General features: G+C 40.7%; 4 protein-coding genes across 4 annotated transcripts; 3 read left to right on the top strand and 1 right to left on the bottom strand.

The window, feature by feature from the left end:
• Positions 1-67,679: 67,679 nt before the first annotated feature.
• On the top strand, positions 67,680-76,627 carry GDF10 (growth differentiation factor 10; the record flags this gene model as incomplete). The annotated part of the gene is made up of 3 exons (XM_084290185.1): positions 67,680-67,947; positions 71,953-72,860; positions 76,436-76,627. 3 exons carry the CDS (start codon positions 67,680-67,682, stop codon positions 76,625-76,627), a joined length of 1,368 nt encoding a protein of 455 aa, XP_084146311.1.
• Positions 76,628-82,449: 5,822 nt separating this feature from the next.
• On the top strand, positions 82,450-85,471 carry GDF2 (growth differentiation factor 2; the record flags this gene model as incomplete). Its single annotated transcript, XM_084289758.1, has 2 exons — positions 82,450-82,795; positions 84,531-85,471. The coding sequence occupies 2 exons, from the start codon at positions 82,450-82,452 to the stop codon at positions 85,469-85,471; spliced, it is 1,287 nt and encodes a 428-aa protein (XP_084145884.1).
• An 11,233-nt stretch (positions 85,472-96,704) lies between these two features.
• RBP3 (retinol binding protein 3) lies at positions 96,705-112,743 on the top strand (the record flags this gene model as incomplete). Its single annotated transcript, XM_084290378.1, has 4 exons — positions 96,705-99,752; positions 107,311-107,501; positions 110,455-110,597; positions 112,415-112,743. The coding sequence occupies 4 exons, from the start codon at positions 96,705-96,707 to the stop codon at positions 112,741-112,743; spliced, it is 3,711 nt and encodes a 1,236-aa protein (XP_084146504.1).
• A 6,681-nt stretch (positions 112,744-119,424) lies between these two features.
• Positions 119,425-127,178, bottom strand: ZNF488 (zinc finger protein 488; the record flags this gene model as incomplete). Its single annotated transcript, XM_084290183.1, has 4 exons — positions 119,425-120,593; positions 121,249-121,477; positions 123,993-124,215; positions 127,054-127,178. 4 exons carry the CDS (start codon positions 127,176-127,178, stop codon positions 119,425-119,427), a joined length of 1,746 nt encoding a protein of 581 aa, XP_084146309.1.
• Positions 127,179-135,202: the final 8,024 nt, after the last annotated feature.

Genomic DNA, 135,202 nt, shown 5'->3' with positions numbered 1-135,202 from the left:
GGTAACAGGAAGGAGGACAAAAAGTCCATTTTAATTTCCTCTTAGAGGGATGAGGACTGACACTTCCATTGGGGGCTTATTGCTCAGGGAACAGTGTTGCTCCAGGGAGCATCTGGAGTGAACTGAACAACGCCTGGAAAATACTTGCACAGTTCAGGTGCTGCGTGTGAACTGGGCAGTTCTAGGGGTGTACAATTTAAGATTTGTTATTTTAAAGGGGGCCTAAGAAGTTTGAACAGCCAGTTATTATTTAAATTAACAGGAACAGTGTGTCTAAATCTTCCAGGTGACTTTAGAAATTTCAGCTTAAGATCTGTTCTTTAGCTCAGTAGATTCTCCTGAAATAGAGAGACTGCACCTTGAAGCCATCACTACTTGAGCTAAGGATGAGGGGGACCTAGAAAAGCACAGCTAGCAAGAAAATGTGACAGCTTCTGTAAAGTTCTAGTAGGAAGACCTGACTACCTGATTCCTTCTCCCACTGTTCCAGTACCCTGAAAGGAGCACTTTCAAGCCACGTGAGGCTGCATGGTTTTGCTCCACAGCTCCACAGGGCTATCTAGCTTTAGTGACTCCACCAGTTTCTTATACCAGCCATTTCTTCACCCCTTCTAGGCAAGACAGGCAAGCACAGCAGCTTTGTCAGATCTCAGAAAAGACAAGCGAGGTTCTAAAGCTTGTTTGTTCAAAAAAAAAAAAAAAAAGAGTAAATTATCAGAGTTAATACTTCAGTTTCCTCAAGACTGCAGACAGTAAACCTGGCGTATGACTGGCTCTCATCATCACCATGAATGGTTCAGATTAGACAGTGAACTACAGATTCACAAACTGAAGGAACTGAGATATGTTTATGCAATGTTCTGTCATCCTTCATGTTTATTTTTTAAATGTTCAAAGATGTTCATGACATAACTCTGTGTCTGGTGTGTTAGTTGTGTATATTCAGGTATTTCATTCACTTGCTTAATAACCTGTAAAGCCCAGTTTTGAAAAAGTATTCTGACATCCCAGTAGTAGCTAGATACCTGATATCTTTAAACATGTAAGTCCACATTTTTGTTTTATCAGTCTGCCTTGTAGGCAAGCCTCTCTTCCCCAGTGCCTGGACTACTATTGTGGGTTGCTAGTCAACATGGACCTCACTAAAGCAGTCAAGGTCAACAGTACCATCTAGAAACAGATCAGAACTTCTTGACTACACTGAAGAGATTGGAGCTCCCCTTCCTCATAATTCCTTACAATTTGGAACTCTCTGAGCAGTCATGAGAATCTCCTGGCACTCTAATCCCATGACCATGGAATTTTTATTTTTATCTGATGCAGACAACAGACACTTTTCTTTCACAGATGCATCATGACAAAAATTAAAAAGTTACTTCAGGCTGGCTCAGAGATCAAGGGAAAACCTCTCATATTGCTACTGTTGGATTCTGTAAAGGCTTCAAAACAGCCAGTGCCTCCAGCACTTTGTCACAGTTCCTCAGGTCCCTTCTCAGCTCTGATGATGCCTGGTTCTAGGCTTGCAAAGTAGTTTAAGGGAACTCAAATCTGTCTTTTTGTAAGATACATCTACTAATATTTACTTACATCACAGATAAGCATGGCATATGGAATAAAGCTTAACTTACTAATATTTGGAGAATTATTTGAGGTCCTTGATTTCTATGTAGATCTGTTTATTCATACACTACACGGAGTACAGACTTGATCTAATGCTCACTCAAGTTAGTTACTGTGACCGACATCAGATGGGTAGATGAAAATGGCTCAGGCCAGGAATGCCATGCACTATTGGTTTCCCATAGGATCTACGCTAAATTATGTTTAATCTTTGTAGTGTTGTTCTGCAAATGGTTGAATTTCACTCTGAATCTTGCTTTAGAATTAATAATGTCACTTATCTCTTGCAAGTGCAATATGAGGAAAGAACTGGGGAAGTGAGGATGAGGTCCCTGATAGTGACTGACACAGACAAAAAAAAAAACAACAAAACAAACAAGCACAGTACCCTTGCCCAGCCAGAAACATCATTTTGCTTACCATACACACCCACAGAGCTGAAAAACAATCTGAGTCTCCACAGTACATTCCAGCTTTGCTGCTTTTGCAGTAGGAGCTTTCTTTTTCCACTCCAGTTTCTGCTTCCCTATATAACATAGGCATTGTGCCCTGCAAACAGAGAACAAAACAAACTTTGAGGTTCCTTTAAACTAACACAACCATTTCATCCCTCTAGCACATGCCTGTGCATAGATTCCCATTCTGCAACTGATATTTATTGATCTAGATTCATATGATCCAAGAAAAGCTTGACTGCATTGCCTTGTGGTAAAATTATAAGGGGAAAAATTGGAATGTGAGGGAGAAGGGAGGAGGAAAGCCAAGCTTTTATAACTCTTTGTAAACCTGGTTTATGTGAGCTTGGCCAACCCAGGGTCTAAATGATCTGTTACGCTTAAGAAGTGGATGTGAAAGGCAGCACTGTTGCTGAGCTGCTGGTGCCCCACAGAATCAAAACATTTCTGCTGAGCTACAATTTAAACAGTCATACTCCAACTAATTATGGGAAGCAGCCCCTGTGAGGAAGTATGCTTTCCTTCTCAAAGCACTTTACCTTCAGCAAGTAAACAGTCCTAAGTGTAATATTAAAAGCACTAAAGTTTATATGCGTTTTTTATTTTGTGCTAATAGAGCAATTAAAAATGCACACCATCTCAAATTTGCATTTTCATTCTACAGAGGTTTCAATGCCTTCCTGCAGATTCAGGGCCGATCTGCAAATCACTACCTGTCAGGAGAATACAGACTTCTCCTGCCCCTTTGTGCTTCCATTAACATAAAAAAAATCAACTATTATGGGTTCTCTGTTGTGCCCAGTTTCTGCTTAAATTACCAGGTTGCACATTCCCTGATGATGTGCCTTGCTCTGCCACAGGACTCCAAGGCACCACCTGCCAGCTGCATGCATCCAGGTCTCCTCCTCCCTGTCACCTGTTCCTCTGCTGGCCATTAACAAATCTGCTGTATTTTACTCATCCTTACAGACTACAGAAACAACCTACGTAAAATGAGATTCCCTAAAAACATGAAACCATATCTAGATTCAGATCTGCTTTTAAAATCTCCATCTCCTTCCTCCTCCATTCCCACAGAATGCACATCCCTGTACACCTGGCAGATAAAACCATGTTGTTAGAAATGTGTAGACTTTCTGACAGTGCTGAAGTGACTGTGGGAGATTAAAGGGACTTGTGCTGGCAATCAGGTAAAGAGTCCAAAGAAATGTTGGTGATCGTAAGAAACCTGTATGGTGGTGGACAGAACGGGGGAACACTTATTCCTTTCTAGTGAGTCCATACAAAGAATTGCCAAGCTAATTCATGTGTCTATTAGCCCCATTTTCCAAAAGATACATCCACATAAAGCAAGAAGATTTAGCAAGAAGATTTTTCAAGGTGTTCAGCTCCTATTCAGCATCCTTTACATTTATTCATATTCTTGGTAAAACTCAACAGGGTCTTTTATCTTACGCATATACCTACAAAGGTGCCTGACCCCTGAAAATGTGCAATCATTTCTGGATGTATAAGCTCTAATGATCTGAGATGAATTCTTTCAATAATGTGCTCAAAAGCTGAAAACAAATTTTAAATTACACAGGGCTTTCACACAGCTTTTCTGCAGTGAATTTATCCATCATAGAAAATAACATCTAAAGGTCTGCTGAAAAAAAAAAAAAAAAAAGTTAACAGGAATTAATTCATGATTTTTATTTTTTCTCTAAACTTTATGTAGGTTAGAATCTGAAAAGAAATGGTCTGAGGCTCAAAACTAAGGTGATGCTCTCCTCACAGGACCATCTCCTGTGTCCAAAGAAGTAATACAGGATACCGTAGAAGATGACATGCTGTGAGGATGGTTAACAACTAGAGCAAACTTCTGAGGCCACAAGTGTATTTTTCATGTCTCAAGGTCTTCACCTGAGCACTTGCAAATATGCAGACTGGAAGACAGGCTTTAGTAAAGCAAAAAGGTTCTTGGGATTAATGCTTAAATAACCAGATGAGATTCTCTAGCCTGCTGCACCGACAGTCAGGCTTGATCTAAGGGTCCCTCCTGGCCTTAAAATCTGTAGATCTAGAATTACACACCACTATAAAACTTATGTAAGGGAGGAGAGAATAGAGGCCAAAGAATTACAAAGAGTATTTATAAGCCTGCTACAGTCATCACTAATGTACATATAATTGGCAAAGTATTTACATCAGAGGCCAGTTGTAACACATACGTTTATTGAAGGCTTGCACGTTTCATTATAAGTGAATTACTGAACATATCTAAGCCATTTATAGTGAACTGTGGCAAACCCTAAAATAAAGTAAACACATGTGCACAAGTTATTGATGTGGTATGGCTGTTCTGATATTTAAAGGCATTATAAATGATTTGCAAGGCATTTAATAAAAATGACCTACATGTATATAACACCTTTTATCCTGAGGTATCTCAAAAATTCTGTGCAAACCATACAGCCTGTCACTGCACTCCTCCAGCCTGACACCAGCATGACTCTTGCGAAGCCAGCCGGGTTACAGCGCCTTCCTGCTCCGGTGAAGTGGGACCCGTCCTGTCCTGCACAAGGAGATGGCGAGCTGAAGGGCAAGCAGCAGCTGTTCCCTAAGGCTCACAGGATCTCAGTACTTAAGCAGCCATTGGATCATCTGACCTTTTGTATTACTCAGGACATCAAATTTCACCTGCATATGTCTGAAATGAACTGAAATGGCTTTATTTACTTTGACTAAAAGTATCCTTGTTGAGCAGTGTTGCAGTGGTCAGTAAGCCTGCATCAATTCAACTATATCAATTCAACCACGTTCTGTTGTATACTTCACCAGGTATCACTCAACTTTTACCTAGTTTTGCTGGGTGTAATACCAAGGCACTGTGCTTATAGAAACAAGACTCCTGAAGAGTCAAACACTGTTCATAATTCCATTAGTGTCACTCATTTGCCCAGCTTTTGTGAGCGGGTCCTTTGGCACCAAGTAAAGGGAAAACGGTGCATGTAGGAAGTGATCCCATGCATGCCACTCACACGTCTGCAGCTACAGCTTCCTGACAAAAGCTGGTTTGCAGCTAAACAGCCTGTAAAAGAGGCAGAGAATCTGGCATCTTTCTTTACTTGTCTAAGCATAAATACCCTCAGCTACAACTCTCAAAACTCGCTTCATAAGCTTCCCATTGGTAATCCCTCTCATGCATTTTTCCTGGTAATAGGAATATCCAAACAAATTTCATCAATTCCATGTACATATGCAAGATGAATTCTCTATGACTGGTTGATATTTCCATTTTGGTCCCTTTTTACCTTCTAAAAAGATCGCATTGGCCCTCTTTCTTTCAGCATTGCACTGACAGCTCTTGCTGGGTTATGGTTGTTTAGAACAACATCTAACTCCTCTGAATTTCCACAACAGTGTCTCATGGCATACAGAAATACCTGACCTTCATAGCTTGCAGTCTTAAAACTCAGTTTGCTGGAAGAGCACTTGCCTAGATGATTTTATCTCTTTGTGACAGAAACTTGCCTTCTTCTTCATTTACCATTACATTATTCTTTATTAAAAAAAACACCTGTTATTTGAGAGTATTTTATTAAGAAGTTTGTTGAAGGAAATATGAAATGTTATTGGATCAAAAAATAGTCTGTGGGGACCCCTCCTAGTACGTCTTTAAAAAATAGATGAGATTTGGTTTTGATGCACCTTTTAATTCACTAACAACCAGTGCAATAGGACCCTTCAGCCCTGGTCTCCAGCTGCGGCTTGCAAAAGACAGGCAAGCAGGGAGGGAACTCCCACAGCTCCATTAGGTGCTCCCATTTGCTGCTTGGAGGACTAGGGCTGGATGGGGGCAGGTGGAGGGACACTGTAACAAAACCTACCCCAGAATGCAGGCAAAGCTATTAGTAGTAAATCGAAAACTTTGGAGGAAGCCAAGTATGCTGTCTTAGAACACTCCTCATATCAAACATCAACAACCTTATTAGCTAGGGATAATGGGTTGACTTAACAAGGCATGCTTTCCAGGAAGCCATACTACTGGCAAGGATTCCATTTCTCAGTTCTTTGCTGGTGCAGTTCCAAATTAACCATGCCATTATGTTAAGTACAACTGACATTAGGCTACACGCTTTTGTAATTTTCTAGCTTTCCTCTTAATCACTTTTAAACAGTGGAACTACACTGGCAATCCTCCAGTCCTGTGGAATTCCTCAGTTTTCCAAGATTTATTAAATACCCGTCCAACACCACTGTATAGCCTGGATACATTCTTATTCAGCACCAGCAAAGATACAGCACTTTCAGAGAGGCAAAAAAAGGAATAATTCTTTTGCACAAAGCTACGACATCTTAAGTCACGGTGGAACTGAACCAAAAAAAAAAATGCTCTAACACTCCTGAGAAGGGCATCATGGCGTCTTCAATTGACACTAAAAGGAGGTAGTTTTCAAGCTTTTCTGAAAACATTACCTGGAGCAGCCCAAAGCCCATGAAGCTCTGGCCTCTGAAACATCAATATTTTTTTCCTAGCATGAGAGAGACTTTTCTAATAAGACTTCCAACCAAGTACTAGCACTCCTTTGAGAGACTGTCTTGTGATAACAAAACATGACCGCTGGTGTACAGAGATCTCAAAATGAAAACAGAAAACCAAACCTCTCCATGTTTTTCAGCTCTCTTATGCTACTCCCATCTCATTCACATCAAAGCAAATCCTAGCAGAGCCAACATACCTGGAGTGATAGGAGGTGCTGTTACCGAATTTTAAGGGGAACAGATTAGAGATGTCTGTGTCGTGCGTTTTTCAAACACAAAATGCAGGTCATTTCTTAGAGCTTTTTGGATCACAGCTACATAAACAACTTTGCTGCTATGCCCAGAAGGGCTCAGATGTCTAGCAGGTAGTAAGAACAAGCAGCTGACAGATGCAGGCAGGCTTAGAAGGGACAGGAACAGGAACTCCTTATGCTCAGCTGTGAAAGGAATTGCAAAACGGAACTGCAACCTCAGAAACCTGCTAAATGCTAACAGCAAATCATTGAGGGACTCAGAATGTTCCCAGATAAACATTTTCTCCAGTGCCAATGACGACTTAAGAAGTTCTTGCCCTTCTCTGCCCCCAGCTCTTCTCAATTGGATCACTGAAATGGATTGAAAGGTTTTATTTTAATACAACACTACTTTGATTCTGATTTATAGAGTAGCTCAGCAAACCACTGTGATGTAACTGAAGGTTTGGAGCATGACAGCAGGCGAAGAGAAAGATGGGCTAGAATGAAGGTGGGGTACCAAACCTATATAATTACACCCATGGCACATATGCATCTCCTGAGCTTTGGCACACTGCTTAATACCATATTTCAGTGGTGTCTTCTGGACCTACGTTTGATGGACACTCATAGGAGAACTCCCCCTGCATTCAGTGGCCTTTAAGTCAAGCCCCAGCAGCAGGTATTGCATGACAAAAATTGTACACCTTTCTCACTAAATTATGTTTTTTATAGAAACAAAACACCATTTGGAAAACAAACATTTAAACTCTCTAGAATGTAGATCTGCCTAATCATTGCTATTGTCGCATATTGTGACATTTCTACCTTTACATTTCAATTTTTACCTTTATCTCTCGATTTTACACTATCCATAGATATATTATGCAGCTTCATATGGTTTTACAGCTGCATCACACAGACTATGAAATCTCAAACACTTGTTTAGACTACGAGCTTGTTTATTCTGGACTATGATGACCGAACACACTCTCTGAAGCTAATGTGATTAGCTTGGCCAAGCAGATTAGGAAAGAAGAATGTCAAGAATTCCTCTTCCAGATGTAGCCTGCACCGCTCACAACTTTCTCCAGCGGGAGCACGGTTCCCAAGCTCCACCTAACTTCATGTAGGTGGAGAAACTTCCAAGATATAAAATCAAGAAAGCAGAAGGAGAGGTGGGAGAAGGCACAGATTGCCGTAGACTTGTTCACACTTAACAGAATTAATGTTTACTGATACAATGGATCCTAAAGAGGCAGCCACATCGTTTAATGTGTTAGACTTGCAGACCTTTGACTCTTTTATGGTTAATTAGCCTTTAGCTTAAGAAAGCCCCCAGGTCATAGAACTTCCATCAGCTCTGAATTCAAAGCTTTGCCCTCTCTCACCCTGGCAGTTTACAATGTAATGATGATTGATAGCCAGATGAAAGCATTAGCTGGGGCCTGTCTTTTTGCATTGTGCTGGGAGAGAAGTGTAATGATCTATAGCTGCAATGGTTTCAGAAGCCATTTTGGTTGATTGTGACCTTAATTACCCACTTAAGCAGGCTTTGGCCAAATTGATTTTATACTGCTTTATACTGCAGCAGGTTAAAAATTAACCCTGCAGTCTTAGATGCATTTTACAAGGTCTCTACCCCCTTGGTACCTAAGAAGCCCCTAGTCAATATGATCTCAAGCTGACATCCACGAACATAAGTAAAAAGGAGGAATGATACCTTTCAACAGAGACAGATTTCTACTCTAAGACAACACTGAGTCAAATACTTATCAGTTATACTCAAATGACCAAAGACCTTCTTATATTTGGCTAGTGAACAGGATGTGAGCTGGACTCCCAAACAAACTTTTTTTGCTTAGTCCTAGGAATCAGAGGCATCTCTGAAGTGCCCCCAGACAAGCAGCAGTAGATACTGTTGACATGGGCAAGTGGTGGCTTTGTTGGCCAAAGTGGCATAGAGACCGACTGGCAAAGTATTTGGAGCAGGCAGCACCACAGTTCTGCTTAAGAAGTCTAGCCTTCCCCACATCATTTAAAGAACATCTTGTATGAAATCCTTCTAGAAAGAAAAAAGGAAGAAAGGATCATAAAGACACACTATCCAACCAGACAAATAGAGCCCTCCGAAACATGCCAGGGCACAGGGGTGAGAAACATGGGAATTTCTCACTCTGCACTCTTTGTTTTCAGTGTAACACTCAGAATTTGCTAAGACTGCTATAGCAGGACTGAAACTATGGTCAAGCCCATACTTGTCTTACATCCCATGTGAGGACAAACTTTTTCTGACAGAGAGAACTCTGGTCTATACTGCCTCATCATGCAACCTTCCCTTTGCATCTGGACAAGGCATGGTGACCCATTCCAGATTTGTTCTTAAAGTTCAGCCCATGGGAGCAGACAAGATTTTGTAGAACTCTCCCTACAGTGCCTTAAAACCCTCTTTCATAGGAGGAGATCAGCATCTGCACACAGTCTGTGCTCCCATGGGAATGCTGAGGAAATCCACAGAGCCACAGGCACTCACAGAAGGGTTTGGGTTGGAAGGGACCTTAAAGCCCATCCAGTTCCACCCCTCTGCCATGGGACAGGACACTTCCCACCAGGCCAGGTTGCTCAAACCCCATTCAATCTGGCCTTGAACGCTTGGGGCATCCACAGCTTTTCTAGGTAACCTATTCCATTGCCTCACCACCCTCATAAGTAAAGAATTTCTTCCTAAAATTGAATCTAAACCTACCCTCTTTTAGTTTAAAGCCATTTCTCCTTGTCCTATCGCTATATGTCCTGTATCGCTATCAGGTGTCTATTGAGCTCTGGTCCTAGTCCAGCTGACTATGATGGACTGCAGATGTAGCCTAGCTCCCAGGCAGGAGATCAATATCTTATGTACCACGTAAGTCCACAGTAGTTCCTATTCCTTAGCTTTAGCGTAATCTATTACTCCAATTTTTGCTGTAAAACACCCTAAAATGTTCTTACAATTATGACATTTTCCAACTGGGATAGCTGGCTCCCCCCAGGTTAGAGGCTAGGGACCAGACATCATGCTCACTCTCAACTGTAACCCTTCACAGAAAGTTATCTGAAGGTCTCATACTTGCCCATGTAAGGCCAAAAGGAGAAATACATCAGGCAGAAAGAATCACACAATGCTCAGCTTACTGACATACCAAAAACAGCAAGACACGTTCCCAGACAACTTACTGGCGCAACAGGGAGTACAGAAGCAAGAGAACACGTGCAGAAGGAAGGACCAGTTTTGTAGGTATGGCTTTGTGAAGTGGCTGTTGCTCACTGCTAGGGACATGATGAGGTGCTGGTCATCCAAACTCACTCCGTAGCAATGACAAACTCCAGTCAGGGCAAGTGTCTGCACATGCATTTTCACTAAGGCCTTGATCAGAGTTAATATCTGCTCCACAGAACAAAGTATGCTTTTGGCTTGCACTCAGCAAGCTCTGGATGATGCTTTTGCCACCTGTGCTTCAAGGAAAGCACTTTCTGCTCTGCTTTATTCCACCAGCTCCCTGAGACAGAACAGCCGCCCGATGTCAGGAGGAGGCCTTCCCCAGCCATTACTGCACTGCAGCTGCATGCCAGCCCCTGCAGCTGATGCTACTTCCAACTCCCACCTTAACTTTCAATCAATTCATTTTATTCCCACCATCTTCTACTGTATTTTTTTTTTTAACTTAACAAGGAATATCTCTAAAGCTAAGGACCTGAAGCAAAATTTGTGAACTTACCTTAGAACTGAAAATGATTCTAGGTCTATCATTTGAAATACTGGTGATGAGGTTTGCACAGACAGCTATGAGATTAAGAATTGTGAGTGCTCTTAGCTGTGGACTCTTGATTTTGCACGGTGCAGTGTCTTTGAAGCCTAATGTCTTTGTTCATCTAGCTTGCAATAGTTAAATTTGCTATAATTTAGCTCAGCTGTATATCTAGTTTCTTTTGGCCCTCTATAGCAACCACCTGAAGTTGATGGCACTTCCCTCTAGCTCTTAGTCAGAAATGTTTAAACCTTAGACAATCGTGTCTGTCATGGTTGCCTTGAAGTAATGAAAGATACTTGTGAAGCTGATCTAAACAATCTACCCAGACTAAGAAAGCTTTTGTTAAAATTATCGTGGGCAGAGACACAAAAGGTATTTTGATGGCGTTCTCTTGGGCTTTTTTAGGCAACTCAATACAGAACCACCTGACCTCCACTGGAAAATGACTCCACTCAATTAAAAGACAAGTCCCTTTGCATCTTGCTGCTGGAACCCCATTAATGTAATGTGCATCTCTGGCCCTCTCTAGTGATCAGGCCACATGGAACAGCTCTTGAATGCCATTTCTTCAAAACAAATTAAAGTAGTCCTCACCTAAAGGAAGAGATATATACGTAACACACATATAGGTCCTCATTTTAATTCCTTGAAATAGCCATTAGTTTCTTTTTAGATCTGCCAGAGGACACTGACATCATCTTGCTCTTCTGTTTCTAAGTTAAAAGTGATCCACTTAGCACACTTATTTCCTGGAGTCAGTACGGGACCCCGCAGCAGACACATGCAGATTAATCTGCCTTTATATTGGAAATGTTTTTATTTAAAATGCAGTTTTTAGTTAGAGTGTTCTCACATGTGCTATTGCTTCCTCCACATAAAAGAGGGCGCTTTGATATTCCCATTCTTGAAACACATCACCATGCATTTTAATAATCCCAGCACAAAACTGCTAAAGTTAAACCAGCCCCCTGGCCTCTATATTGTTTGATTATTGACACATGCAGTGATTCTGAAATCTGCTTGTGACTTTAGCTGGATGCGATGAAGAACAGATTTGCTTAAATTCTTGGTGACAGAAGTATAAGAAGGATAAAGGAGAGGTTATTTTCCATCACAACTGTTACTTGCTTAAAAGAAAATCTCCCCCAAAGCAAAGTTATAATATGATATCTTGGAAGAACACTACTCCATTCTTCATTCAAACACCCTTTAACTCCACACCAGCAAGATAGAATCATATTAGCTAGCTAAGGACTCTGAAGATACCAATCTGATCGTTTTAAGTTTCATTGAGGCTAGAGCTGGGAAAGGTTAAGATGCACTTCCCCGCAAGAGAAGTAGAACAAGTTAGCTGCCAGGGCAGCCAAAAAAGCTATCCATAGCATTGATAACGCCTTATTGATTCAAACTGCTACTTTGATGAAGCCACTTTTTTTTTTTTTTTTTTTTTTTTTCCTTCAATCCTTCTGCTGCGGGCTGGAAAGGTAATGCCAAAGGAACACATTTGGCAGTTGGAAAAATATTCCATGAACATAGGAACATTCAGCAGAGAGAGAGAAACGGCTGATTGAAACCAGATGAAGCCAGCTCATGATCACAGCTTCCACTGCTGAATAACTAAGTCCATGTAAAACTGCCAGGCATTCCCTCTGCCATGTGAGAAACCCCAGGGAAGAGCAGGCCTTTGTCTTCTTCCGACACATGCAGCAGTGAGGATATTATCAACTGACAGAAGGTCCATAATATCCATCACTCCCTTTGGCTCTGGCGAATATTAGTATGCCCTGCCACTTCCAGTCATGGGCCAATTATCAGGAAATCATTATGCTAGAAGCCAGCCCTGTTGATTGCAGATCAACACCCCCCAAGGCACCCCCCAGTGCTAATGGTGTCTACATACTGGGATCTTCTGTTCTTTGGATGCCACACAGGGGAAATACCCCTGTCAAAAGCTGTAGTGAAAATCAAATGCAGCTGGGTTTAAGTTTTTATCACTGAAGAATCTGATCCCAGTAGAATTAGCAGACAGTATGTATGTAGCTTGGTAGGTAGAGCACTAGAGAGAAGCTCAGCAGTTTGGTTACACCCCCCACCCTCGATTATGGGTCTTTAAATGATCTCGCAGATGTCACCTCCTCTCTCTATGCTTCAGCTGCTGCATGAAGAGCTATGCTGGTACCAAACTACCTAGCTTTCAGCTCAGGTACTGATGTTCACACAAATTGCAGCCACACCTTTGACTATAGGCAGGCACACTCTAAGATTTGGGAGCTGAAATCTTGTTCTGTAGAGTACTGTGTAATGGTTCATGAGGAACAGTTCTAAATGCTACTGCAGCACAAATGATAATGACAACAGCAAACACCTGCTGGCAGTTATACAGAGAAAACCAAGCAGCTAGTGCTTCCAAACACCTGTGAGGGTCAGAGTCAGGCAGTGAGACTTTGAAACTTTCTCCTACAATTAATCGGATAGCCTGGTCAAAGCTAGAAAATCAGGCATCTAGCTGATTCAGAAGATTACAGGATCATACCCTTTAAAAATCACTGTTCTAAACATCTTTCACTAACAGCATGAATATTTGGGACAGAAGAAATATGTTTCCCAAATCTGGCCCCTTAAAATGGTGTTAGCAATAACATGAAAAGGAGAGCGAGAATGTGATACTTGTCAGAGATGTCCAAGGGCCATACTCACGACATTTCCATCAGTCATACATATGACATTTCCATCAGGGAACAGCACTCCACAAAGATTTAGTACCAAACACAAAACACTTTGAAAAAGAAAATCAGTAATGGCTGGAACATTCCTCTGTGTCTTCCCCTGTAAGTGTCAGCCAAGAACATTCCCAAACCTTGTTGATGTACTTCCCACTGCAGTTTTAAAGAAGCAGAGAGGGTATCCTCACAGATGTCATACCGATAATTTGGTAAACAAAATATGAACACAGGAATTCAGAGTTTTACGTAGAACTGGCACCAACCTCTAATACAGAGATATGTTCAAGTGAAAGAGTTACATGAATTATGTCACTGCTAAGCCACATTGATTAGGAAGAACTACATAAGTTGATCCGTGGGTGACACATGGTCAAGACAGCAACTCCATGGACAGGGAAACAAGGCGGCAACCCTTTCCATTCCTGCTGTTTCTACCCAGCAAGTTCTCAGCTAAAGACAACTCCAACATTCACAACTTCACAGTAAAACTTTGCTGTTTTAGGCAGTATTGAGGTGCTTCAAAATACCAGCTAAATTATATCCAGACAAACCAAACAGCCCTGTTGAGTAAATGTAATTCATAACATAGGCCACTCGAGGGAGTGTATGAGTGGCAGATGAAAAGGTCAAGATGATAACTTATTTGTGAGCTATAAACAACAATTTCCTTATTGAAAAATAATAAAACACTAGTACAATTACCAGAGTACTATGTTCTGTGAAGGTCAGACAACATCAGGCTTCATCAAATGATCCCATAAGAGATGCCTCTAATAATTAGAAATCATTTGAAAAATGGTTACGCAGCCTGAGCCACTGGGCTGAAGCCCACCTTCCCCTTGGCCTGCAATCACATCGCCTCTGTTGGATGACTGCTGAAAAGGAGAATGTGCTGAAAAGGCTGTTTGACACTTTTGGCTTCAAAGTTTTACTGATGGAAAATGACTTTTCAATTGAATACATTTTCTCTGTGGAACTTCAGATGCAGCCAACAATTTTTATTTATTACTTTCTGCTTTTCCTTCATTTGTTTATGCATTTCCCACGTTGGAAGAAAGGAAATTAATGTAAAAAGACAAATCAATTCTGTCTAACCTGTTCTTTTTCAGATTAAAAAACAAAACAAAACAAAACAAACAAACAAACAAAAAAAACAACAAGCTATTTGGAAGTGAAACAAGCATTTTTCACACAGACTCTCACACAAAATACATGTACACTTGCCTGTTTCATCTGACTCTGCTAGAAACAGAAGTTACTGTGGGAACATGTCTTGGAAGGTAAAGAGGCTTACACTGCAGGTGCACCTGGAAACACCGGCACGTGGGAAGGGCCCAGAAGATGATGAAGGCACAAGCAAGGGGACAGCAAGAGAGGTAAGGGGATACATTAGGGACAGTCCCTAATCCTGCCTTATGAACCCCTTAACCCAGCCTTCTGGCTACAAGAGGGGAACAAGCTGTGCTATGCAAGGAAGCAATAGCTCACGTTCTTATTTGGTCAACTGCCACCACCAGTTGCATGTACAACAAGTGATCGCATGCTGTTGCAAAAGAAGGGACAACTAGCAAGACAGCAGATGAAGCAAAGGAACAAACTCAGGAGGTGTTCAAGAGAAAGCTGCTGAAAGTTACAGGGCTAAAAATGCCCAGTCTTTTGCACTCTGGTGATGTTTATTTGTCCTTACTCACCACAGTGGGGGAAGGACAGGAGTCACATGCTCAAACTCCACTACAGATCTCCTCTCCAGTCTCAGAAACATCTGGTTTGTATGTTGCAAAACTTATTTTAAAATAGACAGGATATTGAACCAGCATGAGTGGGGAAAAGAGATGCAACCAAGCACTTCAAGCTAAATCCCATGAGAGGAACATATTGAACTGTTGCAAACTGGACAAAGCCCAGTTTTTATCATTCACCTCTTCAGTTTCCAACAGGAAAGACAGGATGGTAAACCAATGGTGTGAGGCAGAAGAGAGAAAATCATACTTTGTGAACAGATGTTGCATCTTCTGTATAAACTGCAATTTACTGTCTTTTAATTAGTCTCAGGTATGTCACACAAAAAAACAGAGAAACACAAAGATGGTATCTTCTTCGTATTCCTTCCTGAAACCCAAGAACAGAGTACAGAATGGGCTCAAATAAGAGGGACATCTTCCAGCACTTTTACAGAATTTCTGGGAACAAAAAATATAAATCGAAGATGGGAAAAGTTACTGAGTTATCTAGCTCATCTCCATATTAATACAGAAATACACAGAAGTCTAATATAGTCTCCAAGGTGAACTTCCTTGATTGGGATGTGTATGGCATTTTTCTATACTTGTATTACCACTGTACAAGAATTTACTACAAAGTGAACAAAAGGGAATAAAATCCATTATCTACGTTCTTAGAGTTTATTCCATTTGGGTTAGACAGAACCCTCAATCTCCTCAGCTCCACTGAAAATAAGACACGGTTTGCATACATACCAAAAGATGTCCCAAAGACCTCTTCTGAAAGCCACCCTCTTCGTTTCTCTGAGGGAACCAGTGCAGATTGATCATTACGTTCACAAAGTTTCAGTTGTAGGGAGTATTCAATAGACAGGCTCCATTTCTGGGACACAGGGTGCTGCCACCAGGTCAGGTCACACATGGCACATACTCACACTCCTCCTGTGACAACAAATACTAGCACCTGAGGTGCAGTGATGATGGAGTCTGCTTTGTTCTATGTCATTGCTAAAACAGGAAAGAGGAAATCCCTGCCCCATTCCCTTTTTCCACTTCCCTTATTTTCCTCTCTCTGTTTGGAAAACAGTCTAACTTGCAGAAAATCTGTAAAAACTAATTTCTTCCTGCTGGTGACATACACTAGAATAATTTCTGTTAGCATAACAAATGGATAAAGCAGATAGTGAGGAGAATGCACTTACTTGTTTACAATCAGGTGCCACTGACGTTAGTAGCAACATTCCCCTCACATTTCAGTGGCAGCAACGCACATCTCAGCTGCTGAGACAAACATCTGCTTTCTGCTCTCTACAGACAGTAAGCTCCAGAGGAAGAGCAACATCGTTCAAAAGTGGGAAGGCTAATGAAAATGTATTTTTCCAAATGTGACCGATGTTTCAGAAAGACAGTGATGGATTTCAAGTCAAAAGTAGTACTACTAAGTAGACCAAACCAGAAGTACTCCAACAAAGTGGTCTTTCTCATAACTTGCTGATTTAGTCAAATTCAAATATTCTGTATAAACAGCTTTATTTCCAATCTCTGAAGGTTTCCCTGGAACAACATTTTCTGAAGACGCAATTATTTCACAGAATTAAAACGCATTTTCAAAGGCTGCTCTATGGCTGGCAAATCAAGCCTGCTAAAATCATGAGTCAGGAACTTGTAAACCTAACACTGAACTTTGAGAGTCCTAAAAATTAGATTAAATGCAAAAAATAAAAATAAAAAAATAAAAATTTTCTTTAGCTTTGAGCTACTTGGGTTCAGCGGTGTCAAACTGTTATATACTTCTCTGCTTCCAGAAAAGCAGGATATTTTAAATAGCTTGAAATGAAATTTCATATAACTGAGATTGAAAGAGACACCTTGACATACATGAAAAAGATGAGGCTATTCAATTCCACAGAAATACGATGCATCCAGAGAGCTGTGCAAGATCACTCAGTATGACCTGTATTTTATATTAATTTAACAAAAAAAACTATAAAGAACAAAAATAATGCCTCCTAGAAATAAGCTGGGCAACCTTTTCTCTTAGTAGAAAGCACTTTCATTGATTTCACCAAGTGATTAAAGAAAATATGATCCATCTGGATGCCCATCTCTTACGAATTATGGCAACTAAACATGCAGCCATATCAGCACATGGAAAGAGAATTTCATTCGTGCAAGATCTGGCCTTGTCCTGGCTCACTAATGCTTTCCTGGAAGGACCATTTCATCAAGATTATGAGGTAACATTTTGAGGTAACATTTAAAGTAAGCCTTGCTATTGATCCGTGTCATGCTTTGACACAAAATTTAATCTAGGTTACCTCAGTTAAAGTGGAGTTTCAACCAGCAGGTAAGCCAGCAAACACATATGGAGATCTGCTGGTAAAACCCAAGGCTGATTTTAGAAGACATTGGTGCTAGGCTGTGAAATGGGCGCATGGGACCTGGGCCGGCCCTGCCCCATGCTGCACCGGCAGGCCACAGGCAAGGGCACCAGGGCTTAGGCCTCAGGGCTAGGCCAGCCACAGCTCATCTGCCACAGCCCCTCCCCAAAAGGGCCAGAACTGGCATTATTTTGGAGACACAGTTATCCTGAAAAGAACAGACCGAGTCTTAGGCATTTCAGAATTTCTTCTTGAACTTATCCATCAACATCTAGTTGTTTTTTTTGTTTGTTTGTTTTAGTTTTAATTTTCAGCTGAAACCAGCTGAACCTCCTCAGCATGAGGAGGTAAGAGGGAAGGAAAAACCCTCATTACCTTGAATCTCAGCTCAAGCACAAACCACGAAAAATAATCAGCCATTGGGTTTAAAGGCAACATATCCTGATGTAAATATTGATATTTAGCAGTACAAGCAGCTACTGAGAGACGAATAGCAAAGGGAATAAATTCAGAGGCCAAGCAAGTTAGCAGATATTGAAGGAGCCCAATTTAACCCTCCCTTATATTATTACAAGCTCCCTTAATTTTGTGGGACTAATTCCTAATTCATACCAGATACAGCAGAATCAGAACAGTGTTCTGTGCCTGAACTAATACCCGAGATGTGTTCCAGGCTGTCTCTCAGCAGGTGTATGGCACTACAACCCCACCAAGGCAACGGGTAGCTACACCAGCTGGTGTAAATCAGCACAGCAGCACTGACATCACTGCTGATTTACACTGAAACGGAGGACCTGTGTGCACATATTTCAAATTCCTGATGCTTTCCTTTTGCTACAATAGAACCTGTTTGGTCGAAGGACCTTGGAAGACAGAGCTGGACGAAAGCATTTTAAGCTCTCCCTTTTGTTCTGATGCATTGCACAGAAGTGTCTTTACTCATTTCATTGGTCTCTAAGGACTTCTTTTCTTTTTCCTTTTTTTCTTTTCCTTCTCAGAACAGCAGGCAAGTGTTGGGAGAAGGGATATGTAATTAAACTAAAACATTTAAACGTCACGTAGTAATTAAAAAATAAAGAGCCGCTGTGCTGTTTGACGGTGTTTTTCCACATATGCAAGCCAGGCAATCATTGGCATATCCAAGTCCAACCTTTGGAAAAACAGAATCCCCTTCGTCTCCTGTGCTGCCTGCAGCGCTGCTAAAAAAAACTACAAAAAAATGAAAACAAAATAAAACAAAGAACATGCGACCACCTGCATATGTAAGTAGAGATATTGATCATTCTGAATGCAAAGGCATGCATCTTTTTGTTGTGACAAATTTTGAGGGAAGGAAGAAAAATATTTGATTAACTTAGTAATGAGGAGTTTCCACTGCTAAGGTAGTACATGATAATATGGCACGAACAGCAGCCCATTGTTTGGGAGCAGAACGGAGCCCTGTATGGGGTCACTGCTGGATTCTGCACACCACAGAGGGAAGGGAGGAATTACACCCCGGACTTGCCGGGGGGAAGCGAGGGCGCATTTCTTTTACGGTTTTATTGGCCTGGTGTACAGGTCAGTAAGTCACACACTCAAACACACACTAACACATGCTCACGCATATAAACGCCGCAGCGCAGAATCTGTCAGAGCTGGGAGGCACCTTGTGTAAGCTGGAAGTTTAATGAGTGCCCAACACTAAGCTAACAAGGTTTTCAAACAGTGGCTAACAAAAAACAGGGATCAGGGAGACTGTGTTTGGTGCCAAGATATTTGTTTTAATATTAACAAGGGCTGAATTCAGGCAATAAAAGACAAGGAGAAAAATAATATCTTCTAAAAGTGCTGAAAGCCAAGCAGTTCAATATTTTAAAGACATTTGTGTTTAAATGAGAGATTTTTTTGAGAATAAGACAGAAAATCTTTGGATATGAAGCAGAAGCAGGTGGTTAGTAACACAATTTCTGCAAATACGCATTAGCTAAAACCATTTTCTATCTTACATATTTTTAAAACCTGACATAAAATCACCCCACAGCTAATATTAAGTAGAACAACCCAGATCCCCCCGGGAGAGTCATGCCGCATTCCCACAAAGGTCAGAGTAAGATAGTTTAATAAAATTCCCCATTTTACTATTGCTGAGGATCTAGATGTGTGACACTAATCCACTGTCTAGTTAGGTAAGAAACATCATTAAGTACTTAACAACATATCCTAGGATGTTTGTTTGTTTGTTTGTTTGTTTGTGTTTGTTTGTTTTTTTCTTCTGAGGATTTTAAGATCCAGGTTTAGAGCTTGAAGCCAAGCCAGTGGTAGATTTCCTATGAAGGGATATAGTGTACCCTATGTATCCTATGATCCAGTACCAGAGTATCCTATGAAAGATTCAAGTACATCCCAAAACAGGTACCAACAGCCTTACAAGGATGGTGAGAGCTATTGTGCAACTTCCACTACAGAAGATAAGAGAATAAACAGACCAGGACTTTTCAGGATGGAAAAAATATGACTGAGGAGACACATGCTAGAAGTCTATAAAATCACAAATAATGTGGAGGAGGCAAACATGGAATTAGCATTGTATTTTAGAGCACAAAAAAAAAAAAAAAAAAAAAGAGAGAGCCCTTCCCCCTAAATTTTAAGTCTGTAGAGGACTAAACCAATGTCTACCAAGGACATAGGTCTATATAGTACATAATTCAGTAGTGAAACAAACTGCTGCAGGATCTGTAGAGGCCAGAAGCACTACTGAGTCTAAAAAAAAACATAATACACATTCAATACACATTCAAAATAGATCCTACCAATAGGATTTGTGAAATGACTTACATTTAAGTTCAGCTAATAAACACAATGGCCTAGGTGCAATCTGTCACTCAAAGTCATTAAAATCCTGAATTTAGGCATTTGGAATGATCTAAGATAATAATGTTTACCTCATTCTTTCTCTATGCTTTCTTGTATTCCAGAAAGCAAAGGTATTGCTCCTGCACCCATTAATGCAGGAAGAGTAGAAGCAGCTATTCTTCCCATTACACTCCCAACCCCAACACATGATTAACAGCAGAATGCGAAAAGCAACTTCATGTTTGTCATTTTGTTTTCTCATGCTGTAAGGCAAGTTCTCCTAAGCATATTTTTCACAGATGAAGCCTTCAGAAATGCACCAAATGAACTAGGATCTCTCGTTTGAAGACTTACCAAGCAAAGCACAAAGAATGGTTCTCATCTCGCCCACAAATGGTTATATATGAACTTTGAAAAGCCCCATTACCAGAACCTAGATGAAAATCCAAGAAATTTTCAGGCAGGCAAAGGCGGAAGCACACAGCCTTCTCATTCCAAGACTGCTCTGTTGCTTTTGTGCATACTGCAATACCACAAATTATGGAAACCGCAGGAAAACTTGGAAGTCACAAATTTAATGCATTATTCCATATTTTGCTTTAATTTAGCCAGATTTTTCAGCAAGCTGAAAAGCAGCTCAAACTGAAATTTGAACCAGTGTGACCTGTAGCCCTAAACTCATCTGAAGTTCAGTGTTGTACTCTGCATACACTCAAAATGTACCCATTTTACTTTGCCATCTGATCTACAATACACAGTTTCATATTCTCAAATGATTCAAATGTTCATAGTCACACAACTTATAGTAGTTAAGGATCTTCCTTCCTTTCCTGCTCCTCCTTTCAAAGATGGATAAGCAGTTAAGAAGATGGATACTTGGAAAGGCACCACCAGTCTTCTTACTGGTTTAATGCTTTGCAAAATAGTGCATCATCCCGTAAGATTTTTTTTCAGATTGCCTAGGCTTACTCATTTAAAGGCACAGCTAGTAAGTACCAGCCCCACAAAAACTATAAGAAATTGCAATTCAGCACAAGCTGTAGAACACTAACATATGTTGGCTGAAAAAGTATTCTTTCACGTAACTTACATGTTTACTCAGATATATAGAGCATGTTCAACATGAAATATTGTTTTTATTGTTTTCCTACAGTCTTCTGAGAAGTTTTCAATTTACTTCTGTGGAGTAAAAGATGAATGTATATGCTCCGGTATCTTTTGCTCTGAAGGTGTTCAAAGGTAACAACAGACCTAGCAGCAGTTACCTGCTGCTGTCATCATAATGAATGGCAGGTTTGGCATTGAAAAACATTTGCAAAAAAACTGTACCAGTGAAAAGGCAGGTATCTACGTACTGATCCTCTACTAGGACTTGCAATACTATCACAGTTTCATCTATCCAAATCTCTTGACTAGTTGATCTTTGAAGGTCCCTTCCGGCTGAACTATTCTACTCTACGTTGAAAATGAGACCACGCTTAATTTCAGAAACTACATGGGACTGCAATGCTTTATGAAAGAAAACGAGACCTCCAGGTATATCTGGGATTCAAACCATGACTCTTTCCCTTCTCATCCTACTTAGTACTATCATCCTACTGCTAGGGATGCTGCACATCAGAGGAAATGGCAAACTGTGGCCAAAAGCCACTGACCCAGTTCTTAGAACGGTCAAATTATTAATGCAGATATTCAATTTAAATATTTTCACATACCCGACATAATCAGGAAAACTAAGCTTATTCCAAATCTAGAAAATTTAATCGGCTAATGCGATTAATATATGTTTCCACACCCAACGGTGCACAAAGAAGTGATGGAGCTCATCTTCAAAACATTAGCCTGCATATCCTGCTTACAGTTGGGTCATCTGGAGATGCACGTAAGAATCTCTGTGAAAGCTAGCCCATTGGTATACCAAGCATGTTGTCTAAATTATCGACCAATATTGTCTCATTGATTCCCTATGATTCAGCACTTCAGCACAAAGCAGCCAAACCTCGTATTTTTTTTTTTGGTAATTGTCTTCAACTAAGTTCTTCAGCTTACCTAAAACCAAATAATGGCAGGAATACATGCTAGCTCTTGTGACTGTGCAGAGAATCAGAAATCTTTGGGGAATTTTGACAAACACTTTTTTTTAGAATACTTATGGAGTTTTCTGTGGGTACAGCCATTTCAAATAATTTTTAGAGACAGGCTCCCTGGGTTCTTTAGTGAAGAAAAGGGGTAACAAAGAAGAAAAAAAGAAGACTCGGTTAACATGCATTGACAGTAGCACTCAAGTCAAGAAATGCCTCTAAAAGACTAAAGTCAAAGCTGACAAGGCAGCAACTTTATCCATAGTTTAAACAAAATTTGGTAATCCCAAATCTATAATTAAATTACAAAACCATGCAATTTCTATCTTCTTATATGGATGTGACAGCTGGAAACTAGCAAAAATACTGGCAGATATCTAAATGCCTTTGAAAATAAATGCCCTAGGAAAGTACCAGGGATTAAATGGAATGAATTTAAATCAAATTCTTAGATCAGTTTGAGTTCAGCAACCTTTTATTTCTAAAGTTCTTCTGGAAAAAAAAAAAAAAAAAAAAGAAAAAGAAATATCTAGGACATGTTATAAGAGAAGCCAAAGCATTTGCAACAGCTGACATGCCATTAGGACGCTGAAAAAAAATATATATATGTAAAAGGAGATGACTGAGAATCACTCCAAACAAGTGAAGAGAAAACTCTGGGGATCCACAAACATGTGAGCAGCGACCTAGAGAAAAGAAAAATCACAGGGATTTTTTCCTGCCCTTCTGATTACACAGCAAGAATAAAATTTACATAAACTCTCAGAAAAATATATGGATTCAGAAAAAGGAATTCCCCGTGGATATTTTTCTGCAATAGCTACTGAACTTTAAATTTACAATTTATTCAGAAATGATTCCATGTAGACAAATTTTAAACAGTAATTTTTAAGAAAAAGACCCTGTCCTTTTTCATGGCCCTACTCCTCTTGGCACAAGGTAGTCCCTGTCTATGATGAAAATAAATACCGATGGAATGATTAATCATTAATTCAGTGCATTTCCTTTTTTTAATGAAAAAAAAACTTTGTTCATTTTCTGGTTTAAGCTGTTGTACAGGGTCATTTTGTTGCTGCACTCATGATGTCAGAAGTGGCTTCCAATTTTAGAAAGTTTTGAAGACTACCAGTGTAAGTTATTCCTTTTATCTGCCATGCTTAAACGGGATCTAGCAGTAAAATACAGATACAGTAAAATAAGCAGTCTAATTTTATTTTTATAGGGCCTACAAACTTCAAATGCTTGAGAACTTGGTGGCAAATGGCAACAAGGGAGTAACTTACAGCAGACAATAGACCACAGGGATAAATTCTCCTGCAGGGACTTTCCAAGAGACATCCATGAGCATGGATTTCCCTCCTTCCTTCCCATGCACAAACCTATGCAAAGCTCTAGGGGAATAATACCCACGCCAATTTTTCTGTGCTGGTTTCCAGTGTAGACAAGGCCAGCTAAGGTGTGGAAAGTTACGCTATCCAACAGGATGCTTTTCATGTTTGACGGAAAACATGGCTGCAGTGGTGTATGTGCTCTGTCCCCTCAGTGCCTATTAGACCACCCATACAAGCTGATGAAGATTCAAAAAAAAATAAAATAATAAAATAAAATAAAAAATCAAAGGCTTTCAGCTCAGCAAAGCTGAATGGAATTTTCTAGTACTAAAATTTTGACAGCAATCAGCTAGCACCAGAGTTGTAGCATTACATGCTCTCAGGCAAGGTAAAGCCATTTTGCCTGAGCTTACAGACTATGCAGTTTGGACAGTCTTGCCACAGTAACAGCCTTCTTACTCACCCCTTCTCTTTCTAGGAAGAGGTGCAGTGAACACATTAGGTAACTCATTTGTATCTCTGAAAATAGCTACTATCTCCATTCCCCTCCTGGTATTAATGAACATGTTGACTAAGTTGCAGGAGAATGTCCTTAAGATATGTTTTTACCTTTTTCCCCTCCAAATACAAGAAAGAAATACGTATTTTTTCTGTGAAATTTTCCTTCAGATTAAACCACTAAGGAAAGATACAGTCTTTCAGAATACAGCACATTACCCTCAAAACATGCCCTTTGAATAAAGTGGCAGTCCTATAAACTTAAACGTGCAACACCTAGAAAGCAGGTAGCAAAATAGGTCCATAGCTCTATGGACAGAGTTTTGTTAGAGCCAAGCAGCATCTTGCTTTATTATCAAATAATGCAGTCATGCTCCGTACCTTCAGCAACACTGAGAAGTGGCAGTTGCACTCCTCTAAACATCAGCGGTTCACATTTTGAAACCCATTTCTTCCCAGTACACTGATCGCTCCATCCTCCCTGTTGATCCCAAACATGGAAACAGTTGCTGACACTAAAGGGCAGGAAATTTTAGAAGCCAGAAATGGAAAAGTTTCTGAACAGCATGAAGCTGACCTGTTAAAACTCACCACCCCAAAAGGTCACAGAGTGAGATTAACTGTGGCTGAGTGCTAATGAAAGGCTTGGATCATTTTATGACCGTTCACATCTTTAGCCATGCTAGGCAGAGATAATGACTGCAGTAATCAGACCAAGCTTCAGGGCATAAACTGTCTGTGGGATGTATCTGCCACAGAATTACTTGCCAAAATAGGATTCTCTTTTTCCCCTCTTCAACCTCAAAGTTTTGAGTAATTAGCCCTCTACATTAAGTGTCATCCAGTTCTTTCTCCAATGGTGGGCAATCAGTGCCAGAAATGCAGAACCCCATTTCTTCAGAACGTGTGGTTCCTGCAGCTGAGGCTTCCCAGCGTGACCCCAACAAGGGCAATGCACCAGCCAGACCTGCAGAGGTTGGAGGACAACTCAGCCCAGAACACACTTGAATCCTAAACACGGCTTTGCAATGCACGAAACCTTCAAAACAAACTATACACCAGTCTTGTAAAAGGTCACGTATTTTCTAGTACAGTGGTCTCCTGAAGTTTTTGTCACCATCAACCCTAAGAATTTCTCTCAACCTCACCCTTCCCATTTAAATTTTTGCTGGAAACACAACAAAGGTGATGTAGTTTCAGAAACCAGCTACACAGCCATTTCTTATTGTCTTATGGACCACCAGTGAGTGGTCCAGAACCACATTTAGGAACTGCTGGCATAAAGCATCACAGAAAAGCTAGGAAATAGCAACTAAACTATCTGCGGATTTAAACTATGAGAGTAATAGTTTTGGCAAATGCGTCTCTTCTTTTTTGTCCATAAATTACCTACTAAATTGTTATTTAGTTTATTATTCACAATTGCTGGACAAATAGAATCCACATGTCTTTAGTCTCTGCTAGTGTAAAACATCTTGATGCCAATTTCCCTGCTAACACGAATTGGAACAGTCACGGTGTCCTTGCAAGCAGGTAAAGACTGTGTTTAAATCAGGGCTCTGTGCTGCTGGTCAGTCTGACAGTTTTACAAGAAAATCCTTGTCAGTGATTATTTTCTGTCTTTTGTTGGAGGGAAATGGGCAAAATGATTTGATGACTGCCTACTGAACTGACGAATTTGTCCACTAGATAACTTGCCTACTGGGAATCAATGTCAGACAAGAAGTTACTGTACATAAGATCTTCTTGGTTTTCAATTCCATACTTGCATGCCTAGTTACCTTGCACAGTTTCAGTACCTTGCAATTGTTTATTTTTAAAATTGAATTTATGGTCCCAGTTCCATGTTCCACAGGCAGCTAAGAAACGTCACACCAGCTCAAAAAAAGCTTTTCTGCTTAAGATAACTGCTATAATGCTGAAACGTTCTGTGATTATTTAGATGGTGCCAAACAACATGCTGTCATAATTTTGCCTGGTTTTGCTTTGATAGTCATAATACATTTCACCTAATGCCCACTGTCACTGCAGCTTCTCAGCATATTCTGGGACAGACTGAATGCTTACCTATATCTTCGTTGTAATGGAAACCTGACTGCCAGCCACTTGTGTGTTCTCATGTGCCAGACTTCTGCTATTCTGCATAGGAGCATTATGGTGAAATCACTGCCTGCCTGCACCTGTGACATAACTCAGTGCCTTCCGCAGGGCTAGCATATGTCCTTAGCAAGGAACAGGAAGCAAGGGTCAGAAAGTGGAGGAAAGATTTTGGAAAATGGAAGAACTATTTGGTAAGATAGATCCTGTTCCTGTTCTTTCTGTGTCTATGATAAGATGCTGCAGTTTGGGTTCGTATTGCTTTACATTACAATACTCCCATCCTATCCTAGTTCGGTACGAGCAAACAGCACAGCAAATGGAAAATAACAGACTCCTTAATCATAAAAGATATTCCTAACATCCCATAATATTTGACCACAAAAAATTGTTGACCATAGCAGTAAATGGTCCTGTAAATTTTCCACACATTTGCTATGGCACCAGATGAAAAACACATTTTGATATTGCTGTAGTTTTTTTTGTTTTGTTTTGTTTTGAATACAATTCTGTAGTTTCCTTTCTGGCAGAGAACTGAAATGTCAGCCCAGAAGTTTTTTGGTATTTTTTTTAAGTGACTAAATTATTGTTATAATAAACTGTGGTGATATAGGATAGCAACAATACTGTTATATTACTTGAATTTTGATTAAAGGATAAACATTTTCATGAGATCTTGGAAGTTGTTCTTGGAGCTACATCATCCCTTTTTGGTTTAAGTTTTATTCTCTAATTTTCTGGCTGAACAACTACAACAAAAAGAGTTGGGAATTGGCCTGAGAAGAGCCAATGTCAGGTTGAAATCAAAATGTATTATTCCACGGTATTGTCAAGTGATATGGAAGCCCTGTAATGCTAAGAGTTGTACGCACATAAGAATCCTCGTAACAAAGAAGTTTGTTCGAGGTCAGGAGAAGGTGAAGAGCAGAGCTGGGAATAGAAGCACTATCTCCCGACATCCGGCCCAGTGTCCTTCCGCCGGACTATCTCAAAAGATCCCTTTCTCCCACGATCACATTTCCTTCTCTGTTTTTTCCCCAAGAGCACTGGCACTGACACAGTGGAGCAGCCTGGGGTCAAACTAGTCCAGTAGGCTCTCTCCAACAGCAGTCAATGCCATCTGTTTCCAAAAGACGCTTTGATCCCAAATCTGTTCTTAAAAAAATAATCAAGTATGAGGAATGGACTGCCTTCTGCCAGGCATTCCATGTGCCTTTTTACTGCCTCTGTTGTTTTCTTCCTTCTCATTTCAGTCCCTAAGCAAGCTGCGAGAATGTGAGCCGGTCTGTGATGACTGACATGGAGAGGCACTGCAATACCAGAGGACAGCACCCTCTAAGCATTTCCTAACGTGTCTGTCTCTTTCTACCTGTACGCATGGAGTTGCTGCTGCAGACAGTGCTCGGCACAGAACCTGAACACTCCTGTTTGTGTGCCTGCTGCCATCCCCACACAAAGGGACAGTTTAGATGAAAGACTTAGGACAAACCCAAGTTTCTGCTTTCTGAGCTATTTTCCAGCTCATCTCCATACACAAGCTGTTTAGAAGAAATGAGATTTCAGCAGGATTGAAGAGCAAAAAGTTACTGTGAGATTTATGACAATCAAAAGACATTGAGATTTGTCTGGTTTGTCAAGCTGCATTGAACCCCATTTGAAAAAGAAAAGAAAAATAGACAAAGACAAACCATCTACAGATGGTATCAGCTTTCAGATAATTCTAGCTTTGGACTAGTATCAGTAACTCAGCTTAAAGACATTCACTGCAAAATGGCAAAACTAGGCTATGAGAGTTGATTTCTGCAGTCTGAGCCCTTCTGAACCAGACGGCTGCTTGGTCACACAGCTCTTATCAGCTGTGGCCACACAGCACATCGCTCCACTTCACACTTCAAAATAACCCCTACTCTGTGCATGAACTCCAGGATCAGGACATATGCATTTAAAAGAAATTCAGCATTAATTCAGCTAGAAACAACATGCAATCAAGTGCTAGGAAATGTTTCTGCAATTCCTTGCTTTGCTGCACGCAAAGACATGCACACATTTCCTTTACATGCGCTTGTTTCCCCAGTAATGAAATTGAGATAACAGTACTGTTCTGCCCTCCAGGGCTGCTGGGGATGAAAACAGTACAGTCTCAACAATACTGGTCAGAAAGCACAGCTACTAGGATCAGCTAATTCAAAAGAATTTCTTTTCGCAAAAGGGTAACTGAGGTAAAACCATACAATCCAGGATTTGGGATTGGCCGGGGATCTGAGCCTCATCCCAGTTCCAGGGTTAGGGCTGCGCCTGCAGCAGCAGCAGTTGGGCCAAGACACTGTGCTCCAAGCTCACTGCTGAGGTTGTGCCTCTTTGGTTTGGGTTTGGGTTCTTCTCTACTGGACCTGGACCAATATAAGGAAGTGATGAGAGAAACACAGATGGCCATAAAAGCAGACAGCGTGGTTGCAAGAGGAGAAGATAAAACCCGATTGCTCCAGCTCAAACCTCACAAAATCTCCTTTAGTTTATACAGCCTAAAGAGCCTGAATGTGGCAGATGGCTCATCTGTACAAGGAGTGCAGTGGAATACACCTGCAAACACCAGTTTCCTGATGTTCTCTATCAGCAAACTCCCAGTCTGGGCAGGCGTGTTTTTTTCCCTCTTATCCTGCCACTCCACTTTGAATGCTGCTGCTCTTCTCTGTCAGTACTGTGCAATCAATACACAGCTCAGGGTACAGAGCACAGACCTCTGTGTGGCCTTCTCCTCCCTCTAGGAATTGTGCAAACCCATCCCAGGCTTGTTCAGATGCAGCTAAAGCTCTCCTCAGTATAAACAACTAACAACAACAAAAAACCTGCACTCCCAGAACTTTGCCGATTCTTTATGCTGCGTTAGGGTGCGCGTGGCTCCAGCATCCTTTGAAAGCCTGATGCATGGATTAGCTACATCAGCACACAGTGCCCTTTATACACACTGAAAAAAAAAAAAAAAAAAAGGGAATGAGATTGTTATTTTGTAAAAGACCTGCACTGTCACTGTCTAGACTTAGCAGGCACCCATTCCATTTGAGTGCATCACAACAAGTTTAACTTAATGCACCTTAACAAACGAAAGCTCCCTAAACAATATACCATCACCAGGACACCAGAAGTTCAGGCACAATGCTTCTGAGAGAATTTGATGTTCCTGTTAAGCTCATATCCCTAGACATAGTGCTGTGAAGGACCGCTTGCTGCAGCCAAAACGAAGGTAGATGGACCATGGCGTTATTTTTTTTTTTATTTTTTGTTTGTTTTATGTTCAGTGCCTTCTGGGAGGTTCTGGCAGGGAAGAGAATGACATGGAGAGAAATAAAATGTGGAAGGACCCTCCCTTGAAATGTTTATTAAAACAAAACAATAACAAAACACTACAGATTTTAAATGAAGTACAAACAAACAGCAAATTCTTTCCAGTTTGGGGGAAAATATGCATAATTGTTTACAGTTAAGATTTCCCAGATGGCATTTCAAGGCTTGCTATTCTTTTAGCACTTGCTGTCACAGGGCAGGAAAAAGAAAACTGATCGTTATAGGTCCTCGAAAACTAAGTGGCATGACACAGATAACGTCCATGCACACCTGCATTTCATCACTTAATTCCCTGAAACACAGCAAAGTAAGGCCCAATCATTTCAGTAAAAGAGACTCTGAAACCAGGATTTCTATCACTTAACCAGCCTGTCACTGGCTGGAATCACTCCATAAATGTTATCAGGTGGACTAGGACCTCTTTTCCCCAGCGTAAACATATCACTGAATGCTTCAAGCAAGCTCTGAAATATTTTTCAAAAGGTAAGGTACTCATTTCTTGAGGAGCCAACTCTCAGTGCAGTTACACTTTATCATGGAAGTATACTTTTAGACACAGATCTGCTCAGAGACTTGAGAAGGTGTGACAGGAAAGACAGGGGCTGTAGCGAGAGTCAATATCCAAAGCAACATTTTGTTACTCCCTAATTCATAATACTTTGGAAATAGGGAAGAGGAAAACACAAATAAAGGACTGTTTTCTACAGCTCAGGCTCAATGATGAACTTCTACCATGCTCAAATGACGTGCTGCCTGACTAGCATTTCCCAGCAACTCAGCACAACTTCCACAGTGTAAGTTGTCCATTGCTATAAAAGTTCATGAAACCAGCTAAAAAATTTACATGTTTTTTCCAAGACTGAAATCTATAGGCTAGTGCTCCTGCTCCAGGAACCTGTAAGAAGTACTTTTTCCACTGTTGATACTAACACCCTGGTTTTGCAAGCTTTTTTGCTGGAATTTTAAGTCACCCATAATAATAAATCTACACCTAAGCTCAGAGTCAGACTTCTTCTGTTGCTTCTGAGCGCACACACTTGAAAATGAGTGGTTTTAGGGCCTTCTGATCTGGGTGTATATCCATGCTGTTAGATTTCCGAGACTCCACGTTGGCAGGATTTATCAACATTTACAAAATGGCAAAGTGGGCGAGTTTGATCTGAGGGGGGTCTTCAAAGCAAACCTGTTTACTGCTGCTGGTGCCAACTGAGTGACCTTGAGAACTCAGATAGACCTACATTTTCAGAAGTACTGATCCTTCAGTTCTGTGGAAAGGTAGCTACCACTGAAGCTTAGGAAATCAGTCCCTTAACAGACACCTCTAACCAGAACTACCCAGGAAGGCAGTTTAAATCCCAGTTACTTTCAAAAAAGTTATTCCTCTGTGTTCCTGCTTCCCAACATCTGTAAAATTAAGAAAGATCTAAATCATAGGCATCTTTAAAACCACGTAAATCAGTTACAGGCAACTGGAGTCACGTAAGTACTTGCAAAGACAATTAAGCCACAAGGACACTCAGTTCTACACCCAAGTTATGCTAAGTGGAGCAGAAATGCAAACTGTCTATCTACAGTTTGCTCGGCTTCTAATTCTGTTTTCCTTGTTGAATTATGGTCTTTCCGCCACCGTAGGGTAAAAAGAAATGTGTTCTGGCCTTTCCCTTCAGCTGTAGGGAGTGCTGAATAAAGATGACAGCGGTTCTGGCTTCACTTAATTGAATTTGGTGTTCAGCTATCTGCTCTAAAAGCACCATGGAAAAAAAAAAAAAAAAAAAAAACACACAAAAGAATATTAGCTCCTTCAAAGTCAAGTCTAACTTTTAGGAATTTACTCAAACTAGAAGCATCTTGTCTGCACTGTTTTCAACGTTGAAGATGTACTGAGATGCAAAAAGCACACTTTTTAAAAGCATTTATTGTCTCTAAAGTGTGAAACAGTGAAACCCCCTCTAGTTTGGGTTGATCTGGCAAAACATTTTCCAAAACAAATAAGGCAAATATGAAATTAATTTGTGTTTCTTTGTGTTGTGCCATTTTAATTTGGCAATTCTATTTTTATTGCTCTTCCAAGGAACAAAATAATCAGTTACAGCGTCAAGCACACTGGGGCTATTAGTACCACAATCTATAGAGTCAGCCACTCTAAAGAACCCAGTCCTGAGGCTAACGTCCAGACCAAAACCTGACCAGGGAACTCCTTGGGTTAAAAACCAAGAGTCCCTTGGCTGCAATGGGAGTTGAGGCCCCTGGAATTCAGTGGCCATTCCCCACACAGCAAGTATATTTTTTATAGTCAGGCAGTCATTTCTGTGCTTTTGTGGGAGTCACTTTGATTGGGCTGCACCAAACCAGCCTGAATTACTCTCTCCTGATAGTCCTGAGACTGGGACCTTACTAGGCACTCAAGTTGCTTATACCATTGAAGTCTGCAAGGGCAGAATACTTTAACATCACGGTCCTTCATGAATAGAGCACAGGTTCTCAGGTAGCTGTACACTTTTCTGCTATCAACTGACAAGACTAAGACCAGACTGAGGCAACACATTACACATGATAAATATTCACTTGGCGAATGATATTTCCCTTTGCTATCATTTAAAAAAGATTTTCTTTCACAGCTGCATAGCTACTCTAACAGGATTCCCTGAAAAGAGGTATCTACCTTAAATTTCACAAAAAGCTCGGAGATGTGTGAAATGTTCCCTTATTCACAGTGGAAAATTCCAGTACATTTTGCAGATGCTTTCCTGTTCAGAGTGCAGCTAAAGTCACGATGCAGTGAATTCACAGAATCTCTCCCATGGACTTTAACGGAAACAATATTGTCCTTAATGATTGGAATAGAATTGCAGATGGACATATTCTAAACCATGTAAAGTGAGAGGTCAACACTGCAGCACCTCTGTACTTACTACATTTAGGGAACTTCACAGATTTAAAGCAACAGCACTTATACCACATAAACTTAGTATTCGCATAAAAATGATACCTATAAGTGATTTTAGGACTAGAATCGAAATCACCCAAATTTGGTAAAGCAAGCCGTTAGACCTGAACATCTTACACCACAAAATAGTTGAAAAATAATAGTACTGCTATAGAACATTTGGACACTTCCTTTCGCCACTGCAGTATCTCATTTCTCTCTTTGAATACTGGCAATTCTGTCTTGTGGTTACTTTAATTTCTGCTTTGAATGCTTCCCTCCAAGCTAAACTGGCTGGCTTTTGATTTTGCTGTTTTGCTCTTGTTTAAATGGTGGGTTGGAAACCTCCAGATGTCAATATTCTAGTAAAATTTAACCTTAGAACAGCCCTTCCTAACATTCATTTCAAAACCTCACACACCCTGACCTGGTTTCTTCCAGCACCGATTACCTTGCAGCCCCCTGCCTGGGGAGATGGCCCAATCAGAAGGGCCACGTACTGGCTGATAGCCTGCTCCTTGCCATCACTGCCATGTCTTTTGTAAGCAGCAGTTAGTTGCAGTGAAAGAGGTCACTGGTCCATTGGGCACAGAATTCCACATTCAGCTGTGACCTATACCAAATGCTTCAGAGGATGGCAAAAAGTCTTGATCATAGCCACCTGTACAAGACTGTGTAAGACTGGAGATGAGGGAAGGGAAAATTGAACTCCACCTGTCTTTTAGAGGACCTGACCCCACCCCTAAGAGATGATATTCCCCAAAGCTTCAATTTAACCTAGCTAACAGAACTCAAAATGTTAATGTCCAACTGAATTGCCAATTCTATTCCCAAATCTTGCTCAGCTCTACGTTTAGATCCATAGGGTAATTAGACCATGCTGCCAAAATGCTGTTAAAGCCTAAGCTGCAGCTACGCATCCTGAGCACTGATGGTCTGAGTTTGTGCCTCAGCACAGGAATTAAATTGTCCTATTTCCAATGCCCTGCTTTCCTCAGCTTTGTGCCCCAGCACCTATGGTCTTCATAGACAAGCAATGATGAATCGCTTACGTGGATGTTAAATTTAACAAGAATAGAGGTTAAAACTGTTAACTGTGAGCTAAGTGTGTTAATGGGGAGCCAAAACAGTGATTCTGGGATTGGTAGAAGTGAAGGTGGACAGAAAAAGCAGACTACATGTGTTGAAAAAAAGCTCATCTTCTCAATGCCTGGCTGCACACAGCCCCCCTACAGTATCACATACTTTACCACCGATTCCACATTGGAAGATCTGGCTCTGTTTTTAAATGTTGTTATGTGCAAGATTAGGATCACAGGGCAGCTTTAGATTGGTAAAAAGAACATTTTTAAAATCAGATCAGCTGGTAAAAATCAATGTAATGCCATTGTCATTGAAAAAAGACAAATGTATACAAATCAAGGATATATTCCACTGACTTCATTGGAAAGATCATGAAGGTAATGAAGTCAGTGCATCCAGTTAACAATCACACCAGACTGGAATGAGACCATGCTACAAACCTCTTAGCTGGGATGAGATGCATTAGGTATTCTGGAAGAGTAGGGGGGGAAAGTTCCATAGCATAGGAGGTGCATGTCATCAAAAATGAGTTTCCAAATTTAAGAGGATGTTGAAGAGTTTGCAACAGAATTTCAATAAAACTTCAAGGTCAAAGATGATGCTAAAATGATTTTTTTTTAAGGCAATAGTTTATATTATTTGCAGCCTTCTTTTGCCTAACATAAAAATAACCAATTGAAAATTCTAAAATGGTTTAAATGAATTCTGATCAAAAGACTGAAAGAATAAAAATGGAACTGACCAGAGGGAAGTTGACTGCCAGTTAGGCTGAGCCACAACATAAATCAGTTTATAATCATATTTCTCATTATATTTCAAAATAAGTCATGCAGAAATCACAAATTTGTAAGGAGTAAATTATAGCTATGAGAAAATAATTAATGCAATGAACTCCATAAAGGCCATTTCCATGCAAAAGATGACATGTAATATTTAGGTGGTTAGCTACATAAGCAGTATGAAATTCCTTATGTACTACAAGCAATATATTTGTCCATTCTCCCAGATTTAAAAAATAAAAATAGAAAAAAAAGAAAAAAGAAAAGGAAAAAATAAGTAGGCTCTGAATTTTAAAAAATGGGGAAAAGAGACGAATGTTTCTTGGCTCATGCTAGTTTTGTAGTTGTAGCTTTGAGTCTGCTCCCAGCTTTGTCATTTTTAGGAGTCATCTTTGACTTACATGTAAGCTGTATCAACGCAGCCAGTGTAACCTGTGCCTGTTGTGACAGTGAGCCAGGCCCAGGGAAAGAATACTAATGGGGCAGCCCAAAACAGATGGTTTGTGGCAAATAAGCCATGACAACTTCTGCTCAGGAATCAGTTATTCCCAGCTCACACTTTCCTCAAGTCTGTACCCGCTAACAAGGTCACTAGGAATCAGAACCCTGTAAAAATAGTGTTTCTTGTGTGGAACGTCTTAAAGGAAAAAACAAACAGACAAACAACAACAAAAACAACACAACACAGTTCTTTGGGTGCTCCATTACCCATATGGGTTTCATAGCAGCATAACATTACCTACAGTAAAGGAATGGGGCTTCTGGTGCTTGTATGAACCCAGTACCTACACGTTCAGAGACCAGAGCTCCAGCAGTCAAAGCATGGTCCACATACTAAGCAGATCTTCTGTACCTATGGTGCTACTGTCTAACACGTGGCAGATAAGAAACTTCATCAGATAGAAATAAGCTCAAATTAAAACAGAAAGAGGTAATCTGATTACAGTCACATACAAGGCTTTACCACAAACCCAGGAATATAAACCCAGCCATCAGCCAGGCCCCACCCATCCACAGGTCAGCACTTTTAAGGGACACTGATGCTGACCTGTGGGGTTTTCTATGTAAGCTATGTAAGCTATGGCTGACCGGCAGTATCCTAATTTTAGCTGTTTAAAACCTATATTTTCAAAGAAAGCTGAAGCTTTCGATGAAGTATTACACTGTATGCACCTGCTGTATACAAGTGCAAAAGGATTAAGCAGTCAGTGGCATCAAGTTACGTGCAGTACAGCAACCAAGCCTCATTTCTGATGGATACTGGGAGTGGAGAGCACACATATAGTGGTGTGTTTCCTGGGCTTGTATTCCCTCCAAACATCTGAAATGCCAGCTATTCCAAAGGAGCTTATTCAGACAGGCTCTTCTTCCCTTGCATCAAAAACTGACTGGTTTTCATCAAAAACCAACTGGTTTTGTGCCTAAAGAATATGGATCTGAAAATATAATTAACCTCTGGTTTCTCTGCGGCCTAGCAGGTAGGGCTGATTGTGAATGTAATACTTCCTTCTCAAAAATGATGTAGCAGGAGGTTTTACGGAGTCCCAGCCTTGAGAATCAGGCTGCTAGGAAGAGATTTTTGTCTGCAAAATTAACACACATGCCTTTTTTCATTGCCTGCTTACTCAGTACGTATTATGTCCCTGGGTATATTTTTTATTGCAGTCTATTATTCAGTTTTTCTATGATTTAGAAGACTTGATGGAAGAAATAAATCATTGCCATGCAAATGTCTGAGATGAAAGCCTCATCATTGTGCTATGCTGACACAACTTAGCCTTCAAAAGTAGTCAGTTCCCATTGCAATCAAAGGGAGTTATGTGGTGAAAAGCCCACTGCAATCCATTGAAATTGTGTCCCTTAACGCTTTACAAATGCCTGCAGCCGCAAATGACTCTCAGCACAGTTCATATCTTCATCCAGCAGCCAGCTGTTTCTTTTGCAACTCCAATCAGTGATCACAGAGGCAAAGTACACCGCAGGCATTTGCAGCAGCTAACACTAGTTAGCACTTTACAAGCCTCTCAGTGGCAAAATTTAAAATGGTTTGCCAATCTCATCAGCCCTGCTTTACCAACTGAGAGGTCCACGGTTAGCTTGTGAGCTGGGTACAGAAACTCAGAATCCTGTTGGAGTGGGAGCTTACCCAGCCGTTAGAATATACTGATACCTTTGAGTTATCACATTACAAATTCAAGTTAATATCTCAATACCGGCAATGCAGCACACTTTCCTCGGGCCTTCTGCTGTGCTTCTAATACAGCTTCCAAATATTTATTCCACTGCCTTCACAATCTTACCAAAGCAATTTGTTTCTGCCTTATAGCCAGCTGAACATATAGCTTTAGAGACGAGTAAAAATGAAGAGAGTTATTTTTAAAAACCGTCACCATATTGTTAGAACACATTTACCTGGTTAACTCATGGGCATAATGAAACCACCTCTGTGCTAGCAAACCAAGCATGGCTAGGGCACAAGCTGAAGCACTGGCATACAACCATTCCTCCTATTGGAATATCAGGGTGCTCCCTGGCACGATTTTGGCTCATGCTAACTGGTCACTGTCTCCAGCAATGCCTGGGCGCGGTATGGGAATTCTACAGCCAGGGGCTGCTTCCTGCTCACACTTCAAGGCAGGATGTATGGCTGTGGGAGGAAGAGAGCAAAGGGGTGCAGGCATGAGCTGTACCATTCCTTCTGCCACAGCACCCAGAGGATGGCCCTTTGCCACTTTGCATGAAACATTCTGAAAGCTCAGTATTAGAAACAACAGGTTTTGGCAGAGGGTGATTCCAGTGCTTCCCACACCATAAATGTCAGCCTAACTACATGGTTTTCTATTGAACCTCACTCCTGCTACTAGCTGCCAACATCTTGGTGACTATGCGTGAGTGGTTTTCATTCTGGAGGCGTACAACCCAATCCTCCTTACCCACTTTATTTTCACAGGTGATGACTGTTTTGATCTTTCAATGACTGCAGTGGGACTGATGTTGTTCTATATCTGTAAAGGTCTGCTACAATACACAGTTGGCTTGATTTTTTGGTGTCTGGCTTCAAAACCCACTGTAATGCAGAGATGCTTCATATAGATTTTAAACTAGCTTGAACAGCACAGTTTACTAAATCTCCCCTGATGCTTCCTTGTACTAAGACATATAATTTGCAGTTTTTTCCTCGCTCACAGTTTGACAGGCACCATTTTAGCTAAAGCCACAAAACCATTATCACTTTACCCAAGTATGGAGTCTCAGGCTAGCAGATCACAAAAGGGCCTAACATAATACTTTCCTCACCTAGAACAACTATGCTCTTACAAAACAGTGAAAGATTATTAGTCATTTGATAACCACCTGGTGAACATAAAACAGGGGCTGATAATTATCTCAGAGCAATCAGACTGCATTATTGAGAATGAACGGAACGCACTATGGGAAGCTACCTCTTCTACAGAAGATCTATGGCCAGGTCATATTTTAATGATAATTCATTTACATGGTAATACAGATTTATCTGATTTACGTATTGGGTGATTAGAGTTTCTAGATACAGATGTGGTGCTTGTTGGCCAGATGCAGAGAAACAGCTCGTAATCTGTCCTGGGTACTCACTACATGCAGATCACTTCTCTTTTCACCATCCTCCAATGTGGCTGAGTACACAGAATCCTTGAGTAATGCAGTTTTCCATCTCACTTACTGAGGTACATGTGTTAAGCTGCATATATATCCATAAGCTACCTACCATATAACTTAGCCTAGATTTTCCATGATGGCTGGTTCCTGGTTCCCGTGGCCCCAAGTCTCTGTACCAGCTGACAGCTTACCAACTGAAACGCATGGGCTTTTAACAACTACCTCAACTGTGTATTCTGTTAAGTCTTCTGGAGGAAAACTTCTTTTTTTTTTTTTTGTATTTGTTTGACTCAGAGTGATTATTGGCATCACCTATACTCCTTTTGAAGAATCTGTTTTGTTTAAGCAGTGCCCCTGCAAGGCATTTATGATGGTTTCCATTTCCTAAGTAAAAATTTGTCCACCAAGATAAATCTGTCAACCGTTAACTGCAGGTTTGGGAGCCAACCTCATTTGTTTAAATCATGGAAAATAAATCCTCTGCTATTATCACTAGGTACCAAGTTTCACATCAAGAAAAGCACAGTTTTCTGTTTTGATCACTTAACTGTAATGGCTGAGGAAGAGGAAATTGGTGTTTTTGTCAGACAGTTCTGATTACACAATTTGGCAGCTACATACAGTACTCCTGTATTTTGTACACAAAAGTATCAATTGCTGTGCTTCTATGCTTTAACCACTTTATTTGTAATGGAAGTCTCCTAACTAAAAATGTTTTTGTTTTTCCTTTTTCTTTTTAGAAAAGCTTTTAACATAAGGTGGTACAATTCAAAAAGCTGCTGTTTTCTGTAGAAAAATACTAGCACTTTCATGGGATAAAAATAATTAGGCCAAAATGGCAGTTACTTGTTTTGGACACAGTACTGTGCAGAAATGCAGCTGCTCTAGTGCAATTGCCTCATTTTGGACAGGTCCCTGTTTCCTTCTCTGGATCAAGTCGCTAAGTGTTCCTCTTCACAATTACTTCCTCGCATCCTGAGGAATCTTCCTGTCCCACCTTGGTACACTCAGGAAGATCTGATACAACCTCTGAGAAGTGATCCATAGTGCTATGTGAGAAGGATTTGGAGTCAGAGCATTTGGTGGACTCTGGAAAAATGATGCCAGGCAGCCTGCTACTTACAAAGGTTTTGAACTAATTGTAATACTTTGTCACCCTAGCTGAATCTGTTGTGTTTGTTCTGCAATATTGTGTAACCTACACATCAAATTATATGCTGCAAGCATCCATGGAAGGATTTCTCCACATGCTTTCTTCAGAGTCAGTGAGCGTGGGTATGCTTTGAGGGGAGTTATTTGGAAGCACGTCCCATAAGAAACATCTCCATTCCCTCTATAAAGTTACTAGAGCTGCTGCTGAGATGAAACATTTCTTATGCAAATATAATTAAGTTGGAAAGTTTCTTAAGTTCCTTTCTAGCCCACAGAGTTTCAGTTTGCATCCTATAAATCAAGTTATTGTAACATCCCCAAAAAGTAGCTAGTATTTGATAATACTGTAAAATAAACATTCAAAGATTCACTCTCTACTTGTTTACTTTTGAATGTCTGGGTTAAACTACGTTTTTTGGAAGAGAGACTGTTCTGTACATCTGTAGAGCACCAATCACTACAAACAGGCGCTGGGTTCTCAGAAGCGCCAAGAACCGCATTAACTCTACTGACCCCCTGCTAACTCAACTGTCCATGCAGTTACACCACTGACTGCCACTGCTGGCCAGCATTTCAGGACAAACGAGACCGTCCCTTTCAGAACAGCATCCAGTGTTTACTCACGTTCCTTTCCCTAGAATCCCGTTTAAATATTTCCCTTCAGGAACTATTTCCACATTTAAGAAGCGTGCACCTTAGTTCTGTGTGCTCTGGTTCAGCTGTCTTTGACTGCTAACATAAGAAGCCCTTTACTAACATAAAATATCCTCTCCTGCCTACAATCCCAGCATCTAGATCTTATCCTTGCTAGCTACTTATTTTGTGTATTTTAACATCTCATAAGAAATAAAAGGCAACTATACTTCTTCCTAAAATATGGTGATAAGTAAGAAGCTCAACTACAGGCTACTTTTATCGACAAGGATACAGGAAGAGAACAACATCACAGGAATTTGTTTATTCAAAAAAGCTGAAATGAAATTTGTTGATTTCAAGTACACGACAACAAAGGCAAGATGTATGACGGATGCTCTGCAGGCAAAGTGCTGTCCAGAGAGCACAGAAAGTGACATGCCTAGTACTATAAAGTCCATGGGCAGGAGTGCCAGGAATGCACTCCTTTTTTTTCTAATATAGTAAATGTAATTTCAAAACACTTTTTGAAATGACTTTGAGGGTACAAAGCATGCAGAAAACTACTAAATGACAAGGTGAGCCACAGCATGGTTGGGAATTGTCCAAATTCTGTCACTAGCCTTAACTCTTAATTTCTCAGACCCCATCCTTAGCACTGCAGCACTTTGGTTCATGAGCTGCTCCAGCAGGTAAGATCTTTGATTGACTGCATCTAAACACACTATCGAGTAAGGGCTAAGGTTGTTTCAGACACCTTCATGTTTACACACTATTAATAATAAGCAAAAGAACTATTTTGAGACCCCACACTTCTGACCATTAGGCACAGGCAGTGAATTTTACTCAGTTTGTGTTTACACCTATTCAGCCCAGTAACCTATCCAGATAAAAGGAAAATAAAAATTTAAATAAGCAACAAAATCCATCTCAGGACAGAATCTGAATCTCAGCCTAGTAATCATTAGTTAGACTTCATTCCTTTGAGTAGTTGCAGTTGGATCCTTTGCTCACCAGTCTTTCATTATTTCCCCTCACAAGCATTCATTCCAGAGAAAGGAAGAAATAATAGCTTGAAATTGAAGTGATATTTATTTGTGACAAATACATTGTGACATTTGATCCTCCTTGTCTTTTTGATGCCACTTCTAAATAAATATTGATGGCCTGTCATTGCTTGGCTACAGCCAGGAATGCTTCCATCCAAAAATTCTGTTTTTTAAACAAAACATAATGGGCAATAGAAAGATTTTCCCCATGGCTTTTAGTTTTCCACAGATGCTTATATCTTTTGATTCTAGAATTGTTAAGGATGGGACAAACTGGAGCTAAGGACAGAAAGTGGGCATGCTTTTATTTTCTATTAAGAACATTAATAGAAATAATAATGGAAAACACAGAAGTTGACTGTTTCTTTGCACATCAGTGGAAACAAGATCAGATCTTACTGACTGAACACATGCTCAAATTTTGGGGAAGCTCCAATCCTTCGACCAAGTCTGAACTCTGTGGCTTTCTGTTAAAGCTTGGATTTTTATAGTAGCCTGAGGTTGAATCGCACTGATTCAGTCCAAAACCAACTGAAATAAATTCATTGGACTTTGTTGGAATGAAAGTCAAATTAGATGGTTCCTCCAGGCCTTGAAATGTGTCAGGCTGTAACTTTGTGGATCTTTTGAAATCTGCCTTGATTTTCTCCATACCAATTCCAGACAATGATATTTTTTAAAAAATATATATTTTAAAGAGATTTAAATTTAATCCTGCATTTTGTATCCACCTCTGCAGCCTGAAGATAACACTTATGTTCATCTTTTAAAAACATCGAATTTATACAGGAAAGAATAGTAATTATGGGAGATAACTATATATGGAGAAAAGTGAGAAACGTTCAGAAGAGGAAATATTGCTCTGCACGTGAGAATATTGTGTTGTGGAGGCTCTTGCTCCCGTGCTATATCCTCAGTGCAGAACTTACACAAGCTATCCCAGAGAAAACATGCAATGCAGAACCAATCTAATTAACCCATGTTGGAGAGAGCATCATCATTCAGACAGTCTGGGAGTATCTGCATAGCACTTTAGTAAGCCATGAAAACAGACTCTCTTGTCCAGCTCCAGCATCTAAGACAATGAGGCCTGGATTGCAACTGAAACCTATAGGACATACCACACAGACAGTAATTTGTCAAATCCTGCTTGCCAGGCAGTATCGGTACTTTTTGCCTTTTCACTGAGCATGTCTTCACCATCCTGTTTAATTGGCAAAATCTCAAACCAGAATGACCAAACGAGTACTGTTTCACAGCTCCAAGTGACACCATTTTTAGTTTGTGATATATCTGGGTGAGATCTGCCCAAGCAGTCACCCATGGCTGCAGGACGGAGGCCATGGAAGCTATCCCAGCTGAGTAGCTGTGAAGTGACAACTGCAAAGAATGGCGTACATTCATTCACAAGTGAAATTCCAGGCTTGACAGTGTGTGGTCATTGACCATTTATGTTGTAACAGACAAAAGGATATCGGGGCTGAGTTGAGTTCTACAGGATAATGGAACTCCAGCAGGGTACGAACAGATGTCAAGAGGATTCTTATTCTTTACAGCAAAGGAGAGAAAGTACTGAAATAACTATTTTTGTATTTGTGGGTTAGTGTGTTTTTTTTTGTTGTTTTGTTTTTTGTCAGTGTGGCCCTGTCTCAAACAATGGACTGGGGCCACAGTGATGTCCTCTGAGAAGCCAGCTGCCTGTACGCTGACCATAGACAATTTTTGTCAATGTTTTCTGCCTTAGCTTCCCCTTCAATAATTTAGAGATAAAATGACTCATCCCTTGAAAAACACTTCAAGAGTAATGGATACACATTTTGGTATAAAAGCTATGTGTTACATTTGTCTACTATGGTGTACAGTCAGTGTGGAAAGGATTGAGATCTGTTACTCTAAGGGAAGTCAAGTTATTTTATCTAACTTTTTTCCCCATCTTTAATTCTTTTCCTTCTTTCTCATACAGCACGAATCCTATGGGTTTGTTGGTAAAACAACCAATAGCCTGCCCAGCCTGCATTTACAAAATAGTCCTTGCCTAATCCCATGCTCCACATTTAGCTATTGAAATTTAATGGCAGCCTTCATAACTTCCCATACAATAGGTTTTAATGAACTTTTTAAAATATGCAACTTTTAAACCCATGCCAAGTAATTTCACAATGTAATCCATTTATGAGACCCCTGATAAGTGTCCAGACAATTTAGTTCTTACAGCACCAAATGTGCACATGCATTCCTGCTATCTCGAGCCTCTGTTTTCCCACATAGCTCGCAATCTGTTTTCTTCTTGCCTGAAGCCACCTCTCTACCAGCCTTTACCACAACATATTCATAAGAAAATTAGCCCAGTAGTATTAGGAAAAGTTTTCTTCTCTATAGCAATTTCAGTTGTATTTTTTCCTGTATTAATTTACACCCTGAGTGTATGTTACTGTAAGTCTAATAGAGCAAACCATTAACTCAGCCATTGTATAAAAATACATTCTTAATTCCATGTAGATGGCACGCTCCCCTTTGCCCAAATCAGAATTTTTCTTGTAACATTGAAAAACAGCACAACACTTGATATCTATGAAGCACATTGTCAAAAAAAGAACCCAACTGCACACCAGTAGGATTTTGCTGTGTGACTGCTATCTGGGAAGAAACGCTTGTAATACATGCCAACACCAAAGCAATACGTACAATGCACTCATAGCTGCTTAGCAGGCAAGTGTAACGCGGCCTAATCAAACTTTGTACTGGTAAACTGGTGTTAATGAAACAGCCTTTCTTGAAGCTAGAGTTCTTCACTAGTTTTTTTTTTTGTTGTTGTTTGTTTGTTTGTTTTTTAATATGTAAACAAAAAATATGAAGTTTATTGCACTAGTGAAGTTTTATTAAAGTTAATAGGTATCTTTTTCAGAAACATGGGCCCTTGCATTTTCTTACTGCAATGCAAACAATTCACAATTCAATCCTTATAAGTAAGAGTGGTCTCAGTGATTTTCATTTACAAGTTCAAGCACTCTTTAGTTAGGAGTAGCTTGAGTTGAAGTATTCTCTAACAGTGCTTAAGTGAAGATATACCCCTGTTCTACTCTGGAAAGAGCCTGCTGTATAGGTGTTTAAATGCACACTACAGTATCTGTATCGAGACAGTCCCATATTCTGTCTGAAACTACATCCTTGCTGGAGTTCAGTCTTCATTACTCAAACAAATTTCAAGCTAACAAAATGACGAGTCTCTGCAGAAATGTATTCAGACCACCTCTGAAAAAAAAAGCAGTTTCCTCCCTTTACATACTGGATTGGCAGTGTCACTTAAGTTCACCAGCATGAGTAACAGCCTTTAGTTGTTCATAATTTACTTATCCAAGTCCTGAATTGATCTCAATAATTTACACTTGAAAAACTATTTAAAGTATGTCATCACCTGTCCAGTACATACAATCCAAGTGCCTAGGCTTGATTTCCAGAGCAGAAGGCGGAGCAAAGACAGGGAAGTAACCACTGGCATACGGTGAGTAGATGCAAGCTTAATACAGAACAAGAAATAAGTCCTCCAGAAACACAGATCTTTGGAAAAACTATTCTGCAAAATGACTATTTCCACCATTCACCAACCACTTAAGCTGAGGTAATACAAGCAAATGAAGTTGATCTAAGTGTGGGCTGCCACTAAGAGGGATGCTTGTGTGGTTGCACGGTAATTTGGGTCAGGGAACTAATCCAGCTGGAAAACCAACCCCCTCCTTCTGCAAAAGGAAATTTTCATCCAGTTCCCTGATTCAGCTCCCTGTGCAGCCACATAAGCACAAGTGTCAGCACAAAGGCAAGTACAGCAATTCAGGTGCCAACTGCTTTATGTTTGAGAGTTCTTTCCCTCTAGTGCATTGTTCTATTACTAAACAAGCTGTTTTGCACAGGCTTGCTTTGCCCACTGATTCAGATCCTACAGGAAAGAAGGACAGGTAATGAACTACACAGATCAAACCCTAATTGGTGTTCTGGCTGATACTGAGGGCACAAGTAGCTTATGTGCAAGAAGGAAAACTACAAGTTGCATCTACAAAAGGTATGAATTTGTGAATTAATAGTTGAAAGATGCACACAGAAACATGGGAATGGAGGGAACAGGGGCAGCCAACTATGTAATTCTTAGGAGGCCTTTTAACATTAACCATACAGCATTGATGATATTAAGACCTTAGGAATTTAATGGTTCTATATACCATCAACAAGGCCACTAACCAGGCATTAAGTGGCCAGCCTAATTACTTGGAAACTGGACAGCAGGGCACAAGACTAGTGACATTTCAAAATACCATACTTTCTTTCTCAAAATATTTGCAGGTTTGTTTTTTTTTTTTTTTTTTATCAAACTGTGAAACTCTTCAAAAATTATTTCTGAAAAGCGTTTCTTTTTAGCAGACAATACCAGTTTTCTCAAGTATCTGTGATACTGAATGAGCCAGGAACAAGCTGGCTGGAAGAGCAGTCCAGCAGTGGAAGGGTTTGTGACATTAACACACTAGGTGTCCTCTCTCCTCAAAGGAAGATTTATTAATTGTCACTTATGGAAATTCACCAGTGGCAGGAATTTATCAGTAAAACATGTGACCAAGTTTGGTATTGTGCAGGGAAGCAGAGGACAGATGAATCCTACCACTTCACCATCAGATGACAAAGCTATATTGACTTCAGGGAGGTCAGCACTCTCCTTTGGATTATGACTTCTCAGTTCTGCAACTGCCTCCCTTATGACAGGGTTTTTATGCTCATCACCCTCCTAGTTTACTTGTCTAGCCTGCTTGTATTTCAGCTTGAGGGCTGAGGCTGTTTCTTGTAATGAACTGAAGTTACTGCAATATGGGGTAGTGAGTTCAGACGAGTGCTCTAAACACTTGAGCAACATAAACAGAAGTGACCATATATCACTCCTTGATAACAAGTTTTTTCTAAGCTTGAGTAGTTTCTTGTATAACTGGGCTTGCTTGCGTGCCCTTCATGCTTTCACCACACACCATGCTCCTCATAAGTTTGTCATGCTTTTTCTGGAAAAAAGTTTTATTGCTGTCATGGACACTAGGCCACTAGGTGAATGTTTGCATTGGCAGCAACGGACATCACTTCCTAAGAGGGTTTTCTTTAGAGCAAAATAGTTTTTCAAAAGCTTAATCCTTTTAGTGTGCCATCAGTTTGCTGCTGCATAGTCTCCAGTATGGCAGTAGGAAAATTTCCAGGATCTGAGCAAAAAGAAAAGTTCTCAAAAGACATAATTCAGAATCAAATTCTTAATCAGCAGCCTTGAAATCCGACATTTCTAAGCACCTTTCACATTCCATGCTACATGTTCTCTTTATGCTCCTGGAAAAGATGTTTTTTAAATTGAGGACTATTGTGAAACCTGATGAACAGCAGAGAGCTTTCCATTTGAAATACAAGAGGAAAAGCATGAGTTAAGTGTGTACAGGAGAAGACAAGAGGTCAGAACTAAGGTTGCATCAATTTTTTTGTTGATGACATTTCTAAGACATCAAGAAAAATTAGTCTCAGTCACAAGCCAACCTTTCTGGCCATTGAAAAACTGAAAGGAAGCACCACTTGCAGCCAAAGAGCATTATCTTTAACATTTTGCTTTGGATTAAATTTGAGAAATAATTGTTTTCCCCATTAAAAATAAAAATTAAGGGGCAACGCAAAGTTTAAAGAAATATATTCTGGAAAATGGAAACTTGTTTTAGGGGGAATAAAAAAACAAACGTGCTTTTTGAAAGATGGACTGCAGCTTCCCAAGTGAGTACAGAGACGAATTTAAGGCACATATTTTTCCAAATACAAATGTGCTTGATATTCAGCTGGAAAAGTTCAGAAAATTAAGAAAAACCCAAGCTTGTGTGACCAGTGAAAGAGCTGATAGTTATGTGCCCTGGTTCTATGGCCAACTTGCAGGATACCATTAGGGAGAGTCAGTCTTGAGCTTTCACTCTTTCGGGTTTCCTTCATGCATTTTGTGCCTGTAGGAACTCTCAACTGATAGATGCTCTGGTCTCTATACATTCCTTAGAATTGGTCTCAGAAAATCCGTTGGCAAAAAGCTTTCATCATGGGAATGAAATGCATACATAAAGTGGTCAGCCATAGTAATTAGAAAACACTTGATTTGGAATCATTTAAGATGGCATAACCCCCTTAGTTTGCTGACATTAACAGCCATTTGCAGCTAGCTTTGTTCTATGCATGTTCCATGTCTATAAATGATATGCTTGAAACAGGGACCTACTTGTCACTAGGTACAGAAGGACCCACCTTTGTTCAACCCTTAGTTCACCTCAGCTTGCACAAACTTCTCATGATAGGAGGATGGGTCATAGTGCTACTGCTTTGCTGTCAAGACATGTTCCTTTAACTCCTGTGTTGTCCAGCATCACAGATATCCTAAACATGTTAGGGACCCTGTCTTTATTCATGGTTTGACATGCTATCCTGTGCTAAGATTCAACATCTAGAAGATAAGTGACAGTTCTTCCACACACTAGTTGCAAAACAAAGACCAGCACCAATGCCATGCTCCCAAATCCCTGTACCAACGCACAGAGCACAGACAGCACTGCTTCCAAGCTTGTTAAGAACATAACTGTGCTGAAGGTTGAGTATGTGGAAGGGGCTTTTGGGCTTTTATTTTTATGATCTTGGAGCCAGCTACAATAGAGGGTTGGATTCACAGTGTTACAACAGCTGTAGGGTTTGCAGTCTGTTTCCAAGATAGTTATAGCATCCCACTTTTTGAGTACTGGCATGTGACAAGCAAGACAGTAAATTAAAAGACGTCATTTCTGGTGGCTTCCACTGCACTTCTTGGATTTGAGATCCATGGATCCTCCTTAAAAAAGGACATTTCTCTGCTTTGTGCCTTTTAGATGCTTCTAGGACTGAAATAAAGACACCAACACAAATCTGAGCAGCAACAGGAACCAAAACTACATGAGTTAGAGATTTTTCTTATCTGAAGCAAACTGGAGGGGTATTGTAGCCTACTACCTGGATACCTGGTATTCTTTTGCTAGAAATGTGTGGTTTTGGCAGCTGCAGAAGTTAAAAAGGCTATCATCACTAATTACCAGGTATTAAACAAGATTATGCTTGTAAAATAATGCCAGCAAAGTTTAGGGTGAAAAAATGATGTTTTGTCTGTTTGTTTTAAAGAACCCATGGTAAGTGTGTGGTGCAGTATTAGAAAGACTACAGCAAGCTTAAATTCAACCACTCACCTTGAAAATTCAAATAGAGGCAGGTGCTCATTCATCACATGAAATAAGCTTAGCACCTTCCTTATGCTCATTTTTGCAAATCTTTGCAAAACCAAGTAGAAGATTTTGTAGACCAGGCTTTTCAGAATTCAAGCTATGGGAGTTATGAACAAAGCCAAACTTCAGAGTAAGTTAGTCAACTCATTCTCCAAAGGGAGTCTAAGATCTGCTCCTTTAAGTGTGATTTATGGCAGAGCTTTATTCACAAGAAAAGTGTTTTGATGTCAAGCAGACAAACCATGATTCTAGGCTCAGTACAAAAGTGTAAAAGATCTCTTAACAGATCGTCTTACCTGGCTTTCTTGAAAAACTGATGAAGGTACTGAGAGGCTCATAACCTAAAACAGAAGCAAATCATTCATAAATCATACCAAGACCTGAACTTTAACCAGCATGCTTTCTCCCAGCCTTCTTAAAATTCATACAGAAGCTTTAGGACTTAAGTAATTTAAAACATTTAACCTCAATCCAATTTTACGAACTCTCTGCATTGGGATACCCATATCATAAACAGATTGAGACAAAAGTTGTAAATTCACAGTAAACTACAACTCATCCAAGCATTTTCTAGTAATTTAGTGACCAAGTTTTGACTAGCAATGATTTAAAGGATCTTTTCTTTAGACTATTGTCTTTACTGAAAACACAAGTAGGAAGCTTTTTGAAAAGTTATACTTCTTTTGAAATAACGGAAACTGGAGATCCAAACTTCTCTAGAAAGGCATGGCTCCTCAATTCTTTTCCAAACCAACATTATTTCATGACTATTCCCAAGTAGATGTAAAGCCAGTTTTTATTCTGAGAATGTAGTAATCTTGAGCAGCTATAGTTATTTATTTGTACAGTGCTTTAGGTATATTAATGACAGGCATAAGACGAATGCTAGAGCAATGAAGATACTATGTAAACACAGGATGTAACCTGCTAATATACAAGTCAGAAAAGAAACTAAAAATGGTGAAGCAAGTTTACTAAGCAGTGAATTACAACTTGTTACTTCAACCACATGTTGGGTATGTCCAGATGAATAGGTGTAGACAGTTGGGATTTTACTCTACCACACTTCACACAAGCCAGATGTCAGCCAGCTCTATCCAAAAGCCATGTAACCATATGAACATGGCACTGAGCCTGCGCTAATATATCTTGCTTTTCAGCACATGGCTTCTGAATTGGACTTCTCATATCTGCCAGGCTCAAAACACGGGCAAAGCAGATGCACAACTGCCTCTACTCACCCAGTAAAGCATGGGATGTACTATGGTGAAAAAAGTAAAGTAAATGAAATCTTATTTGAAGACAAAAAAAATCAAGACCAAATGCATTTTCATACAAATCTAGTTACACCAGCCATCCCCACTAAAATGCCTCGTCTTCTATTTTCTTGATGCATAAAATCAACAGCCTGCATATAGTTACAGTTTTGAATGACACTCATTGACAAGAAAACAACCCAATGAGAAATTCTAATTAGTTATATATTTAGTCCATGATGAGAATTTCAGTGGTAAGAAAGTTTAGTATATTGCTGGCCTGGAACTTTATGGAGTGCATGTTTCATTAAAAATACCTGAATATCTTGGAAAAAAATTACTGTACTTACCATTTTAACAGAAATTTATCTGCATTCTTATATCTTGGATTGAATTTCTGGCCAAAACCACACTCAGCTGGGTGGGTGTCTGGATTGATGTGATCTTATTTCAAATCCTGCCTATGCCTGATCTGAATCCCTGACAAAGCACCAAGTCTTATGACAGATGAGAAGCCAACACATGTAACCTGGCATAGCTAAAAGAATTCCCAGCACGGTGGTTGGTAACAGTTCTTTACAAACCTAAGAGTTGTGAGTGAAGGCAACACAGCATTAAATCAAGTTAATTCAAAAACTCCTACTACCTTATGTAAGAATAGATGAGCTCCTCATTTACAGGATACCTCCTATAGGGGGACACATAAGCAGTTAACTTACTGATCATTTTTCATCAGGATTCAGGCTGAAAGAAAGCTGTTCAGAAAGCAACAGGTAAGAACAATAGGGCAAAAATAGCTATTGGCCATATAGAGTGAAATATGAAAATGCTGAAATTATAGGGGTCAAGTTTGCTTTTTTTCCAATTACTTGGTTTTAGAAGTTTAGGTATGGAGATGCCATACAGTAATCGTAAGACACAAGAACAAAGTACTGTATCATACTAAAAGCTATTAACACAGGAGATACTGATGTGAAATCACCATGGAAATGAAATTTGACTGCCATGAAATGCTTTTGTCACCCAAATCTACATTATGTCACTGACTGACAGACTTCAGGAATTTCATTTACAAGTCAGCTTTCTTCTGCTTGGCATCTTTCACAAGTCTTGAGTTTTATATCCATTCTTTTGATCTTCCTGTACCTTCGAGAGGCCGAAATGCATCATTGTCCTTATTTCACACATGGCAGGCAAAGAACACAAACAAGTCACCTAAGACCACAGAGCACTTCAGAGAGCCTAGTATACCAGTGGGAAGACTGAACATCCTATTCTCAGCACTGGACTAGATTTTTTCATGTTATATGAATTGAAAGGATGGAAGCCAATTAGCCACCTGTTGCATTGTTCAGCCTTTTCAAGACCTCTGATGTGTGCTAAGTGGAGAAATGTGCTGCACACATACAGGACCTCCTGCAACTCAAGAAGGCTGAAGTTTCACACATGACCAGGATCTTTCACTGTAAAACAAACTGTACACATTCCAGACTTCTGTTTGTATTAAGCAAATGTTTTGACTAGGAGCACTGATTCCATTTCACCTCTGTTGTTTCTGATTTCCTATTGCTGTTTCCTTTCTTTCCACTCCTCTTCCAACACTGGCACCAACACACTGGCCACACACACACACAGGTCATGGTTGCTAGTAGCCAGTTGGCAGGTGGTGGATATTTTTCTTGCAGCATATGGATGTGTGGATGACTGCTCTTGCTGTGTGACTGACTGAGTTGCTGGCAGTGCTTTTGGCTGGGGTATACTCTGGCATTATTTTAGTTCCAGCCATTTGATGGGTTGACTCTCCTGTTTTGTTCTCCCAGACAGTATTTTGCAGTATTCATTGTTTTCTTCCCCAGCTTGAGATGGCCACAGCTGTGTGGGTGCCTTTTAATGATGTTTGCACAGCTCCAGGCCTTTCTGTCACCTTATATAGCCAAGAAGGAGATTGTAGTGCACAAGTACCTATGTACTCATGCAATGCTGTTTCCCAGTTATGCACCTTCCACTTGTACATGTATGTGAATTCATACCTGTATGTGCATATGTGCACACATGGTCCTATGCCCTCCTGATTCTGTGTGTATTCCTCCATTGCTGTGTCCATTTCTATAGTCTGCATATACCTGAATAAGCATCTTAGGATATACATCCTTTTGTACAAAAGTTTTTGGTATATACAGAAAAATTAATACTTTTGAACTAAAATCAAACAGCAGATATTTGAAAATACTGTAGTTCAGTTTGCATGCCCATCCTAGACTTTGACTCTGTTCATGTACATCTGAGAATCTAAAGCCACATCTGAAACACTGTTTATCTATAAATTCTTGGTTAATTCAGGGCTCTAGACAAACTTGCTCCAGGAAAGTTGCACGGCAAAGGATCTTCCTGCCTCATTTACTGCAAAAGCTGGTAGATTTGAAGAGAGTGAGGCAGATGATTACAAGAATCACCTCTGGATCCTTGATCTAGTGCATCTATTTCCTTTTACAATCTTCCCTTTGCAATCTATATATCCTGGACCCAGTCTGCTTACCTACTTTTTTTCCCAGCTAGCTGCAGACTCAGCACCAGACCTCCTAAAACAACTTTCCATCTACCCTTGGTGTTCTTCAATCACAGACTCACACCGTCTATTTCCTTCTTTTTTGCAGAATACTTAAATGTCCAATTCATGTCCTGCCTGCCTTGATTGTTAATGCTTGAAGCATGGATGCATACTTTCAACACACAGTGTGTGATAACTTTAACAATACAACATTCTCACGAACAGAAGAATGAAAGATCTGTTATTATAAGGAGTTCAAAATTCCTATAACACTCAAACCATGGACATAACTTTTGTTTTAGAAGCTCAGAATTAAAAATGACTCCATATGTGAAAAGCAATGGCCTAACTACTTAATTCAAACAGTAATGGATGTTTATGTAGTAGAATAGGACACACAACAGCAAGGAACGTTCCTGAAATAGTATTACAAATATAAGTATCGTTTTTCTTTCACTTAACTCTCAAATTATTTCTGGCAACATTTCTGGTGAATGATGGGAACTATATACACACATAGGTATGTATACACACACCCTGCTGGTAAAATACTGGTATCAGTCAGCAAGTGACATGCACGGACACCCACTGTGTACTATCTGATGAGAGGAAGATGGAAAAGTAATTCTTGCTTCTCTAACCACAGCCAGAGGGGTCAGGAAAACATCCCAGCAAGATCACCACATCTTCACCTCACACAGCAAACACACAGAAACCAGGCTAGGTAAGAGCAAAGTATCCCATGAATCTTATCTGCAGAAAGAAAATCAAATGCTCAAGTGAGATCTCCGAAATACAGTCCCACAGCACACCACAGACACACAGGGGCAATTACCTGCAAGTGCTGTCAGGGACCACAAGCACATTGTCAAGCCCACCACCTTTTAAGAAATAAATGGACAGACTCCCAGAGTCTTGATGGCATTGGATAAGCACCGTAACACTTCTTTACAGAGTATACTTCAATGCTCTAGTCTGATAGTTCAGTCCTATTTGAGTAACCAGGAATATCTCACAGGCCATGTCAGTTTAACCACGCCAGCCCCAGGCTCTCATGCTCCAAGTACCCATGTGTAGTCACCCACTACCAGCACGCCGCCTTCTCCACAAGTCTTCCACTCGGCCTCACTGAAAGAACAGGGCCGTATGCAATCCATTAGGGCTCAAAACAATTATAGCCAGCCTGGACAGTTACACTGGCAAGAGACTTTCAGTGCTAAGTATGTGGTTCAATGGAGAAAGTGTTACCAGCTATGCTGTACCACTGACATTTAAAGAAACATTCAGGCTATTCTACTAGGGGTGTTTCAAAAAGGAAATTACTTATGTTTACTCTGGAACAGTTTATAGAAATTTTTCCTGCTCACACACTACTATTAAACTGTACAAGTTTTCCTACTACTACACAGCCATTTTTCTTCATCCATGAAAGTATACTGGAAATAGAATTGTTCAGAGTGGAATAGAAATGTGTTTGCATTACTAACAATGGATTTCACTCTCTACTGAAGATGTGTTATTGCAATCCATGCTGCACTAATTGTATCCCACTTGCCTAAACATACATATTTTGGGAATCAGAAACATGACTGAACTTCCCCAACGAGAACACTGCCCATTCACAGTTAATTTCTTATTTTTTCTATCCAGATTAGACGGCTAGAGCTAGAATTTTCAGTCCACAAAATACACTCAACTACATCAGTTTCTTTAGCTCGAATTCTCCCAGCGTATCACCTGCTGTTTCCCACCCATACCCCTAATGCCAGGAGGCAAGCATTCAGCCTCCTTCAACCACTTTGTTTTTTCTAATGCCTGTGTTAATTTTTTATCATTATTTGTACTGAAATAGTACCTTAGAGGACGCCCTGTACATACAGTCCCTGCCCAAAGGGCTTTGCACTTGAATTCTGAAATAACTGCACTGTTCCATTATGGCTTTGTTTGAAATCTATCGCTCCTCGGGCATTCCAGCTTAGCTTCACTCAGCAAGGCAATACTTCTTTCAGCAGCTTACTAAAAGATATACACATCTAACCATCCCGAGCTATTTGTTCACTTACTCTGGGTTATCAATTCATCTTGAAGTCTGACACAGCCTGCTTCTAAGTAGCTACCTAGGAATGATTTCCAATGCTTCCCTTTTTCATTGGGAATTACTTTCAAAATAAAATTTAATTTATAAAACATGCACAATTTTAGAAGACCAACACAAACATGGCAATTATTTCAAGGTAATATTATAAAGCTGCTTTCATTTACAACACCTTGAAATTAAAACTCAGCTCTGCATCGCTCTTTGAGTAACTCTAAAAACTATAGGAGATTTGGTGCAAAAATTAAACACTTGATTGAGGAACCTTGTAATCTAAAGCTAGCCAAAGTCATCCATAGGCTTCATCTAAATGATACTGAAATACATCTTGCAAAGCCAAGTGCAGGCAGAGAACAGAAGGATGTATATAGTACTTACTGCAGGATATGTACAGATGCTGAAGATAGAAAATAAAAAGTGAACTATAAAGCTTATTGCACACCCTACAATATTTCATATAGAATATTTTTTAAAGAATGGTGAAAAGTCAAAATGACACGCTGGATAAAAAGATACTTTGTCCCAAGGGCAAGTACTGTAGCAATCAATTCCATCTTAAATTGCAGGAACAAAATTAACTACCTTGATGGAAAGCACCACATTGCAGTAAAAGATATCATATACAGATGAACAGGAATTGAGAATGCTATTTATTTGACACAGCAGGTATAATATACTGTACCTCTATACCTCCTGATGGAATATTTCGAAATGGGCTACCCATATTTTGCAGCATGACTGCAGTTTGATTTATGGAGCCAAAGTAAATGATATGCTTCGCCAATAAAAATTCCTTGCAAAGGCAGCTTTTTCCATTTCATTTTAAAGTGAATATGAAAAGAAACACAGACTTTTTAACAAACATTGCTACATGAAATGTATGATACAGGTACGAAAGTATGTTTGTATATGTGTACAGAGGCATTTTCTGTACTGAGACTATTTTTGATACAGGAAAGATGGCAAATCATTTTGTCTCTATCCAGACAGCACCAACAGAACTTCCTGTCTGAGGGGTGGAAACAGTCAAAGAATAATTCACTGGATTGTCTCACAAGTAAATGAAGTCTCCTTAGTAATTGTGTTATGCTTTGTGTTAGCAGAGGGCGCAGTTAGATGGAGGTACTGATGTGCTAGCTGCTTGGCAAATGATAGGAGAGCGTAGGCAGCTGATGGATGTAATACACAACAAACCACACATTACATATTATGGGAAGACTACAGTACCCAACGCATTGGTGGTACTGGCTTTGTTAGTATACAAATTTCATCATGTTTAGCCTCTGTTTCACTTTCAGTGCTGCCATTCATCTGATGAAGACAGAAGTGGAACAGTCACTAACCCATTAAGTGCAGGCAGCTAAACTCCCCCACCCCACAGGGTGATTCACAGGATCCAGTTTTATTCACCTCTCCCTGTACTGCACTTATCTTATTGCATCATTCTATTGTCTTTCAGTCCCGTAGCACTCTGTCCACTTGTTCCTACCTCTCTTATTGTTCATGGAACATACCTGCACTGACAAATCCACTTCTGGTGACACTAGAAAGGCCAAAATCACATTTTTCCTATTCACACCTCACCTACTGCCACATAAAGGCTCCCCATATAAAGAAACAGTCAAATTGGAATTACTTTCTACATTTCTTAATAAAACAGTTGATATTGACAGCAGCCAACAACACTTTCTATCTACAAAGGGGAGAAAAGACTGTACTATTCAGGTACAATGAATGAGCTAAGCGAACAGACAACATTTACATAAGATTTTCCTTTATCTTGTGTTATGTATTCAGTTTCGCCACTTGACCTACAGGCAGAATTAAGCATACCATAACTCCTACAATGGATAATAAAGTATTACAGTTGCTCTGGCGTGAGATCTCAGAATCAATCTTTAATTTGCTGTCAAAAGAATGAGCAACTTTCTACTCCTTCCCATCAAACAGGGACACCTTTCTTTAAGAAAACCATTTTCTAGCAAACTGTTTCACAATAGGTCCCTCTTCTGCTTTCCCATGCTAGAAGCTTCTTAAAATCTGTCAGCTGGGATCCCTGTCACCTGTGCTTATTTGTCTTCCCCAAGAAGTCTAGCTACCATTCCAGAACCCTAAAAAGGCATATGCCCTGCTATTAGGAGGATTTTCTTCCCTGTTCATCATTCTACTGTTGAATCACTTCACTGTAATAAAGCAGGGATTATTTTACAGTGATCTGTAATATGTTTTCAGTGACATTTGTTATAACTACCTTCTGCTATAAAAAATCCTGTAACATGTGGGTCATGATGCAGAATCCCTAAGTTTAGCAGTTCCCTTTCAAGTAGCTTGCTAGAATCCTGATTTCTTGGAAATAAGAAATCAGAAAAAAAAGACTGAGTGAAGTCTTTTTGGCAATAGCAAATAACCCCATGATGAACTTGTGTTCTGAGTCATGAGCGGGACTGGTATTAAATGCAGACTGCTAGCAGGAAGACGAATGTAGTAACAAACCATCTTTGGGGATCAAGCACTACTGACAAGCACTGGAATGCACTGTGGTAAATACATCCCTTCTGAATGCATCATCCATGGGTTTATTCCATGTCTGGATCATGTTGCCATAACTCCGCAATGGCTTTCAAGAGCTTATAAAACATATGAGCAAATTAAGTAAAGGCAGTAAATAATAATAAAATACTTTACATTTCCAAAGGACTTTGATCCCAAAGCTCACAGGGAACCCAATTATAATCATATTTAGGCATGAAACAATGTCAATTAGCACCTAGTAACATTTTCTAAAATTCCCAATATAAATACCAGCTTTCTTCTGAAAATGTCATTAGGTGCATGTACATCTGCATCTTCAGACACCTAGATAACTTCTTAAAAAAATGAATACAAGTACATAAGTGCTCCACTACATTTAAGTTGCCTTATAGGCTTCAGTTTAACAGTAACTTTAAGATTTTATTTTGCAAAGATCCTATTGTAATAGCAAACCAAAAAATCAAACAAAGCTTTAAGTACTCTGTTCATTCATTTCATGAAACTGCTGGTTGGAATTAAGACTTAAAGTTCTCCCTTGTACAAGATTTTTCAGTGAATTATCATACTTTCTACACTGCAAATGCAGAAAAAGACAAAGAAATCTAACCCCAAGGCACTTGTTACATTCACAAGCATCAGAAGGTTAATGCTCTCTCACCCACTCTAAAGAACTGCTCCTCATTCTGCATCATTCCCCATCCTTGTTTCCCTGTGGAGCTCCAGTAACGGAGTACCTGGCAGTCAGAGTACCTCAGTGCCTGCCCACGTTCTCTGCAACACTGACATCCATGGGAGCAGTGTCCAGTCTCAATTTAATAGCATTTAGCATCTACAGATCTCTCTTCTGCTAGAGTGAATTCTGAATTGCTGCTACACCGCTTGCCTTGGTTTACAACCTGGCTCTACGTCTGTGTTCCTGTAGCTGAAGATGACAGCATCATTGTTGAAAACACATCCTTCTCCGTTATGTCAAACTTCCAGGTGTTGGCAATTAGTCGTAGTTCTTTTCTTTACTTCTTTATGGAAGCTCATCACCCTATTTGTCAATTCAGGGCTCTTTAGTTTCTAAGGAAGTGTCTCTTAAAACACATTTCTAGTTATCTCCAGCTCATCTGGGGTCTTTATGCAAACTACCATTGCTTTAGAAACAAGTCAACTGATAGGTGTGAATTCCAGACCAGCCACTGTGCAGAGCACTTTGAAGCTGAGTAAAACACATCCCAAATCAAGACCATTTTTAAATAGAAAGGGACCAAAATGATTAAAGTGGGTAAGGAAGATGTGAAAAGCACTGTATTAAGCTGGCCTTTGTTATTTAGTATTTCCTAGGGACCCTCACTGCACGTAGCAAGGAGTTGCTACTGAGTGCGGAAATGAGCCATGGCAAGTTTTTAACGTGCTTTGTTATGCTTTAATAGTCAAAGCCATTAAACTATAAAAACATAACGATGCTCATAAAAACTTGACACTCCTCACTAAAGACAGGGCCATTGGAAGCTGCCTCTGCTCCAGCACAGCCCTGCTGAGCCACTTTACTAGCTGTCTGACTCCCAGCTCTGGGACTCGGCGGCACCGCGGCTGCTTTCAGCTCCTATGGAAGGAGTCTGACCCACCAAAAACAAAGTAGAGGCTTAGAGCTTTGTTTGACTACAAACTTTTACTGCCTGCTGCAGCCCTTTCCAATTTCAGAACACATTGCTTCATGACTTCACAGCTGCTTCACTGAGCAGAACCAAGGAGGTTAGACCTTGGTGGAGCCAGTAGTCTCCTAAGTGACCTTTGCTCACCTGACTTGGACCACTTCATTGGAGCACACCTACTTCTCTACCTGGGTTCTGGGAGACACTAAGATGCTGGCAACAAAGGTTAGCATGTTTGTCCTAACACATACAAGTTGTTCTACATCCGAGCATCAGAATGCCATCCAAAGATTTCTGAGTGTGGAAGTTTCTTATTTGCCTGTAGCTTATAAACAAACACAACAAGTCAATACCTGTGGTGTTTTATGAAAAAATACACTATGTCTTGGAAATGCACCTTGAACGTAGAGGAAAACCAAGTACGGGTTTCAGTAGCCCTTAGTTACTCAGAAAGGGTTTCCACTGTTTCAAAGAGAGTCTTCAAGAAGCTTCCATCTCCTGAAATCCCCAGAAGATTATGTGCTACCAAAGAACTGCAGCAGCTGAATACTTCATTAACCAGGCAAGTCAGATAACCACCTGCTGGGAAGGTATGAAGGACATATCTGTAAGACTATCACTAACAATCAGCAATTACCAATTTACTTGGGAATTCACTTAATTTACCATTACTTCTCCAATATGTGAAGCAAATTACTAATTTACCTTACAGTTTTGAGATCCCTCCTTTCCACGCAAGCCACAGCCGACTTGTTCTGCACCCCAGAACCTTTCTAAGGAAGGTCATGATGACAGATCAAGCTAGTTGAGGAACTGCAATCAGATTTAACATTTTTATTGGATTTGCACAGATGCTGAGATATTTCTTAAACTAAGATGCTGCTAACTCTTCAATTCAAAGTAGAGATCTTCCTGAAGATGTGGATTTCACAAAGAATTTAATGCAGCTCTTTAGGAGATCTGTAGGACAAAACTATATCACACATTTAGGGTCTCCACTTTCTACTGCAACCATCTTATATTAAGAAATGATGAAATAAGAATTGAGTTTGCAAATTTACAACTTTTGTGCACAGCTTTTTCAAGTTCACTACCCAGGTTGCTCTATTCCTTTATAAGTGCAGGCTGGATTAGACTCATTTTTTCCATCTGCAAAACGATGCATAGGAAATCAGGCTGGGAAGAACATCAGAAGGTCACTCATTCCATTCTCCTGTCCCATGGCAGGTTCAATTCCACCTAACCATTCATCACAGATGTTTGTCTTTCACATCTATAAAAAGCTCCAGCCTCTAAGAGTTCACATTTATTCTAGTGCTTCAGGGTCTTTCAGTAAAAAAAGTTCTGTTAGCCTTCTCAATGACAGGAAATCTAGCAAATTTAACACAGCCCTTCCTTGCTGCTTCTGCAAATGGTATATTTATGAAATCACACGTGCATTCTTTTGAACATAAGACTTTTAATATTGGACAAGAAGAAATAAAAATAATGCTGATTATTAATGCATGCAAGTAGTCTCAACCTAGCTTTCCATTCCAAGAAGCAGAGATTTAAAGTAATATCATTTGTTCCCTGCATTTCTGCTTTTCTTATGTTAGGGATGAAGAAATGTTTTCATGTCTGCATGCCATTGGAATGTAAATTTTACACCTGATGGTCAGTGTGATAATTTACTGCATTCTAATTACAAGTTGATTACCCATATTTCTGAACTTCCATGTCCTACCCATCCCCACCAGAAATGTGAAACAGCTGGGCCAAGGGAGTCAAGTTGGCTTGCAGACCCTTACCAGTGCTGTGCAAAAAGGGGAGACAGCTATTTGCAGAAATCACTAGTATATAAAAATACGAATGTACAATGCCATGATTAGTGCATAAACAGACTGCCATGACATTAGATCAATGGTCCTTTTAATACAATACCAACTAATCCATGAGTTAATGATAGATTTTTTTAGTATCTGTTCCTTTTGTCCACTGACTTATTGATAGTCTGAAAAATTACATTGGAAGAACAGACTTTCAGAATAGAACTTTAAGACGCATGCAATTCTGCCTCTAACTATTGGAAAAAACTAGCGTTAACTCCAGAATTCATAATATTTATCTACCATCTTTTTTTCATTCATTTGCTATAAAGCAATTCCAAGTAAACCTTATGGAATTTCTAGGGGGTTTTGTTGTGGAAAAAAGTTCCTCTGCAGAGAGTTTGGGAAGAAGAGCTGGAAAAGCATTGGTTATGCATCATTCCTACACATGAAAGATGTTTTTGAATTCATAGCACATCCATGAACAGGCCTTATTTTACTTAAGTGTACATCTGATTAATGGGGACAGGGCAACCTGAAATTTATAACTGAAAATATCAGAGATAAGATACCAAGACCTAGTATCATATCTCACTTGGAATCATGTTTCCCTTTCTCCGCTCACACTTCAACCCATTCCGTGCTGCAGCTGAAATACCTACATTCCAACTGGAATCCCCCTAACAGCCTCAGTTATATAACATTAATGAAAAGGTAATGCAAGATTGCAAAATAAAGCATTCTATTTCAAAGCTTAATTTTTAATATACACGGAATGAGAACTTCGGTGGTGTTTCAGCTGATGATTTCTGTGGTTGCTGTTCTGGCACAAGCCCTTTCTGAGATCATAGCAAGAATTTCATAATGACAAGACCAAATTCATCTTGGGTGCAACTCTGAAGTTGATGTAGTGACATTACATTTTGGCCTACAACTCAGTGTGACAGAAAAACAGAATATCCCCTTTTATGCTTTCTTTTACAAGAAGCAAAACACCCACATGAAGCCAAGCTACACACCAGTGATCCGTAAAGTCAGTTCATACATGTGTGAATCCTGCTTACTACCTGGAATTCTGTTTATAGAAATCAGAAACAAACTCCACTTTGATATTTCATTGCTTCTTTTTTTAAAAAAGAAATCAGTATTGAATTTGCAATAGGAATGATAACCTGAATGACTTTCAAATGGACTAGCTGAATGGTGAATGCCTCAAATTTCCTCAGAGAGGAGAGATAGGTTGGCACCTCCCTGCAGGAGTGTTGGATCTGAGAAGATGAAAAACATATGGATCGAGGAAATATGGAAAAAAGAATAGCTAGATAAATAAAGTCTGCCTAATCATTTAAATGCCTGAATAGAATTCCTCCTCTAGGGGAGGAAATGCCCTAGTATATCTGCCATACCTGGTATGGATAAGTCATAAGGCAGGCTTTAGTACATCCCTAACTGCCTGCATTCGTTTCTGCAATTCTGCCCCTGCTGGAAGGGCACAAGAACCACTCGTTCTTGCACTGACTCGATACTGCAGCTCTGAATCTCCAGAGGAAAAAACACCCAGGAAGTCTGAAATATAAACATGTAAATTTCAAACGTTAATGATAATATAATTCTTGTTGCAAGTTCTCTACCACTTGCAATAAAGATTGCATGGATCCTTAACACAGCTGTTACAGCTCAAGGGAGATCCAGGAGCACCAGGCGTACCTCACTGAGCCAGGGTCACCCAAAAGCTGAGATCAGCCAAAGCTATTACAATGGCCCTCTCTGGTCTTAGAAAGCAATGAACAGGCAGGCTGGAAACACTGAGGCTACCTGACACAGTGCTACTCACTAGAAAAATGCTACAGGATCTTAAGTCATCTTAACTGTCATCCTAAGGACACAGCCGTGTCCCATACACAGGAGAGCAATGGGTGAGCCTTGACTTAGGGGCACGCTTGCCATCTACTGGTCAGGAGCCGCTCCTCGTACTTCTAAGATACTTCCCCAGAATTTGTCTTCTACCATGTGCAGAAACCCTTCTGCACTATCAGCTCAGTACATCTCATCTGCAGCATTACCCAGACTAAGAACATCCTGCAGAGATCCCAACCCAATTTGCAAGATCTGTGCAAAAACAGCTGTGGCCACAGGTTGTTGCCAATCACTGCTGCCTCTTCCCACCCCTACCTCCCCACTCCCCCCAGCATTTCCACAGATTTCTTCAAGTTGCACTCACAAACAGGAGCCTGGAGATGCGCATTACCGCTGGCCACATGAGCACTGAAGCAGTGTGTAAGGGCACGCCGCAGCCTCACCAAGCCTACCCAGCCCATCTCCCGTTCCCCTAGCTCTGCTGGAAAGCCCTGCTGTTTACTCTGGCAGCTGCAGCCCAGCAGGTATCGATCTTGCCTGTTAAGCACACCAGGCTGAGCTCTGAACTTGGACTGAACACTGACCTCAGCGAGAGTCTTTGCTGCCTAGGAAACAATCTGAGTAAAAGGACAGGGAATTCAGAGCCCTGTAGGTTGCTGGCTGGAACATGAAGACTGCTGCCTTGGGCTGCTTGAAATATTTCCTTAAAATTGCTTTTTGAACAGGAAATTGGATTTAAGCCCCCCCCCCCCCTTCCCTCCCTAAAGCTGTATTTTTGCTACAGCCACAGTCTGAGTGTTTGGATTGCCTTGTGCTCTCCTCCTGCTTGGTCTGTGGCTTTCCGTCCCACAGAAGGAGAGGGTACATACCCCAGAAAGTACAGGAGCCAACACAGCATCTCACAATAAGATGCCTCTCAGACAATGACAGGAGCTACTGCAGTTTGCACAAGTCCCAAGGCAGCATTACCAACCTGCTCTGCAACTCATATGAGTTACCACTGGAATTTCCACTGGGAAAGTTCATTTCCCTTTCTTAATGGAAAGAAACATCTATCCTTTTTCTCCCTAAATGACTCTATGTGGCGGTGAATGGGTCACTGAAAAGTTGAAAGTGCCTGCCATAAAATAAAATAAAACATCACCTATATTTCAGGCCAGCGCCTACTAACATCACAGAATTTCTACTTTTGCTGATACCTGCTGACATCTCTGCTAGATTAAACTGCCAAGATGAAAGGATTGCATTTAGTAACCTAAAAACGGAGAAAATTCTCCAACAGAGCCTGGCAGATTGGGGATAGCAACAAAATGAGAGGTGTTTGTCTAATGATTGCCTAGGCTATCCTAATTAGGGGCACAAACAGCAAACCTCAAGGCAGAAACACAACTCTGTGACTCCAGATAGACAGCCTCATTGTAAACAAAGCAGTTTCTGAAATCCTTCAAATATGGAAAAATATATCCCAACCTCCCAGTGGGACAGCGCTGGAAAAGAGAAACCTGGGACACCTTCATTACTCATGGGGTAAGACATGAGTATGCCAATACCTGTTAAATGCAAATTACATGATGAGAAACTGCAGTTAAATCCAGTTGTACAAAATGTTAATCCTGAGGCTAAGGTGCCACTTGCTATCATACTCTAGTGAAACTAATGAAAGAGGAAGGTGCTCTCCACCTCACGCAGCCAGTCCTGTACAGTGAAATTCATGTCCCATACATCTTAGCTAGATGACTTCTTTTATAACCAAGGAGGAGCTACAGGCACTCCAAGAGAACAGACCTTATGTACATACACCTTTGGACACCTACAATAGGATGCAACAAATTACACTGAATCCATCATTGTTTCTCCCCCACTGACTACAAAGGCAGCCCAATACAAGCAGTTCAGATATGCTGCCTGGAACATAGACATTGTAATGAAAATGTATGAATGCTGCTTCTTGTGACTAAGTATAAGCTCCCTGGTATATGGACTTTTCCAGGTTTCTCTCAGTTTACAGGGTCTGCAAGTAGCACTGTTAGTGTTTTAGGACAATATAGGGATTGTTAGGAGCACAGTGGAATTGCAGAGGTACAGGTTAACTACTCAGGGACTAGAGAAAGCCCCCCTTCCCCAAGAAAAAGCAAGCCTAGAGGAGGCAGGCAGGAACCTCCCCACCAAACACAGCCCCACAGTACCTGAGCTGGGTACTGATGAGACAGTAAAAGCAGTAAGTCCACAGATTACCCAAGAAATCCAAACCCAAACAGCACCTCATGAGCAAGACTAGAAATAGACACACTCAGGAACACCTCATAAACAGGGGGTAAAGCCTTCAGTCTGGGCTTAAATAGTGCTCCAGGGCCATAAGCTCAGGTGAGGCTGCTCAGGACAGTTAGGGCTTATTGGTGCTCTCCAGGCCTGATAAAACTAACTACAGAGCTGATCATTACTGCTGTTAATGATCATTCATCTTGTTTAGTGTATGTATGAACATCTAGCATTTAGGAAAACACTCAGAAACTACACTACGATGACAATCCTGAGGTATATACCTGACTAGAGCCATCAGTGCCTCTTACATTTGCATGCGTCTGTCCTCACATCACATATCTGAGATAAAGTTTACCATTTCACAGATGTGAAGGCACAGCATATTTTCTTTCATTTCCCAAAGGGACCACTGTAAAACCTGTTCTGATGTCCTAGCAGCAATTAAAGAGTGTCAGCAAATGATGGGAACTGAGTCTATGCCTCTTGGTTCCTAGTTCCTTACTTTTTGTAGTTATACACTGTAGACAGTGTGGTAGCAGGTGAAGAGAGGCAATTCTCGTTTCTCAACAAGACAAACAAAATAAACTGTTGTCACTAAGATGAAGGATGGAAAGCCTAGCAGGGGTTGTGCTTGCAACAGTTTGGAAGATGAAAGTGTAGATCCAGAGTGGAAATCCAAGGTGGGAGCTTGTTCTTGAGCTGATGGGATGGACTGTGACAGTGAGTGCTGCTCCTTGAGAGGCAAAGCTTTCCCTGCCCACAATGGGCACTGCCTGATATGTCCAAACTTCTCCTCTCAACATTGGGAGCCTTCCAGGGCTTTGGATCAGCTCTGACCATTCCACCTGCTGGAACACCTAAACAGCACTGTGCTGCTTTGTTTCTGTTTTGGGCATGAAGAGAATTTCACTACTGTTCAGAAAAACTGAACACACGGAAGCGTTTTTTTTACTGACCATATATCATTCTTGCCACACCGTGTGATTTTGGAAGGTATGTGATGAGATTTTTAGAATTCTGCCACCAGTTTCCAGGAGAACCTGCAGCCCACTGCATTCCATCCAGTTTATTTCCAATTAACATGTAATATATTTAAGGAACGGTCCTGTACGGTCCTAGCAAATTGCACAGCATTATACGTAGCATGGTATTTTTGTGAGTGAAAACTGAATGAGACGTCCTACCATAAGTAATAACCAGAAATTTGGACTGAAGCCCAAATTCGGTAATAATTTGTTTCATCAACTTCCCTGGAGTTTTAACCATCATTATCCCTGCCACTGACTTTACTATTAAAAGGGTCAGGCAAAACTATTTTAATACAGATTTGAAAGTTTTAACATTAAAGGGAGTTAGTAAGCAATTTTACCATAGAACAAAGGGAATAGATTCTCTTCCTAGTGATGTATCTCCCCTCCTATATATTTTGTATATATTTCCTACATCTGTGTTCTACAACAAAAGAGGCACGGATCGCAACAATTCCTTTGGATAGATGTCTCTAATTCTAATGAAAGAAAATGTTATTTGGGTTGTTTTTGTTTTTGTATATAAGATGTTATTAACTGTGTGTAATGCTATTTATATCTTGATGGTTTTAGCAGGAAGCTTAGATCTGCAATTTAAAATCTTGAATGCATTGCTCTAACTACAGGGAAACTTTCTCCAAGTCCTGGCTTGCAAAGCTTTGACTTGAGCTATTTAAGAAGAAGAAAAAAAAAAAAAAAAGAAAGAAAGAAAAAAAGGAAAAAAGAAAAAGACTCTACTTGGCAAGAGCTTTAATTAGCAGAAATTTCCACGCTAGGAATATTATTCTGCATGAGCAGAAATTGCATAGCTCTTGCCTCTAGATGCCTTAGAGATGCCATTGATTGGCCATATTCAGAACAGGGGAATTATGTGACCCAGTGCTAATTTGAATTCCTTTACCAAACACATTTTTATTTCATCATCCCAGCTGCATAAAAGAGTCAAAGTACCAGAGCTTTAAAGACTTAGAATTCCTGCTGTTCTGCAATAAAATAAGGCAAGAAATATTAGCCATCCCTGGTTGATTCTTTAATTCTTTCCCAACAATGTCAAAGTATCAGTGTCCTACAGGTTTTAGTGCAGGTTAAAGACTGATACAAAGTGTATGCCTGAATAGGAGTTTGGAGTGAGTTAAGGAGAGAGAGAACGTTTTAATGGGACATTGGTCCAAAATAGCCCAGCTTGTTCCTACCTCCTGCTGCCTCTTCCTCCTTTTCACAGGACCTTGATTGTATAGAAACAGTACAGACAAAAACTACAAACAACAAAAGGTTCGCTCACACCCCCAGTGGAGGTCATGAGCATGCTACCATGGAGAAAAAAAAGAAAAAAAAAAAAAAAGGCATCAAAGGATGGTTTGGCTTATTTATAAGCAAAGAGTAATTAATGGGAAGTTTGATATTTTAGCAACGTACATTTGGACAAATTTGTATTTGCAAATTGGTCATTTCAGACGTTCAAGGGGCACAGAGAGATGTGGCCTGGTGCTAATTTTAAAAATGAATCGAACCTTTCTTTGCAATGATCCAAAAGCTACAAACTTGTGGTTCAGAGGCTTTCAATAGTATCTGCTCAGATTTGACACTCCAAGGTTAAAAAAAAATCACAAAAGAGTTGTGTTATACACAGCAACAGTAGCTTTTTCCAACAATTTTTCAATTATTGCATTGTATACTCTCCAAGAAAAGTAACTGTCTTGGCTACCGGAGGACAAGACTTAAAAAGAGGCGGAATGAACGAACTCCCTAGGAATACAGCCCTCTCCCTCGGAGGCTGCCTGCCCGAGGACGGCTGCTGCGCCCGCTGGGTGACTCTAAGCCTGGCTCCGAGCTGCTGTCACCTGATGGATGAGCACACCGCGCACCATCCACTCCTGAATCGCCGCCCTCCGACCTAAGCCGTGGCAGCCCTGCAGAACTTCGCCCGGGTGCTCTCCTCCTTCACATCCCCCGTGGAAACGGCCCAGCGAGGAAAGTTTGCCCAGGCACAGCCCCCTGCGCCCAACTGCGTGAGCGCCCGCCCGGAGCGAGCAGTGCCCCGCTGCGCTCCGGCTGCTTCGCGCTGGCTCTTGCCGGGGATTTGCCTTTTTCCCCGGCCCCCGGGAAGCGATCGCGGTTCCAGCGGGGCCCTTCCTCCCTTCTCCTCTTCTCCCTTCCTCCTTTCCACCCACCGCCGCCCGCTCTCCGCCTCGGGGCGCGATTTCCCCGCCGCTCGCCGTGCCCCCGGCGGGCCGCGCGTCTCCAATCAGCGCCCGGCCGCTAATTGCGGGGGGCCTCGCCCCGCTCCGCTTAAAAGAGCGGGGCCGAGCCGCTCGCCAGGATCGCGGCGGCCCCTCCCGAGGGCTCCCCGGCCCCCCCCCCAGCCCCAAGCCCCGGGGATTGGCCCGGCAGCGGCTTTAACAGCGGGGGGCCGCCCCCCCCCCGCCCCGGGACACAGCGGCTCGGTCCCCGCCGGCCCGCAGCAGCAGCCCCCGATGGCCGGCCGCCTGACCTGCTGCTGCCTCCTGCTCTGGGCCCTGCGCCTTCCCCCCGCCGCCGGGGGAAGCGCCGCCGGCCGGCCCCCCGCCTGCCCCGCCGGCAGAGCCCCCCGCGGGGGCTCCCCGCCGCCGCCGCCCCCCGCGCTGGGCGGCCTCGCCCAGGACATGGTCGCTGTCCACATGCTTAAGCTCTACGAGAAGTACAACCGGCACAGGAGCCGGCCCGGGGACGGCAACACGGTGCGCAGCTTCAAAGCCAAGCCAGGTAAGAGGGGCTTGGGGGGAGCCTGCCCGGGGGCTGCGGGGGGCTTCACGGCGCCGCCTGCACGAGTCCCGGGGTCCCTCGGTGCCCCCCAGCCGGGTGTCGCCGCTCCCTGCCCTCCACCGAAAGCATCTGCCCCGAGGGGGTCTCCCCGGCGAGCCCCCGCTGCTAGGGGCGAGCACACCGCTGGTGCCCGGGGCACCGTGGGGAGGACCTGCGCTAACCCCGGGGGGACAAAACCTCTCCCGGGGCCCAAAACCTTCCCCGCGGCTCCTGTGCAGGAGCGGTGCCGCCCGCGGGACCTCTGGCAGCTGGGGCACTGAGCTCGCTGCGCTGCCGGGCCCCGAGAAACCGAGGGGCTCTCTCCCGGTCTGCCTCCCGCTCCCCAGCTCTGCTCGGCTTCGTTACGAGGGCGCAGCAGCGCGTACCGGGGCGGAACTATGCTTACGGTGTCACTGTCTCTCTTTAAAATCAGTTGTTTGCTCAGTTAATGCTCTTTACGTTTGTTATCCTTTGCCAAGGATACTTAAAATAACGTTTCTGGAAAACGTCTCTTCCTTCTTTGGTTAGCTCTTACAGGTTATAGCTAGCATTGTACTTCTGAAACAAGAATTAGACCAGCTTCCAGAACAGCACTTGTTACGCTTAAGTGCTGATTTTATAGGCACCTCTGATGAATTATTAGTGAGCGATTACTAGAATATTGCACAGTAACTCTTATCTGTAATGCACAAATTAAATCTTTCCTATGTCAGATGCAACATTACAAGTCCTCCTGCTAGGAAGAGATCCCACAGAGGGCTGTGGCTGTTAAAACACACAGCCCCCTAGGAGTTAGGATGTAAGCAACTGCAGCCATTTGGGAGGGAAATCTCTGTGCACTAGACCAGTACGCAGCCACTAACTAATGGGGTTAGGAAGGAGCTGCCACAGTGGATGGTTGCTCTGTGACTGCCTACTACTGCTCTTCCTTCTCAGTGAACTGAGCAGCTGATGCTGCCTGCTACCCAAATAAGGCCCTGGGCCACAAGCCCCATTTGGTGGCACAACTCTTGCACTTCCATATTCTTCTTATTTAGCTATTCTGCTCAACAAGCAAGTTGCATCCAAGTGGTTAAATTCAGTTTTAAAACACCAGAATACTGTCCTACTTACACGTACTGCAGACTAGTATTTTGCTCATCTGTCAGATCACAAAACTAAGGCAGAGAGAGATGCTTGCATGGTAACTTGCCCAGGGTCATGCACAACTGTATCCAAACCTCCCCTCTCCTGTAGTCCATCCGTATCCCTTCTCTGTGGGATCTCCTCTCTCCCCAGTAATGTGCCATGAAAGCCAAAGCTCCCCTGCAATGCTTTTCATGACAATAAATGTTATTTCTTCGTGATTCATCAACCTAGTGATGAGCAGTCTGAAATCAACCATGGAATGACACAAGACCAAGAGTGGGGAGAAGCACACTTTGCAGAGTGTTTTCTTTATCTCCTCAAAGAAATTCTAGTATTCTTCTGAGAGAAGAAATCAGCAGTCTTCTAATGCGATATGGGGGGCATCTGTTCTCTATGAAATACAGATGACACTTCTGATCTTATCTAGACAAGCAAAAGACTACACCTACAATAACTTTCCTCTTGTTATCCCAAGCAATAGATTTACTTCATTTGAAAAAGGAACCCTTCAGAAAACCTGTAACCCTCTATTCCTGCACTGCAGCTTAAAGCTTGTTGGGCACATTCTAGCATCAGTGTTCAAGATAGGGTTGTCAAGACGAGGGCTCTCACTGGTTTTTGGGTTGACATTGCTTCTTTATCAGATGTGCTACTGCAGTCTCCTCAATTACAGTTGTATTACCACAGCCCTGAGAAACCACACATCTCTTACAGGGTATGGGTGATGTTGACTGGGGTTGCTGAATATGGAAAAGCATTAGATATTAATGTGAAGTAATTGCTATATAGCATATGAATTTTGCATGTGTTCCAAATATAACTTAATGTTTCTCTAGCAGTACCAATAACTTCAGGAAGAATGCTTCCCAACATCTGATTGCCTCTCACCTCCACCTGTGTTCCCAGGAGCTGGTTATTCCTCTGTGAAGGAGCTGAGAGATGGGCACACAGTTCAAGTTTTCCCTTAGTTCAATGCAAATTAGTTCATAGACTTTTTCTTGTTTTCAGGGAACTTTGTAGCTTTAGAAAATGGCACCAATTGACCAAAGCTAGCTGCACAGTCAAGTCATAAGTGGTTTTGGAGTGCAGTTTGTGACCAAATGTGAAATAACAAGTTATTGTCCAACTTCATCTAGATACCTGAGATAAGGGAATTGGTCTTCATGGCAGCAAGCAGCTTTCTAAGCCATGAAACCCTCCTGCAAAAACTGCCTCTTACGGCTCAGGCTCTTTCACTGAATGCCACCCATCCTCCAAATGAAGCCCAGGCCTCAGTGAAGAGTGGAAAATAGCAGCAGTTTAATTAAGACAGTATCATAATGCTTATGGGCAAGAAAAGCGAATTAAGATTTCTCAGGAACTGTAATTCTGGCCTCTAGAGGCTTTCAGTTGTTTTAACATAATTTCATAGCTTAAAATATTTTAAACTAGGTTTTTTGCATATTGGTTTTCACACAAGTGTGTTATCAGTAAATCTGCATTGCTAATCTTCACTTACTGCAATCAATATTCTCCTAGTAGGTGGCTTGCCTACTAACAGCAAATGTTCTTTCCTTGGCCACTTGTCTGTTTTTTCTATACCCATCTCTTGCATGCACCCTCCATACATCTTGCCTGTACTCTGAACTTGAAGCTGCCTAGAGTGATCAGAGGTAGATACAGTCAGTAAAATATTCATAGCTTTAATGCATGCAGCTAGTACAGCTCAATTCAGAGTAGGCCTGGAAAACATAATTCTTGGCTGACAGGTTGGTAAAAGCATGAGCAATCTGTTGAATTACAATAAATATGGCTGTGCTCCATCCAAAACTCAAGCTTCCTCAATTCCTAAAAAGCCCACACTTCCAGGGTTCTGGATCTTCAGTAGCTATTGATTCACTCTTTCTACAAAGAATGTTGACTTTGAAGGATTTCTTTCACTTTGGAATGCAAAAATTAGCAATTCAGAAAAACTAAAATTCCCTTTCTTTGAGTTCTCATTCCAAATTCCCTTCTCATCAGAAACCCTGGGACCTCTGGTGTTTGAAACACTTCTATCCAAGTGATACATACATTCAAGTTCTCAGTATAGAACTGATAGTGCTGGCAGTGTACTACTCCAAAGATTTTAGTAGAATTTGAACTCAACTCTTTTTTGTAGTCTGAGCACCTGTGAATCCAACTACCATTGACTGAAAAGTTTACTGATAGGAATCCTGTCCTGAACTGACTGAACCAAACAGGCTGTCATCACAGAACATTGTCAGCTGCTCTGCCACCTATGGAAATGTTACAGGGGTATCAGGACAGACTTCTCCACTCCTCTGCGTGAGGAGAAGAAATACAGATGGTGTGGATGGAAGTTGCCTATTTGAATATCAGTACTTCAGACTATATCTGTGGTCCTGGTATTGACGAACATCCTAACATGCTGTGGTTTCATCCAAATGATGGCTTTAGCTAGCATACCTCTGAACTGGAAGGCAGCAAGCAGCAATGTAGTGGTTACCCATTCTAGTCCCTTAAAGCATTGTTAGTACCAGTCTGAGCTTAAAGAGAGCAATATGTTCTTCAGATGGTTGTATTTTTTTTCCTTGAGATCTTATTGATCAGTGAATAATGGTATAAATAGTGCTTCTCTTCACCTCTGAAATCTAATATTGCTGTTAAATATTGCTAGGGTTTTTTCCTCTTCTCATTCACTACAGTTTTAAGCTGAAGTGACTCCAACAAGCTCCCTATACTACCTGGTTTGAAATGAGTAACCAAAAAACAAACTTTGGTAATCTGCTTTCAGGAATAAGTGGTTTGACTACCATTTTTTTCATATTTATCCATGTTTTCCTTGTTCTCTTGCAGAATTCTTGGCCCAGAAGCCACTGTATTGCTTCAACCTAACATCCATGCAGGATTCAGAGATGATCCTTGCTGCCACATTTCACTTCTATGCTGACAAACGCCCTCGGCACCGGGAATTGTTTTGTAAGCGGTCCAAGAACTCATCCTGCCGACTCCTTCACTTGCCTCCCATCCTGCGTCTCAACCTCATTTTCCAAACCATCCCCCAGAATTCTGCCTATAGACTAGTGAAAGGGAACATCACCGTGTTTATTCAAAGGCGAGGTGCTTGGCATGCAAAGGACATTTCGCACATCATAAAAGAATCGAAACAGGCTGCGGAGCTCATCCTCTGCGCTGAGCTTGATTCTGGGGAGAAGCACCAAGGCTTCCCCGAACAGGTCACCAGCCATTTGCCTTATATTCTGGTTTATGCCAATGACCTTGCAATCTCTGAACCCAACAGCGTGGCAGTCACCCTACAGCGTTATGACCCATTCCCCTCCAGTGATGGGGACCAAAATCTTTCGCCTAATGCTTCTACTGATACCCGAGTGAGAAGGGACACATACCTCTCTAGCTCTATTCAGAACAATGAGTTGCCAGAGGTAGAGTATAACAACAACAAATACAACAAACATGACATATGGGAGAATGCCTACAAGTCCTTGAAACCAAAAGGCTCACGCAAAGACCGAAGGAGAAAAGGGCAAGAAAACACAGAAACACTTGCAAAGTCTCAGGTGCTAAATTTTGATGAGAAAACAATGAAAAAGGCAAGGCGAAAACAATGGAATGAGCCACGGATTTGTTCAAGAAGATATATGAAAGTTGACTTTGCTGACATTGGCTGGAATGAATGGATCATATCTCCCAAATCATTTGATGCCTACTACTGTGCAGGGACATGTGAATTTCCAATGCCTAAGGTAGTACACCTTTTCACTCTTGTTAGCTTGCAAATAGTACTGCTCTGCCTTTCCAACTACTTCATTAACTAGATTTTTACCTTTAGACTTCTACCATCTCACCATACTTTGTTTAGATGGGAAAAATAAGCAATATTGTTTTTAACAACTTTATAAGAAAAATGTCTCAGGTAAAATAACTTCTAGAAATTCTTATTTTATATCTTGAAACCACAACAGACTTGCACAGTTCATTAAAATACAGTTATGCACACTAAAGAATCAAACTACTCCTGTGTGGCAGCAGAAGTAGTCAGTATTAAAACTAATAAAACAAGTTACTCTATCAGAGTATTTCTGAATTCTACTGGTAATACCTTAGGAAAAAAATGCAGACTAGTGACACATACTTTAAGAAACTGCCTGTCGCCTTGAGAATAGGAATGCTATTTACACTTACATTTGTCTCAAAGTTCTCTGGTGCTTCTTTAATTTGTCAAAGTCTTAAAATTGAGAAAACTCTGCTCAAACTAGAAAAAAGTTTCTTTTCCATATGTGGCTGAAAATGCCAAATAGCTGTCTGTAACACTCTGACTTTGGTGTTTTGAATTCCTCCTCAAGAAGCAGTGTGAAATTTCCTAATAAAGAGGCAAAGAGTTCTTGAATTCTAGTGGAATTCTGATTTGGCCTACTCCCAACTCACTTGCCCTTTGGCAAAAAGTAGAGATTTTGGCAATTCTATAAAACACAAAAGTTCTCTCATTTTACAGGGCTTTCAGATAAAGGGGGAAGGAGGTTCAAAGCACTGCATAATGTGCATGTTCAAAAACTAATAATTTTACGTTTCTACCTACAAATGGTCTGATTATTCGTTTAACTGCCAATTTTGCACATGGTCAATCTGCCCATGAATAATTGATAGTGGTTTACAACAAAGAATATCAAAGATCTGAGACAGGAATCTGCCCTACAGGGAGTCTGGTGTGTTTGCGTTGAAATCAGTAGTATGACTGCAGGAAGAGAGAATATGCAGGCTAGTTTAAGTCCAGGAACAGCAGAAATGTGGATTTCGGGGTGGGGTGCGGAAATCTGCCCAGACCCTATGTTCTTGTGTTGCTGGCCAATGCTGAACCAGGTACACAAACTCATACATGAGCTGGTAAAAATTAAAGCTTGCAGAGGCTCACATACAATTTCACTTCTCTGTTGTAGTATAGGATATTATGCAGCACCATGACCATTTAACTTACCCAATGCAAAACCCAGCCTGGGAATATGGGTCCTCAGCCATAATCTGATGCATGGTTCATATGTATTAAATAAATAAATAAATAAAAAACACACCATACTAGAGCAAACTAGTATGACAGAAGATGAAACAGAACCAAAACACAATGGATATGTTTCTAGCTGGAACAGTGTAATAAGTTTATTTTGGTGACATTTAATATCAGAAACCAGTGTTTGTCCAAACCTTCTCCCTGATTTACAGTAATCAGAATACTCTATTTTTAATCCTTGTAAGAGAATCAATTTATGAGTTTCAGGTTTGAATTCCATTCTTGAAATGAAAACAAAGCTTTCCTGAAGCTAAGAAGTACTGCTTATTAAGATGTCACAGGGTGTTTTCTAATGGGCAAATTCATGATAAAGCAGACTTTAGAAGGGGTACAAACCAGGAAGAAGGTGAGCTGAAGTATTTCAGACTTGTTTTTCAACTACATCACCACCCTCCTGTTTTCTGAGGTTCAGAATTTCCCCCAGCTAGGACTGTCCTAGAGGTTAAGAAAGAGCAGAACCTAGCCTGCTTTATTTAACTTGTAGCCAGCATTTAAGTCATCAAGTGCTTGCCCAGTACCATCACTACCGGGCATTCGTCTTGGTCTTTCAAGCTTTCCACTCTAGCACATCGGTACAAAAGCCAATGTGAAGCCTAACCCAAGATCACTAAGCACTTGGGCCAGATTTCCAGAAGGGCTGGAACATTTGGAGCTTGGCTGGATGTGGGATGGGTGTGCTGCTTGGCTCCACTGTAGATGTAGGGCTCAGGCAGCCAGATTTTCTACCAAGTAATAGTCCATAATAAGCAGCTTTCTCTTTAAGCATTGTTGCTCATAATGTGTACGCTTGCAGGCATTAGAAACCTAATTAGTGCTGTCGTCTTGGTAGCTTGATTTACTCAAGCTGAATTGTTCCTAACTGGTTTCAGGGGTGACAGCTGCTCTCACTAGACTTGGTCCGCATCTGTTTGTTCCCTGCAGATCCTAGAGACTGTATGGCTGGAGAAGGTCCTAGTAGGATCTTCTGCAGGTTCATTAAAAGGAGTTCTACAAGACAGCTACTGGCACTGAGGGCAGTGGTGGTTATTTGTTGCATGCAGTCAACAAATTCTTTCAGTAGCCCATTAAGATCTGTGACTTTCAAGTAACACTATAATAAAGGAGCTAGGACTCCTTGAGGAGCTTTTTGTAAAGGTTAATGCAAGAGTTAGATTCTAGAAGCTCCAGTTCTTTGAATTTCTAAACTCTGCAGTTGTTTATATACATGAAGGCTACTTCTGTCTCTCTTGCTGTCCAGATTGGCAGCCATGGCCAATGTGGATAGAAGCTTATTTCTACTTCATGCCACAGCTGCAAGGCTAATTCGCTGCTGTTTGGTTTGGGACAGCTTTGAAATCTAAGAGAGCAAACTGTTGCTAATTATGTAAACACATGCTAATTACAGAAAGGCTCTTTCCAAGACCAGTTACTTCTTGGGACTGTCTTGATATGGATGCTGTCTTGAAACAACAAAGCAGAAAGGTGATTTCACAGTCCATCCTTGTAATGACTCAAATGATGTCACTTAAATTAAAGCTTTCAACTGCTCCTTAACTTAATCTAATTCTTTTCACTTAAAGTATCTGCTTCCATGTTGAGATTTGCAAAGTCCTTGTTTGTTGTCCCCCAGATGCCATGTATACCAAATCTGTTGAAAACTACCAAAACTGTAGGTAACAGTACTAGTTTGCAAGGGTTTATGATCTGAAAGGGCTCTGTGAGCTTGCTTGTCTATTCTAGAGCAACTTCCCTTTGTTGAGGCTGTTTCTGGAGCACTCTTTTAAACCAGAGTAATTAGTATAGGGAAAAAGTAACTAGTTCCAGGTTAGTGTATGTGAAGAGCAACAGTACTGGAACGTATTTACTTTGGAAATACAGGAGCCAATTTTCTCAGTCAGATAAGAGGTTAAGAACACAAGAGAACATCTTGCAACTGAAAAGTCTGCCCCACCTTAGCCCTTTTCCCTGCATGCCTGTCTCCAGCACTTAATAGGTGCAGCCATGGACATTTCTCTTTTTCTAAGCTATTGACTGTTGGCTGTGCCACCAGTGCCCTCCTCTGGTATTTATGAAGGCAGCATACAGAGTACAAACTCGGATACATCCTCTGCAGAAAAGCTGAAAATGTGAGCACATGGCTATGTTGCGTGGCCCTGTGACTCAATCGCATATATTAAATTATTCAAGACAAATAACAGAATTGTATCAGGTTCCAAGCTGCTTTGGAAAAGCAGCTTCTCATCAGTGAAGCAATAACCATTTCCTTCTCTGTTCCAGGTTGTCCGACCATCAAACCATGCTACAATCCAGAGCATCGTAAAAGCAGTGGGAATCATTCCTGGCATCCCAGAGCCCTGCTGCGTTCCTGACAAAATGAGCTCCCTCAGTGTCCTGTTCTTAGATGAGAACAAAAACGTTGTTTTGAAGGTATATCCCAATATGTCGGTGGAAACCTGTGCCTGCCGATAAGTTCATACAAACACATCTCTAACAAGACCTACCTACCCGTCCTGCCTGACCACACTGGGAAAGTTGTGAATGGGAGATGAATCCACTTGTGTTGATGCCTACAATTCCTCTACGATCCCTGCAATTCCTCCACAAAAAGCATGCAGAGAGGTTAAAACGATACCCGTGCTCACCTGGAAGGATATGTCTTACGATTGTCATCTGTCTAGTATATTTACCTTCCAGGAGTTCAGTACTTTTGCAAGTATCTTCCTAACCCACCTAGCCAAGAAACATGGTATTTAGTGAGAAATTTAAATGTAAAGTTTTCCATAATCAATGGACTAAAATATGTTTTTATACACTATTCTTACTGAATATTTTATCTCTTCAGTTAACCAAGGAGATGGGAAGTGAATTTGCAAAGGCAGGCTTGTTTTAGAATATCACTTTTGTAAACAGATCGAAACTTTTTGCCTAAAACACTCATTCTCTTAATCTGCATATTTATAATGAAAAATGCTGTAATAAAGGGCTTAATATGTATATTTTCTTCAGGATGCAAGTATAGCGCACTGTATAAGCTTTCATATATACAGTATGATAATACAGCCATTTTTGGTTACCCTTCCCTAATATATAATTTGTTCTACGAAAGACATATATAGTATCCCACAATTTTGGTTTGCTGGATATAATTTCAGGTTGTTAAACATATGCTCTGAGTAACACCTTCTTTATAGTAATATGTTGAAATACTAAAAATAAAATAACCAAGATTTATATTTTTGTAAATTATACTTTATATCCTCTAGATTGTTACATGCTTTTAACAAAAGCTAATAAATTAAAGGTACAGTAGTATCTAAAAATAGTTGAATTGTCTTTCTATAAATCCACTCTGCTACATTCTGGTAATTAGATGGAAACATGTAAATGCACGTTAAGCTTGTCATAATGCGCTTCAACAGATTATAGCATGAATGGAATACCCTGATCATCTGTACTGACCTCCTGCACAGCACAGTTCAAAGAGTTTTGCTCAGTAGTTTCTGTATCATGTATTATGGATCTTCTGTTTTGAGCTTGGAAATACCTTTGAAAAAACTGCATAAATTTGGCTTTAACAATTTCAAGTAATGGACTATCTCTACTGGACTATGAGTAGTTGTTCCAAAAGTTAGTGCTCTTTGTTCAAATGCAGTGGCTTAATCCTAGTCTGAATTTATTAAGCTTTAGCTTCAATTCACTGGATTTTACTGTAACCTATTTTTATTAGATCCCTTTTGTCTATTATCCAAAATACTTTCACTGTGTATTTTTAGTATATAGAGCAGGGTCGAATTACATTTTGGCTAAGATTTAAATAGGTACTTTGATTTCTTATTATTCCAAGTCTCAAAACAATTTCTCATGGCTCTTTTCTGAAGTCTTTCCAGAACTTTCATTAAATTCTCTTTCCAACAGAGAACTTCAAAATGGGACACAATCTTTGGCAGTTGTTCCATTAAAAGTCTTAACAGAAATAACTCTGCTTCCCTCTAACTCCTGCATAATCCTCTGCTGATGCATCTGTCGTAGCCCCTATAACTGCAGCACTCCTCTAAGAGCTGCTGTTCCATTACTGAGCCAGTCAATTCTCTTCCTCTGCATCCCTGAGTGCCAGGATACACTGATGATGTGCTCCACTTTCACCCACCTGCTGTACGACCACCTGAGCGGAGCAGGAGCAGAACAACCTTCTGAGGTCTGTGAGGTAGTACAGAGAGCAAGCTGTGGAGCCTTTCTCACTCAAGGGACAGTCCAGCCTTCTGTACCAGCTCATCTTATTAGAGCTGTATTGCTCACGGAAAGGACAAAACACACACTACCCTCAGATGAATGACCTGACCTGGAAGGCTCCTCTCCTGCTAAGGCGCTAGGTAATTTCTACCATAAATATTCCATATTCATGGGGTGCAGATTCCCAGACAACAGGGGTTGTGTAAATGTGGCCCTTCCTGCTAACCTACACCAAACCAAGATTCTGCGTACATGGGAGTGTCTGCAAGGTTACTCTATCAATAGTTCTTCCCAGTTCCTCCCAACAGCTCTCATTAAGAAGTAGTTATCTCTAAGACCTTGTAGCAATTGCCCAAAGGTCATGGATCCTGCTAGGCATTTCTTCTCTAAAAGCATTACAGGGATTTACATGGGTACTACCAGGACAAACCTTTGCATACTATTGCTGTTAAAGACCTCCCTTAAAAATGTAGGGTCTTGTGTTTTTATAAATCAAGAGACACTCAACTCATGTTGACAGAGTAATGCTGATGCATAAAGAAAAATGAGAAACTTCTCAGAAATCCATCATTTGTTCCAACAGAACAGCCGTTAAGCGTAACGCTTTCCAAAGTACGTTAAGCCATTGCCATTTCTGTTCTTCATGAAGAATTATCCTTTTTTGTAGGTCATCTTGATCCCATTTAGCATCAACTGTGAACAGAATGACATATTAGTGTAGTGTATTTATGATATGGTCTTTTGCATTTTGTTCTCCTCTGGGAATCTTTTCTGTATCTTGAGTTAGTCACTGAGTACAAATTTGCTTTCCAAGACGTGCCATGCAAGCAATTACAAAAGAGAGATACCATCCTACAATCTATTGTAAGGTCTATAGGATATAAGGTAAAACACTACTCCTACTACTCTTTAGGATACCTAGAAAACCTTGAAAGATCAAGTATGCATTTAAAAGTTTGTTGGCATAACTATGCAATTTACCACAGGCAAACCAAAATTACTATACAAACAAAACAATTCTCATATTAGTAAAATTTGTTTCATTTAGGGAATAGTGTAACTTTGAGTAGAAACCCATGTTTTCACAAGGCATTTTCTGGTTTAGCTGTATTGGTCAATTCTCAAATGTGCCCAAGGCCTTAACCACTATTTGTATAGAAGTGGCTATTACTTTCTGTGTCTTTGGTATTAGACATCTAAACTTCCTTCAGAAAAGGAAGCTTTGCATTAAACACTTTAAATTATTTTTAAAATGGCACAAATGCAGTCAGCTGCTGTTGGAAAACACCACCATCACTGCTGTCTTGGTTCTTCTCTTCCAACAGCCCTTTTGGTCTCTATGACCATCCTATAAACCATTCCACTCAGTGTTAAAATTTCTTGAGAAAGTTTTATTGACAAACACTTAAAATAGCAGGTCAAGATAATCCCACAATTAATCCTGACAGAATTGAGGATATAGTAATATTGCATGATTAAAGACAGATAAGCCAGGAAAACAGCTGATACTAGTCAGCGAAGTTTAAAGGACATTTTTTTCTAAGCCAAAATTCATTTCATTCTTTGAGATCACAATTTAATTGTCAGAGGTAAAAGCAACAGATAGAATGCACTTAGGTTTTTGTGGACTGTTTCACTTCACTTTCACAAGGCAGCACAATTAGAAGAAACCACTGGACAATATAAATGTATTTGTTTATCAAATGAATTAACAACTGTCTCACTGCCAAACCTCAAAGAGCAGCTTTCAAAAGCAATTGTCACTGAATGAAACTGTTCATTGTAAAGTTTCTGCAAAGATGACACTTGGCCTGACACTATGTGACATCTTCGTATATGAACTGGAAGTCTTTATATGACAACATCCACAGCATCTGCATAGGAGTGTTTAGGAGAGGAGTATTTGTATAGACATCTTGATTTAGCCGCACTCTATGTAATCAAAAATCATTTCAAGGTAGACAAATGCAGAACTTTGTACCTAGGCACAAGAAATGGAGGTTGTTCCTACTGAGCAGATTGCACCCTTGAAAATCATGACTTTTCAAACAGTTTTGCTGGTTGTCATGGTCTTATAGCATTATATGAGCATCCACAGTGATGCTACTACATAAAAAGAGCTACATGAAAGACTTAAAAGATGCACAGTGGAGCAAACCCCAGAAGAAAATGAGATTTTATTTTTGCATGTGGTACTGGTGGACTAGAAAAACCATGTGTAGCCTCACATGGTTCACCTTTTCAAAAAGGCACTGAAATTCTGACACAGGGAAAACAAGAAGAGTCGGTGCATTTTTAGACACGTTCTGGAAAATATATTCTGTAACGGTTTATTTTATAAGACAGCAAACTGAGAAGTAACTTGATTACACTGTGCAAGTACTTTGATGGGGGGGAAATGCCTGCACTGTGGGGCTCCTTAAGCCAGCAGGAAAGAACGAGTGTCTAGAAGGTGAGGGCAGACACAATGAAACAATAAATGAAGTACCAGGAATTTTTTTAAGTGTGAGTGATGGTCTTCTGGAAAAAGTGCTACAAAAACAAACAAACAAACAAACAAAAAAACTCCAGTTCTTGATATCTTCAGATATTCTGGAGACCCTTGAAAAGTTATGCTTTAGCCAAACACAAGCCATCAGGCTCTTGCACACAGGTAGAAGATACCTGATACATAACAATCTTGCTAATTCAGGAGAACAGGATCAGTGCAAAGCAATCCTTTCTCACTTTCCAGGTTAGGAACATAGTTTACCAGACTGTCGGATCCCAGTTGTCAACTGAACAGATACAAAAGTGAGCATTTGAGAAGTCTGGGCTCACTTTAAACACTGTGTATGCCCTGCTACAAATCTAGAGAAGAAAGGACAAAATCTTGTCTGTATCTTTGTGATTTTTTTTTTAATGTAAGAGCTCCTAGTGCTATTCAGACTTTGTGGCACCTGTGCAGTGTGGATTAAGCTGTGCTTATTAAAAATGATGCATTAATAATATTGACAGAACATGATTAGATAATGAGATTCATTCAGATAAATAACAAGTGCCATTTTTGCTTATAAATACACTTTTTATTTTCCTCTGTATCATGAGAAATGATATCATCAAACTTGTATTTTTCTCTTGGCCACTTCTTTTCATGGGTAACATTATCTGCATAGATAATCTTCACAGAGACCTCTTACTTTCCACCTAGCCTTGAAGGCCTAGTTCTGTCTTTATTCTGAGGTCACCAAAATAATGACTGGTTGCTCTGGGACTGGAATGACCATCAAGAATCTAAGAAATATATTACGTAAGATACTATAAAAACAATAATTAATTCCCATCTACCAAAGGAATCAAACTGCAAATGGACAAGCCTGCAAACAGCACGAAGCAAACTTGACACAAAACAGATATTTCACTGTGTACAAATAATAGCTCTTAGCTGATAAACGAATTAAGTTTTAAGGTTGTTTGCAATGGCATGAGATCATGTCTTGCAGAATCGCAGGTCTCCATCAAATTACTGGAGATTTTCTGATGGCAGGTTAAGGGACCATGACAGAGATTTGTGAGATGTTATTTACTAACAGCCAATAGAGTAATTTTGTTCTAGATCTCTGTTTTCTAGTCTTGATGAAAACTGTGTAATCCTCCACGTCCCTAAGAAAGCTTCTGTCTGTGTTGGAAAGGAAATGATAAAAAGAGTGTAATTAAGCAATGATGACCTTTAAGTGAAATGTGGATTCTTTACAATATACAATGTCCTTCCCAACAGCCATATGTGTTTGTCAGATGTTTACAGAATCTTCATTAACTAAGAGCTTTGCTAGATAACAGAAGCTGAAGCATGGCATCAATGACTCAGATAAGGGCAAGTGTACAACCAATCTGCTTGACAACTGACAAGAGGCTGGGGTTTGAAGCAGACTGCGAAAAGAACACAAGAAAGTTATTTGCAAAGGGCATTCCAGTTGTTTGCCTTCCATCTCCTTTCCTCTGTCTGTAATAGCACAACATTTTTAATCAGCTAAAATACCCCTGTCCTCTCGTCTCTCCATCAGAAAGTAAATATATAAGAAATGCATTACTTTGGAGTATTAGCTGCACTGTCTGTTTTCAATATCATTGCCTGTCTGACAAGAGGCAAGCCTTTGGAAAACTGGGACAAGTTATCAGCTATGGGAAAGTCCGATGCACCCTTTCACGATCCTGGGGAAGTGGAAGAGGAGACCCATTTTGACTTTAAATCTTTCCTGGAGAATATGAAGATGGATTTACTAAGGAGTTTGAATTTATCAAGGGTCCCCTCACAAGTGAAGACCAAGGAAGAACCACCACAATTCATGATTGATTTATACAACAGATATACTGCGGACAAGTCCTCCATCCCCGCATCCAACATTGTGAGGAGCTTCAGTACTGAAGGTAGGAGAAGTCCTGCATATGTGGACTAGAATTTTTGAAGAATTATATGGACAGCAGTTACTCAGATTATTTTGAATTTCTGAGGAAACTGAGTGTCCACAGATTATTTAGAAACTAAGCAGGTTAAAATTTTGGACTGTAGTCTTGCTCCATCATTTCATTCATCTTTAAAAAATACCATTACCTTAAGTTTTCTTCTTTGATGTACAATATTCTCTTCTCAAATGCATCAACTGAGTCAATGCCCTGAATACAGCATTAAATGAACCATGTTTCTCCGAGCTAGGGATTTGTCACTGAGCTTCTGTGTTAGAATACTTTTGATCATCTATAACTGAGATATCCATGCAATAAAGCTCTTCTTTCTGGTAGGCTCCTGTTATCCTTAAAAACACAGTAGCCAGCTGAGAAATTTGCTATGGATCCAAGCAAGGAACAGCACTGGTCCCCACAGATTATGGGCTAGGCAGGCAGATTTACAGGGAAAGTGGAAATCAAGCTTGTCTCAACAACAACAAAAGATCAAGATCTGTGTAAAAATAAATAGATTTTTGAAAGCTCTACATAAAGAAGTAGTAAAAAATAGTTATAAGTAAATGCAATTCTTGGGATAGAAATGAGACAGGGAGAATCTGTTTATATACAAAATAGACATATGCAGGTAACAGCACTATAGGGACTATAGGGATCTCCAAATCCTCAAATCAGTGACCCTAGTCCTGAAATGGAAAGAAACCTTAACAGTATGACAGCTAGATTACAGTTCCCACATCTCACTCTCCTCTCAGAATTCTTTAGAGGGTGAACACTGAAAAAGTGTAAAAAGTAGCCAAGGATCAAAAGTAGCCAATTAAAATTGTCCTAAAACTCAATGACGCTTGAGTAATTATCTTACATTGACCATTAAACAGACATCAGTCAGTGATCACTTTAAAACATTACCAGTATGATCTTCCAGCCAAATATCTGCCCCTCCCAAGGCAGACTGCTGGTACTGCACATACATTTGCAGGAAAAAAAAAAAAAAAAAAAAAAAAATATATATATATATATATATATATATATATATATATCACACAAGCTCAGTGAGTCCAGCCTGGAACAGACCCAGACATGAAAGGCCGTTTATCACCAAGTGCCAAATTAGACAGACCCTCAAGCTTCGATTCAGGTTTTTCAAATGCTTTTCTATTTCCCCTAACTCTCAGTAACCCAAGCTGCTTTCAAAGCTATCTGAAGACAGCTGAGGCAAAAGCCTCAGCACAGTTAATTCTTAGAAAGAGACAAGTACGTACTATACTTCACCATACTAGGGGAGAAGTTCATCCCATTGCATGATGATCAGTGGTAAATTCCCACTGTTTTTTTGAGAATCCTTTCTGTAAAAATCTCTTCAGGAAAATGCTAAATCGGGACGCTTTAGATGCTTTATTTACTCACCTACTATTGACCAGCATCACCCACACCTTCTTCTAGGCAGATTCTTGATACTATCCCTCCACTCCTCCCCGTACTCACCTGACCAGTCTTAGTGAAAATACCACCACCATCAGGGACCTCCATTTTGGCTTTTCACTCCCTGCTCCTGAAACCTGGCCAGAAGACAGGATCATTTTTTTATTACTAGGTAACCATGTTCTTATTTCACTCCCAAAATATATCCTGCATCTTTGAAAAGCAAGTTATTTGGACAGTCAGAAGCACTGTAACCACGTGTTTTAATTTCCTATTGCAGATGTTGTTTCTTTAGCTTCAGCAGAAGAAAATCCATTTCAGAAACACATCTTGCTCTTCAACATCTCTATTCCACGATATGAGGAAATCACCAGAGCTGAACTGAGAATTTTTATCTCCTGTCACAGGGAAGTTGGGTCTCTGTCTAGACTGGAAGGCAACTTGGTCATTTATGATGTTCTAGATGGAGACTACTGGGAAAACCCAGAAAGCACAAAATCTTTCCTCGTTTCCCACAATATCCAGGACTGTGGCTGGGAGATGTTTGAAGTATCCAGCGCTGTGAAAAGATGGGTCAGGGCAGACAAACTGAAGACTAAAAACAAGCTAGAGGTTGTTATTGAGAGTAAGGCTCTGGGTGGTTTCACTTGTGGGAAGCTGGATATCAGTGTTACTCCTGACAATAAAAATCTGCCCCTGTTAATAGTGTTCTCCAATGACCGCAGCAATGGGACAAAAGAGACCAGAGTGGAGCTCCGGGAAATGATTGTTCATGAACAAGAAAGTGTACTAAATAAATTAGGAAAGAACAACACTTCGTCTGAAGAAGAAGAACCGCGAGAGGGAAAGGCTGTCACTGGACCCCGCCGGCATTCCTCCAGAAGCAAGAGAAGCATCGGAGCCAACCACTGCCGGAGAACTTCCCTCCATGTGAACTTCGAGGAGATTGGCTGGGATTCCTGGATCATCGCTCCCAAAGACTACGAGGCTTTTGAGTGCAAAGGAGGTTGCTTCTTCCCTCTGACAGATAACGTTACCCCAACAAAACACGCTATTGTCCAAACTCTCGTGCACCTCCAAAACCCGAAGAAAGCTTCTAAGGCCTGCTGTGTTCCAACCAAATTGGATTCCATCTCCATTCTCTATAAGGATGATGCTGGGGTGCCCACGTTGATATATAACTACGAAGGGATGAAAGTGGCGGAATGTGGCTGCAGGTAGTATACAAGGCAGGAGCGCTGAGAATAAGAATACACCTCCTTCTGCTCTCTGTAAATCTGTACATTAGTAATGCAAATGAAAATCCTTGCAAACAAGGTTTGGAGCACAGCATTGGGCTGGCTGTTTGGTGCCGCTTCTTTTGAAGGAAAGCTGGCATTTAAAAAATAGCAATCACTGTAAATAGTCTGCATTATGTATCATGAATTAAAGTTTTGTGAGATTGAAAGAACCATGCATTATTTCTAACAGTGATGTAATCTGAATACCTTATTTGAACTTTTCTCTTAAATCAGTTCAGGTCACAAACCAAAGCATCTTCAAAGCAGCCTATGGGATTGAGGATGTCCTGTACATGTTTAATAGACAGAGAAATACAATTCTTTCATCCAACTCTGATATTTTCAACTTTTGTAAAACTCAGTGAACTGAATTTGGTCTTCATGGTAAAGTCAGGAGTCTGAATTCTGCAAGCCTTTTCTCATGTCAGTAATCTCAGCGGCTTTTACAGATCATTTTAAGACAAATTATTTACTCCTCTAAGTGAAGTTTTGCAATTTCCAAAGCAGACGAGACTCTCCATCTTGTTTCATTCCCAAGTTTCCTTCTGTGGGTAGCAGGTGCCTCGGTTTCATCTTTCTTATCCTCAATGTCCCTATTTTTACCCCTTTATGGCACATACTTGAATGATAAGAAGCACAGCCTTCCGCTTCTAAGACACTGTTTCCTAGGAGGAACAGCAGCCCTTATCTCTGGACAAAGATAAAGAGCCACTTTGACCTACTGCATATTCTTAGTATTTCTTTGCAAGAACATGCAGTCAAACAATGTCCAGTCTTAGGAGCTGTATCCCAACAACAGTGGGGGTTGGCAGTGCTCAGCACTTGTGAAAAGAACTCATTTTTAGGGGTCTAAATAATTTTTTTGGAGTCTGCCACCAGGGTGTTTTTCTTTTTCTTTATTTTTTCTTGCGAGAAACTCTATTTTACATACAAAATTCTTTCATGCCTTAGAAATGGGATTAATTGAAAATTCCTGTCTATGTTTTGGGACACATGCTATTGCATGAGATAAATACACTATCATACAATGATCCTCCTGACTTCACTTGTATTTTCACTAAACAAGAATCCCATCTTTCCTGCTATTAAAGAAAACTTTCTTTGATTTTAGTGAAGGTTTTGCCCATGCAAGAAAATACAGTGTCTTGTGTTGTTTTCAGGTGCTAGTTTTAAGTGCTGTACAAAGCTCTCATGGACCACCTCATTTCTACCACTCCACCTTCCACAAAAAAAATAAATAAATAAATAAATAAATTAAAAAAAAAATAAAAAAATCTATCAGAGAACACTTTTGATTCAAACTCATACCAAACTATATGTCTGTACAAAATATTGAATATTGTCTGAACAGAAGCTTAATGTATGGAAGCAACATGATTTAAATGAATACATATGTTTTAAATTAAGGCAGCCTGTGGGCAAGACGAATTCATTCGGCACGAACAGCTCAGCTTGAAATCTAATATGCAGTTTATTTACTATTGTTAACTTAATACAGAGAAAATAGCAGGTGAGTGTGAGCAGGATGGTTGTAATTCCATCGAGAACTGATGGTTATATCACAGACCATGAGCACAAAGCACGATTCATCAGAATCCTGGGACTGATTTATAGCCTTTTTCATTAGAACTGAGCTGCAATTGGATCAGATCTGAGGTCTGGGTCCATGCAAACTCCATCCATCCATAGATGCATGTCATTAAACTCTTAGGTTTCCAGTGACATCCTCTCATTTTACCACTCCCCACTGGCTTCTGTCATCTTACAGTTGTTATGTCTTATTCCTTTCAGACCCCCCCCCGTATTCTCTCCTTGTTTTTTTGATGTCTCCTAAGCTCATGAAAGTTTGTACAACTTGTCCTCTTAAAGTAAAACAAACCACCAAACAAGTATGTGGTGTGAACACATTAGAAAACTTATTCACCCGTGTGTTAAGGTAATTGCAACTGTGTGCTGCTCTTAAGTCATCTAAACACAAGGTCCTTGTTATAATTCCAAGTTCACTGAACACAGGACTTCATCCATAATCAAATGAAAAAATGAAATAGTAGGGAAGAAGAAAGACCAGTCCCCACAGAGAGAAATTCTCTACAGTCAGTTTTTCTTTTTGTCACACTCAGAAGTCAAATATTAATCTTTGTTTTCCAAACTTACTTGAATAAAAAATAAACATAAAAATATCTAACGCCAATTTTTTTGGCTCAAAATTTCAGATCCTAGCTATGCTATCAGAATTCCAGTGAAGCTCTATAGACTTTTTCCCAAAAACTGTAGTACAAGTCTCTTTTGTATTTCAACAACAACAACAAAAATTCCTCCTCCAGCCAGCTCTAATGATCACGTTCCCAAAGGCTTAACATTTTGGTTGGTATAGCAGTAAATTGAAACATGAATCTTTCCACAGGGTGATGATCAGGGTCAAGAAGGAATGAGAGCCCAGTCGTGACTACAGATGCTACCTACAGCATGGCTGAAGTATGTGTCAGATTGGTGTTTGGTTTTACATTGTAAATTTAGCAGCCCAATTTATGTAGTTTTGAACATTTGATTTTAAACAATTGCCCAAGTTCACTTTTCAGTTTCCTTGGGGTGCAAAGAATCAGTCAGGTGGCCAAAAAGCACTAGAAAATATACAGGTTACATGAGCAGGCAAAGCACCCAGCCACCTGCATCAAGCCAGGCCCCATCAGACACTGAGAAAAGCCCCCCTCGCCACCAAACAGTGGATACTGACCAGCAGCTTGCTGCTACTGAGGAGCAGGTTGGGGCTTGTGCAATGTCCAGCACACGAACAGTTAAAAACAAATCATACTTGCTTAACATAAACACGTGGCTGAAGTACCTCCTCTTATTCAGACCCATTAGCTGTGTAACAACTGCCATTTTAACATCAGAATCACCAGCTGATGGCCACAGACAATTTTAAGGCTGCACAGCAGCACTCCATTCTTAATAGATACAATGATGAGCTGGTGGAAGCTGTTCAGGAGATAAAACTGTTGCTATTTTTACACATCTTCCCACATTTTCTGTGTACGCAGTAGGCAAAATATCCTCTGTGTCATGTCTCAACACGAAAGAACAGAAGATGCAATTTATCACTTAACAACAACACAGCACCAGTGATCACCAAAAGCCAAAAAGATCTCCATTTTCATGATTACCGATTAAGAGACAATAGCCTCATAGGAATCTGGAGGTTGTCAGCTGGCATCTGCTCAGATACCTTTATGCTGGAAATATCCTTGACCATACAGAAATGTTAACCCAGAACTGGCAACTCCTGAAATTCAGATTAACAGGTTTTAGACTCTCTCTCAAGGAGGCTTATAATTTCAGACACAATTGTGCTCTAACACATCTCCCAGACCACAGCTGAGTCTCCTCCAGCCTCCCTCTGTGCCTGGTCACAGTAATCACGCACACGTAGGTCCACATAGCGCACTCTAGGAGGTATTAACACCTCACTGTAGCTGCCCATATGCAGCACTGAACTGATGTTTGTTACTGCAGGGAAGACTGGAAAGGTACAGAAGGGCATACAGAACAATCTGGCAAAGACAACATGTAGTAAATGAGCAATCTGTGTGAGGAAGGTCCCGTCCTCAAACACTAACAGAAGCTCTGCTTCCCCTCTAGCTGCCATCTTGGAGCTAACCACCTCCTTCTACCCATTTGAACTCCCCAACTTACCATTTGTCGTGTTTAGCACAGGGCAGGTCCTTCTTCAGTCTCTGGCGAGCAAGGTGGTGAAAGAGCTCTTCTTGCTTATCTGCAGGGCAGGAGAGTGGAGCTGGATGTGCTTGAGACGCAAATCTCCTCTGCGGCCCCGGCACTGACTGAGGCCTACAAAATGCCTTGAGCCATTTTTGTGCCCTCTTCAGCATTCCTCACGTTTTCTAATTTCTGTCCCATCCCCACATAGTCTCAGTGCCAGAGCGTGAAGGGCCCATGTGCTGTCTCAGTGCCATCTCTGGGCTGTGAGGGGCCCACATGTTGTCTCAGTGCTATGTTTAGGCTGTGAGAGGTCCACATGCTGCCTCAGCACCAGCTCTGGGCTGCCATGGCCTTTCATTATTCCCCATGTCGTGGTGCATTAAAATCTAATGTCTCTGTGGAAAGTCTGTCTCCCTTTGGGCTGGACACAGCCTTTTCTGCTATTTTCATGTCTCTCAACTGCCCTGCTGCCATTTGTGCACTGACTGCTGCCACCAGGCTGCCTCAGCACCGTATCATCCTGCAAACCTGCCTCAGAGCCGTTGTGTGGCCTGTTGATGCCAAGCTGGCCCTGTTTCTCTTTTGTACCTGATCACAAACCTTATGCTGGATAGTCAGTCATAAGTCAGCTGAAAGCCTCGCAGGAGAAGGGCCTCAGTGTAGCCCTGGAAAATGGGACGCCATGAGTCTGTCCCCTCATCAGGACATAAGCTTTGGCCAGAGCCGTGCCGTGCCGCTGGTAGCACTCACACGTCCTGACACAGGCCCAGTGTACCAGAAGAGCTGAGCAAGCAATGACCTGGCGGTCTGGGGCTTGGGAACCAAAACTTCTGGTGGAGTTCTGGTGGAGTGGTGGAGAAAATACTTCTTTATGGCAAACGCTATGGCTTAAGACAGCAATGGCTCATCTGCCTGGACATACCGAGCACATTCATTTTAGGCCAGTGAAGTAGACACCTGCAGCAGGGTGGCTTTCATCTGGCCTCAGAGCTGGAGAGGCATCAGCAGCACAGTCTCTAGGAATGAGTTTGGTGGAAGCTGTTTGCAGTACCTGGTAGTTAAATAAAGGCCTTACTGGAGTTCTCGCTTTTTCAAATATTAAGGATAGGAGGGCTCCTGATGATATATTTAATATTTACTACTTAGTATCAGTTAACTCTGTTTTGGTTCATCATGCTGGACAAACAAATCCATTAGAAGTGTAGGATCTACAGGATACAGATAGTATAGTGCAAACACACAATACACCAGTTCTCCAAGGACTGCACATCTATTTCCTATTTTTGTTGACAAATTACTTCTTAAAAATGCAAAACTGTGTGCTTAAATTAGCTCAGGCTGGATAACTGCAATACATTTATCTGAAACCCTCCTGAATTTTCTGCTTATCTAGAATACGGCAGTTCAGCAGAGTTGTCAATGTGAGCTTATTACAACTGTGCCATGACTCTCCACCTGTTCCTGATCATACAATGAATCCTGGCTGAAATTAGGGATGTTTCAAAATGGGAATATACATTCTCTACCCTTCCCCAATCTTTTAGTAAAAAATATAAGTTGTCTTCTCATTCTTCTATTCCTTTGCTTTTCTCTTTCTTGGACATTAAAGAAGGGAAGGGAAGGGAAGGGAAGGGAAGGGAAGGGAAGGGAAGGGAAGGGAAGGGAAGGGAAGGGAAGGGAAGGGAAGGGAAGGGAAGGGAAGGGAAGGGAAGGGAAGGGAAGGGAAGGGAAGGGAAGGGAAGGGAAGGGAAGGGAAGGGAAGGGAAGGGAAGGGAAGGGAAGGGAAGGGAAGGGAAGGGAAGGGGTTAGCAGAAGAATAATATCCAACATAATTTGGATTTAAGGTATTATTGTTACAAATGTAATCATTATTAATTTTAAGAGTTATTTTCATAAAATGGAAAGTTTTCAACACTAAGAAAGAAAGAAAAGCCTTCCACCAGCTTCAATTTTAATCTCTACAGGTTTGTACAGCATAAAAGCTGCAAGATTTAGGAACAAAACCCTAACATTACTTTTTTTTAGCTTAGAAGTTATAAAAGAATCTTAGGGTGATATTATTTGTTATTTGTACTACCAAGCAACTTAGAAAGCCTTCTCAGGTACAAGGTTCTCTTTGTACCAGACATTGCAAGAACAGAACAGAAAAGAAAGCCATAGACCATACCTATGCAATTCAGTTATGCCCGACACAGACAGCCATGAAGTAGTACTGACCCAGACTTGTACATCTATAAAAGACAGGGGAGGTTTGTCTAGAAAGACTTACCAAAGTCCTGGAAACATTAACATTCTCATTACCATAGTCCCATGATTGAGCTAATAAACCCTACCTCTCAGTATTTAGGAGCCCAATATCACCTTTAAATTAATTCTAATTCTTACATATAATTTAAAATATGTCTATATTAGGAGGCTCTGTTAAAATGAAAAGTAGTTTGTGTCCAAATTTCACCATTACCCTATTGGCATAGCTTCTAGGTTCAAAAATTTATTTCTCCCAGAGAGAAAGCAGCTCTTGCTGCCACCTTCAGATGAGCTTCCTGCTACTGCAGCTTGTCAGTGACCAAATGATCTATAGTGGTCCTGTAAAGGAATGGTGAGCTGCAGATGACAAACGGGGAGTATCTGACAAGTACCAAAATATTTACTCTGTCCAGGCAGACTAATCTAAAAAAAAAAAATAATAATACTTTTTTCTGAGCATGTGGGAAGTTCATAGCTACAGGAAGTCAGAAAATGAAATACTCATGGACAGATTTTAAAGGGTCATGAAAGTTTATGAGATATAAAAGCAAGAACTAGGCCTGAGCTGTTGAGTTCAGATCAAAACTAAGATCAAAATAGGAATTTGATTTGCTTTCGGTTATATTATAAATTAGACTTCATGATAGAATTACATGCTAGATACTGAGAATTCAATGAACAGAATAACATTGCACAACATATTTGATAAAAATTTAAGTTCTATGAAGGAAGAAAGGAATAAGTAAATTGTTCTTCTCCAAAGCCTGAAGTATCCACACCACATAAGGAAGGATTCTCACCTTCTAACACTATTTATGAAAAATTACAAAGGTAGAAATGAGTGATACATATCACATTGAATTCAGGGCACAAGAAATCAGAGATCACTGAAAAGATCCAGTGTGAAACTTTTCCACTGTCCTAGCTTTTAATTCATACATGTTGAGAAAGCATTTATTTTACATTTATAATGTGAAACGAGGTTTGTTTCAGTGTGCTAGAGATAAAGGGCAATAGCAAAAAACATGAGGAAGAACATGTATCTGAACTTGAGGAATATATTGCAGTATGGAGTGTTTCCATATCTTGGATTTTACTGGGTGAAACTAATCATAATCTTATGCATATTTCTCAAAATCCTAGCTTTGTATAAACCTCAGCTACCTTTTCCAGTCTTCCTGATATGAAAATCTTTAGAACACGATAAAATGCACAATATATATGTGAAAAACAGAAAAGAGTTCCTGTTTTAATCTTATGATTCCACAAAAATCACAGGGAGGAAATGGTTATTTCAAGATTTTTAGCCTCTTAATATGCCTAAAGTAGAGAAGAATATTGTAAATCTGTGAAACTAATTCCTTAAATGCTAAGTAAAAAATCATATAATGAATTTAATGTAGGATATATAGAACCTATTTAGCTATGGAAGATAACTATCTGGCACGTATCTTGATCAAAAATGATCAGTGTTTATTGCTATCTTCTTTCTGAGTATGGTTCTTACGGCTATTCATCTATGTCTGTTATATTCAGATTAAGATGAGGTGACTATTAACACCTCATATAAAACACTCATAACATTCCATGCTACCCTTTGCACAGAAGGTTGAAAATGAGATAATTTGAGTAAACCGTTGTCCTTTCAAGTTATGTCTATTCTAAAAGTAGAAAGTCACAGAGAAGAATACAGTGTAAAAGAAGGCCCTTCTAGAAAAAAAAAAAATAAGGTTTTTGAAGATTTACTGTGATTTACTTAGCAGAATGAAGTTACATGAAATCCAGAAACTTTGAGTTTCTCCAGTTTTGATAGCAAATACTTTAAATTTTTGCACCATTAATTCATACTTGGTAAATATTTTCATATAATTATAGGTGGCCATTATGTACTATGTACTGAAGGATTGAAAAGGAAAGTACTATGTACACTCTCTAAACATGCAATGTCATTCTCTTTTTTTTGTGGGATAGAAAGTTGTATGCTCAGAGCTACTGCACAGACAGACAGAAATAGAGATCCATCTTGACATATTCTTAGGGACATGGATTATTGTACTTTTTTTCCCAATTCCTGTCACAATGGATCCATTTTGCAACCCTGCTCCTTGGCTTCTGGGCATGCCCTCCTCCAGCACCCAGTGGGAGTAAAGGAAGAAAGAAGAAAGAAGAAAAGGGGACCCACAAAACAACCCAACCCCCTAGCCCAGCAGGCAAAATCTCTCTTTCATGTTTACACATTTTTATGTCATTGTTTTAGATCTCACTTTTTTTTTCTTCTTAATTGTTATGCTTTGTTCTCCATCAAAACAAAATTAGTTAATCTATATCTTCACTTTCAAGTTAATTGAAAGATGGTGGAATGCAGAAAAAAATGCTAATAGTGAATTACGGTTAAAGAGTTAAGCACTCCAACGTGAAGTGTCAGAATTAAGATCACATGTGATACAACTATGTACCACAGCTCCTAGTGGTTTTATTTTGAAAGTCCCCTGCTTTAGACAGTGTACAGAGTGCATGGTGCTTAAGAATTAAGTTGGGGATTTATGAAGTACAATATCTTGCCTGTTGAACTAATTGTCTTAGCATACGCTGCAGTGTGCACAATTATTCCTGTGTTAACAGCCTTTAGAGGCACAGTCTGACATTGGAAGTAAGTGCAGCGTATGTGGTAGACATTAGTGTAGCAAGAGAGATCCCTTGCCCCCCAGACTTTACAAACTAAACAGACAGAAGAGTCTTGGATTAGAAAAGCAATAGAAATCAATTTGCCCAAAGTCGTTTCAGTAGGGTAGTGGCAGAGCTAGAAACAGAAGCCCATTTTTTGAAGCCCTGTCCACTGTATTGTCCACATGAGAAATTAATTCAGCTCTGGCAATAAATCCTTGAGCTCAAATGTCAATTTCTGGACAAAGTGTGGTTTTGCTGGAGCATTTTTATCCCAGCTACTTTTGCCCTGGAATACTGGATTATCCTTTGTGAGAAGAAAGCAAGAAGAGCAATTCAAGCTGGTGATAATGTCCTGGAGTCAGCTCTGTGGTGGGTATCACACATTGTCACAACACAGAGCAGCCAACACACACACGTATGCACACACCAGACTACAAAGATGCAACAAGTCTGAATCTCACTGTTTCACTACCAATCAGGCACGCAAAATGTTGTGGCAAACTTGGAGCTTAATTACTTATTTCTACATTATCAGCAAAAATTCCAGCTATATCCCAGTCCTCTCCTTTGACAAAGCAATTGGCTACATTTTTTAAACTAGGATTTAATTTTTGAAAATGAGAGCACAGCCTGGTTATCACAGATACCTGTGATTATAGTATCATGTTTTATAGCTTTTGCCATAGAGCAGTCCTATCTTTAATGGACTCTTAGAACAATTTAATTGTTCCTTTTGTTGGATATATATATTTTTTAATCTTTAGTATAATGCCAACAAAGGCAGTGCACACAGATAAGGAAATCTTCATAACATTTAAATGTCATACTTTCTTATTCCTCATATATGAATATAGAATTTCCAGTCAGTTTTGACAAACACCACAGGCCTTGAAATTTTAAGCAGACTCAAAGAGGCACAACAGGCTAAACTGCTTAAACTGTTTCTCAGGTCTCCAACACTTATATTCACCACTTTACAGATTATCTATGGTTAAGGTTTTAAATAAATAAATAAATAAATAAATATTTTTCATACCCAGAAAGTTTATATAGTGCTTGACATTTTCTGAAAACTCATTATATGGGTAGAAAAAAGTCACACGAATATGTTTAACTTTCCATCATTTGTACACTTACATACACACAGGCACAAATCAAGCATGGGATGAAATAGAACCTGCGTATATAGACTAGGCTATCCCTATACAAACATGTTAAAGGAAGGAGCTTCCCAAAATTCTTTCATTCCTACTACTAAATGACCCAGAAAGAGGACTGCATTAAACTTTGTTCATGTGAGTGGCTGATTTTTGTTTCAGGCAGGCATTGCTCAAGACACCAACAGAGTGTGCCCAGCTGGGGCAGGCCATCTCTAAACTGTCCCCTCCACATGTATTCATATGTAGCAGCAAGTGACATTTTGAAAGCAATGCAAAACCGTGCCCTTCCCACATGCCCTTGTCTATTCCTACAGCCACCTCCAGCAACCAGAATGGCTGGGGTAGCAGCTCTTTTGAGACTTAAAGCCAAGAATCTGTTCTTGTATGCCTTTGGCATGTAATACTGGAGCTCAGAGTGTTGACAATTCACATGGGTACAGCCTGCAGCTGCATCCCGCGTATTCTGATCCTCTTTCAAACTCTTAGTACAATAGGGTCTCAAATACATTGTGAGCAGAAGAAAACAACCCCCCACGTTCTATTTTAGTATGTTGAGCCTAAAGTCCATTGGCTGGGAGCTGTCATCAGACATGACCATATGTTACTCAATGGTATTACAAGTAAATCCTAATTGAGTGCAAATTATGAAGATTAAAGTCACCTCACATTTAGCTGCATTATGTTGAAGCAAATGTATTTCAAAGTCCTGTTTAAAATGCTGGCAATTCTCAGCACAGAAATTAACAGGCTGTCATTACCTTGGATTTTATGAGCTGTTCCAAATGTCTGGAGTTCCTTATTTGGAGACTTTAGTGAGAATGAAAAAACAGTTCTTTGCAGCACAGACTGGAAAACACCAAAGACAATGTATTGTCAACAACTTTTGAAAAATATTAAATATTGATACAACTAAGTCACTGAAAAAATCTTCTGGTATAAGCTTTTCATAAATAATTCTAAAAGACTGGATGACTGCTGTTCTAATTGTGGTTAAAATCAAAGTTTTGGATTTAAGCAATTCACTGTCAGGATAAGCCAGGTCCAGTTTATAACAGGCAATGCATTATTTTTTGAAAACAATTAACTGCCAGAAAAATGTTCCTTGATGACTGAAGTTTGTTGCTGTTTCATAAGAGGTCTGTAAAGTAGCAAGAAGCTGAACTTCATCTATTGGTGCACTTTGGATGATGCACTCCATTTTAATGAGATTAAAGGTTTAATGCAGATAAAAGATTTTTATCTGTTCAGTGCACCTGGAATCATCACAGGGAATTCAGTGTGATTCACAGAGGGTCAGTGGAGAGCTGTGCTCATCCTGACAGATAAGAGCTTCTGACTTCTTTCCTAAATACAATTTTATTTTTTATTCCATACAAGTACAAAATGTTCAGAACACATTTTTTCCTATTTTATTTTCTGATTATGTGCAGCATATCAGCTGAGGAAATTTTTCAGCCAACTCTAGTGCTGGACATGGCTAAAGTTCTACTAGATAACTACTGCTATCCTGAAAACCTAGTGGGAATGCAAGAAGCCATCGAACAAGCCATCAAGAGTGGGGAGATCCTGGACATCTCAGATCCAAAACTGCTGGCCAGCGTCTTGACAGCTGGAGTGCAAGGTGCTCTGAATGACCCAAGACTGGTGATTTCCTACGAGCCATCACCACATGCCTCTCCTGAAAAAGAAACTGAGGCTTTCCCCACTCGTGAACAACTCCTGAGTCTTATTGAGCATGTGATTGTATATGACAAGCTGGAGGGCAATGTTGGCTACCTGAGGATTGATTATATCATAGGACAGGATGTTGTGCAGAAAGTTGGAGCTTTTCTCGTGGACAAGGTGTGGAAGACGCTAATAAATACATCTGCCCTGGTGATAGATCTTCGTCACAGTACTGGAGGACAGATCTCCGGACTTCCTTTCATCATCTCATACTTGCATGAAGCAGACAAGATGCTGCATGTTGAGACTGTATACAATCGGCCCTCCAACACCACCACAGAGATATGGACATTGCCAAAAGTGTTGGGAGAGAGGTACAGCAAAGAAAAGGATGTCATTGTTTTGATCAGCCGCCACACCACAGGAGTGGCTGAAGATGTGGCTTACATCCTCAAGCACATGAACAGAGCTATCACTGTTGGGGAGAAGACAGCTGGGGGATCACTGGACATCCAGAAACTGCGTATTGGCCTATCTAATTTTTATCTAATGGTTCCTGTGTCACGGTCTGTGAGCCCCTTGAGTGGGGGTGGGCAGAGCTGGGAGGTTAATGGGGTGATGCCATGTGTGGCTACTGAGGCAGAGCAAGCCTTGCAGAAATCCTTGGACATCCTGGCAGTGCGCAGAGCAGTGCCTGGCACCCTAACCCGCCTCATAGACATATTAAAGGACTATTACAGCTTAGTGGAGCGGGTACCAGTGCTTCTGCGGCACCTCACCACTTCTGACTTCTCTTCTGTGCAGTCAGCAGAGGACCTGGCCACCAAGCTCAACACTGAGATGCAGACCTTATCCGAGGACCCTCGCCTGTTGGTCCGAGTCATGATGCCAGGTGAAACTGCTGCCCCCCCTGCTGAGACACCAATTGCAGTGGCAGCCAACTTGCCTGACAATGAGCAACTGCTGCATGCTTTGGTGGATACTGTCTTCAAGGTGTCAGTGTTGCCAGGCAATGTGGGCTACATGCGCTTCGATGAGTTTGCTGATGCCTCTGTGCTTGCTAAACTGGGACCTTACATCGTAAAAAAAGTGTGGGAGCCCCTCCAAAATACAGAGAACCTGATTGTGGACCTACGCTACAACCCTGGAGGCCCTTCCTCCTCTGCTGTGCCTGTGCTACTTTCCTATTTCCAAGACCCTGCTGTAGGCCCTGTCCATCTCTTCACAACCTATGACAGGCGCACCAACCACACGCAGGAGCACAACAGCCGGGCAGAACTGCTGGCCCAGCCCTACGGAGCTCGGCGTGGCGTCTACCTGCTCACCAGCCACCACACTGCTACAGCTGCTGAGGAGTTTGCTTACCTCATGCAGTCCCTGGGCCGCGCCACACTGATTGGGGAGATCACAGCAGGCAGCCTCTCACACACCTCTACGTTCCCTCTGCTGCAGCCTGAGCAGGGAATAACCCGTGGCCTAACTATCACAGTACCAGTTATCACCTTCATTGACAACCATGGAGAAAGCTGGATGGGCGGAGGAGTTGTGCCTGATGCCATAGTGCTGGCTGAGGACGCGCTGGAGAAGGCTGAAGAGGTGCTAGCTTTTCACAGGAAGATGGGGGTGCTTTTGGAAAGTACTGGGCAACTCCTAGAAGCTCATTATGCCATCCCAGAAGTGGCTGGGAAGGCCAGTGCTATGCTCAGCACCAAACGGGCCCAAGGAGGTTATCAATCAGCTGTAGACTTTGAGACATTGGCTTCCCAGCTTACCAGTGACTTGCAGGAGGCCTCAGGAGACCATCGGCTTCATGTTTTCCACAGCCATGTGGAACCAACACCAGAAGAACAGCTTCCCAACATGATTCCCAGCCCTGAGGAGCTCAGCTATATCATTGAGGCGCTATTCAAAATTGAGGTACTGCCAGGCAACCTGGGCTACCTTCGCTTTGATATGATGGCTGAGGCAGAAACAGTGAAGGCCATTGGGCCTCAGCTCGTGCAGATGGTGTGGAACAAACTGGTTGACACAGATGCCATGATTATTGACATGAGGTACAACACAGGTGGCTACTCCACTGCTGTCCCAATACTTTGTTCCTACTTCTTTGAGCCTGAGCCTCGGCAACACCTCTACACTGTCTTCGATCGTAGTACCTCCCGCAGCACTGAGGTATGGACTCTTCCTCAGGTGACTGGCAAGAGATACGGCTCCCTCAAGGATGTCTACATCCTCACAAGCCATATGAGTGGCTCAGCAGCTGAAGCCTTCACTCGCTCTATGAAGGATCTACACCGGGCCACAGTTATCGGTGAGCCCACAGTAGGAGGTTCCCTCTCAGTGGGCATTTATCGTGTTGGTAATAGCTCCCTGTATGCCTCCATCCCCAGCCAAGTGGTGCTCAGCCCAGTCACTGGCAAAGTGTGGAGTGTGTCTGGGGTGGAGCCACACATCACCATCCAAGCCAGTGAAGCCATGGCTGTAGCCCAGCACATTGCCAACCTGCGTGCCCAGGTGCCACAGACACTTCAAACTGTAGGTAAACTTGTGGCAGAAAATTATGCTTTTGTGGACATTGGGGCCATTATAGCATCCAATCTCACCAAGAATATCAACAAAGGAAATTATAAAAGGATTAATTCAGAAGAGGAGTTGGCCAGGAAGGTGACTGCCAACCTGCAAGCTCTTTCTGATGATGAACACCTCAAAATACTCTACATTCCTGAACATGCCAAGGACAACATCCCAGGAATCATGCCAAAACAGGTACAGTTCTCCTGTAACCAGCTATACTGATGCCAGTTATAATGGGAGCACTGAGTCAGATATCTTACCTTGTTTCTAAACCGTATCATCAACCCATCAGGATTTACCTGTATCCATTAAAGAAGCCTGTGCCTCAGTGGGTTTTGGAGACAGAATTCTCTCTGACACTAAGGCAAACCAGGGTAGTAGCTTGTGTTAGTAGGTGGTAGTTCTGGATGCATACTTTCTGGGGACAATGGCCTTCAGGCTGTGGATCTCTTTCTGTGGCTACCACAAGAAAAGATGCTGATGCAGGGCTTCCCTGTTCAAGTGAAAATATCTCATCTCCGTGATCATAGAAGAGTAGTATGGCTTTTCAAGCTGTAATAAATTAATGCAGAAACCCACTGGTTACAAACTGAGTTTGTAATCTGAGAAAAATGTGGTTGGTCCAGAGTAAATGCATAGACCTGCAAAACACACTGCCCCATACTTTGCAATGGATTTTTATATATAAGATTGCCATACCTGATTTCTAATTCTATTACACTAGAACAACAAGCAACTCCTTTTGTAGTGACAGTGGAAAGTTGTTCTGATTGTATCTCATGCTCAACATCAGACAGTTTCCCAGTGACCTAGAAATACTTTGGAAGAAGTATCTGGGTGGAAGTTAGGTGGCCCCAGGGAGAAATTGATTTTTAATAATCTACTTTTGCCTTTGCTGCATGGTTTGCATAACAGTCTGCGCTTTGTTCTGAGCCTGGCTATTTATACATTGGTCTGTCTTGGCAATCTTTCTTGTTCATTGTTGTGCTGGAGGGAGCTCCCAGGAGCACTTGTTAAAATTCCACATTCAAATTAAAAGGAGGGTTAGGATAACCTGATCCCTTTCTTGGATGGAGTTAGCTCCTTTCTGACTACTGCTCCAGCGTGGCTATCAGAGACTTTTCCCAAGGGACTCATAAAATTACTTTTTGAAGAGAATGCATTTGCCTTTGCAATGAACCAGAGTATACCAAGTGTCAGGTAACTATTAAATGTTTCCTGGGGGAGGAAATTTGCAGGCTTCCACCCTCTGAAGTCTTTGGCATGCATGAATTAAGGTGGGCATGAGCTTTGTGGTATTATCTCCAACAATAATGTCAAGGACAAAGTCTAAGTATTTCCAGGGGAGGACATTTTTTCAATTCAAGTTTGATAACCAAGAGATGCTGGCTCCATTCATGCCTCTAAGCAAAAATAAATAAATAAATAAATAAATAAATAAATTTATTTTTCTTTTTAAAATTCCATTACTCTCCCCCTCCTATTAAATTATTAGCAGCATATTAGCACTGATATAAATTTCTCTTCATCCTACAAAGTGGACCTATCCTGCAACTTAGTCACCATATTTGCTGAAGGCTGTTAATGGATATTGCTGTGTATTTTTACTTATTCAGACCTTACTTACTTTATTCAGACCTTGAAAGTTGAGAACAGAATGTACAGGACAAGTCTTATTTTTTACATGGTATGAAATTCTGATCCTGATAGAGCTAATGAGCTAATGAGCAAATGTCATTATGCTAATTAATGCCACTTTTTATCTGAACTCTTTGTAAAGAAAAATTACTAGAAAATTATTATTATATCTTATTATTATTATAAAATTATATTATTATCCACCAGAAAGAAATCACAGCAGTGTGAATGAAAATTAGGACTAAACTAAGATTTCTTTATGGAGGAATAATAAATAAACAGCGGAGGAAAAGCATGGGTCTCTTATGGAACTAGAATAGCTACCAAGGAGGTATGCATCCTTTCACATTGCTTGAGGAAACTGGGATGGAGAGAGACAAGAAAGTGGTGTTAAAATATTTTAAGGCAGAAGACGGTGAGTGAACTAAGACTTGACATAAAGGTTTTTCCCTGTGATAGAAGAAAATTCACCTATTCCACAGAGCATTGGGCAGCAAAAGTACTTTCATTTCCTCTTTTTTTTTTTTTTTTTTTTTTTTTTTTTCCTACAGTGTCCCTGGTGTCCCTGTATCTTCTTGACTCGCCTTACAGGATAATTGTTTCTGCCTTGCTTTTGCAGAGCCAAGAGGAATGTTTTCTATGAATCAGTTCAGAAAATGCCCCATACCAATACTGCAGAAAGCACATGCCGTAAGATTACAGTGAAGCTTAGAACATGGCACTAAATGCATTTATAAATTCTTTTTTTTTTTTTTTTTTTTTTGGCAATCTCAAACAGGACACGATGGCTATTTAATCTGTACTATGCTTACACCTTAATGATCTAAGAGGTATTTTTTCTCTTGTGCTGCCAACCTTCCAAACCAACCTTTCCCTTGACAGTTGGATTTTAACACAATTAACTGAAAGCGAAGATGAGTAACTGCAGGAGGGATGGAATGGGACATAGGAGACAGACAAGTGAAATGCAGACCTTTGCATCTACTGTAGTAGAACAGCTGCTGAAGCATAATACTGGGTAGTGAATATGTCTCCTCTGTGACAGCAGCAAGGTCGATGCTAGCCGGAGCACTCTGCTGCATAAATGCCACTTTCTGAAGTCAGACTTCCCAGAGGCAAATGTTGTATATACTGCTTGTGATACAGAAAATTGCCTTTTGCTTGTAAGGCAGAATTCTGTAAACACAGTGATGAACACTTCTGTAATCCTCGCTTCTTACTCCTCTGTTTGTCTCTCTCTCCCATCACACCTTCCTTTCCATGTACTCATGAATATCTGAGTATTGTAGATTACCTGTAGAGGAATTGCTGCCTGATTTTGGCAAATGTGTTATGTCAGCTTCAAGTGACAAGCCCCTCCCTGAGTGACTCTTGCAGCCCCTTGATGATGCCCAAATCTTTTTAATGTAGTCTTCACACCTAAGGGAATTTCTGTGCTAATGTTTTAGAAATGCAGATGAAATTGATGAAGAAAGTCTCCCCACTGCACTGTACCTCCCTAGTAAAAGATAAAAAGGAATCTTTTATAAGGAAAAGCTGTTCCTTCATTTGAAGAATCAATTTTCATGGATAAATAATACCTATAGCAGAGATTCTGCTGTGCTGATGGAGGTAATAGTTACAGGCATTCCCCCAGAAATGAGTATGCTTGCTTTTATGCCTCCATTAACAACTAAAACAAAATACTCAGCCTCAGAGTGTCAAGATGGGTAAACAAATTGCTACATCTGTCACTAACAGGTAGAAAAAATGTTGTGGGCCTTTCTGATGCCGATTTATAACATAACCACAGTAGTCAGCGGAACTAACTTTGACTTTTCACCTTTTGCTTGCCTCTTATATTTGTTGCAGAGAAGAAAATGGCATTTTGTTAATCAGTTTTGTTTTTTTTGCTAGCACCTTTCATCTTTTGACCCTGATAATGAAGCTCAATACAGCTACATTTGCAGTTACAACAATCCCACCAAAGAGATCTGTTTATGCTCATTTTTTTGCCATTGCCATCAGTGTTACAGTAGATTTGCCCATTAGTTTTATGGAATTTCAATGCGCTTTAGATGAAAAATCAAAACTTATCCATGAGTCATGTTTTCCAATGTAATCTTCCAGGTTATTCCAGGCAAGAAAACAACAACGCTTTAAACTCTTGCTCATTGACTTGCAGTGAGTGTGTTTGGAGCCGTATGTCGTCAGAGCAGGCTGACAGGTCGCTGTGCAGCGCCATCTGCTGTGAGAGCTTCTCCCTCTGCCCTGAGCTCCTCAGTGTGGACTGAAAGCCTTAAATAACCTCATTTAATCCTTTCCAGAGCATTTCAGCTTTTGCTTATGGTAACCTCTCCATCCTGGCTGTCCGGGTGCAACAGAGGACAGAATAAGAATTCAAAGCTATGGTTTTGGAAAAACTGGATAAATTATCTGTGAAAAGTGGGATGAGGTTAAGTAAGAGCACAAGCAAGGTTTTTGCACAGATTCTAGAGTGGGAATAATTAGCTGCACAATGCTGGGAGGAAAATGGCTTGTTTAGGAGTCCTGCACAGAAGTATATCAGTCCTTCAGAGTCCACAATGTGAGCACAAGTTCACAGAATCAAGTTGTCACAGTAAAAAATAATCATCATCAAAATGGGTTGGATAAGCAGGAAAATAATCAGTGAAATGCATGAAGTCTTCTGCTATATTCGGCTCTACAGAAGCCTCGGCTGGAATGCACTGTGCCCAATCTTGGGCAATGCTTTTTTGGAAAGTTGTGTCTCTGATGGGGAAGGCCCAGGGAAGAGGAAAATGAATAAAGAGAAGAGTTGAGTAAGAGTTATCTTGAAAAAGATTAAAGGATTTGAGTTGTTTATTCAGGAGAAAATAAAACTGAGGGGATATACGAAAACAGTCTTCAGGTACATAAGAAGCTGTTTCAAATATGAAAAGAATAATCTGTTTCCTTACCCATGTTGAATAGGCCAAGAAGTAATACACTTAAACTGTAGAAAGTAGCAGACATAGACTGTTTACACAAGATGTTAGGAACATCCTTATAATAGTGAGGCTAGTGACGTGCTAGACTGGATTGCCTGGAGAAGAACACGTAATCTCAATCACTGGTTGTTTTTAAGAGCAACTGAGAGGCAGCTGTCAGGGATATTGATGGTCCTGCTCAGTCCTTTTGCTAGGGAACCTACTAAAATGGATGGTACCCTTTCAGCCTGTGGGGGTGAACAAAGATACCCATTGCTATTCTGAGAAAGAAAGGAGCAACAACCCCTACTTCCCCAAAATCTCATGGTTCTTAAACCAGCCTCCAGATTTGCAATGGCCCAGGTATGTTGGCTGATAGCATTTTAACCCGGAGGCTGACAGCACTAGCAACCTTAATGGAGAAGAGTTACAGTACAGTGGTCAGTATATAATTAGCTATGAAAATACAGTTTCCATCAAGATAAACAAAACAATTTAGGGGAGACGTGAAAGGGAAGAATAGAGGGAAGAGAGGTGCGGTTGGAAAAGTAGTTTGCCCATGGCTGGGGTATGTGTCCGTAGTAGAGCCAGTGATAAAACCCCATGCACGAGTCGCAGGGCAGCAATCTAAATCCTATTCTGTGTCACACTGCCTGTTCCAGTTAGGCCACACACATGTGGAAGGCAATTGCAGAACAGAGCTGGAGACTCTATATAGTTAACCAAAAGAAATTCTTCTTGGCTTAAGTGGCGTTAGCTTGGAGGTCCTTTAGTCTAGCCACATTGCTTATAGTGTTCTTACTAAGGCACCTGAGGGTTTATATTTAACCATCAAGCCATTTGTAAACACTGCCTAACTGACCAGCAGGATCTTAGTCTCAGCTGCATCCTGTCCCAGCTTGTTCTTGACCTGCAAGCAGAGCCTTGCCTTTCAAAGGCGAGTACGCGGTTGGTCTCTGAAGCTAGACTCACCTCTGTAAGTACCAGCAGCACGTGGCCCATCAGCCAGTGTCATGAACCTGTTTTTTTCCAGGACCATTACCCTCTACTGTCAGTCTCAGCCTCCTCCCCTCTTTTACTTAAAATGGTTGTTGTTGTGGTGGTGGTGGTTGTTTGGTTGTTTTTGTTGTTTTGTGTTTTTTATTTTTTAAGAAAATTGCTTACTGAGTGATTCTTGTCTGACTTTCAATCAGAGCCTTTGGAATAGATGTATTTTCATACTTTCTCTTTTTTATTTTTTTTTTTTTTAGCTCATTGTGTATTCATTTTAGCCCAAGAGATGTGCTCTAAGGGAAACTTACCTTGAAATCTGTAATGAATTTGTGAGAGATAGCAACACAAGATGTGATACAGCGCATAAAAAAAAAAAAAAAAAAAAGTAGGAAAAAATTACCAGGCATAGACTGAGAGGTTATTCCTAATCAACATGCTTCTGGGTGTGCATTTAGCAATTATTGTATGAGAAAGAGGAAAGAAATGTGCGTGTTTCATTAAAATATCATTGGTAAGTGGCTGAAAGTACCACATCAGTTTTATTTGTATGTTACCAATGAGTGATGAGTTTTTCTCCTGGGGGAACCAGTACCTCTGAACTAGAAATAAGCTCTGTCAGAACAACGCAGTGCATGCTGGATGTATTCTTCAAAACTGCGATTTGTTAATCAAAGTACAGCGAGCAGATCAAGTAGCATTGCTGTCACTGGGAAGTGGATTGGAAATGACAAACTCAGCAGCTTGGACTGATATGTTTACAGTCCAGATGCAGTGGTTATTTTCACAAGGTACAGTGAGAAAGAAAGTAAAGGAAAGGGCTCAGTCAAGTTTGCTCTCACCACTAGATCAACAACTACTGGCCAACAGAACTTTTGAAGTAATTCTTGAAATTCTGGCATACAGAAGGCACTGAATGATGAAGAAGCCCAGGGCAGCCAGAAGTGTGATATGGTAGCTAACATTCCCTCAGGTAAAGGGAATGTGTTTGAGCTATGTCAAGTACAGTTGCATTCACACAGCTTGGAAACCCTCTGCCTGCAGTGGCAGAGGTGCTTTTGGCACAGACCCCAGGCCAGGGCACTGCACGAAGGGCAGGAGGTTGCCTGACTTCCTTCAGTTGCAGAAGACACAGATGTTTCCCAAGTTCTGGGTCATACTGTGGATTGAGAGAGCACCTTTTAGCACATGACACTGCAAATTCTTTGTTCTCTTCACTATTAAACCATGGATTGTCTGGGGCTGAGATATAGCAGAGGGGAATTGATTAAAAAGCAAGTATAAAATCAGTTTCACAGCAACCCTGAGGAGAAAAGCCCATGCTGCAGAAGGTCACCCTTCTAGGTCACCCCTATATCTGAAAACCTTATCTCCTTAAGCTGCAAGGTCTTCCATTTTCAGACATATGCATGCAAAACATAAGTTTGGCAAAGGGAGCAGATTCTGTCTCCAAAGCATATAGGGGTTATTAGGACAACTTTATTATTTGGCTACACATTGCTATGAAAAAAATGTCTGCTAACATCCAGATAAACAAAATGAAATTAATCACAGCTTAACACATGAAATTCCAGGCACATAGCCACCATTTAAGAGATTTAACACATGGCTACTTCATGAGTATCCCAGCACATACCCAACACAGGAGATTCCTCCTTGTCACAGGGACTGGTTCATTAACAGGGGCTGGGGCCAGCCTCACCTGTAGCCAGCAGCTGTTTGTCAGCTAAGCCCAATCAATGAGACTATAAAAGCCTCAAGTGCCTTCTTGAGAAAGGAAGCAAGCAATTTTTAGGTGGCAGATCTGGAATAATGACTTGTGCTACAGGCCTGGGCTTGTTCTTGTAGCCTTCTTAGTCTCCCTGGCACAAGGATTTCCCTTGTATATTTGAAAAATAAGCTAAGCCTTGACAAATGGGGGCCTGATCTGGATTCTGTGTATGCTGTTAAGGCATCCAATACTGGGCAAACAGTACTGGTTGGCAGCCCATGCTAACCTAAGCTTAATATGCAGAAGTCTTAATATCGTTACATTATTGTACTTCAGACTTGGTCATATTTCTCACATATGTCCCACCTGAACTAAACTTGACCCACGTAATTCCTTTTAAAACTTATGCCAAGCTATTGGTGCCAGCAAATGATTTGTTCTGTTTTTTTCCAAACTCTTTCAGATCCCTTCCCCAGAAGTATTTGAAGATCTGATTAAATTTTCATTCCACACAAACGTATTTGAAAACAACATCGGCCATCTGAGATTTGATATGTTTGGAGACTACGAACTTCTAACCCAGGTGTCCGACCTACTGGTAGAGCATGTTTGGAACAAAATTGTTCATACAGATGCTTTAATCATAGACATGAGGTAAACCTTTGAATGGCAAATAACCAAACCTCTTTCAAAACAGCATTTTATTTGTAACAGTGAATTATCTTTACATGGCTTGCTATCCTGTTTACAGCCTAACATTGCTGGGATTAAATGAGAAAAGGAAAACAGCCAAGGAAAACAATAACAGTCGGGAAATATATCTCAAGAGAAATTGTACCATCACTTGACATGTTTAAAACTAAATAAGCAAATTTAGGGTTTACGCTGCAGGATGCAATCCTGGACGTCACATCTGTTTTCTTTTTCTGATTTCTTTCTAATCTGACTCTGCATGTGTCTTGTATTAATTATATGTGTTTGTTTTAATTAAATCCTTCACTGCTGGCAGTGGTCAAGTGATTGAATGGTCCAAAAATCAGCCCATGCATAAGTCTGTGTTACGGCATCTAGTCTGCCATATCCTCAGTGCCAAATTATGCTGGGCAATCGGCCCTGTACAGAATGGTCCTTGTGCAGAGCACGAAGGTGGCTTAAAGGCACTATTGCCTCAAGATACTGTGGCACTCTTGCTGCAGCAAGCTACAGCACCATATGCCTGCTCTTAACACTGCCATCTTCCAATAGACTTGAGATGGCACCAGCACTTTCCTCTTTCTTGCCCCAGTTTTCTCTCAAATCAGAACTCAAACCAGGGCCGGGGTAACAAAGCAGCAAAGGTAACATCATGCCCTAGGTACCAAATGGTGTCATTATAGTCCTTTCCTTGGTGTTTTTTTCTTTTTTCTTAAAAAACAAACAAACAAACAAACAAACAAACAAACAACTTTTTCTTATTTCTAGCCCTTTGAGAAAGCAGAGTTGAGAGCATTTAAAAGACTCAGACTTTGAAGTCATGTAAAAAGAACCATAAGCATTTTATGTTTTCAAATTCTACCTAAACCAATCCAATGATTTTAAGGGGAGGCTGATAATTTCCATTTTGCATTTCCATAATGAATGATGTCTCTCACCTTATAAGTTCCCTTCCCTGGCCAATCACAAGGTTCTTATTTTTAAATATCACAGCTTAGAGAAGAGACTCATTGGTAAACTAAACCATTTCCCTAATGTCACACAAGAAGTCTGTAGTGAATGAAGAACTTGCCTCCAAGAGTTAAGCTAAAATTCTAACAATTGCTCCGTTGTTATTACTGAATAAAGTTTCTCCAGTTTCCCTGCCCTAGAGAGTCACAGGAAGAGCTCTCCAGCATTGCTCTATTTCTATTGTCTTGTCAAAATGTTTCTTGTCTTTGTCATCCACCCTGTCTCTTTCTCTTGACAAGAAGTTTGATAATCAGAGAAGCCTCTAAACTGATGTTCAATATTCACAGAGGAGGGAGATATTTGACATTTGCTTTTCCCTCAAAATCTTGTAGACTTCTTCAGCTCAAGTCTGTGTGAGACGTGCACTGTAGGGCAGGCAGCTGCTCTGCCATTTTGCTGCCTGGCTTCACACTGGCTGCATACTTTTGCCTCTCTGCTGCTCAGCCAGCTGTCCGAGATTGGCACTGCAGCATAACTGAGGCTAGATGGGGTCCCAGAAATGTACCTTAAAGACCTCCTTCCTTCCAAGTGCATGAGGAGATAATGTGTTCTAGGCTACATCTAGCAGACAAATAAATCCTCCTGGAGATGGGTGACTGCACCAAGAACACAACGAATTTCAGTGCTCATCCACCTTGCCCTGTCCGATGCCACCAACAGAGGTGGAAGGACTCAGCTTTTTTGGCAATAACTCAGCAGATCACTGCCTCTTAACCTTGTGCAGAGACAGCTGCTTTGTCCTCAGCCATGCTGCTAGCTAGCTGGCTGCTTACCACTCTCTTCAGCTGGGATGGCAGCTGCAGGAACTGGGCTCTGCTGGCTCCAGCTGCCTCCTGGGCCGTGCAGCAGCAGCACCTCATGGCAGCACAGCGCTCCCCAGGACACACTAAAGAGGCTCATTGCAGCTCTGGGCAGTCACAGTGTGAGCCCAGCACACAGCTTCCAAATGCTGCAGAAAAATGAGGAATCTTCACTGTTTGGGACAGAGATCTCCTGGGTTGTCTAATCCTTTCCCAGAGATGAGAAGAACTTAGTATGGACTGGACTGGACAAAACACCCCTTTCTAGTAGGTCTGTGCTGGAATGTCTGTGCCAGGCACTCCTAACATCAACAACAGGAGATCACTGCATGCTATCTCCCAATAGTCAACAAAGTGCAAATACTTCAGTGTCATATGTGATCTATTATCAGAGAGAAGTGACAGACAAAAAATAATTTGGTACTCTGCTGTGTGTATACATAGCAGGGGTTCTCCACTGACATTTAGGCACTTCTGTGACTTTAATCTTCAGACGTGGATATGAAATGAAATTAGAACCAAGTTTTCAAACATGATGGCTGTAAATTTAGCAGCTAAAAAAGTCTTTAGGCACAAAAACAAATGCCTGCTCTTATGAGGTACCAAATACCAGTAGTTTTTATTGCGTACAGCAGGAAATAAGAACCCATGTCAGCTGGATGTTGCTTAAACTGGGGTCTACCTTTAAATATCACTAATGACATGGGAAGTATGAGTACATATGTAACCCTAATATTCAAATATATACCAATATTCAAATCAGAAGAAGAAAAAGAATCTGATGTTTCTCTACAAATAAAAGCTTTTGTGTACTTTCTGTTATTTTTTTTTTCTCAGGTTGAATCAAGAGAAAAACATTCCGTTCAGAGTTCTGTTTGCTTTTGTAGCCAACTGTGGGCAATAACAGTCCCAGTCTGTTAGATGGGATTTTGTTTCTCTGATAGATGTGCCAACGTTGATAGGGGAGAATGAATGTAAATGCATCAAAATGTAGCTTTAAGCCCTTTCAGCAGTGATGTTAAGAAAAAAAAAAATTGGAAGGAAGATTTGTCATCTGCCACAAATTTTTACTTGTTTTATTAATATCTTAAATTTCTGAAAAGGTACAATATTGGAGGTGACACCACTTCAATACCAATCCTATGCTCATACTTCTTTGATGAAGGACAACATATTCTCCTGGACAAAGTTTATGACAGACCCAGTGACTCAGTAAAGGAAATATGGACCCAGCCCCAGCTCAAAGGTAAAACGACAATTTACTTTGAGAATAGTTTTTCATTTCAGAGGTTCCTCTTTGTGTATTTTAAAGTGAACCATTAGACACCATAACTCATTTGGTGAAAGCGCCTGCTGCAATTAGCTCAAGCTGTGCAGAGAATGTAAAAACAAAAATGTGCATCTCAGCCCTGTCCTTAATGCAATTTATAAATAACTCCTAGGAATGGGGTAGACTGGACACATAGGTTTGTAAACTGGTTCTCAGAAGCTTAGCTGAATAGAGTACACAGCAGTCATGACTGCTTATAGAAGTTGCTAAGATTAGAAATAAATCCCATGCTGCTTAAAACTCTGGTAACACCTCTTCCAAAACTCACTTATAGTTTTACATGTAGCACTTCACTTCCTACCTGTGTGATCTATCAGATGCTATTTCAATAAATGAAAACACCCTCAATAGCCCAGTTTGTCCAGAGAATGCAAAAGCAAAGAGAAGCACTAACTTCTGCACATCTGAGTAAGTGTGGAGCACTTGTCAGTGTGTCGCTCCCCACCTTGCTGTCCATGGAAGTTGAAGAAATGCTGCTATATGCAGAAACAAAGCTCTTTGTTGCTCATAAAGCGCAGTAGGAGTACTAAACAGCCTTAAACAATGGTTTTAATTCTTTTCCCCTTTCAAGCTACTGAAAGAGGTGCCACCATGGTGTCTGCAGTTATTGGTTTGGAGCATGCTGAAAAGGTTAAACTCAGTAGCAGGCTGCAGTGTCCATCTTTTTTTTCCAGGCAGTTAGAGATGGGCTGTGTTAAGGGAGTATGATTACTATGGACACATTCCAGTTCCCATCAAAGAGAACAGGCAGACACATACTAACTTCAAAGGAGCTGGATCTGGTCCTGTATTATATATATCTACCGTGAAAAGGGTCTTCTAATGGGTATTACATCTACAGTGAAATGAGAAGACCAAAGATGGTGTGAAAATTAATTACCATGCTATTGGCCCCTCTCTTATGATTTAGTATGAGAATTAGATGTCATACTGCAACTTACTTAAAGAATGGCATTTTTGAAGCAGTTTAGATTATCTTTCAAGTTATCAGGTCCCAGTTATGACACACTGGCTTCATTTTCAAGGGAACTAAGCCCTTGAAAAGTATCCAGTGTGTTCAGATATACTGAAAATAGGGTGCAAGAAAACTCCTCCTGTCAGCTGGCTTATGTAAGAGAATGAGATAACTTGGATGGCATCCCAAAAATATGAGGGTATTTGTTGAAGGGCTTGGGACAAAGGCCATGCAACATCTTCCATTTATAGACTACAAAAAGCCTGTGGGAAACCACTATAATTATAATTTCATAATATGCTGCCTGCGTAGTCTGCAGGCCAAGCACTATGACAGCCATGTTCCTAGAGCAGGGATGAGAATGAAACTGAAGATGCTGCTGGCTGAGCTTTGAGTAACCCTGCAGGAGCGAAGGAAAAGATTGCTTTCCTTGCCTGACTATCCTACTGCTCCAGGAGCTGCTGTAGAAGTAAAAGCCACAGAGATCCAGCAGTAGTAACCATCAGCTGTTGGAACTCATATCCAGAAACTGATGGCTCAGGAGTACCGCATAGGGTGACAGTCTTTTTTACAGTACAAAGGCTGGGCTACAGAGAAAAAAGAAAAAAGGAAAAAGAAAAAAAAAAAGTGCTCTAATAACATCATAGTTGAAAAGTATATTTTAAAATTTCTTCGGTTGTTAATAGCAAGTAAGGAAAGAAGTGTATCTTGGCTCAGTTATGGTAATGAATCTCTGAAAATGGACACATTTTGTGATGCTTTTTGTCCTTTCCGGCAGGGGAGAGGTACGGGTCTCAGAAAGGTCTGGTAATCCTCACCAGTGCTGTGACATCTGGAGCTGCTGAGGAGTTTGTATCCATAATGAAGAGGCTGGGCAGAGCTCTCATCATTGGGGAACAGACAAGTGGTGGCTCCCATTCCCCACAGACATACCAAGTAGATGATACCAATTTCTACATCATTATCCCCACCTCCAGATCAGTCATCTCTGCAGAGAGCACTTCTTGGGAAGGGAAAGGGGTGCCTCCTCACATGGAAACACCGGCTGCAACAGCACTTATCAAAGCAAAGGAGATGCTCAGTGCTCACCTGCACAGCTCTAGATAGCCCAGCAGGGGCACGTGCTCCTAGAAAAAAAGGTAGGCTGTAATTTTCAAAGAAGCCTGAGGGGACTTACACTCTCAGGAGCTGAACCAATAACGGTTTGGGGAGCCCAGAACAGTATTTAGCCATAATTTAGGTAACTGATGCAAAAATGATACCCCCAAAATCTCACTCTGTGTGTGTGTGTGTGTGTGCATTTGCATGTAAGGGAATGTGCAGGGCACAGGTGTTTTTCTATGCATTATCTGTCTGGCTTGATGGGTTGTTTACTGCACAAGAGCTCAGTTCCCACAGGAGAAATTATTTTAAGGCCTTTCTGCTATACAGAATAATTCACAAGCCTCAGGAATGGTACTCTTCTGGATAGCAGAAGTGGATTTGAGTTCTTAGAATGGAGGCTTCACACCAAAGTCTCATTTTTTTGTGTTAATTTTCTAGTAACCTAGTGTCTTGGAGAAGAAAGCCACCTCCACAGACAAAAAGGAGTAGGAACTTGGGTTCAATCTCTATAGTCATCATTTCCCTGTACATAGCTCTAAGTGACTCCCTTTTCAACATGTTGCATTTTCACCCTGTTCTGAGGAATCCAACTCTTTCTCAGCATGGTTGAGATACTTGGATAATTCAGCGGGGTTTCTGGATTTCTCTCCTGGCTTGAAATGTAAATGTTAGTTGTTACACTGTCTGTCTTAGATTTAGCTCCAGATCACAGAGATTTCCTTTGTTTCCTTAGAAAATCCCAGCTCAGTATTGAAGGCATGTGGGCCGCCTCAAAGCATTCATGCAAAGATAGAAAATGCACATCTGCTCCTTTGGAAAATGTGCACATTCCCATTCACACATCTTAAAGCAGAATTAACAGTAGTTGTGAGTGTCTGTTTTCCAAACTGCAAGAGCTAAGTGTCTTCTCCGTTTCATCGTTAGTTGTATCAAAAATAATCTTTCCCAGTTTGTCAGGGTTGCCCAGATTCCTTGTGCATGTCTGCTTCTCCCCTAGTATCTGGCAGAGGGATGGGAAATGAGGAGGGAAAAGGCAGTACATTGACTAACCCAGTGCTCAGATCAACACTGAGGAAAAAGAATCATGCTTTTACTAAAGGCTAAAAACAGATGGTTGTGTGCCCTACTCCAAAGACCAGAGGAAAGCAAAGAAATATCCTTTGCACCATGATAACAGGCTAGTTATTAACTGATAGTGTATTTCAGGGCAAATAACAGGGTTGATAATGTGAACTAACAGCTCATATTATTCACATGAACCTAATCAATGCCCTACATTCCTTGTCATCATTACAATTCTTTCTAACTGTATGTCTCTGTAATGATTTAAAAATACATATAATTCTAATCTAGATCTCAACATTCTTTGTCTTAGAAAAATACCACCTGTAAGGCATTAAGCTTAGGAAAATGGTCCCCCCAAATTCTGTCAGTTAGAGACAGTAGTAGTCACACATTGCTGTTTGCTTGCTCATTTGTAAGTAACTGCCATTTTTTATGAATCATGTTTAAACATCTAGCTGCGGAGAATCTCTTTCAGTATTTACAGGAAATAATGTTAACAACAAAGTAGACTTTCCATCTTTTTTACTACTTGTTTATCTTCCCAGTTACATTTGGTGTGATCACTAACCTGGGCTCTTTTGAGTCATTTTCGTATTCTGATTTTTATGCAGTAGCCAGTTGTTGAATTTCTCAGTTTTGCAGAACCATTTAAATGGATTAAAACTCATACAGTATATTGTGTAAAGTGATATATGTATGAAGAATATTAAAGATACTTAATATGGAAAAGACTGGATTAGTCATGAATGAGTAAACAACACTGATGTATTTCTTCTAATGTCTCTTAAGTCTCTTTAATATCTAAATGATCCAAATATACTGCTTCCTTTTTCCTAAACACAGTCTGTTGTGCTGTCATGTACAAACAATAGTGGTTGTCAAACCCAACATTTAAAAACTTCAGCCATCCATTCAAGGACCAAAAATTATACCAAATGGGCACAAATAATAAACAATTTCTTCGCCTGAGTAATATGATAAGTACTTATGAATAATAAATGTTTAACAGTTGGGATACAGTCAAAAAAAAAAAAAAGAAAAAGAAAAAGAAAATGCATTTGCTGGTGAATCCATTTGATATCAATAATGCTGTAATGCTCTCTCAATAGAGAGTAATTGTTTAGAAAATTATACTGCAGTGAAAGACTAGAACATCACCAAATTACAAATGAAAATCAGTTATGGAAAATCCACGATTTGTGGTTTAAATGAGAAAGTTAGACAGATGTTGTCTTGGGGATGGACTTGGTAAATACTGAAGTGTCTTTCCAGCTCTTTATACAACAGGAAACACATTGAAACCATCACACTTATCCCTTCTGGTTCCAGAGCTGACATGGACATTCAACAGTCTGTAGCACAATTTCCTTACCATCCAACCCAGAACAACTTTCTAATGGTTAATTCTAATAATGTTCCTTTTGAAGAAATGAAGACAGAAGTTGGTGTACCAGGCCTCCTAGCAGTATGATCCTTCTCCTTTTAGAGTTCACAGGACTCCAACCAAGAAATGGCAGCCAGCTTACTTGTGTTTTTGTTTGTTTGTTTGTTTGTTTGTTTTTGGTTTGTTTGTTTGTTTGTTTTGCTACAGAAAGCTGCATTCTTGCTCTCTGGAGAGTGCTTCTAATGCAGTCTTCCTTGATCACACCACAAAAACTGCCCTAGACCAGTGATTTTCAAACTGTGGTCTGTAGGGATCCCACAGATTCACTAAGGAATTAGTGAAAACTTACTCCTAAAAACAAGCACATGCGTACTCTTCAAAAATCTGAGTGTGGTTGTGATAAAGAAACACATCTCCATTTTTTTCCTCCAAGTATCTCTAGTCATACAAAAGACACAGATCCCTCCTGTAAAATCACAGTATTGCACTGGGACTGGATGCAGTCCTTCATGAATTCCTTAAGTCCCTTCATTTCTTCAAGAACATCTAGTGGAGTGCCTTTCTTCCAGCAGGATTTCCTTTCATGCGCACCAATTTAAATGTTCAGATTTCCAGACATTAGGAAAAAAAGCTTCCAGCATGACTCAGTTACAGGAAGTTTGTTTTTCTTTGTCTCGTTAGGCTTCCTTCTGCCTGTGCTGCCTTGGTTCACTCAGCTTTAATATGAATATTTTCATATAAAGAAATAAAATCTCCCAGAATTTTGGCTAAGTGCAAGGGTTTATGTAACCCAACTTAGATGAGACACTCAGTTAAACATGAGACACATAAAAGACATTCCCCCCGATTGCATGAGGGGCTTTGCACAAGAGCTTATTTCACACATAGGAATCAAGGTCTGATTCTGTTGGCGCTGATGCTATTTTGCTTTGCTGTCAGCACAGGTGTAGCTGGCAACAGCATGTGATACTGGACAGTAGTGTGTGTAAACAGGTCTTAGTTCACAAAACACTATAGCTGTCAGTGTGAAAAGCAACTTGTTCATTCAATCATTGTGCCATTGGCCATTTGAAAAGGGGTAAGGACAGTACACACTTCCCTGTAGTGGGATTTCTGTTTTGCAAGAGGAAACCCCCCAATCTTTACATGCTAGCATAATCCATGCTGTTCCTGCAACTGGAGGAGATAAGGACAATGTCAGAGGGAAAGCTGGTTAAAAACCTCTCCTCTTCATTTCTGTATTTTGAATCAGCTCTGACACTCTTCATAACTGTTTCTCTTGCCTTTCTATGCACAGAAGGCATTTATACAGGGTTTGCCATCACAGTATCTAAGTTGATGTGGCTGAGATATGCCCACAAAGAAACTGGGTTATAGGTCTTTTTTTGTGTGTTGTTTTGTTTGTTTTTTTCTTTCACCAAAGAAAACATCTTCATGATATAAAGGAAAGCTATCTTTCCCCATAGTCTTGCTGCTTACTTAAGCCTCACATGACGGGCAGAATGAAGTTTAATTACTAATGAGAGCTCTGAGGATGTAGATCTAACACACTATTGGAAGAAATCTGGAGATTTAGCAGCTTTTTGTCAGTGGCTGGTTTTCCACACTTTCCCAGTATCACTTACACCAACACAAAATCAGTGAAACCATGTAGCCAGTTAGATACTGCTTCATTCTGATCTAAATGATAACCAAGTGTGGTGCACTGGAAAAATGGGCCCTTGGAGTGTTGAAGCGATGAACCAACATAATACAGGGAAGCATTGCGTAGCTGCTCCTGTCTTTTTCCAGAAGAAATCTGAAGCTAAGTTTCTAACATACAGCTGTTAAGACAACAGCATTTTATAGAAAGCACAGAGGAGAATATTTGGCAGTAATGGTATGAAAAATAAATAAATAAATCTTTAGTCTTATTCATACAGGGCCATACTGATCTGAATATTATTGATGTAAATCAGGAGTAGCAATGTGGAATTATTCTGGATTTGCACTGGAATAAGTGAGATCACAATCTGGCCTAAACTACTAATGGGAACTATAACCCTAACCACATATGAATGCAGTTACACCATGGAGTCCTTTATTACACTTTATGGACACTGACTTTACAGTAAACTGGCTGGCACCCAGATAAAACCAGATGGAGTGAAATTTGGCCTGTAAAACCTTGCCATAAATATATTCCTTACACAGTAAATGTTATTGGACACAAAATAGAGATGGAAAGATTAGGAGGAAACCACATCATCCCCTACTCAATGCAAGGTTGTTCCCTGTGCTGCATGTTTCAAAGCTTTTGTTCACTTTGGTTTTTAATGACTCCAATGAAAGAAGTTCCACCACTGACCTGGGAAAGCTGTGTTGCAGTTCAACCAGACCTCCAGTCTCAATTTATGTCCTCTAAACTCAAAGGCATAATGTAAAGGTTTAATCACTTTATGTTGGGAAAATAAAACTGGAGTGCACAGCCAGTGACTGGCCTACAATAAGTCAAATGTTTATGCTAACAGGAAACAGCCATGTATTAATAATAAACAGCAATATACTGGTAAGAATATGGTCTCTGACTTAGAGAAATTTCCCAAGAGATGGCAATGAGGGTAATATGTTGGTCCCAATTGACAGCCTAAGACTCTAGGGCTGTCTCTTGTCACTTGTCCAATACTTGCATTATCAACCTAAGTATCATCATGGGAACTCAATAAAAAATTCTGTCCAGTGTGCTGCAGACAAACACTGGACTGTATCATCAGCATGAAGTTAAATAATAAGGAGTATATTGTAATGTCCTATACAAATCTTAGGGGTACTCTTATTTGAGAAATAGGCAGTTTTTAACAATTCTCTATCTGAAAGGGAATAACTGCAGATGAAGCTCAGAGACAGGCCACAAAAACAGGAGACAGCCTTAAAAAAATCCCATTCAAGAGAGACATAAATGCTCACTTGAATAACATGTTGTCATAAGCTATCAAGAAAAAGTCCCTAAATGGATTTAGAAAGTAATGAAGGGCTAATTAGATGAGCTGCAGTAACAACAGGCAGGGTTCTTGCTTTCCCTCCCCTCCCCTCCCCTTCAAGCAATATAAACTGATTGAGACTGAGCAGAGCACAAACCAAAGAAGGCAATGGAAAACTGTCTCATATAGACTGGCTACAGCGAGACTTTGGCATCTTCTTTAAAATGGATGGATTGGCCAATGTAGAAAGCAAATGATAGAGATGGTCTCATCCAATGCAATTAATGCTGCTGTCATTTTCTGAAGGATGTTCCTCTTCTAGCTGTCAGCAGAACAGAGCCTCTCATCCAGACTTAAAGGGTGCAGATTCTGTCTGTCAGTAGATAGCAGTAACTCAGACATCCCAGGTACTTTCTTTAGTATATCCAGAAACTGAAAACCACAAGCCAAACTCTGCCCTATCCGATCTATATGCCTACCAAAGTCATACACATTTTGCAAGCACACCTCAGGGAAGAATTTGCACTCCCTGTCTACGTGATTGTGTTGACAACAAGTCACATTTTGATGCAGATCCATCTTGATTTGGTTTTGTGTAAGATATTTCAAAAGTGGCAGAGCATAGAACAGCACTCAGATGTACTGATTTACAACTCACATCCTCTTTGGCTGTGTGTTGGTCACTTTTTGACAACCACTATTTTCAGGTAGTCTTAACTTTAAGTAGTCCCTTCCAAAGCCAAGGAGACAGTGAGATGAATCTGATAAGAGAGCAAATCCAGCTAACACAAAGGAGTGAGTCCACCAAAGCTGCTAGGAAAACTAGGAAAAGTAACTTATTTTCTTTAAGCATATAAACACTTTTTTTTTTTTTTTTTCAGTGTTTAAAGATTCCACATTCAGTAAAGAGTGTGTTACTTCTGTATTTACATTGTACTGCACATACACCAGCAAATCAGATACAAGCAAAGCAAACTCTATCTGCAAAATGATACCTTTGTTCCCAACTCTTTACAAATTAATACTGCATGTGCATTCATTTCACTACTTTATTTCCTCAAAAATAGATTGACAAGGGCTAGGCTGAGTTTTCAGATCTAACAACCCACTCAGACTTTTGTAAACATTTTATATTTTTTGCAAAGCGTCTATTATAAATTACTGTAAACAGTGATCTCCTGTAAGAAATTAATGTAACTGCAAAAAGAAATTGATACAATTGAATAATGTTTCCCTTCCTTACCCAACCTGCCCAGTCCCTTGGTCTGCACAGCTCTAATTGTGAGAGGTCATGTGCCGGGATAAATGATGGCGTTCTCGGAAGTACTCATGACAAATTGGACATGTTAGCTTCTCCTCTCGTCTCCTCTTGCTCTGGGATTCAGTTGAGGAGTATTCTTTTTTGTGATGTGACCGCATGTGGAAGACTAAATCAGATGTCATGCGAAAGGACAGGTTGCATTTGGCACACCAGTTCTGGGCAGCCACTCCAAATGAGGTGAAGGTAGGAGGAAGAAGAGTCAAGGAAGAGGAGGAGGAGGAGGAAGAAGTGGTGCTTGTGTTTTGTAACTGTCCTCCTGCTTGTTTGGGCCACAGGTCTGAGGTATATGGGAAAACATTGCTCCGAGTGATGCTAGTCTGCAGCATCTGAGCATTACACAAATCACTGACGAAGAACTTGGAATTGAGAAGAGTGCTGCAGCACATGATGTCTGTGGTGGCAATGAAGCCGGACAGCTCCCCCAGGCTCTTTGGTGACTCAGTCATGGGATGAGAAGAATTTATTGCAGCTCTTTCTGCTAGACATTTACTAGGCTTGCTGAAAGCACTCTTCTGCTCTCCTCGGGCTCTGGTGGGCCACACGAAGGAGAATGCACTGCCAGAGGAGTTCAGCAACACTTCCTTTGATACCTGCTCCTTACCAGCTGGGACCGTGTCATCCTCCTCTTCTGATTCCTTGGGTCTCTCATTCCTCATCTTCTCTTTCACCCTCCTGACCTCAGTGAAAGCACTTTGCTTCTGCTCAAAAGCATCCTTCCTAGCTGATTGCCTCCCTGAACTAGGCTTCCAGAAAGAACCTGCCAGTGAGCGCTCTCCCCCAACCTCTTCCTTGCCCCCACAGTTACGTCCCTCACTCAGGTTATTTGTTTTCTCCAACAACACTGTTTTTCTGCTCCTGTTGTTCTCAGCCTCTTCTAGTTTTGCTCTCTTTTCTCCAGTGAGACCATGGGCATCATCTTTATGAGCTGTCATTTTCACCTCCAGATCCCTTGCCAGACTGTGGAAATTTGTGGTCTGGTCCTCTAAGTTGCCTTTTTCAGTCTTGCCATCCTGGAAGTTTCTCCATAGCGGGGCACTCTTCTCTGGTCCGCATAGGAAGCGGACATGGGAGAGATACGAATGCTCACATTTAAAGACTCGGTTGCATTCTTGGCATCTCAGCTCTGCAGAAACAGACAACATATGATGAGTTTTGCAAAGTTAGAATCATGGATGGATGCAGATCCTGACCCTGCTGTTGACACAAACAAACAAAACACAAACCCAGAAACATCTCATGTCATACAAGACTATACATGGTAAAGGTAATGCCAGTGCAGAGTCAGGTCCCCTGCTGTTATGGAAAATGGTTCACTTGTATTTATCTCCATGTGCTCCTTGCAGAAATGCTCTCATTTAGACTCTCCAGCCATGTTTGTATTAGATAAAATTGCTATTTTAAAGGCATATTTTTATTTTAAAGGCATATTTCCAACGGATATTTTAAGCTTTTAGGAGTCCAAGGTAGTCAGGTGCATAGATCTCCATTGCACAGTTTAAAAACTTCAGCACTGCTCCCTAGTGCACTGTCCTCTGCTGGAAAGTAACAACTAAAGTGGTATAGAGAACTACAAATTTCTTCTCACTGGATGCCTCCAGCTCAATCCCCAAAACAGAATGTTTTCTTAGCTGTCTGCTCTTTTTTTTTTCTCTTTTCTTACCTGACTGTTAAGGATTTAGACTGGTTTTATTTCCTGCATTACAGGATCACCCATGCTAATGTTGCAGACTCACTTCAGTCCTCAGTGACCCCCGCAGAACCATTAGTCTGGTACTTACCATTTTGGGGACTTTGAGCTTTTATCTCATTGAAACCCAAGAGGCTGGAAAGCTCCTCATCATACCAGACAAGCAGCTCCTCATTTTTGTTGATTTTCCTGGTAGAGCGATAATATAACTGACTGTTTTCTAAGTAAGCTTCTAAGTTTTGCTCCTTGCTATTGGCAGCTGCTTGTACAAGTCTCATCCAAGGCAGCCCTGTAGGACTGTGCACAGACGTAACATCCACCTGTGAAACAGGACACAAAAAATGCAAGTTTGAAGTCCTGTGACCCCAAATAGATTTCCATGAAATTCAAGAAAAAGCCTATTTTCTGCCTCACACAGAGCCCATGCCAAAGCTGCAAGCCCAAATCACACACGGCTTCAATCAAACTCAAAGTCATGGGAGGGAGAAGGCTTCCCTCATGTGAGTGCTTAGAGCTCTGGGAGCACTGAGTGGGACCAGAAGGGGACACCGTTCTTCACATGAACCTGCTCTGGGCCAGCAGTGCCAGGGCTGCTCCCTTGGCCCATCTCTGGCCCCCTCATGGCAAGGTGCTCTCCTCTGCTGATGCTGGTTGTCTCCTTAGGCTGCGTTGGGTGTGGATCTTAGAGGTATGGATGGCGTGCTCCTCTGTAAGAAGGGGTCTCAATCCCATGGGAAAATGGGACGTGTCAGGAGAGGGGTAAATTAGGAATCATTTTGATTATTTGAGTCGACATCCCAAGGAGACAACTTCCACATTTACTGCTGGCTAAATTATGTAAATATTAGATTTTAACAAATACAGCTAGGAAGTACTTATATTATCATTTTCCTTTTTCAGAAATAAAATGACATATTCCCCTTTCTTCCTTTGATAAATAGCTTAAATTCATTTCAGGGTATACGAACAGACAAAAACCCATTTGATTAATACTTTTCATTACATTATTTCTGAGTGTAGTGAGGGGTTGATTTACTTTCAGTATGTGTGTATTCAGGAATACCAAACAGCTTAATTTGAAAATTTCACTTAGGTTGGAAGGTCAGGCACTCAAAAGTTAAAAACATAATATTAAGCCTACTGCTCAAATTAAATCTCCCTTCTGTGTACATGTTACAACATAGTCCTCAGTTGCATAAATGCCTTTCTCCACAGGACTCCTGAGTCATTTAGTCACAGGTTGACCATGCTCTGGAAATAATATAACTGTAAAACATTTGGTTTTGTCTTCCTCATTCAGTGTGTGGCTCCCATCTTATTTAATTGATTGCATTTGCTTTGAATAGGGAATGATTTATTTATTTATAGGTTTTTTCCTTGGTTTTTTACCACAGCAGATCTATGTCCTCAGCAGTATTTGAAGGATGGGGAAGATTTTCATAGCTCGGAGGCTGAAACACAGGGCGATCAAGGGCAACACTTATACACATAAAAAGCCTCGACTAATTTTTGAAGCACTAAGTCATTGTTTTGAAAGGAAGAAATTTGGAAATGAAAAATGTCTAATGACAAGTATGATCCAAATTTCACCCCAAGCAATGTATAGCTCTTTGTTTTCCACTAATTGCAGGGCAGCCATTCATTGGTGTTTTGTATCAGAAACAGTATTTTGGTTTTCTTTCTCTGTGTTTAGCTCAGTTTGACGATTACCTACCATGAAAAGTATGACCACGGTAGGAGCTTGAATAAAAGAATAAAACATTAAGGGGGCATTAGTATAAGAGTTAATTATTATAAGGGAGAAAATAAATTAGCATGCCCTGTAACTGGTTCTCTCTAAACGCCGTGGTAATTAACAATGATTGAGAAATCCAAAAGTCTGACAGCAACACAAGCACACCCACCCACACACACAGTGGTTGCAACTAATAGCTTTGACAGAGGCTGTCATTTATTAGTTTCAGTGTTTCAGAAATACCAAGTACCCACCCGGAGCTCTAAGCAAAGTCAAAGGGAACACAGCTCCTCCAGGAACCAGGCCTGCAGGGAAGGAGCTGAGAGAGTTTGAAGGAGGTGGGGAGGAATACAGGGCAGAACAGAAGACCTGGGTACACTTAACTGCAAGCATGAGCCTGCTTCAGTTTTTCCACGCATGCAGAGACACTACAAGAGATGCAAGTCCACCCTCTTCCTGGGACGGAAATCCCTCATATGAATCTTTTACATTCATAAATGAGGGAGGGGCTTTACTGCACAACAGGTTCAGTCAGAGCTGTGCAATGGACATGGTCTGGCTTCCTTGACAGAGGCTGGAGAAGAAGGGTGAAGATAAGGCTGTTCCTTGGATCCAGGAGGCTAACCCCACGAGAGGCTGTAAGGCTCAGAGGAACTCAAAGGGGAAGGACAGCTTTATAAGGGGCAGGTTTGCTTTGCTGGGGTAAATGGCTGGCTGGGAAGAACCACCTGTGCCAATGGTGGCCATTGTCTTTGCCCAAGCATACAGATTAGACCAAGGAGTTCAAATTAGGGTCTCCAAGAGGATGAGAGAAAAAAAAAAAAAAAACAGGGCTCCTTTTTGGACTAAACTTAAAAGCCAAGTCATCAACAGTCAGCACAGCAGTGGAACTTTGTATTCTTCCTGCAAAGGAGCCAGTTTTCACTAAGGTCCCTCCAGTATACAGCTCATAATTAGAAACACACTGGCTACTTCTCCCTTTTGGAGGAGCTGTTAGTTGTGCTGAACAGAACAAAAATCTACCCCCTGACATAGTCACCTCCTGCAAGATGGTGTGATCCTGTCTGACATGACTTGCATTAAATGCTGCGTTCTCCTACCTTGAATACGTAATGGATGTTCCGTCTTTCAGAACACTTGAGGGCAATAAAAGCTACAGTGTCTACTAGGGTGTTCTGGAGCATACATGGTCCAAAAACAGCTTCTTCGGGAATGTCTTGTGTGGTGTGAACAGTAGCCAATACATCCGGAAAATGGTGATGCAGAAGTTTGTTGTCATTTGTCCACAGAAATTTAGGCAAAGATGTGAGTTCCATTATAAACCTGTAAAATGAGCAAGAAATCACACATGTAATACAGATGAAAATGGAAGGGGGCACCACTACTTACAATATAAAGGTTTATAGGAACTAACTGGAGGTGAATTGTAAGACCATGTCAGAACATTGTTGGTTACACAGAGCTTTATTAACATCCAGTTCTGAAAGAGAAAAAAGGCTTTGCAATAAACCAAAATATTAGGTTTGTAAACAACTTAGTTACTCTTTTCTGGACTAGTGAGACTATCCAAGAGCTCAACTGTTTCTGCATTGTGTTCTCTACAGCCAGCAGTAAAAAGCCTTGGTAACCGTAAGCAAAATCTTCAGTCTGTGGAACTCAGAATATTCTTGTCCAACATATTCTCAGATAAATTTCTTGTTTAGTAGTCCTTATAAGCGCGAAGAAAAATGCAGAAAGAGAACAACAAAAAAGCAGATGCTTTACCAAATAGGTTTTGAAAAAGCTGTGGTTTTTAATTTGTAAGTGTAACATCAGTCCATGTTCTGGTTAAGCAGATACAAAACCAGGAACAGCCTGAGTCCCAAATCTATTCAGCCTGAATGCACAAAATCTTTGTACATTGACACAGGGATTATTTTCATCCTATCTCAAAATGTATGTGAGATTTTAGCTGTTAGCTGTTGTTAGGAAAATTGAATGAGGTTATGACTCTTTGCACAATGTTAGTAGAGGTTGGTATACTTAGGGACTGAATTTTCTTGCACTGAATGTAGAATATTAAATTTTTCAGAGCAGAGGCAATTTCTGCATTATGAGCCTCAGTCTGAGAACCGTATACACAGCAAGGAGGCAGTTTTGAGTTATTTGTCATTCTAAGCTTCTCTAGGTTTTTAATAAAGTTATTGCCATCTCCAGCTCCCATCTGGAGGTCATGGAAAACCCTCATTTACGCCATCAAGAGATGGATCAGGTCCATTAGGCAGAGAAAATTAAAGAGAACAGCAACAAGCCCTGAAGAGTCCTTAGCCTAATAAATATTGAGATAGAAGGGCTGAAGATCCAGTCTAATCTTTCTCACTCTCTGCCAACAGAATTGATTTGTTATTCACTGACTCATGACTTAAACTGAAGTGATATAAAGCGCTCAGGAGAGTTGCACTGATTTAACTAAATCAGTTTCTAAATCAGTATAGTTAATTCAGAATAATTTCCTCTTGGTAGGCAAGTCTAAATCCCTACCCTGAAAATATTGAAATGCATGGTTATGTATACAAAGCATTGTAAGCCTCTGAAGGAAGATGGCCTTAAAAAAAAAAAAAAAAAAAAAAAAAAAAAAAAGAGCAGGGGGTAAAAGGAAAAAAAAAAACAAAACCACAAAAACAACCAAAGTTCAAGTGGCTTGCCAGATATTAATCATTAAGAGGAGGATAGAATGGGTCTCTGCTTTCTGTTACTGATGAGTTTCGCTGCCTGGTTTCCCAATAATCCGGTGAAGTTACTATTGCTATGAGAACAAAATGATGTCTTGTATGTGTATATTTGTGCAATATATAGAATCTACCTAAATAAACACATAAGCACATTCATATGCACATGTTTCCATTTAAATTATATTAACTTTTAATAAATGAAAAGTCAAGTCACATTAAAAAAAATAATAATATGTAAAAATACAAGTTTCTAACCATCAGAAGAAAGAAAAATAAATAAATCTAAAACTCCTAATCCTTTCTAACATTATTTATCCACTTATGACCTTAGAAGGCAAATCCTCTCACTAAGATTCCCCTTTCTGTGAAATTCATCTGAATGTCTCCATGTAAACCAGGAGAGCATTGTGCCTTGGCTACACTGTTGTCCCTCCAGAGGAAACAGAATCTCCTGATTCCTTTGAGGGCCCTCAAAGTTGAATTTGTGATGGGAAAGGAGTCAAAGATGCTGGATTTGAGCACATACACTTTAAGGAAGAGTATGGGTTGCTGCCTGTGTGCAGTAAATCTCTTCCCTTCGTCCAGAAATTCCAGCCAAAGCACCAATACCAAGATCTAAGAAATCCACACCCCCTTCCAGCCAGCTACTGCTGCCTGCTACCTTCCCCTATTTCAGCAGCTTTCAAAAGCTCCCTCCACACACCCAAAGCTTACCAGAACCATTTCTTCAAAAACTGAAAATGTGCTATTCTAAGTGCAAGTTTTATGAGTAACAGCACCACCTAGTGATTTCTGCCATAATATAACAAATCTTTTCCAAAGAAAGGGAAAAGGCAGAGGGGCCAGACAGGCTTTAGCACGGTGTCCCCACTTTAGCTTTGCTACTTGCAAGATGGATGTGAAACCACCAGCTCCCAGAGCACAAGCGCAGCACACACCTCCAACCTGGGCAGCTTTTCTGAGCTCCTTGGTGAAAGTGTCAGCAGCTCCCAGCAAGGTGTTTGCTGCTTGATGTGCTGCCCATGCTCTTGCTCCAAATCATGAGGATAGAAGGGCTTCCACACATCCAAGAAGAAGGGCAGGAATTAATTCCCTGGATGTGGGAACCTCTGCCTGTCCTTACTGTCCCACACAGCTGCTTTCAGGCTAATCCTCCCTTCTGGGAGCAAATAAATCAATATATGCACATCTTCAGTTCCATTTAATTCTCCTAGATTGATGAGATGGGGGAAATGGAACCTAATAAGGAGTATAAGATATTTTCTAACCAACACAGCTTTCCTCTTTCCAAAGTTAAGTGTCCCTTGAACTCAATATGCCATGAATGTGACTTATGAATTAGTCAAAGACTTGTGATGGACAAAAAAAAATCCCCCAAGTGACAGCAATGGTCACATTCCTCTCTTGCACAGCATGGTCAACTTTGTAGAGAGTTGTGAAGAGGATGTACCGCTTATAGAGAGCAAAAAGGCTTGCTGTGTTAAGCCCTGCATCATAAGCTTTCAGCAAGGGAAGATCAATCTCTTCAAATAATTTGTCAAACACACCATCTAGTGAAACATCGCAGTATAACATGGTGTCCCCAAAAGTGACAGCAGGACAGGAGCTCTTGTATAATTCTGAATCCAGTCCTAGAGCAAATTTCACATCTTTGCCAACAGTCCTCAGAGTCTAAAGAAGGTTATAATCATTAGATACCTACAACTCGAGTCCTAATTTGAAATGAAAAAGGTACACTAGAATGACTGGCATTTTTCCTTGACAGACTGAAGTGAATTGCTCACATTCTTCAAAGGGAGCAAAGGACGGAGAAAACGATCATAACAGTGAATTCTCCAAAACTTCATCTAACTGATTTTTTATTTTTTCCTGGAATGTCATGAACTTCTGAGGCTGGTATCAGGCCTTCATTTCCTTAACTTCCTATCATTCCTATCTACACCTCTTATGTATGGTGTATTCAGCTATCCCCCCCTCTGACTGTTGTATTTGAACCTCAAAGCACTTGGATCTCTGTAGTTCCCACTGATGGATTAATTGCTTATTTTCCCAAGCTGAGCATAATTTCTGTATTTTATCTTCATACATTCCTCAGACACCATCATCTCTGTCCCTCAATGAGCTAGGTGTCCTTCTCTTATCTCATTCCAGTACTTAAGCAGCTACAGTTGTAATCAGCTTCTTTTCAGTGACCTAGAAATGCCCATCAGTGTTTTCACATGCCATCAGGACAAGCATTACAAGTTTTCCCTGTGGTTTTATTCCTTTTATAGATTTCTTAGCTTCATGGCTGATATCAAAACAATGATTTTTTCCAGTGGAAATGCAGGAGACAGTTACTTATGTTACCTATTTTCATTAATCAAAAAAAAAACTGTAACAGGGAAAGGTGGTTTTGTATTCCTGTGTAGAGGGGTATTTTGCTCAGAGTGACATCTCCAGCACCTTCCTTTGATTTCAGTGTCAGAACAGTGACAGTTAGTGTCCTCCTTAAAAAGCATGTTAAATGAGTCTGATTTCCACCTGCTTTGGAGGGGATTAACCTACCTGGCAGTGCTGTGTGAAGAGAACCCCATCCTAAGACATTACGCAAAGGAGTGGGATGGTGTCAGCAAGGCAACCACCCCTCTTTTTGCTTTACTGTGCTCAACAAGAGAACTTGATGCAAATTCATTTAACGTATAGGTGAAGACATACTACACCAAAATCACACTTGTCTTATGTTACTGATTTCCACGTTTTGGCTAACATGGCTTTGAGAAGCAGTAATTATTCTGCGCTTTCATTTCACACAGCTTTGTGAGCTGTCTTGTACATTTGACTAATTCACCCCTCTTCTATTATTTGGCAAGTTTACAGAACCCTTGTCATAAGGCTCTTTGTGAAGGTCATGTCTTCAGCTCTGTATTGTGCAATGGCATGCCTGCCTCAAACAGCCAATGCTATGAGTGCCATTGCCTCCTAGAGACACGTTCTCCCTCATGCAATATAACCCTGCTGTTCTCACTCATGTTCTGCATAAGCAGTTCCTATTCCTCTGGGCTCACCCACACACATGTCTCTGAAAGGGTGAAATAAACTGAATATTTATAGTGCATTAGTAGCACATTAGACTCAGATCACCTGCTAGACGATGGGTACTCTCCATATTCTATCTGTCACAGATGTGAATTCTTCATATGGATGAGTTTAGGGTCTTGATGTTTAATGGACTCTTCATCCCCTAGAGAGTATCTGATACACATATACTATGTCCCTGAGTCATGGATTTTGCATCTTTATTTCTGAGGAGTGTGACAGATCTGTCAAGTAACCAGTACCTATAGGCAGGCAACTCCCTATGGATTATGCAGTTGTGGATGTTCCATCAAAAAAAAAAACACAAAGTAGATGGTGCTCACAGCAATTGATCCCAGCCTCCTTGCTTCCAGAAGCAGCTCGCAAATTGCTACTGAAAAGGGCTCGACCTGATGTTTTTGGGGTAATCTATATCAAATCTGTGGCCCTGCAAAGTCAACTATGAAGCTTTAGGCTGGTTTTCCTTATCTTAATCTGAAAGATTTACACCCTTTTTTCCTGCCAAGTTTCACTGTGATTTAGCAGGTATTTCTAGTAATTTGAAGATACAGCTCCAATGTGTTGGCTTGCTCCTTTTATGTCTTCAGAAGACCTCTGTGAACCTGTTCTCTATTAATCCAGTTAATAGAGCCGCCTGGTTAAAGCACCATCTCCTTTCAGCTCTCCCTTACTAAGACCCATTCTAGGCATTTTCTGTGCTTCTTCAAGAAGACTCCTCACACACACACACACCCTCCCCGGAATTAGCATGCTTTGTAACAGTGTAAAACACAATTCAGCTTGTCTGTAAGTTTGGGCTTAGCAGGGAAGGGTGCAGTGGAGTTGTTAGACAGTTGTGACAACCAAGGTTGGATGAGTGCTTCACCACGTGAGTGGCATTCTTAAGTTTCTGCTCCCCACCCTCAGCTGTCTGCCTCCAACCACTGAGCTGGTGGGTAGGAGCTGTGACTGCCTGGCTGCTGGGTGGGAAGCATGAGAGTGTGTTTGTTTCAAAAACATTCACCAAAAAAAACACACAAATATTCCCAATGCTGGGGCTGTTGTCTGTATATCTATCCTAGTTGATTGTATAACAGTCTCCCATGCATATTAAGAAATAGCTCCATTGCTGAAATGTTTAGTAGCCATTTTCCATTTTCCTGAATGCTCTTCCAAGCTGGAACCTTGCAGATATCCTTTCTCTCTCCCCATTTCCTAGCACTTGCACGTCATCCCACTCGTACTAATCAGATTACAACTCGTGCCTTCCTGAAAAATATTTGGGTAGCTCCCTCACCTTGTGACAAAAATACATTTATAGGGAGGAGAAGTGAAAGAAGGTCATAGGATCATGAGCTGATTTTCTACCATATGGCCTTCAGATGTCACTGCAAGCTCTTCTAAGAAATGCATGGAAACGTCCAAGTGCAGAAACACCAATTTAAACACAGACTCCCCTCTCCCCTATTTTCATAGGACTCATCCTGGTTCTCCTTGCCATAGTGTCAGTGTTGAACTGTGGCATCACCCTTTGCTTCTTGGTGGTCATAAAAGCACTGGTAGCCTTGCTTAATATTATCATCGACTTTGTGAGTGTAATGGAAACAACTGAACCACTTTTGCAAGTGAGGAAACTTCTCAACCAGAATTTGTTTTAGCTAGTTCTTTGCAAACATAAATGGAAGTGGATAATAAAAACTGGTTCTCTTAATTTGATAAAAATAACTCTAAATAGCTTCTTCAATTTCACCCTCACACATTCCGTTTCAACTGTGATGGAATTTGCATATAGTGATATCTCTTTCAAAACAACAACAACAACTACAACAACAACAACAACAACAACAAAACACAGAAGTTACTCACAAAAACTACTGTAAGTATTTGACTTGGGGAAGCATCATCCCAGTCTTCCCAGACATTTTTACATCTACTCTGGCCTTTCTCCAGAGTAGGGATTAACTTGAACAGCATTTGCCATGTCAACAAGACTGAAACATAAATAAATAGAATAGAAATTAAATACTGGAACCATCATTTCCTTCACCTTTGAACTTACTCCTCTCAGCTCAAAAGTGTGACAACGTTCTCCCTGAGGCACATAACCTGGGACTCCATGCCATGGCATTCCCGTGGCTACTGCCAAAACTGCCTTTGATTTCAATTAGGGGTCTGTCGGTCTGAGGAATCCATGATCAGACATGCAGTGTCATGCACAATAAACAGATATTAAGGGAATTGAGCTGATGCAGACAGAGTGCTTCTGTCTGCAGTATTTATTATTCTCTGTTGTTATAAGGAACTAAGGGTTCTTAACACATGAAGGGAATTCCAAGGGAATTAGAGATGGAAAAGTGAGAAAATCTTCTTGGGTTTTATACATTTGCTTTCCTTCTGTGCAAAGTTTTCTTTTTCTCTTCATGCAGTGAACTGCAAAGGAGAAGAATCAAAATTGGAACTGGAGGAAACTGGCAGGAAATCAGAGAAAAGAAAGAATTCTTGTTCTGAAAGATAAAATAAGTAATTCCAAACACCCCGAGGCAAATGCTGGAACAAACTGCAACCTGCTTCTTAAATCATTTAAATTACAAGCTGAAAAGGTCCTCTCAAAGCACAGAAGGTCTAAGGAGGCCATTTCCTTTAGCTCACTGATGCTGCAAGATAGAGTATCTGTGCTTCAGCCTGGGCCCAGGTCTGGAAGCCTTTCCTTTGGGCCTGAAGTGGTTCCTTCATACCTTTGCAGCTGAAAAACACACAAGCTGAAAACTGCACAAGGAGATATGGAGAGGACAGGTAGATACAGCCATGTGCTGTGTTTCCCAGCCCAGGTGGGCTGCACAAAGTGCTGAGCTCAAGCTCAGCATCCTGTCCATCTTCTAGAAATAGCCCATGGACAGTATTCCTTGAATTCCTGAGCTCTAAGTATCCTATTTCATCCTCCCAGTTTCGCACATGGCAAATTTAGATTCCAGCAATGATTCTGCATAGAGATATGGGATCAGCTGGTTCAAAGAAGGGCCTTTACTGCCACTGTACCACTTCCAATTCATGTAAGAGCAGTTCAATTAGCACTGATAAACAAAATGCTAATGATGAAACCCGTGGAGACCAGAATGTTTTTCTTACTCAGGGCTATCCTGGGCCATACTGTGAGCACCTCTTCTTGGCTCCTCTGCTCTGAGCACATACCCTGCGCTCCTGGGACAGTTCAGTCCCTGCAGCATGCCTGAGACAGGCATCAGGGGAGAAGCAGAAGGAAATACTATTATGTGCCAGGGAGGAATTTTCTGGCTGCAGAGATTAACTGAATCAGATCAGAGCAGAATAAAATTGGGGCTGAATTAGCCCGGTGCATGAAAATGGTCTCCCCTTGGCATTTCAGCTGGCCTCAGCATCCCTTCATCATGCCTTTCTGCACAGCAGCTACAGAACTCCAGCTTGACAAGCCCTGAAAAATAAGGGGTAGAAATAGGGAAACTTCACATGCCATGAAAAGATCATAAAGCAGCTCTGAGCGAAGAGCCTGATATCTATGTTGAGCTTCCAGGTTGGCCCTTTCTTGAGTGCTGGTTCAATATGAAAGTTTTTATTGAGTGAGACACCTCCAAGTTTATGGGGTTCTCACAATTTTGCTGTTTTATTGTCATGGTATCTTCAGGGAACAGTTCTCCAAATCCTAGTATTTTAAGGCTCTGTGGTCTTCAGACTGTCTTCCATCACCTGAAATCCACAGTACATGCAATATAAACTGACAGCTCTTGATGAGCCATCATTATATCTTGGCTGGATACCCAGCCTAGTGAATCATGAAGCTGCCAAATCTTTTTATTATGAACAATCTCTCAACTTCAGGGACAATAATGAAGAAGACAGAGCAAAAATCCCCATTTAGAAATGAGTAAATACCTAAATCTCCACATCTGCCTAAAGCAAGTATTGTGAAGTACAGGAGCCAACTGGAAGTACAGATTAAAAGATAAGATTCCATTTTTTATTCGTATTATTTATTTATTTATTTATTTTCTCTGAGGACAGGGAAAGCTGAAGTGGGATCTCTCCTGAGGCATGGGAGTTGCCCCTCTGCAGAAGGGGCAGAACTTTTCTCACACGACCATGGGGATGCAATTTCCACTCTACTTGAAGCCCAGGAATTAAATGTCTGCAATTCAGTGTCAGAGCTAGTTTGGTGAGGAAATAACTGAGATTTGGACAAGTTCCAGGAGAGGCATGTATCCTAACCTAAGGGATTTTCAAATGGGAGCTCCACAGCAAACTTAACTGTGCTCTTTAGTACTTTTCACACTGAACACCTATCTCTACTGCCACTATCCTCCAGAGCAGGAAAAGGGCAGGCAGGAGTGGAATGGACCATCCCACACAGCAGGAAAGCCTCACTAATATTGATTTGCTGGGACGTGTGATGGAATGGTATCAGCACAGCTCCAGTGGAGCCTTCCTTGATCTAGCAGACCTTGTGAATGGGAGGTGTTAAATCTGGTAGAACACGAGTGACCCCACACAGAGTCACTGAGGTCTCTGCTTCACACCTCCCAGATGCAAGAAATGAAAATAAATAAATAAATAAATAAATCTTACAAACCAACCCACAAACAAACCACAAAAACTAGCAGGGTTCTTGATATTTCAGGCTGGACAACAAGCAGTAGTAAATACCACAATGTCCTAATTAGAAAGCATGAAATATGTTGATCTTCTGCTACCCCAGGTTCAGACAAACTGCATCTAGGAGTTTAGCTCCATGATGCATAAAATGTCAATACTCCTTTCTAGTTGGGTTGGCCCCAGAGGCAGAATTATTCATTCTGTCTGGCACTGCATCTGATTTAATGGACCCTGGTGGATGGTACTGCCTTGTACAAGCCATTCACAAGTCAGAAAACCCACCTGCAGACAAAGAAGAGCTGACTGTAGCTCTGTAGTCTGCTGGCTTTTAAAGACTTAACTTCTGTGCACAGGGATCTGTACTGAAGGGCTGACTCTTCGCTAGCATACAGATCATCCATGTGGTGGGAGCATTATCCTAATCCACCACTTTTGTTCTTGAAATTTCAAGGTCTAGGACCTAAAAAATAGGGTTCCTGTGGGATACTGGGAGCACATTGTAACCCTCAAGACATGTTTGAGGATTACTGTATGATGCATGTAATGAATTAGCATGATTTCAGCCACACAGTATATGCAGCATGCTGTATGGATATATTTCAGTTCAGAGCACACAGCATTTTGTATTCCAGATCTGAATTGTGCCAGTGGTCATCTCAGAGGCTTGGTCTGGATTCTGCCCCAGCTGCTCTGGCATTGTTCAGTGTTCAGCAATAGACATACCACCCCAAAATGTCACAGGAAATTTCAATTTTACAGGGAACAACAGGGAAGGGAGAGCAAACATGCAAAAAAGGCCTCTAATTCTTCCCCACACAAAAGGAGCATACAACAAACAAATATCTTAAAGCAGCAAAGTCATTTCATGGGAATTCCTGTTTCATGGGAAGAGAAGGCAACTGAACAAACCTTCCTCTGTCAACACACTATAAGTTACTTGCCACACATATGCATGTACCCACTTTCAGGAAAATCCTTGTCTGATTCATGTAGATAGGAAAGACCCAACCACGGAAATGTGTGCTACCACACTTGTTCTCACACAGACAGGTGCATCTCTTCCTTCACACAGGCATCCTTGCAGGCAAAACCTCCATTCCTTATCTGCAGCCAGAGGAAACTGAGAAACAAACGGCCAAGCAGCCAACCACAACCCAGACACAATCAGACCAAATCACATGCAATCAGACTGAAACAAAATGTGTAACTTGTGAAAATAGTTGGTTTCTCTTCTCTCTTCATATATTTCAGATTCATGTTTTCTTTTTGCAAATTCAGAGAAATGACTTTATCTGATTGACGTTCAAGAAGCTTGCTTTCATTTAACACTCACGCTATTTATTTTTGATAGCTCTTGATTTTTAAAAAATGTCATATTTGTTCAAACACAATTTGTTCAAACACCTCTTTTTGACAAGAAACTAATATATTTGTGTGCACGTATATGTCTACACATAAATACACATGCATTCACAACCATATATATATTCACATACAGCTATATAATCTTTTGAAATTTAGCATATTTATCATTTATCATTTGCATATGAAGAAAAATATTTTAAAACTACTACAAGTCTCTTTCACATGGTTAATACTGGAGATTACTTCAACTGTACTAAGTAACAGTCACTTACTTTAATGTTATTTACATTAATTCTAAACTTACTACATAATGTCTACTCTACTAACAGCCAGTAACTGATCTGAATAACACTATGTAATGTGAAATTGTGGGAAATAACACAAACAACTTATTTTATACTACGGTGAAGCAAAGAAACCTTGTAATCGAAAGTGAATTTTGTAAATTAAAGCAGTTCTGATCTAAAATAATTTGTTTCCCAATTAAATACTTTGTTCTTTAGCTGGTGTTTATTAATAGCATTTTCAAGTAACATGTGCTGTAGGAAAATCAT

This window comes from Netta rufina (assembly GCF_964035555.1).
Source record: "Netta rufina genome assembly, chromosome: 7".
NCBI classification, from domain to species: domain Eukaryota; kingdom Metazoa; phylum Chordata; class Aves; order Anseriformes; family Anatidae; genus Netta; species Netta rufina.
Note: the sequence above shows the minus strand (reverse complement) of the source record. Positions and strands in the feature narration are given on the sequence as shown.